The 142,017-nt window shown below is 40.5% G+C and overlaps 9 protein-coding genes, 2 long non-coding RNA genes and 2 pseudogenes across 23 annotated transcripts; 9 read left to right on the forward strand and 4 right to left on the reverse strand.

Annotated features, from left to right (window-relative positions):
- Nucleotides 1–3,632: 3,632 nt before the first annotated feature.
- On the forward strand, nt 3,633–5,954 carry b3galt4 (UDP-Gal:betaGlcNAc beta 1,3-galactosyltransferase, polypeptide 4). Its single transcript, XM_033628364.2, has one exon. It carries the CDS (start codon nt 3,771–3,773, stop codon nt 4,884–4,886), a length of 1,116 nt encoding a protein of 371 aa, XP_033484255.1. The 5' UTR covers nt 3,633–3,770; the 3' UTR covers nt 4,887–5,954.
- Nucleotides 5,955–13,639: 7,685 nt separating this feature from the next.
- Nucleotides 13,640–28,628, reverse strand: wdr46 (WD repeat domain 46). Its single transcript, XM_033627997.2, has 14 exons — nt 28,537–28,628; nt 28,110–28,271; nt 23,348–23,428; nt 23,148–23,260; nt 22,939–23,026; nt 22,441–22,502; nt 21,772–21,876; nt 21,517–21,667; nt 18,798–19,033; nt 18,178–18,331; nt 14,619–14,766; nt 14,246–14,436; nt 14,001–14,114; nt 13,640–13,898 (listed from the first exon to the last, which is right to left on the reverse strand). Exons 1-14 carry the CDS (start codon nt 28,591–28,593, stop codon nt 13,779–13,781), a joined length of 1,782 nt encoding a protein of 593 aa, XP_033483888.2. The 5' UTR covers nt 28,594–28,628; the 3' UTR covers nt 13,640–13,778.
- A 4,641-nt stretch (nt 28,629–33,269) lies between these two features.
- On the forward strand, nt 33,270–36,606 carry LOC117258515 (cytosolic sulfotransferase 3-like). 2 transcript variants are annotated; one of them, XM_078169933.1, is made up of 8 exons: nt 33,270–33,332; nt 34,540–34,672; nt 34,803–34,925; nt 35,153–35,253; nt 35,425–35,551; nt 35,655–35,752; nt 35,841–36,015; nt 36,114–36,606. In XM_078169933.1, exons 2-8 carry the CDS (start codon nt 34,582–34,584, stop codon nt 36,224–36,226), a joined length of 828 nt encoding a protein of 275 aa, XP_078026059.1. In that variant the 5' UTR covers nt 33,270–33,332; nt 34,540–34,581; the 3' UTR covers nt 36,227–36,606. The 2 variants fall into 2 exon arrangements, with proteins under 2 accessions (XP_078026059.1, XP_033485390.2); XM_033629499.2 differs by lacking the exon at nt 33,270–33,332 and adding an exon at nt 34,049–34,208.
- Nucleotides 36,607–40,831: 4,225 nt separating this feature from the next.
- On the forward strand, nt 40,832–42,823 carry LOC117258084 (cytosolic sulfotransferase 3-like). Its single transcript, XM_033628567.2, has 7 exons — nt 40,832–40,975; nt 41,106–41,228; nt 41,476–41,576; nt 41,769–41,895; nt 41,999–42,096; nt 42,185–42,359; nt 42,458–42,823. Exons 1-7 carry the CDS (start codon nt 40,885–40,887, stop codon nt 42,568–42,570), a joined length of 828 nt encoding a protein of 275 aa, XP_033484458.2. The 5' UTR covers nt 40,832–40,884; the 3' UTR covers nt 42,571–42,823.
- A 2,873-nt stretch (nt 42,824–45,696) lies between these two features.
- On the forward strand, nt 45,697–50,459 carry LOC117258516 (cytosolic sulfotransferase 3-like). The gene is made up of 8 exons (XM_033629501.2): nt 45,697–45,832; nt 46,042–46,174; nt 46,296–46,418; nt 47,832–47,932; nt 48,082–48,208; nt 48,317–48,414; nt 48,503–48,677; nt 48,781–50,459. Exons 1-8 carry the CDS (start codon nt 45,812–45,814, stop codon nt 48,891–48,893), a joined length of 891 nt encoding a protein of 296 aa, XP_033485392.1. The 5' UTR covers nt 45,697–45,811; the 3' UTR covers nt 48,894–50,459.
- A 961-nt stretch (nt 50,460–51,420) lies between these two features.
- Nucleotides 51,421–56,369, forward strand: LOC117257771 (cytosolic sulfotransferase 3-like). Of its 2 annotated transcripts, XM_078169934.1 has the most exons (9): nt 51,421–52,281; nt 52,712–52,844; nt 52,968–53,090; nt 55,036–55,136; nt 55,316–55,442; nt 55,551–55,648; nt 55,737–55,911; nt 56,015–56,122; nt 56,193–56,369. In XM_078169934.1, exons 1-9 carry the CDS (start codon nt 52,261–52,263, stop codon nt 56,195–56,197), a joined length of 891 nt encoding a protein of 296 aa, XP_078026060.1. In that variant the 5' UTR covers nt 51,421–52,260; the 3' UTR covers nt 56,198–56,369. The 2 variants fall into 2 exon arrangements, with proteins under 2 accessions (XP_078026060.1, XP_033483971.2); XM_033628080.2 differs by having other exon boundaries at nt 51,423–52,281; nt 56,015–56,369.
- A 2,423-nt stretch (nt 56,370–58,792) lies between these two features.
- Nucleotides 58,793–63,974, forward strand: LOC117257672 (cytosolic sulfotransferase 3-like). Of its 2 annotated transcripts, XM_033627935.2 has the most exons (8): nt 58,793–58,945; nt 59,419–59,551; nt 59,674–59,796; nt 61,954–62,054; nt 62,212–62,338; nt 63,146–63,243; nt 63,339–63,513; nt 63,617–63,974. In XM_033627935.2, exons 1-8 carry the CDS (start codon nt 58,922–58,924, stop codon nt 63,727–63,729), a joined length of 894 nt encoding a protein of 297 aa, XP_033483826.2. In that variant the 5' UTR covers nt 58,793–58,921; the 3' UTR covers nt 63,730–63,974. The 2 variants fall into 2 exon arrangements, with proteins under 2 accessions (XP_033483826.2, XP_033483825.2); XM_033627934.2 differs by lacking the exon at nt 58,793–58,945 and having other exon boundaries at nt 58,968–59,551.
- Nucleotides 63,975–72,976: 9,002 nt separating this feature from the next.
- On the forward strand, nt 72,977–79,167 carry LOC117246810 (uncharacterized). 3 transcript variants are annotated; one of them, XR_013491934.1, is made up of 5 exons: nt 72,977–73,401; nt 76,932–77,069; nt 77,753–77,863; nt 77,994–78,270; nt 78,896–79,167. It is a non-coding gene; the product is annotated as an uncharacterized LOC117246810 (long non-coding RNA). The 3 variants fall into 3 exon arrangements; XR_013491935.1 differs by lacking the exon at nt 76,932–77,069 and having other exon boundaries at nt 72,987–73,401; XR_004500766.2 differs by lacking the exon at nt 72,977–73,401 and having other exon boundaries at nt 76,562–77,069.
- On the forward strand, nt 74,019–75,092 carry LOC144464167 (uncharacterized; annotated as a pseudogene).
- A 2,405-nt stretch (nt 79,168–81,572) lies between the features above and the next one.
- Nucleotides 81,573–89,115, reverse strand: LOC117258082 (uncharacterized). 5 transcript variants are annotated; one of them, XM_078169935.1, is made up of 13 exons: nt 86,642–89,115; nt 85,666–85,805; nt 85,312–85,543; nt 85,100–85,175; nt 84,595–84,868; nt 84,398–84,475; nt 84,218–84,294; nt 84,039–84,110; nt 82,929–83,134; nt 82,256–82,352; nt 82,007–82,159; nt 81,758–81,878; nt 81,573–81,689 (listed from the first exon to the last, which is right to left on the reverse strand). In XM_078169935.1, exons 5-11 carry the CDS (start codon nt 84,706–84,708, stop codon nt 82,015–82,017), a joined length of 789 nt encoding a protein of 262 aa, XP_078026061.1. In that variant the 5' UTR covers nt 84,709–84,868; nt 85,100–85,175; nt 85,312–85,543; nt 85,666–85,805; nt 86,642–89,115; the 3' UTR covers nt 81,573–81,689; nt 81,758–81,878; nt 82,007–82,014. The 5 variants fall into 5 exon arrangements, with proteins under 5 accessions (XP_078026061.1, XP_078026063.1, XP_033484455.2 ...); XM_078169937.1 differs by having other exon boundaries at nt 82,007–82,172; XM_033628564.2 differs by lacking the exon at nt 85,666–85,805.
- Nucleotides 89,116–104,511: 15,396 nt separating this feature from the next.
- LOC117258086 (cytosolic sulfotransferase 3-like) lies at nt 104,512–116,456 on the reverse strand. Of its 3 annotated transcripts, none has more exons than XM_078169939.1 (9): nt 116,154–116,456; nt 114,824–114,931; nt 113,586–113,724; nt 110,391–110,498; nt 106,350–106,480; nt 106,048–106,174; nt 105,850–105,947; nt 105,393–105,567; nt 104,512–105,300 (listed from the first exon to the last, which is right to left on the reverse strand). In XM_078169939.1, exons 3-9 carry the CDS (start codon nt 113,722–113,724, stop codon nt 105,188–105,190), a joined length of 891 nt encoding a protein of 296 aa, XP_078026065.1. In that variant the 5' UTR covers nt 114,824–114,931; nt 116,154–116,456; the 3' UTR covers nt 104,512–105,187. The 3 variants fall into 3 exon arrangements, with proteins under 3 accessions (XP_078026065.1, XP_078026066.1, XP_033484460.2); XM_078169940.1 differs by lacking the exon at nt 116,154–116,456 and adding an exon at nt 114,121–114,216 and having other exon boundaries at nt 114,824–114,841; XM_033628569.2 differs by lacking the exons at nt 114,824–114,931; nt 116,154–116,456 and adding an exon at nt 114,121–114,791.
- Nucleotides 116,457–116,531: 75 nt separating this feature from the next.
- LOC144464139 (uncharacterized) lies at nt 116,532–121,428 on the forward strand. The gene is made up of 3 exons (XR_013491937.1): nt 116,532–116,592; nt 116,673–116,827; nt 117,634–121,428. It is a non-coding gene; the product is annotated as an uncharacterized LOC144464139 (long non-coding RNA).
- A 21-nt stretch (nt 121,429–121,449) lies between these two features.
- LOC144464138 (cytosolic sulfotransferase 3-like) lies at nt 121,450–139,293 on the reverse strand (annotated as a pseudogene). The gene is made up of 9 exons (XR_013491936.1): nt 139,016–139,293; nt 132,272–132,350; nt 129,599–129,747; nt 129,354–129,482; nt 128,942–129,069; nt 124,820–124,946; nt 124,626–124,723; nt 124,322–124,496; nt 121,450–122,899 (listed from the first exon to the last, which is right to left on the reverse strand). The product of XR_013491936.1 is annotated as a cytosolic sulfotransferase 3-like (transcript).
- Nucleotides 139,294–142,017: the final 2,724 nt, after the last annotated feature.

Here is a 142,017-nt window from a genome sequence, read left to right on the forward strand (position 1 = left end):
CAGATACCCCGCCCATCGGGAGTCTGAGGCCATATGTAAATATTAAGCAGCCTGTCACTGACCTAATTACATTTTCTCCAAATATAGTCTAAATATAATAAAAGTATAAACAGATTTATTTTAATATATCCTTACAATGGCCAAACAGTGCAGATATTAATGTAGGCCTGCAGCACATGCAAACATTAAAGCATTTATTTCTGCATTAGGTTAACATTTGTCGATACAGTAAAAGCCAATAGAGATCTGATGTCCTGCAGAGATGTACCCATGGGACAGTCATGTATGGGATTAGATAAACACAGTGGTGTAGTCTAGTTTATTGTGGCGGGCATACTGTGATTACCCAGGGGTGGCTGGGCCATGGCCACACTGATAAAATGGCCTCCTTTGTGCACATAATTGGAAGTCTCTGTGTGGTGGTTTTAAATTTGAGTTGGTTTACTCCCGGTCCTCACAGTCAATGCACTCCTTCAAATTAAAGCTGTAAATTTGTCTTTTGAAGAAAAAGGACAGTCAGCCTATTTGGAGAACAATGAACTGCCGAACTCATGTTTACACAGATACATAACACATTAAGCAGGACTGCTGTGGAACTCAAAATGTTAACTGTCTGTGCCAGTGATACTCAATGTGGCCTGGGGGCTGTGGCGCCAGGAGGCCCACCGATTATTTCCCAATTCCCAATGAAAATGAATTGATTCACTTTTTTGTTGTTGTTGTTGTTGTACTTTGAATGTAGATAGGTGTATAAAGAAGCATCAGAATAGAGCTTGTTTATTTAAAAAGAAAAAGTGCCAGGGAAGGATCTTTAGGATCCCCGACAGAGGCCTGGGCTAAGTATTTGTTTATTAATTAATAATGTTTATTACCTATACTGCCATTTGGCAAAAGTGGCCCCGGGCAAAGCAGGTTGAGAATCTCTGGTCTCAGATAATTTGTGACACCACACACAAACAGCAAACAAACAGTCTGACAGAATGGCAGGATACAACATACACAACAATGTCGCAATCGAGATGCCAGAACTCTGTCAGCCTCACCTAATTCTATTGTCCTACTCTTGTCCACTAAATCTATATTTGATTAGTCTCCTACCACCTCCCTGATTCCTTGTGAATACAGTGTTACGCTTCTGCATGTGGTTGCTATACCTTTTCGTAAAGCCCCGACCTCCCCTGGGCACAGTGGCGGTACGTGACCATTAATGTCCCGATCATGGCAAAATAAGATGAAAATAAGAAAATACAAGCAGAGGGCAGAGTCTCGTCAGAAAAATACACCACCACAAACGTCTAGTGGGTCATAAGTGATGATTTAGAGGGATTACTTTTGTATGATTTTAGACTACTGACACAGTTTTCAACCAGCCTTAATAGGCTACGACAACAGCATTTAGAATTCCTGAAATTCAGTTAGGGGAGAGCGGGGCACAACCTAACGCAGGGTGAACTGTAACACAGACTTTCTGAGTGGTTAAACAGGGTCGATCCTTTCGTGCTTCCGGCCAGTTGCCCACCATACTGCCAAACAGTGACCTGCGAAATTCCACAGGGATTGGATGTGTTTCAGCTGTGTTCAGTAACAACGAGTGTTTTCAGATGATTTAAGTGAACATCTTTGTCAAATTGTTTTCTGATTTCTGATCTGTCTGTGTAAGTCACTGACTCCAACCATATATCATCTTAACAACTGTCTTGTTGCCAAAAACATAGCATTGTTTTGAACTATGTAACCAACTCCCAGCAGGTGTTAGCTAGGCTTGATGAAATGTCCACACAGCAGGGTTAGTTATAATGCGGTGTAATGCCCTCAGTTAAATGAGATATACTTTGTATTTTTAATTTGTCAGGTATCTTATTGACACACAATATTGCAGTCTTGTCAATAATACTCATATTTTGACATGTGGATCTAGGTTACCCACTCTGTGTACATGTATCAATCCAACTTTGAATATCCATGACTAATAGATGGAAGGATACCTGTACGGATACCTATCCTTCCCCTGATGGAGATGGAGAGATTTAACCAGGAAGTGCCAAGCCCTGGCCAAGGTAGCAGCCAATCAAAACACATTTAAAATGCAACAAATAGAACATATGACACAAAAATCCACAATAAAACAACAACTATTCAAACATAGTGGATATAAGTCTTTCTAATTTTAGATCATTTTGAAGATTGTTTCATGTCCATGGTGCAAAAGCAACGTCCAACCCACCATATCATAAAGAATGCAGTGATGAGTAAGTGACTTTGCATTTGCAATAAAAACATAAAGGTCTATCCATCAATCTATCACGGATGAAAAGAGAGAAAAATATATCATATCCACACATACTGTGTGTCTGTCTATGTGTTGATCTTTCCGTTCATGAAGCATTGGTGGTTAGATGAGGGATTTACAGATGCTTGGATATCTATCCATAAACAGTATCAACCTATCATGTATAGATAGAATTGTATTGATCTAATTGTGTTAAACAGACGTTTTCCAGCCTGTTACAATGTAGGCCTATACGTTGTGACACTTCACTTCTGCTACGTCTCGGTTCTACTGTTATTATAATTATATTATTATTAAAATGAATGTTATTGTAGCTACTGTCATTGCTGCTTGCCCTGGTTCTCTCTCTGTCTTTCTTATTGTATCATTTTGCCGTATGGATCACTGTAAATCTATCATGTTGATCTGCTCTGTACACACCACACTACTGCATGTCTGTCCGTCCTGGAAGAGGGATCCGTCCTCAGTTGCTCTTCCTGAGGTTTTTCATTTTTTCCCTGATAGAGTATTATTGTGGAGTTTGTTCTTGTCCGCTGTGAGGGTCCAAGGACAGAGGGATGTCGTATGCTGAAAAGCCCTCTGAGGCAAATTGTGATTTGTGATATTGAGCTTTATAAATTAAATTGAAATTGAATTAATGGTAGAAAAAAGGTAAGCAATGATATACTAATTAATCTCAAACAGTTTTAATAACATTTAGCTTGTAGGCTTTGGAGTAGCACCCCAAGGTTTTCAGTGGCCCCATCTGGCCACCCCTATGAAAAATTGTGGGGGCGCCTCTGCTGGTTTTGCCTCCAGAGCCGAGGTAACACTACCCAGCTTCACATTCCCCAGCAGCTGAGAACCAACACACAGGGACTCTGCTTATGTCTTAAGGAGCTGCGGTGTTTATTCATGGACAAACTGAAGCCTGCGCTGTACATTTACACGGAAAATCCTGGAGCTTTCTTCGTGGATAAACCGCACACCACACCACTGCGCACGCACCCTGATGGCCACACAACAAAACTGCTCATCTAAACCAGAGGGCATCTCATCCCCAGAGCATCAGGACGCGTTTAACCACAAGAGAGGAATAAATAATCATCTGGCACATTTTTCCCTGTGTCGCAGTCGATCCCAGAGCAGCTGCATGTTATGTTAAAGTGTCAGGGCTGAAATAGCTCCGGGCAGCCGCCGGATCGACTGTTTCATTTGCGCAGCTGCATATCCCACTTTTGTAAAACTGACCGGGGCTGCAGCATCAACACTAAAGTACCAGCTGCTTTTACCGCATCCTCTGGCACTCTCCTCCGGCTGCTGCTGCGTGTTACTGCGCCCCGGTGCAAAGGAGCATCGAGGAGACAAAGAGAGGAGACAACGCAATGATTGCAGAGGGGTTTTAATCGTGGAGACAAGGAACAGAGGACCGTGGGGAAACGGGCTTGTTGTTAAGGCTACAGCGGTGTTCAGAGCTGCGCAGTGGTAGTGGAGGTTGGTCATGGTCGGACGGGGACTGTGGGTATGTAAACCCCGGTTTGGAAAGCGAGGTAGCAGGCTTGGTGCTTTGCCGTATCTGTGCGTGGCGGTAGCGAGCGCAGCCCTGCTGGCTCTGCTCTTCGTGGACTTCATCGAGTTATGGGTCACCTCTATGGGCATGAACACGGTGGTGGAGCCGCACGCAGGCATCATCCCCCCGCAGAGCGTCCCCCCCACCAGACCCGAGGAGTTCCTGCTCATGCCCAGCCCGCTCGTGTGCCAGCGTGCCAAGCCCTACCTCATCACCATGGTTACCTCGGCTCCTGCCAACCAGAGGGCCCGTCAAGCCATCAGGGACACCTGGGGAGGGGAGGTGGAGGTGAGGGGCCTGCGGGTCATGACCCTCTTCATGGTGGGTGTGGCCTCTGACCCCGGACTGGCCAAGCTGCTGATAGAGGAGGCCAGGGAGCGAGGTGACCTGATTCAGGGGCGTTTCCTGGACACCTACTCCAACCTCACCCTGAAAACGCTGTCCATGCTGGGCTGGGCCCGCCGGTTCTGCCCTCAGGCTCACTTCATGGCCAAAGTGGACGATGATGTCCTGTTCAACCCCAGCGCCCTTCTGCACTTCCTGAACAAGAGCCGTAACCCCTACGAACAAGGAGACCTGTACCTTGGCAGGGTGCATCTCCATGTGGCTCCGGACCGTGACCCGGAGAGCAAGCACTACCTCCCCTCAGGGGCCTATCCGCCTTCTGTCTTTCCAGACTATTGCAGTGGTACAGCTTATGTTCTGTCCCGCTCTGCATTGCTCAAGATTTCCCTGGCAGCCTCTGCATCACCTTTATCCACCCCGCTGCCCCCTGAGGATGTGTTTGTCGGTCTGTGTGCCCGGACAGCTGGAGTGCTGCCCTCGCACTGCCCGCTCTTCTCTGGAGGCCCAGCTGTGCCGTACGGACGCTGCTGCTACCAGGCCATGGTGTCCATCCACCAGATCCCACCTAGGGAGATGCTGCACTACTGGGCTGATGTCCACACATCACAGCCCTGCTCCTGGCTGGGTCTACGTGCTTCTCTGGGGCTCTGCAAAGTCCGGGCGATGCTGGGGTCAGCTCTGGGGCTGGAGCAAGGGTTGTGAGGGTCAATAAGAAGGAAGACTGGACTCACTGGGGCTGTGCCTCGCTTCAATACTGTGAACAGCACAAGTGCTCTTCAGGCTGTGAAATGTCACCTTATTTTTATAGCTGTATTTTTTTAAACCCTATGATGTAATTAACTGGCTTTTTTTTTTGCAGAAAAGAGGATGATCAGCTGGTTGTATGAAGAATTGTCACAGTAGTATTTAAGCTATCTTTAGACTTACAACACCCTTCATTAGTACACTGACACATATTGTAGACGTAGAACAGGCAACACTGGCATGCTGATAGTACACAGTAAGGAAATACAGCTGCTTATGTGATGAATGCACATTGGAACAAGTATTTCTATCAACAAAGTCTGACATCTATAGGCTGCTACCCTCACATATAGATATATATATAACACCTTACTATTACCAGGTACTTCAAGTGTAGATGTTAGTCTATTAAGATGCCTAAATGCATGATGCTCCAAACAATTGTACAATAGATATCAAACCACAGGCTTCAAATACCAAGTAGGAAGGAAATAATACGAATATTTGCTAAAACCTTTATGTTAAAACAGAAAAATAATCATCTCAGTACATGAATATAAATATTCTTTTTTTCAGTAGTAGTAATAATGACATGATGATATGTGCATCCTAGCATTAACTTGACAGCTGAAACTGGAGACAGTAAGATGTGTTCAGTTTTGTGAACAGACAGCAGAGGAGTTTAATCGTTTGTCTTTGGAGGCTCTGCTGCCTCGCATCAGCTGCGATCGGAAATATAACCACGAGACTGACGTGACACACAGCTATTATCCCACTGAACTGTAGTATTTATTACCTTTCTCTGTAATAGAGAGATTAGACATTTAAGTAGAGCGTTAATGACAGCTTTGCGGCGGTGTGTTTGGTCTGAGTATATTTTAAAAGACAGTTTACAATGTGTCAGGATGAAGCCTCAGGCTGTCTTACCCCGCCCACAATGTAAACAAAGAGAAAGATGGTGTGTTTGCACTCAGGAAACATGTGTTTGAATGGAATACTGTCACCAATAAACCGCTGTGTATCTTATGCTATGCTCGCTTGATGTCTTTTTTAGAGGAGCGCACGCACAAACGGGTCTGCTTTGTCTCAACATTTGTGTCACATTGGATTTTCCTTTTCTCCATCACAGCTGAAATGAGGTTAAAGGAATACATCACCCACAAAATGACCATTTGTGTATCAGCTAGTCATGCTGTTCCGTTGAATTTGTGAAGAAAACTGTTTTTCTCGCATGCCTCTTTGGCACAGTGAACATATAGATTTTTGATTTATTGGGGGCCACATTTAAAAATAGTAAATCTAAATCAAAGCATCTGTTTACAAGCGCTGTCAGAACGCATGCAGTACAATTCAAGTCTCATTTATCCAGTTGTATGCTCAGTAGCTACCTCCCGAAACAAACACGTATATATATTTTTTTTCAAACTCTTAATATTTAAAACACTTCCAGATTAGAGTAGGATGCCAGGGCAAGTGTGTGCATTTGAACTCTGTGCATCTCATTGAGCAGAATTCAAATGCACGTGCTTGCCTAAGTGCACGACTCATCCATGCCTTGGACTGTTTTGGTGCAAGTGTTTTAAATAGAATACTTTTAGTGAAAATGCACGTGTTTTGGAAGTACTGAGCATACGACTGGATAAATGAGACTTGGATTATACTGCGCAAGTTGTGTCAGAGTTTGTAAACAGATGTTCTTATATAGTTTTACTGTTGTTAATGTTGTGCCTCCACTGTGACAAGTGTATTTAGGACCCAAATACAGCCCACTGGAAGTCAGCAATAGTTGGTAATGACCTTAATATAACACAGGGAAAACAGGAACTTGGGCAGATGAAGAGACACAGGTAACAGACTGTTCTTCAGGCTGGAAGCCCATTCACAGTCTCTGGGGTTTATGCTCGAGGGTCAAACTGGGCTGAACCTGGAAGGAGCAGGTAGGGGATGTGGTCGACAGGGCAGAGGATTCTGAACCTAGACGAGCAGGCGGATGAAGCAGAGGGACCGACGAGGGACAAGCAGGAGGGAGACCAGGGCCAGGCGGAGGATTCAGGCATCCACGGGGAACAAAGAATCCAAAAAAGGCGACCATTCTTGATGCATTGAAGTCACTGGGGACCACATTCGACAACCTGTATCAATCGTTCCATTTACAAACTCTCAGACAACTCCTGCAGTATAATCCAAGTCTCAAATATCTAGTCTAATGCTCAGCACTTCCCCAACACGTACACATTTGCTGAAACCTTACAATTATATACTGAACATGAAACTTATCAATGCTCTCCTCAAAGCCAGATTTCGATTTTAGCGAAAATGCATGAGTTTGGGAAGTGCTGAGTACAAGACTGGATAAATGAGACTTGGATTTTACTGCACAAGCTGTGTGAGCGTTTGTATACAGATGATTTTATGTAGCTTAGCTGTTGCTAAGCGGGGTCCCCGGTCAGTCTTCCATGGAGGCATGTAAGACAAACAAAGTTTTCCTCATGAATTCAAAGTAACACAGCTGACTAACTCATTTACAAATGGTCATTTTGTGGATGAATTGCTCCTTTAACAAAAGTTAGTAAGTAAAATGTATTTATTCAGCACTTTTCACAGACATAGATCACAAAGTGCTTTACAAGGGCGATTTACAACACACAAGAAATAAAAGAGATGAAGTGACTACCTGAGCCATGTAGTTGAAAGTGCAAAACTATCTGCACAACACTTAAGGAAAGAATCAAAATATACAAAATGTACTGACTACATAGCGAGTGCATACAAGTTACCCATATGCCTGTCTAAACAGGTTTGACTTAAACTGACTTTGAAGAGAAATCACAGTCAGCAGACTGTAAGGCTGCAGGCAGAGCGTTCCAAAACGTAGGTTCTATGTTCTCAAAAGCTCGATCACTGTGGGTCTTAAAGAGGGTACGAGGGACAGACAGCAAATCTAGTGTATCTGACCTAAAAGAGCGAACAGAGGGATACAGATGAAATAGTTCAGCCACTTAAGCAGGAGCCTCACTGTGTAATACTCTGTAAGTAACAATGAGAATTCTGAACTGGATCTTATATGTGACAGGAAGCCAGTGAAGAGATCCAAGACTGGGGGTAATCTGAGACCATCTATTTGATTTAGTAAGCAGTCTTGCAGCAACATTCTGGATTGCTTGCAGACGATCGAGAGCGGACATACTAAGTGAGGAGGGAAGTGCATTACAGTAGTCAATGCGAGATGAGATGAAGGCATGTAGAGCATCTCTGGTTCAGCAGTGCAAACTACAGATCTCAGTTTATCAATATTTCATCACTAGCAAGGACCGCACCACAACAATATGTTGTTTCAATGCTGAACTGTAAATCAAGAGGTGATGTCTTCTGTTAGGAGACTCAGTGTGGGGATTCTGTCTCAGGCGGTTTTTCCGCCCAAGCTGACTACAGGCCCCCCAGACAGTATCTTGAATGAGACGTAGGAGAGGTATGTACCAGACTGAATAAGAAGAGGTGAGGGGAGAAGGGAAGAGAGGATGAGGGATTGTTGGTAGGTATGAGGTAGAGAGGATGATGGACAATACTGGTGTCATTTGTAATATGAAAAATTCATGTCATGATACTCATGATATTTTGACTTGTTGCCATACTGATGTCATACTGTTACCCACAGCAACAACAAGCATGGCTGAAAGCGAAAGTATTGCCAAAAAGAGGAGCAGCTTCAGCAGTGTGGAATAAACTGTGGTGTCCTGAATGTTTTATGAACCGCCCCGGACTTCTCAGACTCTTTTAGAAAGGTACGGCTCAGAGGGAACTCATTCAGTGGCTCCTCTGGCAGCAGCACAGTGTCTCTCCCTCTCCTCTCTCGCCATGCACACACATGGGAGTTGGTGTCGTCAAAGCATTTTGTCATAAACCTTGGTAACCTTGGTAATGTAAACCTACGTGACGCTTGCGGCTCAATATTTGAAGGTAAACTGTTCGGTTGACATGTAAAACTATATCACTTATTTTGCTGCAATTATATTTTCTTAAATTAACTTTTTTTTTTTCCTTTCTACTAATTTGTTATATCATCAAGAATATCGTTATCGATAGGGCAAAAATACCCTGAAATATTGTGATATTATTTTAGAGCCATATCGGTAAGTTACATACTCTGTAGTCCAACACAACACTATACCCCCTCACTTGTGTTTCCAGCATTGTCTCCCTGCAACAGTTCACGTCTCAAGAGACATCTCCTTGAGCAACACTTGGACACAATAAGTAATCAGTAAAGAGATACTTCAGACACTTACAATAATAATCTGAGTCTGGCAGTGGCAAAAATAACCACTTTTCAGTGACGTTGCACAGTTGCCTCATCTGGTAACATTGCGCTCATTGTGCAGCTGCTGGCTGAAGCCGTCTCTCAACACTGGAGCAGTTTAAGAAATTGCTGTTCATACACTTAGACACAAAGACATGAGACAATATGGTCCAGGATAAAAAATGCTGAAGATACCCTTTAATAGTTAATGAGGATGTGGCTGAGTCATCATCACTGCTTCATAATTATAAAGCAGCAGCAGCCAACAATGAAAAAAAGGATTAAATTACAGTGTACGCATTAAAGGAGCTGATCGGATCATATTTCATTGGTGTTGTACTTTGTGTAACCATAAGTACTGGACACATTATATTTTTGGGTTGATTACTTAAGATACCTTGTTATTCATTAATGGGTACATTATTTAAATTTAAGTAGTAATAGATTCAGCATTATTGAGTTACTGGTAAATTATTATTTCATTGTCATTTATAGTACTTTGTTTATTGGTGTATGAGTGGAGTTATGAGCTAACTGGTTCCTTCCTGTCCTTGTTTTGTGGGGACAGGTATGAGTGAGACACAAGAGAGAACGAGCGTGCTGGGATGTGTCAGCACTGTCTTGCTGTGTAATAAATTAAACGAAGAGGAAGAAACAAATGTTGTAGCCCGCTTATTACCCACAGCCCGAAAGAACTGGGGAACACCAACAATCAAGAAAAGAGGGTTACATTTGTATAGTTCCACGTGATTGAACTGATTGAATTAATTTGGTTCGCCTGAACTTATCATTGCTACCAGTGACTGCACATCAGGCACAGACGCCTGCCAAACAGATGCCAAATATTTGAAAGAACAGACAGTCAGTTAATGACTAATGCTGCAATCATGTGCTACTCAGATGGTCCTGTTTCCTGGGTTGAGAAGTCGTCCATACAGATTTGGTATGTTAATGAGCTTTACGGTCGCAATGTGGAAACAGTAGGGATGCTACAAAGATGTGTTGCATTTTATTGCTCAGAGCAGTGAAGATTTATGTTGCTGCATCAGTGCTCACGAAAACCAGCAAAATATTGCTTTCCCTGACTTGTCGTCTGTGTTAAAGCTAGTAAATAACTTTTCTAACTGATCTCGGTCACTATGTGGACAGCAACTAACAGTTACAACCTCATACCATATCACAAATGACATTTATCCCTCCATTTTCATCTGCTTATCCGGGGCCGGGTTGTGGGGGCAGCAGGTCAAGCAAAGCACCCCAGATGTCCCTCTCCACAGCAATGCTTTCCAGCTCCTCCTGGGGGACCCCAGGGCGTTCCTAGGCCAGATGAGATATGTAATTCCTCCAGCATGTTCTGGGTCTGCCCCGGGGCCTCCTACCAGTGAGAGGCAGAGGAAAGATTCATATGTAATAAGTGAAGTTTCTTAACATCAACCAAACATTTACTTTCACCTGCCATAATATAATGCATAATATGATGCCAACTTTGTAAGTCACGTACCAAGGTTTTTGCAGACTGAGGTTTTGTTGTTGTTTTCCCAACTTGAGGGGGCGTTCACAGGAATTTAACCAGTTGGGAACTCATTTCTCAGATTATTTAGACATAAGGTTGCACCAGTATACCCATTCTAAGGTAAACAGTGATATGAAACCTGAGCATGTATTTGCTTATCTAAAGCTACTCTTACCTTTCTTGCATTTCACACAGCAAAATTTGAACATCTACAACTCCCGCCTCCCTCCAAAGGCCTACTCCCCACTCCCCCATTACCTCATCATTACGTCTATGATACACGTGTGTTTTTTAGGTACACAGAAGAGGAGAGCGAGTGTAACGTTACAACCAAGACAGTCAAACGGAACCCCGGAGTTTTAAAACTCAACCGGAGTCAGTGATGACTGATGAGTTTTAGAATAAGGTTACAGTGCTAACGTTAGATAGTAGCGTTAACGTTACTAAGTGGAAACGCACAAGGAAGATAACATTAATGTTTCAGAGGCTACGCTACAATACGCTAACGGTAGCCATTAGCAACTGGATGCTGCGTTGTCATATAACGTTATATGTTATATTAGAAGCAAACTAAACATAACGTTACCTGTCCTGCACATTAGAACGCAACCCCGGAGTTTTGAAACTTATCCGGGGTTAGTTATATCTGATGAGTTTTATAATATAACAAAAACGCTAACGTTAGATAGTACTGGTGACTGGCAGCAAACAAGGAAGATAATACAGAGGCTCAGGCAACATTAGGCTACAGTAGGCCGGGGGGGGGGGGATATTACGCAAGCGGTTACGTCAGTCGGAGGCCTCCGCATGGGGAAGACAGACAGGATGCTCGACCAATCATTGCATTTGGTCCGGATGCAATGATTGGTTGGAGTTTTCTTAGAACCATATGAGAATGGTATAATTTTGAGTTTTTATCTCTGGTGGAATTCATTTATATTTTAGTGTGCCAGCAGCTTAATAGCATTTTAACCTAAACAAAGAAAACCATAAAAGTTCCAGAAAGGTAAGTGTTGCTTTAAGATATTGGGAAACAAAAATGCAACTGGACAGAGAATCTCAACTTTTAGTTAATTTCAAAAGGGAAACTTTAAACACAAACTTCCATTAAAAAACATGGTCTCAAATTTTTACAGTAATATAATGTTTGTTCAACCAAAAGTAACCCTTTTGTTTTCATTCCTTTATGAGTCATTTTGACTTAAGAGAATAATTCTATGTACCGTGATACTAAAGCCACGATATTTTCCGAGATGGTTATTTTATCGAGAAAATCTCACACTGTTGCAACTTTATTCCGACACCACATGAATGCAGGGTAAGCTTCCAGTCGAACAAAAATCAAGATCACTTCATGCCAGAGTGACCTGATTAATTTCATAAAGAGAATTTATAATCCCAACTGAGTGCACAAAGTAGCTCACATGCACAGACACACTAATTAAGGGTGTTTTCACACTTGGTCCTTTTCAGCCCTCTAAACGGACTCAGCATGTTTTGCGCACATGTGGACACTTTAAGAGAACTCAGCCCCCATTGAAGGGGACCAAACTCAGACCATTTCCCAAGGCGGTCTTAGTTTGGTCCCCTTCAAGTCTACGGTGCGGTTCACTTAACCTGTGCCTTGTGAACACAAAGTGCTCCAGGTTCACTTTTCTCTTTGCTGTTGTATTTAGCCCTTTAGATCACATGCTGTTGCAGTGGGACGCTTGAAAAAACATACAAAAACACGTCGGCCTGTTACGCTTGCAAGGACGCAGGACGAGGAGTAGTTTGGTCCACTGAAGATACTGCTCGGCACCGGATGTGGAATGTAGAATACATCAAATGGAAACAGTCTACAGCACACAGAAACAGAAACACTGAGGGTTTGCTCCAATTTTAAGTTCCTCTGAAAGTGAGGGGCTTCATAACCACACTGCAGTGCCACGTCAAAGTAAAACAAAACCATGTCACTATATATTATATATAGGGTATAGTGTGAACAGAGAGAGGACTGAGGCCCCATCAGAGCTGAAGTTGACCGGAAAGAGAACTGAGTCCTTTTGCTGTTGGTCCACTTTTTGGTGCACTTGAAGAGGACTGAGTTCAGTTCATTTAGAAACGACTGTATGTGAAAACAGATAACAGTTAAGTGTCTCTAGATTTGTTCTACTTAGCCTGTGATTCCAGTAATCAGGTGCATGTTACCGGAAACCAGTCCTCCCAGTTTCAGAGCTAGTATGTGGAACATTTAAAGCTAACCTACTGACTTAACTATCCGGTTTCACTGTAACTGGTGATGCACTTTGTTAGACAATGAAGATGCGGTTGTCACATTACCTCTTGAATTGCTTGAGCAATTATTGTTTCACCTTTGTCATACCAAAAATAGTATACAGTTAAAATGAGTATACAGTTTGTTATTTTTTGTCCTTGTTACTCATGTATGCAAAACAGACATCTATTAAATGTGCCTGCTGATGAACCTGGACAGGGTGCAGTCTGAGTTAATATCAATCTTTCAACTCTGATTCTGTTAAGGAGTTAAACAGTGCTGACAATGTGTGAGCATGTTTTGGTATGTTTTCCAGTCATCTCAAATTACACTGAATTCAGAGGCTTGGCATCATATTTATTTTTAGAACATATTCATATAAAACATTTGACATACGCTCAGTCAGTTCAGCCACCAAAGCACCATTCGACAAGGTTAAAAATTAGTGAAAAATGGGTTTTAGCGGTAGAGAAAAAAATACAACTTGACACAAATTCTGGATGACACCCATGCTCGCCATTGCACCTCACATTATGCACCCAAGTAGACAGGAAGGGCTTCAGGCTACAGGCACTAAATAGAGTTGCCCTTTCACTGCACTCAACATTGATTACAGATAATCTGCCACCCCTGACAGTGCGTCTTTATTAGCCGACTGCATCCAGAATTTCTGCAGTTCCTGTTTTGTTCCCACATTGGAGTAATGTGTCCTTTATATGAAGTTCAAAGGTCACTCCCACAGAATGTCACTGGCTTTTGGGCTGCACAAAGGGTCCTCCTTTTCTATTTTTTGAATCTGTCCAGAGCAGATCTCTTGCTAGATAACGCCGCCTTTTTCTTCTGCCTCTCTTTTCTCTCTTTTTCAATCTTCATTTTGTCCTCTGCAGTGTTCCTGATTATATCCTGGGGGGTAAACAAGTCAAGAGAGATTAGCCAATCACTGCACACATAGAAGAAAAATCACCATGTTGTATCAGTCTTTATTTTATATTCTGGATTACTTACCCTCTGGTCCTCGTGAGACACTTGTTTCTTTCGCCTTTCAACATTGCCAGCCGAACTACGACCTTTCTTCTTATACTTGGGAATAAATTTTTCCTTGGCAAGCGGGTCAAAGCCCTGCAAAGACAAAAAAACTTTTAGAGGGCTGTAACAGTAAAATACCTACTGGTATTATGATTAAGAGTCAGTATTTGAAAATGTACAGATAAAATTTGATGTATGCCAATAAGATGTTTCCAGACACTGACCAGAGCTTGGACCCTGTCTTTGTGCCTTTGCTCAAAGGTGGCGCGGTCAACTTGTCCCAGCTCGGCTGGGTCAAGGCTGATGAGTTCAGGCTGGATCTTCTCCAGCAGGGCTTTAACCTCCCACTCCTGCCTCTGCTTTGCACTGCGGTATGGATTTGCATCCAGACCATCAAAGTTTGGCTCTCCCGCACCTGTGAATGTAAATAGAGGAGGACAGAAACCAGAACATTTCAATTCACCGATCAGGACACATTATCACACATGACCAAATTCAAATGAACTACCACTTCCCTAACGTCAAACTTTGACCTCATTTTGAGACTTGTTATTCAGCCTACTTTAGAATATGGTATATTTTGAAATAGAGTCGGACCTGGTGTGAGCATGCTGGTGAAACCCTCTCCATGTCCCACCCCGAGGACATCCTCAAAGGGACAGAAATGCATCCCCCAAATTGTTCCTCGAACTCTGTGAGCCATGTAGGGTTTAGTCACTGGAGTGCTCCACACATCTCGGTACACCTGCAGGGAAAGTTTTCACAGATGAAGTGAAGAGGTGTCTTATGTATTACTGCTTTAAAAATATATAAAAAAAATAAACAGAATTAGCATCTTGTCCAGTTAAGCTGCAGTTTTGTTGGTAACAGTTGTGTAATTACAATATTACACCAATAATGACGGGAAAGCAAACAATCTTGTGAAATACTGCTTAATTTACCCATGCATGACGTCACTGTTTTTGGTGTCGCAACTTACAATTTGAGGGTAAGAAAAATATTATCATCAGGTTTTGTTTTAATTTCAACACAAACAGAGCCAGAAGGCAAAGCTTTTGATTTACCGGTCCATCTACGTCCCAACCCTCACCTATGGTCATGAGCTCTGGGTAGTGACTGAAAGAATGAGATTGCAGATACAAGCGGCCGAAATGAGTTATCTCCATGGGGTGGTGGGGCTCAGCCTTAGAGGTAGGGTAAGGAGCTCGGACATCTGGAGGGAGCTCAGAGTAGAGCTGCCACTCCTTCATGTCTAAAGGGGTCAGTTGAGGTGGTTCGGGCATTTGACCAGGATGCCTCCTGGGCACCTCCTGTTAGAGCTGTTCTGGGCACATCCCACTGGTAGGAGGCCCCAGGGCAGACCCAGAACACGCAGGAGGGATTACATATCTCATCTGGCCTGGGAACACCTTGGGGTCCCCCAGGAGGAGCTGGAAAGCGTTGCTAGGGAGAGGACGTCTGGGGTACTTTGCTTGGCCTGCTGCCCCTGTGACCCTATGGATCTATAAATGTGTCTTAATGTGTCTTCCCCTTGTAAATAAAGGTTTGATAATAATAAAGAAGCATTATCCTCCACCTCCAAGCACAAATCTTTCAAGCTGACACTGTCCTCCCTCTCCGTGCTTATTTCACTATCAGCAAACAGCATGCCTGGGGGTCAGGGGAGGGGAGGACATCAGCTGTAATCTGCGTCACTGCTTTTTGCTATCAGCTCAGATGGAGTTTCCATTTGGAATATGCCCTTTAAGTAGAAAGTTTTATGATACATTATTAGATTCTGTCTTGGTCATAATTATTATCGTGCAATATACTGTGTACTGTAATCAACAAAGTGAGAGATAAAGTGGAATGACTGCCTTTGGCCTTAGCATGAACCCATATTATTTTGCAACAATGCAAAGGCAGAGTGCCTTATTTTGGAAAAAGGGTCAAAGGTCAAGTATGAGCTCAAGATTTATATGAAGATTAATAACTAATAATAACTTAACTCTAAAAAAAGGAACTGCCAGAATCCAAAATGATGATGACAGAAGAACTGCCCAGCTGTGTTTATTCTTACTAACCACCTGTAAGACCTAATATATATTTAGATTGCTTCTCCCCAATTTCTCTTCAAGAATTGACCGCAGTGATTTCTTCATCTAAATCATCAACGTGTCTCTTAGACCCCATCCCAACTAGGCTACTTAAGGAGGTCTTTCCTTTAGTAAACACTCATATATTAGATATGATCAATATATCCTTATTAACAGGCTATGTACCACAGTCTTTTAAGGTAGCGGTAATTAAACCTCTACTAAAAAAGCCCACCCTGGATCCAGAGGTGTTAGCCAACTATAGACCAATATCTAATCTTCCCTTTATGTCAAAGATCCTTGAGAAAGTAGTCGCAGACCAGCTGTGTGATTTTCTCCAGGATAATAATTTATTTGAGGAATTTCAGTCAGGATTTAGAGTGCATCATAGCACTGAGACAGCACTAGTTAAAGTTACAAATGATCTTCTGATTGCTTCAGACAAAGGACTCGTCTCTGTACTTGTTTTATTAGATCTTAGTGCGGCGTTTGACACTATTGACCATCAAATTCTACTGCAGAGACTGGATCACTTAATTGGCCTAAAAGGTTCTGCACTAAGCTGGTTTAAATCTTATTTATCTGATCGTTTTCAGTTTGTTAACGTTCATAATGAATCATCCTTACGTACTAAAGTTTGTTTTGGAGTTCCGCAAGATTCTGTGCTCGGACCAATCCTATTTACTCTATATATGCTTCCTTTAGGTAACATCATTAGAAATCACTCTATAAATTTCCATTGTTATGCAGATGATACAAAGTTGTATTTATCGATGAAGCCAGAAGAAAGTAATCAATTAACTAAACTCCATAACTGCCTTAAAGACATAAAAACTTGGATGAGCACCAATTTCCTGATGTTAAATTCAGACAAAACTGAAATTATTGTTCTTGGCCCCAAACAACTCAGAGACTCTTTATCTGATGACATAGTTTCTCTAGATGGCATTGCTCTGGCCTCTAGCACTACCGTAAGAAACCTCGGAGTAATATTTGATCAAGATTTGTCTTTTAATTCTCATTTAAAACAAACCTCACGGACTGCATTTTTTCATCTGCGTAATATTGCGAAAATTAGGCCTATCCTGACCCGAAAAGATGCAGAAAAATTGGTCCAAGTTTTTGTTACCTCAAGGCTGGATTACTGTAACTCTCTATTATCAGGTAGCTCTAGTAAGTCCTTAAAAACTCTCCAGCTGATTCAGAATGCTGCAGCACGTGTACTAACAGGAACTAAGAAACAAGATCATATTTCTCCTGTTTTAGCTTCGCTGCACTGGCTCCCTGTAAAATCCAGAATTGAATTTAAAATCCTACTGTTAACTTATAAAGCTCTAAATGGTCAAGCTCTGTCATATCTTAGAGAGCTCATAGTGACATATTATCCCACCAGAACACTGCGCTCTGAGAACGCAGGGTTACTCGTGGTCCCTAAAGTCTCCAGAAGTAGATCAGGAGCCAGAGCCTTCAGCTATCAGGCTCCTCTCCTGTGGATTCATCTTCCTGTTACAGTCCGGGAGGCAGACACTGTCTCCACATTTAAGACTAGACTTAAGACTCTCCTCTTTGATAAAGCTTATAGTTAGGGCTGGCTCAGGCTTGCCCTGTACCAGAACTATAACTATATTATTACTTTCATTAATGCTGTTGTAAGCTACTGTCATTACCATCTGTCCTGCATCTCTCTCTGTCTCTCTCTCTGTCTGTCTCTCTCTCTCTCTCTCTCTCTCTCTCTCTCTTTCTGTCTCATTGATCTGTTATGTACGACACCTATTGCACGTCTGTCCGTCCTGGAAGAGGGATCCCTCCTCAGTTGCTCTTCCTGAGGTTTCTACCGTTTTTTTCCCCCATTAAAGGGTTTTTTGGGGAGTATTTCCTTATCCGCTGTGAGGGTCATAAGGACAGAGGGATGTCGTATGCTGTAAAGCCCTGTGAGGCAAATTGTGATTTGTGATATTGGGCTTTATAAATAAAATTGATTGATTGATTGATTGACCCCCAAATGCATCTCTTCCTGTGTGTCAGACTGTTTTTTTTTTGGTGTCAAATCATGAAAAGTGACGTGTGGATGAGATAAATACCTGAACGATATCCCCTGTGGCTGCAGACAGCAGCCCCCTCTGGCTCAGTGACAAACAGGAAGCTCCTGCAGGGAGGAAGTAGGACTGGAAGGGTTTGAAGGCTCTGATGTCGTATACCTTTAGCTTTTTATCCATACCAGATGTCACCATGTATCTGCCAAAGGAGAGACCATAACATTATACTGCTCTCTGGTGGACTTTGAGGAAACTGCAGTTTACTGCTAACAGCTGAAAATGAGAAGATTATTCAGCCTGACTATAAAGCTGTTTAACATTCATGGATTTTGTCAACAAATTGTTAACCACTGTTGTGCCTGGAGGAAACTAGCACTATGTAAAATTCATAGACTATTATAGATTAGAATAATCCAGGTTAATAATCCTGGTACGTTGTCTCCAGGCAGTGGCTTGAAGAAAGGATTTTGTCAGTGACATTTGTCAGTGACAGTTACAAGGATTAATTATACTTTCCACAGCTGAAGTACAAATATTAATGATGACATTTTTAATGAGACTACTGTGAAAAAAACTCCACAATTCAACCATTTTCTGACCCTAAAAAAACATTGAATATCAATTTTGTCTTAAATAAAGAAGTATGAGGTTTTAAGGCGACTCACGTGCCCGTTTTGTCTACAGCAACAGAGCGCACGCCGCCCTGGTGACAGAGCATCTTGACAAGGGCTTCTTTCTGATTGGGTGACCAGAGGGTGACAGTGCCGTTGGAGTGGCCCAGGTGGATGATGGCATTATGAGGGTTCTGGCACATCACGTCAAGCCGCCCAGTCTTGGTGCAGATGGCTGTCACCTCCTTTCCTACAGACACATCCAGGTACTGCAGGAAACTTGTAGCACTCTGAAGAAGAGAGCGGACACAGCGAGAATTTTCAGAGCCGAGTCCTGCTGGTTAGGTTTAAGTCAGTGTTGAAGGAACTAGAAACAGAATACTTTGCCTGCAAAATGTCCATTTGTAAATTAACTAATCAGTCTGTGTTGTTTTATTAGTGAAGAAAACTCACATGCCTCCATGGTGAACAAATAATCCCCAAAAAGGCGGCCATTCTTCATGAACAGATGTTCAAGAGCAGAACTGCAGACCTACATCAAAATATCTATATACATACTCTCACTCTCCTGCAGTATAATTCATATCTCATTTATCCAGTTGTATGCTCAGGGCTTCCCATACTTTGACCAAGGAGTAGTGCACCCTGAGTGTGTGCATGTGTATGAGCTCCACTTGAGCACTGTTATTTTAAATCATAATGTTGTAGCAAAAATGCACGACGAGCACACGACTGGATAAAAGAGACTTGGATATGTACGAGTTGTGTGAGAGTTTGTAAATGGAAGTTTTGATATAAGCTCCTTTTACAATGTCTCTTAGAGGCAGGATTCTCATGCCATTATGCCGCCTCCCTGTTCCGTATAAAAGGTACAATCGAGGAATGGGGGGACAGAGTTGTTTCACCTTTAAGGCGACATCGTAGTAACAGAGCCGAAATGCATAAACGAGAAAGTCAGCAGGACGAGTTCATAGACGGAACGGGTGTGACATTTGATGACATGTTACTCGTGCGACCCACTGTGGGAGATTTAAAAAGTAGCTGGAAGAACAGCAGCAGGAAATGTGCACAAATTTGGTAAACAATGAGTGAAGGGAGCTCCTTACTCTCCAAGCAGAGGACGAGATCAGCTGCCATACAACATGGACAGTAAATGATTGTTTTGCCATGTTAGCCCATTGTTTCTGTTTATAAAGTGCTGCTGACGTGTATGTTATATGTCACACTAAAGGCCACCGCTGTCTTATCATGTCATGCTTGTAATGCTTCTTTTGATTCTGCAATGCTGGCATGCTGTCTGATATCACAAGCCCCTTTTACACTGCCAGATTTTCCGCAAATGTTGGGCCGTTTTGCCGGCAAGCTGCGAGTGTTTAGACACACAGAGCTGGATTGGCGAGTTGATCCGAGGTGCCTCGTAAGGTAGTCATATTGGCGGAACCCTTTTTGGTTTAAACAGACCGAGGTGATAGCAGGAATTAGCGAGCAGCTAGTAGCAAGAGGGAAGCGCAAACCTGACAGACACTGTAAAGGTGAGCAACTGGGGAGACAAGGAGTTGCGCGCCCTCCTTGCCCTCGCAAACGAAGAGGCAATTAACTGTCAGATGACGGGCACGGTGAAGGACGGGCCAACTTACAGGAACATTGCCAAAGGACCGACCAGCCGCAGCTTCCCTCTCACGTCACATGCTGAGCTACACGTTTTGTTACTTGCTCACGCCCCCCGTTGCCCCGAAAAAGGCGCATTCTGTATAAACAAAAGTAGGCAGGCGGCATTTTGCCGCACTCTCCGATTTTATTTTTATACTGCCAATGCTGAAAGAAGACTGATTGGGCTTTCCTGCAAATTTGCACAATTCCTATTTAAAAAGGGCTACACACTGGAGCAACATGATGCCGCCGCTGTCTGGTTCTGTGCAAAAATGCAAAGGTGGCATAAAGAAGGGACTTTGCAGCGGCTCTACAGCACGCTCAGTGTAAAAAGGGCTATAGCTTTGCTGTTATCAAACATGGTCTACACTGACTTCAATTCATCAAGAATTTTCTCTGTTTTTAGATTCTTTGTTCACCATGGAGACATATGAGTAAAACAAAATTTTCTTCTCAAGGTAGCACACGGTGAGTAATTGATATAAAAACAGCCATTTTGCGGGTGAAGTATTCCCTTAAGGCACTTTAAATCTTATTATCTCCAGTGTCCACTGTGAAGAAACATCTATAAGTCAGTTTAGAAATCACAGAAAAAGACGCTCCTCGTAACTCGAGAACTTGCCTGCCAAACTTTCTGTATTCAATTTTTTCTTCAGTATCAAAGAAATCCAGTGACAGTTGTCTTACTTTTAACAATTTGTCAAAATGTTACCAAATACAGGCTAAAAATGAGTGTCTCCATTTTGTCTGAAGGGAGCTCCAAATGTCAGACCTCCTCTAGACAGTTTTGGAAATCCATACATGTTAACTGGATTTTGTTTACACTCTTTTGTTAATGTTTTTTGTATTTAATATCATTATTATAAAAATGTTTCAGGGCAGCCCTCTTGGTCAGGTGTCTTTAGTCTTAATGAGACTTACCTGATTAAATACAAAATAAATAAAATGAAGGTTTCACCAAAAGAAAACTTCTATGAACTGGGTGTGTGATACATAATACCAGGGTCTGTGGCAAATTCCGCATTCAACAGACAACAACATTTTGTTATTGTATTAATACATGATAAATAAACATGCAGTACATCATGTGCAAAATCTAAAAGAGAAGTTTTAATTAACTCACCGCTGTCGCTAGCAGAAAGTGGTAGGGAAGGAACTGCATACGAAGGACGTCGTTGAATTTGCGAATGCAGTGGAGCTCTATTCCGTTCGAGTCATAGATATACAGCCACTTCTTCTGAGCCACTGCGTACATGGCCTCAGTGTGGAGCCACCTTAACAAAGGCAGAAACTGACTGAGTTGCTGGTAGATGAAGCATGACTATAAAAAGCTTTGTGCTTTGTCTAGTATTGCACAATGTCTGGTTGGATGACTTACTTCACATCATTGATAGTCTCCATCACGTTTATCTCACACATTAGCTGTTTGGTCTGCCAGTCTATGCAAGCGACATGGCCTCTCTTCCCACCGAGCAGCAAGTGACTGAAGTGAGGAGAGCACGTTGTTAAGAACATACGCACAACTTTAAGATTTAACTCAATATTTCTTTATCATGTGAAAAGGCTTGCTTGTTGGGATAAAGCCACAGGGAGTTAGAACCAAACTCTGCAGTTTCCCTCGGCTCCTCAGAGCATGTTTGCATCCTTCAGGTCATGTGCAAATAAAATAAAACAATATTCTTGCTAAGATTTTCTGCGTCATTATCTGAATGCCTGCAAGTTTCTGTGGCAGCATGATGCAGACATTTTGCTGTACTGCACGGCTTCATGCAACACACAGGTGTTTTCAGTTGGAGCTACACTTCAAATAATGTGATGAAACAAAACTCTATAGACCAACAAGAATTATGACAAGCTTATTTGTCCTGTAAATTGTGCAACAAAACTAATGAGGGAGACGTCAAACAAGCCCAGTTTATACACAAGCCACGCAGACTGGGAGAATGGTCAAATGAGGCAACACAAGATATATCATAATGCCGAGCTAACTGACTCGGACAAACACTTCGTACGTGGTTTGTAGCAGTGTGAAGAGTGAGATACTGACCGTCCAGTTTTGCTGTAGTCCACTCGATATGGTCCGAACTGAGACAGTTTCAGATTAAAATACTGACGAGGAAGTGGGAGAGAGAAAGAACAAATTCACAAAAGGCAAACAGTCTGGGGAACGACATCAGACCTGGGGAAAAAAAAATATCAAACAATCTTGTATTCTCCTAAATGACCCATATATTGTTTGTTTACCAGGATTATGCTTTTTAAAAACAAGAACACACTGGGTGTGACAAGTTCAGCCCTCACACATTATCTACACATTTATCTAGTAAGATAAAATGGGAGCAACAGATGCTGTGTACTGCTCATTGGTTTCCCAGCTGTACTAGTAAAACGAACAGCTTGAGTTTTTTCAATAAAAAGTCTCAATCTGTATCAAAAATCGTAAACCAGATGAAAATAGAGCCGTTTTTATAACAAAGGGCCCAGCAATTAGACGTCAGAGGTGAAATCTTCCATCATCTACATTACCGTTGGGTGAGTGTCCCACCTTTGCCCCAGATGTTATATCCACAGCATCTGCAATATCCTCCTGAGAGATCATACATGTGTCCTCATCTTCATCTCCTTCTAGAAACCTAAGGTTAGAAGAAAACATGTCACAACCAGCAACATCTTAAAGTGGCATGTTTCATCCACTAATCTCTGTCACATCCTACACTGTGACACAGCAGCCGGCCAACTTGTAGAAGACATTACCCTGCATCCTCTGGGAGTAGCAGATCAAAGCGGGCAGCTTGTTTCTGAGCCATTTCTGAAACTTCATCTGAGCGAGTGATCACGTCTTTCAGCTTGTAATGCTGGTGGCGAGGCTAGGATGAGAAGAGCAAAGGAATCAGATGTTGGCTGACTCAACGTATTTACTAGAAATTGTAAACAAGAGGCATTGGGGTGCTTACCTTTTTAGTTTTGTCTTTTCTTTTGAACTTTTGTATCCTGTCTTCTGGAATAGGAGCAGGCCCAGGGAAAGGGTCAGATTTCTGAAGGAAAGTGAACATAAATCAGATGACATATGCATGCATGGAAATAGCTGTTACTTGAAATATTGTAACATAAATTCAATTTAATCTCCTTCTGGTCATTAGGGCTGCTTCAGTTAGAGAATATAGTGCAACATTCAGTACAGGGCTCTTGATTCAACACAGTGGTTTGGTAAAAACTACAGTGGTTTCACTCAAATATTACAAAACCACTTGATTTAGATTAACTTTATATTACACTGGAAATTTACACTATATTACACATACTGTGTTGCTGTATTAGAAAAAACCTAAAACTCATCTTTTTCTGCAGAAGTAGAAGGAACCGTTGGAACACTTGGACTTAAATATGACATGGACTTACATGGATAAAAATAAGACATATTACAGGGTTTTCCCCGGCTTTTTTCAAGACCAAGGTGGCAAAGGCCTGTGGCGGGGGGCATCTTGACAGCTGTACTTTTAGATACGGCCCCCCCTCTATTTAACATGAAAGGAGGCCCCCACATGCTTGAGCTTTACACTGCTGACTTGTATAATCAGAACAGACACGTCCTGTGATTTTCAGCCTTCTATGATTATATTTACCCTTTACAGCAGGCACATCCTGACAGCTGAGAATATTACTGTCAGGTATTGTCCCCCCTCTATTAAATATGAAAGGAGGCTGAAAATCACAGGACATGTCTGTTCTGATGATACAAGTCAGCTGTCCTGAAATGTGTGCTTCTCTTCTATAATACACATTCTACATCTCGGAGGCGACGTCTTTCCACATACGGGCTTCCTCCGCCTTTCAAACGGGGCAGATCTCCGTGGGAAACAGTACACAGCCCGAGGGGGAACCAGGATCTGACACAACACCGGAGGGAGAAGCCGGTCCGTGGAGCTGTGTGCTGAACGAAAAAACAAGCGTGTCGCACCGAATACACGTCTACATTGAAAGTAATGGGGTTGTGCGCGCAAAAGAGGCTACATCTGAATGCCCCCCATGCACACACACACTTTAACCAAGGCAGCGGCCAAAATCACCCAGGCAGCCCGCCTTTGTCTTAAATGTCTGTATTTGGGAACAGTGGATATGAATCTGTTCAATGCACACAATAATTAAAAATAGAAAAATGCCCGTGCAGAGCTGAAGTCAAGGTGCTGGTACTGTGGCAAAAGTATAAACGTTTAAAGAAAAAAAAACGTGTAAAGAAAACCACATAATAATTACTTAATCTCACATTATTGTGCCTCTTTTTTTCTGTTTTCTGGACCAATCTTGTAATGTAATGTTACAGTTTGTAAATCTAAAAAATTTGCATTAAAAAACAAAAAAGAAACAAAAAAACCCTAACATTTCCACAAAAACATAATATGCCAGGATGAATAAGGGGAAATTAATAAAATGATGCACTATTTCCAAACCCAAAACACTCGGTCTTGCTGTAAACATTAGGGCTGTCCCAAATACTAGTTTTGGTGCATCTGAGCCTGTTTGAGAAAACTTCATGGTTAATTGAATCTTCACGAGAAAAAGAAAACTTAGCAAGATAGCTGAGCTGTTACTTAAGTTTTCAGGTGATCTCTAAAGCTCATGTAGATTTGTGACATATCAGTGTCCTCTGGTGTATCTGGCACTCAACTTTTTGGTGTCATTTTTGTACATTTTGAAACTACTCCAGATACTTAATATTTTTGTTGTCTTACTAGCATATTTGTAAGCCTGTCAAGGGTGGTCAAACTGTCTGAGTCACAAAACTAGGCCTATCACTAAGATCTAATGTCCTTATCTGCCAATACTTAATAATAAATGCTGATGCATAAAGGATTATGTTGGATTACTACTTCTTAATTTATGAGCTATTTGGGATTTTTGGGTAATGGTACAGTAAAACGGACTATTCGAATAAACTAATGTTCAGCTCTGGTGCAAGTGTCGTACGTGGAAACATATTTTACACCACGGTACACCGCATCAGTGGCTGAAATTTGCATACATTCCCATAAACTACTGATTTGGACATCGATTACCATGACAACAGTTGACGCGTTGAGGCATTTGGGGCCGCCTTTGTAAACATGTTGCTTAAATTAAGAGCTGGAACAGGCTGATACAGAATATAGCATATAGGCCTAATACTATCAGGCAGTGTGAAATATATGTCTATATGTTATCAAATTATTAAGATTAACTATACCTACTGTACCACCTACCATTCCGACTGTAATTCAGACTATAAGATAGTTAAGGTTCACTGAATGCGACTGCCGCATCTCTGTCTCTTCTTTAACCCCGTGCTCAGGCTGTTGATATCTCCAGATACACAATATCTATGTATGTCAAAAGCCACACACGCAGAGAGAGGGCATGGGGAGGCTTCAAACTGGTAGCAACCAGTTTGTTTGCAGCTGTAAGCCCAGCTAATAGCGCTCGTTTTTTGAGCCATGTCAAGACCGCCTTAGGCAAATCCACACAAAAGTGTGGAGGGTTGATCTCAAACGTCTCCAAGAGATCAGATGCAACCATTCATTCAGAACCTGACCACTGGAGGGCATTCCAAGAACATGTGAAAATAGAGACCTGTGGCTTTCACTGGACACAAAGAACAAGAAGGATCAGGGGTAGTTTTCATTGAACAGAGCTTCCTAGGAGTCAAGAATGTTCTGTGGATGAAATTATAAAGTATTTGCTGGTGATCAGGATTTCTTGAACACAAAAGTATGTTGGACCAGACTTTGCCCCAGTCAAAGGCCGGGTCCAAGTCAGGAACGCCGGTTCTCCACATGTTCTACAGTGCCAGGGGTCTATATGCCTGCTGTAATATAAACCGATAAATTTTGGAAACCGGGCCACTTGAGCTGTGCAAGATTTTGTAAAAAAGATGAGATGTAAGAGGGTTCTGCCATGAAATTCAGCCAGCGTTAAGAGCTGATCGTAGCCGCAAATAAAAGAAAAAGGATGAAATGAACTGGCTGGCAACTATACCTATATAAACTAGTGTTGCACGGTATACTGGTACCAACGGTAGACTGCAGTACTAAAACACCACGGTACATATGATACCATAATGTTTGAGTACCGTAGTACTACGGTACCTCAGGTACCACTATTGTGGGATAAGTTCAAAGTCCAATTGCAAGAAGGCGAGTGTCCATGCGCCGTCCAATAACGGCGCACGCTGGCCACCTGGCACTCAATATGCTGCTGCAGTGGTTTGTTTTCCAGTGACATTTCAGGTATTAGCTGAGCTACTGAGTATCTTTAAGCAGTGAAAGTTATTATTTATTTATTTTTACTTGTAGGCTAGGTTTGTTTATATATGCTACAGTGATTTGTTTTCCACTGTATTTAAGTGTTAAAGTGTTAAATAAGTTTACGGAGCTCTACGGTGCGAGCATTTTACTCGCATTTGCAACTAAAAAAAGTTTTGTGCGAGCAAAAGAAATCATTCAGGAGCACGCTGTGTGAGTACAGGTTTCAACCAGCAGCAGAAATGAAAGGCGAATCCTGCCGGTTGTGAAATGAACGGGGGTCACAGACAGGAATACGGCGGAGCACTACGGCCACCGCAAGATAACGGTTTACTGGCGACCGAGAAGCCCGGCTCCAAGTCCAATAATTTCCTCTTTGTTGGTGTCATGACTGCCCAGAAGTACCTGAACAGCCAAGCCGTGGCGGCACAGAGGTATGTGACATGTCAGAGGAGAAACGAGCCGTTCATATTTCTCTCTTTGTGGCAGGTAACGCTCCACAAACCTCACCGCACTGAAGGGACTGTTCTTAATTTATCAGGAGAGGAGCGTGGCTGGTTGATTTTTATTTAATTTATCTATTTTATTTTGATCCCCCCTGTAGCCACAAATATTTTTCCTTGAGCTTTTCGAAGTGACTGGTGGAAAATGCATGACCCTTCACCATGAATTAGATTTTTAAAATTTAGCTGAGTTCACCCGATGAACTCAGCTAAGTGTGCCAGGCGACCCAACTACAAAAACCAGTGGACTAAAGACATCCTTTGTGTCTAATAGTAGAGCAGTAGGCCCAATGTAGCCCTGTGTGTGTGTGTGTGTGTGCTGGGCCCTTACCACACACATGATGGAGGAGAGGGTGGCTTGTATTTTGTTGTTTTCCTATTAAGTGTGTTATTTAAAATTTTGTGGTGTGGGGTCTCTTCATTTTTACTGCAAGTAGTTATAATTACATGTTAATCACTTATTGATGCTGTTTTTGAAGTATGAATAAGTCAATAAGAAATTTATTCCTTTGAAATATCATTGATGTATTATAGAAAAGTGATTTATCTTTTTATAAATGACAAAAGGCACATCTGCCTCATTTTTGCTGTGGTATCGTGATACTACTCAGAACCGTGATACTTTCACTGGTATCATACCACGGGTCCCAATTTTGGTACCAGTTACCTGTACTTCACGTTTGATATTTAACATTAACATTTCTATGCAACCCACCGAGCCTGATTCTTTGCATCATCTAGTTTATGATCCATACTGTTAACCTGTTTTTCATTCAACACCTCATTGTTGTTGTATCCTTGTACTGCAACTGCTGCACATCATTTCCCATCTGGATAAATAAAGTATGATATTCTGTAGATATATTTCCCACCTGTCTAAATGCCAGTGACACCTTGATGCTGAGCTGGTCACAGAACAATCACGTTCACTCTCTTACCCCTGATATGAATTTCTTTCCATCTCTGTGACCTTCTTCTTGCTTTCTTTTCTTTGCTGTCTGTTTCTGTCGCTCCTTCTGTTGCGGAGCCACCTCACTCTGTTTCCCGTCTTCTCCCACTTTGTTGTCATGTTTCCCCTCCTCCCAGTAACGAGCAGGAGGCTGTTAAAGATGAGATAACGGAAGCAGGTTAGCAACAGCAACTTTAATAAGAAGACAGAGAGTTTGTGTTTGTTTTTGTGTTCAGAAACTGGGGGTCAGGTTCCTCCCGGATCCGTACGCACGCGCTGGTGGCGTTAGCTGTCTGATGCTAACAAAGCTAATGCTCCGTTATGTGTGTCTGTTTGAAAAGCACCGTTATAGTGTCTCTCGGGTGTTGACGACAGCAAAAGTTAGACACTTTTACTGATAATTAATTCGTAATTACCTTCTTCTTTTTCCCCACGTGTGTATCTTTCACTGCTGCCTCGCCTGGAGACGCCATTTTTGTTGTATACGTTTTTCAGTTCCGGTGACGTATTTCTTGCTGCGTCACGTCCGGCCAAAAATTAAGTTTAAAAAAATATATATAATTATATAAAATGATAATATTATTATGCTATAAATAACAGTGCATAGAAAAAAGTTAATAATAAAATAAGATAAAAATAGTAGTCTGTACTCTTAGGGTCCTCAGATATTTTTATTACATCAAAACAAAGATACTGTATATATAACAGGTTTATCCACTGTCTTTGATCAAAAGTTCTTAGAGACTTTGCTTGTTTTCATTCATTTGTCTTGAAGTACTGAGGTGATTGTCCTGAGGCTTCCTGAGTTCAAACAGACTGGTGCGGGGTCGCAGGCTTTAAACTCTGTGTGGGTGTGAACCCTTACAGTAACCCTTACGTAAATTAAACCATGTGAGAAAGTTAGAGGGGAAATCACCGTTTGGTGAAACTGCTGACAATTCATAGACATCTGAAACCTGTGATAAAGGCTCCTAAGCAGACACTGCTTTTTAGTAATGCATATTATATTGATTTATACAATTTTTTTTTTTAATTTAAATTTAACTAGTCCATACCCATTGAGTGCACAGTTGCCCATGTACAGTTTCACATGGTGTGTGTTTGGGATACAGGTCATAGGAAATTGCAGATTAAATAGTCAACTGAACCCATTAAGGAGAGCAATGTATTCAGATAGAGTTTTTGTGAATTTGATAGTACGATTGCTTTATTGAAAGTACAGTAGTACCATTGCCAATAGTGGGATAGTTAGTGGGCTAAAACTGTACATTAGTAGTTGAGGTAGCAGGTAAAGTGTATTGACTTAAAAGTGGGGCACACTGGTAGAATGACTGACTGACAGAATGACACACTGACAGTTTCCGGGATTATGTATAGCATACCATACCATGACTTAGTCATACCAAAAATTAGAAAAAAAAAACAACAACGTTGGGCCACAGGGGGAGCCACAGCGATCGGTCGCATTTTAGCCATTTTTAAGCATTTTTCTGTTGTTATAGCACCACCCAGTTGCCAATTAGAGTCAAATTTCTCCAGTCACCTTGAGGCGTCCTGTTCTACATATCTACCAATTTTAGTAAAGATCGATATGGCGGTCAGGCCTAGATAAGAAATCAGCTCTCTAGCGCCCCCATTTTGTTTGATGGGGTCAATAATGGATGGGTCCCCTCAGATTATGTGTGGTCATATGCCTACAAAGTTGCGTGGTGATCGGTGAAACCCTTGAGATGTTATACAGCTTTATGTGATGAGCCACGCCCTCCGCAATATTCATTGCCTTATAGAAGCTCAGTTTTAGTAAGTTTTCCAACTTTTGCCAAGAGGGAACTTTAGATATTGGTCCCTAGATTATGTTCACCGAGTTTCATGCAGATCGGTCAAACTTCCTAGGAAGAGATAGATTTTAAGTGTTTTTTAAAAAATTCAAAATGGCGGAAAATCTATAGCACCAGAAGTTATGGGTTCTTGAGGCAAATTTGTTCCTCATGAGGAGAGGCATCTCTGTGCAAAGTTTCATGTCTCTATGACATACGGGGCATGAGATATGCCCATTCAAAGTTTACAATGCCTGTCGGTTGCTATAGCGCCCCCCTTTGGCCAATTGATGTAATACTGCTTCATTCGCAGCCTCACATGACCCTCTACCACTGTGCCAAATTTCACATGGATTGACCAAGTCAGTGAGGAGAAATACGTGGAACAGACCCACAGACAGACAGACAGACAGACAGAGTTTTCGTGATGATATAGTAAGATCTGTGAAGTAATTCATGACTAAAGCTGACAGATAAATGTAGTGGAGTAAAAAGTACAATATTTCCCAAATTCCTTCTGAAATATAGTAAAGTAGAAGTCTGAAATAACAAAATGAAAATACTCATGGAAAACACTTTAAAAATTGTGGTTTATTACTTGAGTAGATGCTCTTTGTTACTTTCCACCACTGTTCGTAAAGCTTGTCGATCTAGATTGTGATGTTTGGTCTTACTGCATATCTGCTCTTTGTAAGGATTTGAAGGCAGCTTAAAGGCAAGTTAAATCTGGTTTATGATGGCACAGCCTGATAGCCACTGCAGGGGTCTATTTATAGGTGGAAACATCAGACAAATATAAGCAAACAACGACCACTGGGCTTCCTGAGGAATGCTCACCCAACATCTGGCACATTTCACTTCACTATTCCTACTGCTAACTGTTCACGCATGAGAGGGTGGAGACTGCAGTCAAATGAACACTGTGAAATGAAATAAACTTAAATATAAAGTATACATAGACAAGTCAGTGTTTTTTCAGCTGCGTGGCCCATTCTGTCTGATTATGTCTTTCAGTAAAGATACTCTACTTTTGTGCAACATTAAAAAAGCCCAGGGTTTGAAAGACTGTTCTTTCCCTCAACTCACTGCCTCAACTTCTTGTTTCTTCACTCTGTTTGCCAGAGGTCTAATTCTACTTGGTGTGTGGCGTGTCACATGGTGAATCTCTTTCTCAAAATATTGTGGAAGTTTCATCAAATGGTTGCGACATTTTCACATATATACATAACCGTTTGGTAAGTGCTCATGGAAGGATTTTTCAGTTTCTTTTCTACTTCCTCTCCAGGCTGCTGGGAGTATTTTTGAAAACAGGCCAAGACTCTTTATCTACACATATCTGGGGAAAGGGTGGTTCTCTAGCACAAAATGAACTGTGGCGTTCAATTTGCCAGAGCAGAGCTGCAGATGTAAGAAGAACACTGCAAAAAAAAAGAAAAGAAGCTTTGTTGTGTTTTGTCTCATTTAGTGCGACCTCAAAGCCACTTTAAAGGGGAAAGAATGCCATATGTTTCGAATTAAAAAAAACCTGCACGCTGTGCAAGCAATTCTCAAGTGGCTGACATTGTTTTTGACGTCCATGCAGCATGTTGAGGCTCAAAGCTTTTTGAAAAACAATTGAAGACCATTTAGTCTGAATGCTGTCACAGCTTCACACTATTGTTATGCAGAGCTTTATTACTTTTCTTCCACATGCATTTTGCATTCAAATGTCTAAATGTTTATCAAGGACATATGTGCTTGTTTTTAGTTTTTTGACCAGCATTTATACTTTTTAAAGTGTTAAGCTTTTTTTTTTTTAACTCCAGTACATCCAGAACTCTGCTGCCCATCTGCTCACCGATTCCCACTCCTGCGATCACATTCTTCAGAACCTCCACTGGCTCCCTGTCCCACAACACATCCAATTCAAAGTCCTTCTCCTCACTCACAAAGGCCTCCATAACCAAGCCCTACCTCACACTCCTTCCTGCAGCCTCTGCTCCTCTGATGCCAACCTCCTGACTCCACCAGTCAGGACCAAGCACCAGACCTGGGGCGACAGAGCCTTCTCCATAGCCACACCCTCCCTCTGGAACTCTCTCCCCGAACACATTCAAGACTGAATTATTACTGCCTCAAAGTAATACTTCATCTGCATCGGTTTCTGATGGTTTGTGGACCTCTGTCTTGTTTCAAATAATTGGACTGCTCTGTAGTGCAGTGAATACAGCGCGAGCCAATCGTCCACCACGTTCAAATTCTGGTCTGTCCAGAAATGATCCTTGTCTTAAACTTCACCTGGTTGATTTGATATCACCTGTAGCAGTGTCTTTACATGATGTTTTTAATAGTCAGTCTTTTCCCCTGTATAAACCAGGATCTTGGTAGCTCAGCACTCGGCATAAATCAGTGTGTATTTTGGGAACTGCATGGTCAACAATGAGAAACGTTATCTGTGCATTCCAGTACCCATACTACCATACTATACAGTATGAAAAAGATATAGTATGTCCCAATACATAGTATGTCAAATGCAGTATGCCAAAATACAAGGATGTTCTACTACATCCGGTCACATGTTGCAGTATGTAAGCCAGCATGCTTTTCAGCCATTCTGACCCACAATCCTCTGCAGAAAAGATCGATTTCAAAAGTCACAATGATGGATGACAGCCTACTTGGGTGACTAATGACCAGTTGATTCGTAATAATAGGAATATTAGTTGTTTAATTGAATAAAATAATCATAAATGTAACCAACAATAAAAGGGCATATGTATTAATTAACAATGACAGAGCAATGAATGGTTATAATCTACAATGTGCAGTTATTACTTGCAAAATAACAACAGCAGAGGCCTCCGAATGACATCTGTCTCTGGCAGCTGCAGTACCTACTTGAAGTAAAAAGAAAAAGTAGGCCTATGTGATTTAGAACGCACCCTTTGTGTTTAATTCAACTTTAAGGTCTATATGCATGAAGGCATTAGAGCTCATTTTCAATCAACTGTGATAATTAGATTATCGATTACACCTTCAGCAATCACTGGTTCTCAGTCATGGTTTTTGGAGGTGGAGATTACATCACTTCTACTACTACTACTGCAGCTTTTGCTGTTTCAATGGTGCAATGGATCCCAACTCTACCCCTACCCCTGTCTCGTGGGAGACTGGGGGTGGGGGCCGATTTGCATACTTTATTTTTTTACTTTTAGTAGCAGCTGCCCTTAAACAGCAGGCACTGTTGCATGCAGTGTGCACACAATCGGGCCACACTACCTTGTCATAACGTTATGCCCTGGACTTTGACCCTCTTGCTTTTATATCCATTACCTAGGAGATAAAACAAACACCACTTACAGAGTTCACAGAGACGGAGTCGAACCCGGAGAGCTCTGCTGTTGTTACTTTGCAATGTATGTAGTTTAACTTCAAAGTTATGACTGCACAGATTTTAGATTCTAACCTTTGCCACAGTGAAATCACAGCTGCAGTTCTCTGTCTATGTTGTTTTATAGTTATGTCCTATTGTTTGTAATATATATGCCTATTCCTGTTATCACTGTTCAACTGGTCATCAGTTACTTGAATGCGCTGTCATCCGTCATTGTGACTTATCGTCCGCTGTGCAGAGAATTGTGGGTCAGAATAGCCAGAAAAGCATGCTGGTTTACATACTGCACAGTCAGTCTGCATGTAGTAGAACATCCTGGTATTTTTGGCATACTGCATTTGACATATTATGTATTGGGACATGCTAAATCTTTTTCTGGCATACTATATAGTATGGTAGTATAGGTACTGGAATGCACAGTGGGGCTCAATTTCCTGAGTGGGAGAGTTGAGTTTTGTACCAGTTGATGGTTATTCACCAAGAGAGAAAAATGTTATACAACAGCAGCAGTTGTTACTGCACAACCCAACAGAGAATTTATGTCATAATACCATGCTGCAAACATGTCCCTGCATGCTTCATACTGTCTCAAAGAGTTTACTCTTGGCGATTTAGGTATAGGGTTACATATATTTTGCATGCTCTGTACTTTCAGAGAGGACAGGAGAATAAAGGGTAAATGTCCAGGAAATCTGGAAAGGGGGAGGAGCAGGAATACTATGAAACATGTGGGACTGGACAACAGAGAAAGTGTTATGCAACGACAGTAGAGAGGAAGGGCAGTTTGCTTATCTGAAAAACAAAACAAAACGAAGAAACTACAGCAGGAGGAGACAAAAGAATCAGACCTAAAGCAGACAAACCAACAGCGTTCAGCATGTCGTTTCAGCCAGACTTGGTATGTCTCAAAGTTAAGCTTAAGTCTAAAAGGCTTTTTTTAAAGAGCTAAATTGGGCGTTTTCTCTCAAGTGGAGTTCATTTCTTTCAAAGCTTGTAAAGTGGAGCAAATGAGAACTGATTCAGCATGAAGTCATTTAAAACACATGCAAAAGCTGTATTTTCGTAATTGCTTTATCATTCATTTGAATATTCAACTTTTTTTTCTTCAGCAGCACCAGTGTTGTCCTTACGGACCGTTAACTACTTGTTGTGTCTCCCCTTCTTTTAAGATGACTTGTAGACGCTGATATTTGTATGTTTTGGTTCTTTTCTTTCTTTTAAACATGGAGTTACCCCCTCGGCCAGAGCTGTTTGACTTCCATGGAGTGTCAATGATTCACTATTTCACAGACAACTGGGAGAACATCCAAAACTTCCAGGCCAGGCCAGATGATATACTCATTGCAACATACCCCAAAGCAGGTCAGTCTATAAACATGAACTCCAGTGTAAATGCTTTATAGCATATAAAAGGTGTGTGCAAAGAGGTGAAGGGTTGAGATTATTTTATTCCCCCCCACCTTCTCTCTTTGTGTCTCCATCTGTCTTTTAGGAACCACATGGGTCTCCTACATCCTTGACCTGCTGTATTTTGGTCAGACAGAGCGTCAGAGAACCGTTCCAATCTTTGACAGAGTGCCTTTCTTGGAGATTTTCATCCCATCTTTGATTTCAGGTCAAACAGACAATCGAAAACACTTATTAACATTAATTATAAACATACAAACACTTATTTGACCTTCAGAAAATCTTATCTTCTACCTTTTGCATAAACTTCAGCAAACATTATCATTGTATCTGAAAGGTTTGTGTCAAAAGACATTACCTACCTGACTGTAGCAGTCAAGAAACTATTTCAGCATTTTACAGCATCAGAGATTTTCTTACTGCATCTTCTTTTAGGAAAAGACATGGTGGACAACCTCCCCACCTCTCCTCGACTCATTAAGACTCATTTTCCAGTCCAGTTTGTGCCAAAGTCCTTTTGGGAGCAAAACTGCAGGGTCAGTAGTTTGTATTTTACTTATATTATTTTACTGCATGATCATAAGACGCTGAAGAGACTCATATCTAATTTATAGGCTGTAGAATTTAAGGCATGTCTAAGTGTATAAAAGTATATTATGTCTCATATAAAGTTCTTTAGATCATTTAAGTGTTTTCTTCTTCTGTAGATGGTCTATGTGGCCCGCAATGCCAAAGACAATGTGGTGTCTTATTTTCACTTTGATCGCATGAACATGGCTCACCCTGAGCCTGGAGACTGGAGCAACTACATCCAGAGATTCATGGAGGGAAAGAGTATGCGTGAAATACAATAATTTAGTTTTTTATTGGTACAGAGATGCAAAGATTTCTATTGAACACTACTGAAGTGCTTTCATTAATTGTTCTGTGGCCTCAGTTGTATGGGGATCCTGGTACGACCATGTGAACGGCTGGTGGAAGAAGAAGCAGAGTTATCCAAAACTCCATTACATGTACTATGAAGATATGGTCGAGGTGATGTAGTTGTTTTTTTGGTGTCTAATCCTGTTTAGGCTACTTTGCTAACAATGCAATGATAATATCTAAACCACTGTGTTTCCAGGACACTGGACGGGAAGTAGACAAACTGTGCAGCTTTCTTGGTTTGACTCGTTCAGACGAGGAGAAGAAAAGAGTTGCAGGTGGATCACAGTTTGATAATATGAAAAAGGACGACATGGCCAACTATTCACTGCACCCAGTTATGGATTTCAAAATCTCTCACTTCATGAGAAAAGGTAACCTGATGAATAAATTGATACAATGACAAGAACAAAAGAATCAGATCTCCTCCTTTAGCAAACATACATGTCTGACTCTCTCTGTGGTTCTTCAGGTAAAGTTGGTGACTGGAAGAACCATTTCACTGTTTCCCAGAATGAAGAGTTTGATGAAGACTACAAGAAAAAGATGACGGACCCCACACTTCAGTTCCGCACTGAAATTTGAACGCGACTGGACAGGCTGTGTGTATGTGGAGATGGGTCCATGACTGACTGGACATGTGGCATTACTTTGAGAAAATCATGTTACTGTTGGCTCTAATGTGATAGTAGAAATGAAGTAAAATCTTATCAATTTTCTTAAGGCTGTGAACGATATTTTATGAAGCATGATGGAAATTAAATGATGGATCATGTCTGAAGGTGAATATTTCTTTCATAACAAGAGATTGTATGTTTGGCCAAGCTAAATATTGATAATATATTGATTTTGTGATATGAGACTACATATTGTTAATATTTTGGATATCATAATATTGTAAGTGCTGATTTTAACCTGTTTTTAAATGCTGCTTTACAGTAAAGTGATGTAATTTTCTGAACTTACCAGACTGTTGTTGCTTTTTTGCCTTTACCCATTTAGTCATTATCTCCACATTACTGATGATTATTTAACAAAAATCTCATTGTGTAAATATTTTGTAAAAGCACTGATAATCAACCCCACAATATCGTTGCAACATGACTCCACCACTCAGGACCAAGCACTGAACCTGGGGCGATAGAGCCTTCTCCATATCCAACCCTTCCCTCTGGAACTCTCTCCCCAAACACATTCGAGACTCCACCAGCCTCTCCTGACTCAAATCACTCATCAGAACTCATCTTTTCAAAAGAGCTTCTAATGTGTATTTCATTTTATGAACGTTTTTATCTAATGCAACGTGCCTTTGAGTAGCATGAACGCACTCTATAAATAAAATGTATTTCAGTCAGGAACACTTTTGTCAAAGAAAACTTTATTTCCATTTGCAGTATTATATTTGGCACAGTATTATATTTGGTGGTATGGCTCTGTTCTGGGGCCCCTCTGCCTTTACTTGGGCCTACGCAGAAAGCCTCTACCACACGCCTACGTGGAAAGCATAAGGCGGAGAGAGCACACCTCCCTGCCCTTCCATGTGCAAATGAGGCAAGCCTGAGACAGAGAGGCAAACCTCCCTGCCCTTCCATGTGCCTACATGGAAAGCCTAAGGCAGAGAGAGCAGCAGCAAAGACCCCCCGGGACCAGAACAAAGCAGCACCGATGACAAACAGAAATGACACTGATAAGTTAGATACAACATGAAAAGGAGGAGCTGGCGTGGTTGATTTGATTACAACTGCAGCAGTGTCTTTACATGATGTTTTTAATTGTTAGGACCTCCATCCTTTTTAAGACTTTATCTTTTCCCTTGTATAAACCAGGATCTTGGTAGCTCAGCAGGTACAGCACTCGGCATAAATCAATGTGCATTTTGGGAACTGCAACTGTCAACAATGACAAACATTTTTTAAACACATAAATGCATCAGGGCTCATTTGTAATCAGCTTGGATGATCAGCTTATTGATTGCACCTTCAGCAATCACTGGTTCTCAGTCATGGTTTTGGGGGTGGCAATTACATCACTACTGTTACCACAACTACAGCTTTTGCTGTGTCAATGGTGCAAGTGGATCTTTTAGAAGGTACAGCAGCTGCCCTTAAAAAGTACGTACTGTTGCATGCAGTATGCACACAATCGGGACACACTACCTTCTTAAAGGACAACTTCGGTATTTTTCATCCTGGGCTCTATTTCCCCATGTGTATGTGTGCGTATGATTCATGGGTACCACTCGTTCTAAAATTGGTTCAGTATTGAGCCGCGAAACGAGCTAAAATGGTAATGGGGGCAAATGTGTCCCGTATTAAAGTGCTTTTTTTCGCCACTGACCGGTTCAGATCGCCAGTGTTATCTCTGTAAATAGCATATGGTAGCGGCCCTGGGGCAGTGGTGAGTGTGAATGAGTGGAGTCAGCTGTCAGTCAGTGTCGGAGCAGAAAGGCGGAAGGCGTCCCCGCTTGGTAATGTAAATGAGTATGTATGTGTGATGTGTTACACTAGAAGAGTCAGAAGACGGAGTCTTTTACGTGCTACCCTCTGGAGTGTTACTGGAGTTTTTGGAGCGCTCAAATAAACGGGCCTTTTTCCCGAACGCAAGAACAGGATGTCGCGCAACACCCCGTACAGCTTTCACAGGCTGCCTTTGTCGGCCGGCGAGATGCTGAAGTTGTGGCTAGTTGTGCTACAAATGGACACTAACACTCCTGTCCAGACACTGCGCCTTGCAGACCATCGGGTCTGCAGTGCTCACTTCTCCCAAGATGACTACTGCCAGCCGAAGAAGAGAAGACATCCAATCCCGAAACACCTCTCCCTCAAGAAAACGGCTGTCCCACGAGTAGAGAGAGCTACAGACACAGTGGAGCAAAGCTCGTGACATCATACAGCCCAGAGGTAAGGGAGAGGCTAAGTTAGCATGCTATTTACAGAGATAGCACTGGCGATCTGAACCGGTCAGTGGCGAAAAAACACACACTTCACACACACATACTCATTTACAATACCGAGCGGGGACGCCTTCCGCCTCTCTGCTCCAACACTGACTTACAGCTGACTCCACTTATTCACACTCACCACTGCCCCAGGGCCGCTACAATATGCTATCTACAGAGATAACACTGGCGATCTGAACCGGTCAGTGGCGGAAAAAAAGCACTTTTATACGGGACGCATTTGCCCCCATTACCGTTTTAGCTCATTTCGCGGCTCAATACTGAACCAATTTTAGAACGAGTGGTACCTATGAATCATATGCACACATACACATGGGGAAATAGAGCCCAGGTTGAAAAATACCGAAGTTGTCCTTTAAAACATTACAGCCTGCACTTTGATCAGCTTGCTTTGATATCTGTTACCTAGGAGATAAAAGAAACACCACCTACCAAATTCACCAGAGACAGAGGTCAACCTGGAGAGCTCTGCAGTTGTTACTAAACTCTTTTTAATTAATTGTACTATTTTATTTCCAATGTAACTCTTTCTGATTGTTTTAATGTCTTTTTATGTTGCCTTTATTGCTTTTACTTGCTGTATGTTTTATGTAAAGCACTTTGAATTGCCTCGTTGCTGAAATGTGCTATACAAATAAACTTGCCTTGCCTTACTTTACAATATATGTAGTTTAACTTGAGTGTTGTAGCTGCACAGATTGTAGATTCTAACTTATCATATTTGAGACAGTGAAATTACATCTGCAGTTCTCTGTCATTGTTATTTTTATAGTTATGTCCTGTTGTTGTTTGTAATATTTATGATTATTTGTTCACTTAAACAATCAGTATTTCTATTATTACTTCTTAACTGGTCATCAGTTACTTAAATGCGCTGTCATCTGTCATTGCGGCTTCTTGCAGCTTTTAATCAGCTATCATTTGTTTGTGGGTTAGTAGATGTGACGTATCGTCTGCTGCACAGAGGATTGTGTGTCAGAATAGTCACAAAAGCATGCTGGCTTGCATACAGCAAAATCGGACTGCATGTAGTAGAACATCCTGGTATTTATGGCATACTGCATTTGACATACTATGTATAAGGACATACTAAATCTTTTTCTGGCATACTATATAGTATGGTAATGTGCGTATTGGAATGCACAGTGGGGCTCAATTTCCTGAGTAGGAGAGTTGAGTTTTGTACCAGTTGATGGGTTATTCACCAAGAGAGAAAAATGTTATACAACAGCAGCAGTTGTTACTGCACAACAGAGTTGAGAGTTCATGTCATAATAGTGTGCTGCACTCTGGCAGATTGGTCACAACCCGTCAGTGTCAGTGGTCGAACTCCAGTCTTCTGCAGTGCACTGCATTTGGGCTTTAAGATTCTTCAAGCAGTTTGTTTAATACGTCTGTGTTTCTAGCCGTGCTATAAAATCCATTCAGCTCTCAGCATTCACACTGCATTTTCTGTTGAAAATGCATTTTTCTAGTTTGATTTTCAAGTGGTTAGAACGAACAAATTAGAATGAAAGTAGTAAAATCTGTTTGAGGTTGCTAAGGTTGACTCTTGTCTATGCATCTTTCCTGCTCAATTTCTTGATACAAACATGCCCCTCAAAAAAGTTTATTCCTGACGAATTAGGTATAGGGTTACATATACCTTGCATGCTCTGTACTTTCAGAGAGGACAGGGAAATAAAGGGTAAATGTCCAGGATATCTAGAAAGAAGAGGAGCAGGAATACTATGAAACACCTGGGCTGGACCAGAGACAACAGAGAAAATGTTATGTAACGATAGTAGAAAGGAAGGGCAGTTGACTTACCTGAAAAATATACAAAACAAAGAAACTACAGCAGGAGGAAAGAAAAGAGTCAGAACTACATCAGAGAAACCAACAGCGTTCAGCATGTCGTTTCAGCCAGGCATGGTATGTCTCTAAATTAATCTAAAGTCGAAATGCATTTTTTTAAAAATAGCTAATTTGGGCTTTATTCTCAAGCAGAGTTAATTTCTTGTTAAACCTGTAAAGCGGAGCAAATGAGAAGTCATTTAAAACACAAGCAAAAGCTATATTTTCATAATTGCTTTTTCATGCATTTGAAAGCTTAATCTTTGATGACACCATTGTCCTCATGGACCGTTAACTACTTGTTGTGTCTCTCCTCCTTGTGTCCTCTTTAAAGATGACTTGTAGAGTCAGTGTAGTTATTTGTATGCTTGATTCTTTTCTTTTGGTCTTTCTTTTAAACATGGAGTTACCCCCTTGACCAGAAGTGTTTGACTTCCATGGAGTCTCAATGACCCACTATTTCACAGACAACTGGGAGAACATCCAAAACTTCCAGGCCAGGCCAGATGATATACTCATTGCAACATACCCCAAAGCAGGTCAGTCTATAAACATGAACTCCAGTGTAAATGCTTTATAGCATATAAAAGGTGTGTGCAAAGAGGTGAAGGGTTGAGATTATTTTATTCCCCCCCACCTTCTCTCTTTGTGTCTCCATCTGTCTTTTAGGAACCACGTGGATTTCCTACATCCTTGACCTGCTGTATTTTGGTCAGACAGAGCGTCAGAGAACCGTTCCAATCTTTGACAGAGTGCCTTTCTTGGAGATTTTCATCCCGTCTTTGATTTCAGGTCAAACAGACAATCGAATACACTTCACCATATTTTATGAACATTCATTATAAACATACAAACACTTATTTGACCTTCAGAAAATCTTATTTTCGACCTTTTGCATAAAACTTCCGTGAACATTATCATTGTATCTGAAAGGTTTGTGTCAAAAGACATTACCTACCTGACTGTAGCAGTCAAGAAACTATTTCAGCACTTTACAGCATCAGAGATTTCCTTACTGCATCTTTACCTCTTCTTTTAGGAAAAGACATGGTGGACAACCTCCCCACCTCTCCTCGACTCATTAATACTCATTTTCCAGTCCAGTTTGTGCCAAAGTCCTTTTGGGAGCAAAACTGCAGGGTCAGTAGTTTGTATTTTACTTATATTATTTTACTGCATGATCATAAGACGCTGAAGAGACTCATATCTAATTCCTAGGCTGAGTAATGATTAAGAGAAGCAGTAGAATTTGAGACATGTCTAGGTGTGTAAAAGTATATTATGTCTCATATAAAGTTCTTTAGATCGTTTAAGTGTTTTCTTCTTCTGTAGATGGTCTATGTGGCCCGCAATGCCAAAGACAATGTGGTGTCTTATTTTCACTTTGATCGCATGAACATGGCTCACCCTGAGCCTGGAGACTGGAGCAACTATGTCCAGAGATTCATGGAGGGAAAGAGTATGCGTGAAATACAATAATTTAGTTTTTTATTGGTACAGGGATGCAAAGATTTCTATAGAACACTACTGAAGTGCTTTCATTAATTGTTCTGTGGCCTCAGTTGTATGGGGATCCTGGTACAACCATGTGAACGGCTGGTGGAAGAAGAAGCAGAGTTATCCAAAACTCCATTACATGTTCTGTGAAGATATGGTCGAGGTGATGTAGTATTCTTTGGGGGGTCTGATCCTGTTTAGGCTACTTTGCTAACAATGCAATGATAATATCTAAACCACTGTGTTTCCAGGACACTGGACGGGAAGTAGACAAACTGTGCAGCTTTCTTGGTTTGACTCGTTCAGACGAGGAGAAGAAAAGAGTTGCAGGTGGATCACAGTTTGATAATATGAAAAAGGACGACATGGCCAACTATTCACTGCACCCAGTAATGGATTTCAGAGTCTCTCACTTCATGAGAAAAGGTAACCTGATGAATAAATTGATACAATGACAAGAACAAAAGAATCAGATCTCCTCCTTTAGCAAACATACATGTCTGACTCTCTCTGTGGTTCTTCAGGTAAAGTTGGTGACTGGAAGAACCATTTCACTGTTTCCCAGAATGAAGAGTTTGATGAAGACTACAAGAAAAAGATGACGGACCCCACACTTCAGTTCCGCACTGAAATTTGAACAAGACTGGACAGGCTGTGTGTATGTGGAGATGGGTCCATGACTGACTGGACATGTGACATTACTTTGAGAAAATCAAGTTACTGTTGCCTCTAATGTGATAGTAGATGTGTGGCGTATATCTTCTTATTGATTATATGAATTAAGGCTGTGAATGATATTCTATGAAGCATGGTAAAAATTAAATGATGGATCATGTCTGAAGGTGAATTTTTTTTTCATAACAAGAGATTGCTGAGGAATATATTGATAATACACTGATTTTGTGATATGCGACTACATATTGAGATTTTGGATATCATAATATTGTAAGTGTTGATTTTAACCTGCTTTTAAATGCTGCTTTACAGTAAAGTGATGTAATTTTCTGAACTTACCAGACTGGTCTTGCTTATTTGCCTTTACCCATTTAGTCATTATCTCCACATTACTGATGATTATTTAACAAAAATCCCATTTTGTAAATATTTTTAAAAAGCATTGATAATCAACCCCACAACATCGTTGCATCATGACTGAGGTATTTGTTTAAAAATATATTTGATTTCATCCATATCCCCCAACCCTAACTGTACGTACAGAAAACAAAAAATAATCAATGATGTATTTAAACTAACTTAGTTTAATTAAAAGAATGTATAGTATCATGTCCACTAGGCAGGGGCAATACCAATCCATTTTTATTTCAATATGATACCGATACTTTTTTCTACAGTTTTAATGATACCAGTATTGATACTGATCATTTCTTAAGGGTCCAGTGTGTAGGATTTAGCAGCACTGAGCAGAGAGGTTGCAGAAGTGAAACCTGTGAGTAAAGCATGTAGGCGAACCACAGTGACTGACAGAAAAATACTAACGGCCCTATAGAGCCAGTTTTTGACAGCCAGTGTCTGTTCTGGGCTACTGTAGAACAACATGGCGGACTCCATGGAGGGGGACCAACTCTGTGTGTAGATCTCAATGACTCATTCTGAGGTAACACAAAGAAAACAATTCTTATTTTCAGGTCGTTTCATGAAAACATACTTTTCAATATTATAGCTGCTGCACAGCGATGGGTTGGGTCCTGGCATTTTTAGGCAATTCTGAGCAACAAGCAGAAGAATTGGAAGACATTTAGGAATTTAGCAACACAATCTGCCTTTTGTATCAGCTGAGGCTTGAACTCACAACCTCTGAGACTAAGAATCAATTTCTGTCTCACTGAGCTAATTAGTCAGTGACTATTCATGTGTAGCTTCACAAAGCCAGACGTGCAGGTTTAGCAGCCGTCCATGCATGGAAAAGCAGATTTCAAAATTCAGTTATCGAAACAAAAATCTGAAAATACACATATTGCATCTAGACAGCATGGAGATGTTGGTAATTTGTTTGTAACAATGACTGATTTTGCTCCGTAAGTGAAAAACTGATGTTTAAAATTGCCATTTGTACATTGACTCCAATTGTTCACATTAAAGCAAAATTCAAAATGCTGTCACAAATTCAGTTTTTGAGATAAAATTCTGAAATTTGCCACACATCATCTACCTCTAGAATTTTGTCATTTTTTTACATGAACATTGAAGATTTATTTAGCAAGAATTTGTACGTATATGTTTACAGTACCGTTTACAGTTACAGGACTATTGGCTTGAGTTTACAGCTGAGGATATCTGGCATGAGACTGGACCTTTGTGCAAAGTTTGGTGAGTTTTCACCCATGGGAAGTATGATTTCCCTGGCAGAAGAAAGAAGAAAGAAGAAAAATACCTAGGATTACAATAGTGTCCTGGCAGCTTAGCTGCCCAGACTAATGATGTACCAAGTCTGCCAATGGATGCCCCAAATTCCACACATTGGACCTTTAAGTGGGTATGGGACTTTTTAGAACAAGCAAGACATGATAAAAACAAACAAAATAAGAAGGTATTATTATCATTATTCTTAAAAAGAGGAGATAATTATAATATTAATAATTCCTATACCAAGTAAAAATACACTTAAAAACCTAACTAAAAGGTTGCAAAAAAAGATGTTTTTAGTTTGCTTTTAAAAGAGAACAGTGTTATAGCAAACCATAGTTCATGTCAAAGAGAATTCCAGAGATTAGGACCATAATGAGTAAAAGCACCATGAGCTGATTGAGAGTTGATTTTAGGTACAATGAGTGGACCTGTATTTGATGATCTAAGGGATCTCTCTGGTGTGATCTCTGTGATCATGTCAGCAACATAGGAGGGAGCTAAACCATTAAAACATTTATAAACAATAGGAAGTATTTTAAAATCAATTCTTTGTTTTATTGGGAGCCAGAAGAGAATATAATATAGTTATGTGGTCAGACCTTTTAGTTTTTGTTAAAACTCTGGCTGCTGCATTCTGATTAAGCTGAAGTTTATCTAATGTCTGCATTGTCAGTCCAGCAAAAATGCATCACAGTAATCCAGCCTGCTGAGAAAAAAAGCATAAACCAGCCTTTTAGAGTCTGACTGAGGCATGAAGCATCTAAATTTTGATATATTTTTGAGGTCTAAAAAGGCGTTCTTAGAAATATTAGCGATGTGCTTCTGATAGTTAAGATAAGTGTCTAAAATCACATCCATGTTTTCGACATGCTCACATGGTTTAACAGACAGGGGAGTTAACAAATATGGAATTTCATTCCTCAGTGTGTAATTAAAGAGCAGCTATGTGACGACACCATTTACACTGACATTCTCCAATGAGACCAAGAGATTAGTGTGATCGTTGATGTAAATCCAAAGATTTTCATTCCGATCCATATTTCGGTATTTGCAATAGAACATCATTTCTTCTGAGTGTGATCAGAGTATGACAGTAAAACCTGTTTTTAAGGATTACTGTTGCTGAGGCTGACTGTTATATCTTTCCTGCTCAAATTTGTGATCCAAGCATGCCCCTGTTTGTTTTGTACCCACTCGTGTGTTAAACTTTAACACACTGAATCAAAAACAAAAGTTGATTCTTGACAAATTAGGTACATGGTAACATACACCATGCATGCTCTGTATGTTTCTGAGAGCTGGGGAATAAAGGGTAAATGCCCAGGAAGTTTGTAAAGGGGAGGGGCTAGAGTAAAGAATCAAATCTGGGACTGAGCTCCAGTTACAATAGAGAGAGTGTTATGCAATGAGAAGAGAGAGGAAGGACAGAATTGCTTGCTAGTCTGACAAAAACTACAGCAAGAGAAGAGAAAGGGGTGAGAAATACAGCAGAGAAACCAGCAGTGTTCAACATGTCATTTGAGCCCGGCTCGGTATGTCTCTAAATTACAGTCTTTTTCAAAGAGCTACATTGGCCTTTTCTTTCAAGTGGAGTTCATTTCTTGCTAAGCATGTAAAGCAATGCAAATAGCCTAAGTATTGGCTTGTAGACTAAGTACACACACAGTGAACGTATACTTTGTATGTTTTGGTTCATTTCTTTCTTTCTTTCTTTCTTTCTTTCTTTCTTTTAAACATGGAGTTACCCCCTCGACCAGAACTGTTTGACTTCCATGGAGTCTCAATGACCCACTATTTCACAGACAACTGGGAGAATGTTCAAAACTTCCAGGCCAGGCCAGATGATATACTTATTGCAACATACCCTAAAGCAGGTCAGTCTATAAACATGAACAACAGTGTAAATATTTTATAGCTTATAAAAGATGTGAGCATAGAGGTGAGGGGTTGAGATAATTTTATTTCCTCTCTGTGTCTCTGTCTGTCTTCTTTCAGGAACCACATGGGTCTCCTACATCCTTGACCTGCTGTATTTTGGTCAGACAGAGCGTCAGAGAACGGTTCCAATCTTTGACAGAGTGCCTTTCTTGGAGCTCATCTTCCCATCATTAGGCTCAGGTCAAAAAGATGATCAAATAAACTCTCCATATTTCACACACATGCATCACAAACATACAAATGATTATTAAACCCTCAGTAAACCTCATTTTCTACCATTTGTGTAAACTTCAGTAAATGTTTTCACTGTATATGAAAGGTTTGTGTCGCAGAACACTTTATTTACCACAGTCAAAAAACAATTCAGCACTTTACAGCATCAGATTTTCTTAAGAAAGGCAAGTTTATTTATGTAGCATAAAGCAATTCAGAAAACATCAAAAGCAATAAAATAAAAGTTACGGTGCAGTGTTATAATAATAATAATAATAATAATAATGATAATAAAACTGTTATAATAATCAAATATTTGATTTAATAAAAGGCAGAGGCAAACAAAAAAGTCTTAATTAATCTAAAAGAAAGGAGAGTTGCAGCAGACTGAGATCTGAGAAGTCAGAGGCCTGTACTACGAATCCAGTTCATACTCATACATTCACCCAGAATATTCATTCATTCATTCATTCATTCATTCATTCATTCATTCATTCATTTTACCTAATCGCTTATCCTGTTTGGGGTCATACGGGGGCTGGAGCATATCCCAGCTGACGTTGGGTCAAAGGCTGGGTCCATCCTGGACAAGCCGCCAGACTATCACAGTCTGCGCTGGCATTTTTGTGTAGTTTACAAGTTACAACATCTTCTTGCACTTTCCAGCATATCTTCTTCTTCATTTGTTTTTGGACATGGCAGTGCTATTCTATTTCAAAAGATGTGTACCAGCGCCCCCTATCTTGTAACAGTGAAAACATGGATTGACAGAATATCTCGTCAATGGTGGGGAAGGGCTGGGTCATAAATGGTGGAAAATCTTGTAAATGGCAGGGAAAAAGTTAAGGTTATAGTAGACTGACTTTGTAATCATCTGTAGTTAATATTGCCAACTGAAGCTGAGCATTGACTTGTAATTGTTCTTCCTTGACTCCAAAAACAATTACCTTAGTTTTGTCTTTGTTTACTTGAAAAGAATTATGGCACATCCAATTGCTCATTTGTGCAGTACACTTGGTCAGAGCTTGTACCGGACCATTTTCTGCTGGTGATATGGTTATGTAAATTTGTGAGTCATCTGCATATCGTAACATATTTTGTAGTTCCCCTTAATCTGAGCCAGTGGAAGCATGTAGATGTAAAACAGAAGAGGCCCCAGAATAGAGCCCTGGAGACTCTGCATGTAATTTTGTACGCTCAGATGTACAATTACCTGTAGACACAGAGTAGTCCATATCTTTTAAGTAGGAATTACACTAGTTTAGTACTGTGCCAGAGTGTCCCACCTAGTTTTCCAGCCACACTAGTAATATTTAGTGGTCACTCGTGTCAAATGCAGCACTTCTTCACTTCTTACTCTATTTTTATTTCTTTGTATAGGAAAAGACCTGGCAGACAACCTCCCCACCTCTCCTCGACTCATTAAGACTCATTTTCCAGTTCAGTTTGTGCCAAAGTCATTTTGGGAGCAAAACTGCAGGGTCAGTAGTTTGTGTCTTATTTGTATTATTTCAATGCATTATCACAAGATACGGACACATCTTTCATTTAGAAGCTGAATGATTACAAAGAGAAGCAGTCGACCTACAACAAACACTTGCTGTTACACTTGTTTTTTCTTCTTCTGTAGATGGTCTACGTGGCCCGCAATGCCAAAGACAACATGGTGTCTTATTTTCACTTCGATTCCATGAACATGGTTGAGCCAGAGCCTGGAGACTGGAGCAACTACATCCACAGATTCATGGAGGGAAAGAGTATGTAGAAAATACTGCAATAATGCAGTCTTTTTTATTGGTACAGAGATGCATCGATTTCTACTGAACACGACTGAAGTGCTTTCATTTATTGTTCTGTGGCCTCAGTGGTGTTTGGATCCTGGTACGACCATGTAAGCGGCTGGTGGAAGAAGAAACAGAGTTATCCAAAACTCCATTACATGTTCTACGAAGATATGGTCGAGGTGATGTAGTTGTTTTTTTGGCGTCTAATCCTGCTTAGGCTACTTTGCTAACGGTGTAATGATAATATCTAAACCACTGTGTTTCCAGGACACTGGACGGGAAGTAGACAAACTGTGCAGCTTTCTTGGTTTGTCTCGTTCAGACGAGGAGAAGAAAAGAGTCACAGGTGGATCACAGTTTGATAATATGAAAAAGGACGACATGGCCAACTATTCTTCAAACCCAGTTATGGATTTCAAAATCTCTCACTTCATGAGGAAAGGTAACCTGATGAATAAATTGATAATAGTGTGTGACAAGAACAAAAGAATCAGATCTCCACCTTCAGCTAATGCACCTGTCTGACTCTCTCTGTGGTTCTTCAGGTAAAGTTGGTGACTGGAAGAACCACTTCACTGTTTCCCAGAATGAAGAGTTCGATGTAGACTACAAGAAAAAGATGACGGACCCCACACTTCAGTTCCGCACTGAAATTTGAACAAGACTGGACAGGCTGTGTGTATGCGGAGATGGGTCCATGACTGACTGGACATGTGACATTACTTTGAGAAAATCATGTTACTGTTGGCTCTAATGAAGTTGTTCTCAATATGTTTCTGTCATGCCCCCCTTCAGAGGTAGAAAAAGTTCATGACCTCCCAACCAACACTTTTAGATCAATAATTAACAGTAATTTGGGAAGCAACCACTAAAACAGGATTAGTGTTGAATTTTAGTGAGATAAAGTTCAGCATGACAGCATCTGCAAACTCTTGTTTGTTTATTTTCCCTACATATTCATTCAAATTTGTTTGGCTCCTTTTTTCCCCCTAATTGTCCACGGGACTACCTAAACACATGGGGTTTCACCCGGGGGTGGTGTCTTGCATCCTGTATAACACAGAGTGTAGTGTGCCTGATGTGCATTCTCGTCAGCTCACATTGGGTCATCTCGTCAGTTGTTGGATAAGCTAACAAAATTGTAACCATCCGGGGCCGGGTTGTGGGGGCAGCAGGCCAAGCAAAGCACCCCAGATGTTCCTCTCCCCAGCAGCGCTTTCAAGCTCCTCCTGGGGGAACCCAAGGCATTTCCAGGCCAGATGATATATGTAATCCCACCAGCACGTCCAGGGTCTACCCCAGGGCCTCCTACCTGTGGGACAGGCCCGGGAACACCTCTTACAGGAGGCACCCAGGAGGCATCCTGATGAGAAGCCCGAATCACCTCAACTGACCCCTTTAAGGCGAGGAAGCAGTGGCTCTACTTTTATACTAAATTTATTTTCTATCTTTGTCAGTATATCCCCCTGAAACCTACACACTGAACCTTTAAACCACAGGAGACCTTCGTTATGATTTACTGTCAATGTAACTATGAGAAATGAATTTTCATGTGATCATCAAATTATGAAGATTCATGTCTCCATTTTTGCTCCTTGTACTGCTGCATGGATGCAACCACAACAAAACTTCTCTGCAGATTTTCGTTTAATTTTTACATGACTGCTGATACATTCTCAGAGTGACCATAATAATGTTTGATGGAAAATATATACAACTAAACAGTGCTTAAATACACTGACATTAAGATAGACTAAATCATGTCCAACAACAAAGACCTACTCACATATATTCTGATCCTAATATAGGTTGCGATGATCGCAGAGGTTGCCAAAGCGTTTCCTGATAAGTCTTGCAAAACCACACCCATCTGAGTGAAACCCAGTGTCTTCAGGGACTCCCTGTCATCCACGCCCCACCTGCAGTGGCTCTGTGCTCCCCCCAGGGGGGCCTGCCCCACAGCTTGAGAACCACCGCTCTTGTGATAGCAGAGATGTGTATCCTCTTGTTAATTATCTGAATTAAGCTTGTGAACTAGAGCCTGTTTTACAGTATGAAGCACAATGTTGATCTAATGACTGGTCATGTCTTAAGGAGAGTATTTCTTTCATCACAAGTGACTGCGTTTACAGAAAAGAGAAAAATTAACCAATGTTATATTTAACCACAAGTAGTTAAATGTAGAAAATGTATAGTATCATGTCAACTAAACACTGGTGATACCAAACTGTGTTTTATTACATATGATACCAACACCAAGCCTAGAGCCCTGCGCTGGAGCCCGAGGCCCGAGGGGCCCGAGGGCCGGGCTTCGAGCCAATTACAACATCATTACCTCGGACACGGGCCGGGCTCGGGCTTTTTTTACCTGCCAATTAGAGAGGTGTGTGTTTGTGTTTAACCGATTTAAACGGCAACACTTGAACGCAGCAGCCGCTGTGCTTCTCCGCTGCACGTCACTCACCACATTGTAGCGTCCGCCAGGACGTATGGAAGGATGACGCGGTTATTCGGCAAGCCACCGTTTGTTACTGAACAGTACAGGTTACTGTTGGCCGTAACCACGCCAAAACAGCCACAAAACAAGGACTTAGCTGTAACGTTAACTCGAACCATGCACTGCTGCTCTCTCCTCCAGCTCGCTCCACACACACAAGCACGCGCACTCACTCTCGCACCCCGCTCACAGAACATTGACGTTACAACAGAACGTTCACTGTAGGGTCGCTACAATATTTTACTGATCCCATTCATAAACACTGTGATAAGGTTTGTTTTGTTCGTGTTTGTAGCTTAGGCTTGGATAGTCGTGTTTATTTGTTAATAGACCAACCACCTACAATTTGCAATATCAGGCGCTGCAGTTGCATCGCGCACAGTCACTTCAAAAAACAAAATAATCAATTAAACAACCCCCAAAATGCTTCAAACACTTTTCTAAATAATCTTAATATTGAAAGGAAACGAAATATACCCACTTATGCCATTAAAAGTGCTTAGATAAGGTCGGAGGTCTATAACTGCACATATAGACCTCCGACCTTGTCTGGGTATATTTCGTTTCCTTTCAATATTAAGATTATTTAGAAAAGTGTTTGAAGCATTTTGGGGGTTGTTTAATTGATTATTTTGTTTTTTGAAGTGACTGTGCGCGATGCAACTGCAACAGTGCGCAGCAACAGTTGATAGGAGAATACAGTCATTAAGTTAAATAAATTCATATTTAACTTTATCCTTTCAATCAAAATATAATGAATATAGCTTAATACCATGCTAGAAACCCCAATTAAACTATTTTAATGTCTGCAACATTAACAGCCTACATGTTGTTATGGGAGGCTTAAAAAACAACAACAAAAAAATCGGGCTTTTTTTCGGGTTCGGGCTTGAGAATTCTGAAAACCTGTCGGGTCGGGCCGGGCTGGGGCTCCACCCCCTCGAGCCAGGGCCGGGCCGGTCCAGATAATAGGCCCGTGCAGGGCACTAACCAAAACTACAGGTGAAAAGTAGCACCACACCACGCTATATTTCCTTTCTGCCATTCTCTAAAACAAGAGCTAATTTATATTGTTCATATTAATTTCTTTTGAGTGTGATCGGGGTGTGACAGTAAAACCTGTTTTTAAGGATTACTGTTGCTGAGGCTGACTGTTATCTAAATATCTTTCAAACGCAAATTCGTGATCCAAACATGCCCCTGTTTGTTTTGTACCGACTCGTGTGTTAAACTTTAACACGCTGAATCAAAAACAAAAGTTGATTCTTGACAAATTAGGTATATTGTAACATATATCATGCATGCTCTGTATGTTTCTGAGAGCTGGGGAATAAAGGGTAAATGCCCAGGAAGTCTGTAAAGGGGAGGGGCTAGAGTAAAGAATCAAATCTGAGCTCCAGTTACAATAGAGAGTGTTATGCAATGAGAAGTGAGAGGAAGGACAGAATTGCTTGCTAGTCTGACAAAAACTACAGCAAGAGAAGAGAAAGGGGTGAGAAATACAGCAGAGAAACCAGCAGTGTTCAACATGTCATTTGAGCCCGGATCGGTATGTCTCTAAATTAAAGTCTTTTTCAAAAAGCTACATTGGCCTTTTCTTTCAAGTGGAGTTCATTTCTTGCTAAGCATGTAAAGCAGAGCAAATAAGTATTGGCTTGTAGACTAAGTAATTTAAAGTGCATGTTAAAGCTGTATATATTTCTAATTGCTTTTTAACACATTTGTATATTAAACTTTTTTTAATCTTCAGCAGCACCTGTTTTTTTTTTCTTGACTACAACCTATTACTTAATCTTTGAGCACACCATTGCATTATTTGGACTGTTAAATATTTGTTGTCTCTTGTTCTTTAAGGATGACTTGTAGAAGCTGCTTTTTAAACACAATCTTGCTCTCACACAATGCACGTATAGTTTGTATGTTTTGGTTCATTTCTTTCTTTCTTTCTTTCTTTCTTTTTCTTTCTTTTAAACATGGAGTTACCCCCTCGACCAGAACTGTTTGACTTCCATGGAGTCTCAATGACCCACTATTTCACAGACAACTGGGAGAATGTTCAAAACTTCCAGGCCAGGCCAGATGATATACTTATTGCGACATACCCCAAAGCAGGTCAGTCTGTAAACCGGAAACTGCAGCATGAACGCTTTACAGGTCGTAAAAGATGTGTGCATAGAGGTGACGGGTTGAGATTATTTTATTTCCTCTCTCTCTGTCTCTGTCTCTGTCTTTCAGGAACCACATGGGTCTCCTACATCCTTGACCTGCTGTATTTTGGTCAGACAGAGCGTCAAAGAACCGTTCCAATCTTTGAGAGAGTGCCTTTTTTGGAGATTTTCATCCCATCATTGGGCTCAGGTCAAGATGATCAAATAAACTCTCTATATTTTACACACACACACATCACAAACATACAAATGATTAATAAACCCTCAGTAAACCTCATTTTCTACCATTTGTGTAAACTTCAGTAAATGTTTTCACTGTATATGAAAGGTTTGTGTCGCAGAACACTTTATTTACCACAGTCAAAAAACAATTCAGCACTTTACAGCATCAGATTTTCTTAAGAAAGGCAAGTTTATTTATGTAGCACAAAGAAATTCAGAAAACATCAAAAGCATCAATAAAAAATGAAAAAGAAAAAGGAAATTTGAATACAATTAAAAATGCCATGAAAGAGCTAGACAACAGAAGATAAGCTAAAATATACAAAGACACGTATAAAAACATGTGAATGAAATTTGCGCCACAGTGTGAGAAATAATTTAATATTTGATTTAATAAAAGGCAGAGGCAAACAAAAGCTATCCCAGCTGACACGGGGCGGGGTACATCCTGGAAAGGCCACCAGACTGCTGCAGGGCTGCCACTTAAGCCCTTTTTGGACAGGAATTGTGCAAATTTGCAGGAAAGCCCAATCAGTCTTTTTTCAGCATTGGCAGTATAAAAACAAAATCGGGGAGGGCTTAAAATTGCCGTCTTCCTACTTTTGTTTATACAGAATGCGCCTTTTTCAGGGCAATGGGTTGGCGTGAGCGAGTAACAAAACACGTAGCTCAGCATGTGACATAAACAGTGACATCGGAGGGAAGCCACAGCTAGTCAAGCGGCGGTAGTCAGGCGGCGATTCTCTCGTAAATCGGCCTGTTCTTCACCGTTCCCGTCATCTGACGGTTAATGGCCTCTTCGTTTGCGAGTGCAAGGAGGCTGCGCTATTCCTTGTCTTCCCAGTTGCTCTTCTTTACAGTGTCTGTCAGGTTTGTGTTTCCCTCTTGCTACTAGCTGCTCGCTAATTCCTGCTATCAACTGTTTCCTGTTTATCCACCGCCAGTGAGTCGCACATGTGGTGTCATCAACAGCTCCCCCCACAAGTCTTCAACAGCCCCTCCCGTTGTGGAAGGCCGCCTCGGTCTGTTTAAACTAAAAGTGTTCCAGCAATATGACTACCCTCCGAGGCGGAAAATTGGGCACCTTGGATCAACTCACCTTTCCGCCTCTGTGTGTATAAACGCTCGCAGCTGACCGGCAACTCAGCCCAACATTCATGGAAAATTTGGCAGTGTAAAAGGGGCTATAGAGATAGACAACCATTCACGCTGACAGTCAAACCTACGGCCAATTTAGAGTCACCCATTAGCCTGACATGCATGTCATCCTCTGTCTTGGTCTTACTGAGGACTCAAGCAGCAGCGTTCTAAATCAGCTGCAGCTGTCTGATTAACATTTTAAAGGGAGACCAGAAAGACACAATTAGGGGGAAGTCTTAAAAAAATGCATGGACGAGTTTTTCCCACATCCTGCTGAGACAAAATTATTTCATCCATTATATGTTCTTAAGGTGATAGTAGACTGACTTTGTAATTGTCTGTAGTTTTCAGTATTGCCAACTAAAGCTGAGCATTGACTTGTAATTGTTCTTCCTTGACTCCAAAAAAAACTACCTCAGTTTTGTCTTTGTTAATTGAAGAGAATAGTGGCACATCTAATCACTGACTTGTTGGGGTGACTTGTTGGGACCACTATCTGCTGCTGATATGGTTTTACAAATGTGTGTGTCATCTGCATATTGTGACATATTTTGTAGTTCCCCTTAATCTGAGCCAGTGGAAGCACGTAGATGTAAAACAGAAGAGGCCCCAGAATAGAGCCCTGGAGACTCTGCATGTCGTTTTTGGACACACTGATGTAGAGTAGTCCATTTACATAAGCCCCACCTAGTTTTCCAGTAAAGCTAGTAATATTTAGTGGTCAGTCATGTCAAATGCATCACTTCTTTCTCTATTTGTGTTCCTTCGTTTAGGAAAAGATCTGGCAGACAACCTCCCCACCTCTCCTCGACTCATTAAGACTCATTTTCCAGTTCAGTTTGTGCCAAAGTCCTTTTGGGAGCAAAACTGCAGGGTCAGTAGTTTGTGTCTTATTTGTATTATTTCAATGCATTATCACAAGATGCTGCAATAGCAGCCAAAGTAACATCAAGGACTCATCTTTCATTTAAAGGCTGATAAAGAGAAGCAGTAGAGGCATGTCAACCTACAACAAACACTTGCTGTTACACTTGTTTTTTTCTTCTTCTGTAGATGGTCTACGTGGCCCGCAATGCCAAAGACAACATGGTGTCTTTTTTTCACTTTGATTCCATGAACATGGTTGAGCCAGAGCCTGGAGACTGGAGCAACTACATCAAGAGATTCATGGAGGGAAAGAGTATGTACAAAATACTATAATAATGCAGTCTTTTTTATTGGTACAGAGATGCATCGATTTCTACTGAACACGACTGAAGTGCTTTCATTTATTGTTCTGTGGCCTCAGTGGTGTTTGGATCCTGGTACGACCATGTAAGCGGCTGGTGGAAGAAGAAGCAGAGTTATCCAAAACTCCATTACATGTTCTACGAAGATATGGTCAAGGTGATGTAGTTGTTTTTTTGGCGTCTAATCCTGCTTAGGCTACTTTGCTAACGGTGTAATGATAATATCTAAACCACTGTGTTTCCAGGACACTGGACGGGAAGTAGACAAACTGTGCAGCTTTCTTGGTTTGTCTCGTTCAGATGAGGAGAAGAAAAGAGTCACAGGTGGATCACAGTTTGATAATATGAAAAAGGACGACATGGCCAACTATTCTTCAAACCCAGTTATGGATTTCAAAATCTCTCACTTCATGAGAAAAGGTAACCTGATGAATAAATTGATAATAGTGTGTGACAAGAACAAAAGAATCAGATCTCCACCTTCAGCTAATGCACCTGTCTGACTCTCTCTGTGGTTCTTCAGGTAAAGTTGGTGACTGGAAGAACCACTTCACTGTTTCTCAGAATGAAGAGTTTGATGAAGACTACAAGAAAAAGATGACGGACCCCACACTTCAGTTTCGCACTGAAATTTGAACAAGAGAGAGAGTCAGACTAACATATTATGTTAGAAAACCTCCCAGACTAACATATTATGTTAGTCTGACTCTTCAGAAGATTGCAAAGCTAATGTGTCATTAAAGAGCAGCAGTATGACAACACCATTTACACTGACACTTTCAAATGAGACCAAGAGATCTATATGATCAGTGATGTAAATAAAAAGGTGTTTATTCATATTCAAATTTCTATATTTGCAATAAAACAGCAAGAACTCATTCATGTTGTTCATATTGTTTTATATTGTGCGCGAGACATTAATGATCAGTGGACTACAAGAAAAAGATGACGGACCCCACACTTTAGTTCTGTACTGAAATTTGAACAAGACTGGACAGGCTGTGTGTATGTGGAGACAGGTCCATGACTGACCGGACATGTGACATTACTTTGAGAAAATCAGGTTCCTGTTACCTGTAATGCAGTGGTTCTCAATATTTTTATGCCATGCCAAGCCGAAAAAGTTCATGACCTCCCAACCCACAATTTTTTTTTATCAATTATTAACAATAATTTAGGAAGCAACTATTAAAATGGGATTCATGTTGAATTTCAGTTAGATAAAGTTCAGCATGATAGCGTCTGGAAATTCATGTTTGTTTATTTTCACTACATAAATCATATTCATTTAATCATTTTTGTCCCCTAATCATCCACGAGACTACTTCAAAACATGTGGGTTTCACCCGGGGGTGGTGCCTTACGTCCTGTGTCACACAGAGTGTAGTGTGCCTGATGCGCTTTGTGGTCTGCTCACACTGGAGCATCTCGTCACTTGTTGGATAAGCTAGCAAAACTGTAACCATAAAGTTGTTTATTAACCTAATCTTTACCTTAACCCCCAGATTAAAGTCCAGTGTGAAAGGTTTCAGGGAATTTAGAGACATATAGTGGTGACGACTGCAGATTGCAACCAGCTTTAACTTCTCCCAGTTAAAATTCCTCCAGTGTACTTTTTTAAGGAGGTTTTCACCAAAATATCCACAAAGGAAGAGAAAAGAAAAAAGTGTTTTTCCAAGGTAAGGTAACAAAACCAACCCAGTCTCACTCTGAAATTGTCACAATCCAACACTTGGTCAGTGACTTGCAACGTCAGACACTTATGAAAGAAAACTTCGGCATGATGCGCGGTAGAAGAACAAAAGTTAAGGTGGCAAAAGTCCGAGTAAGGCAGGTGGGAGGGGTGGTGGATGGGTCCAACAAACACCGACTTTCACCCGAGAGAACGGTGTTTGCGTCCCGTAAGATTCTAAAGCTGAGCCCTGTTCTTTGTTCCTAAACCTAACCACATGTTTTTGTTGCCTAAACCCAACCATGTGCGTGGGTTTTGGAGAAAAAAAACACCAATTCCTTGTGTTGTACTGATGTAGTGCATTTATTTTGAAAGAAACTGTATGTAAACGGTAAATTTCCTATGAAAACGGAAGTGTATTTTGAAAGAAGACAATGCATGTAACAGGCAGAACTTGACACGACATCCCAGAACGTCAACAACCAACGCACCCAGGGTACCTTGCATGTCGTATGTGGACGTGGAAAGTCCATGACCAAACGTCGAGAACGAAGCGATTCACTTCTACATTTTTGCTCCTTGTACTGCTGCATGGATGCAACCACAAAGAGACTTCTCTGCAGATTTTCATTTCATTTTTACCAGACTGCTGATAAATTCTCAGAGTGACCATCATAATGTTATAATGGAAAATATATACAACTAAATAGTGCTTAAATACACTGACATTAAGATGGACTACATCTTGTCCAACAACAAAAATCTACTCGTATTCTGATCTCAACAGAATATCTCAGCTTAAGTGAGACTACCAGTTTCCATGTGTACAGGTGTGAGGCCAAATATAGGAAAACATGAATAGTAGGCCTATATTCTGTATGCCTTCATACCTATTGCATGCATTATTCAGTGTAGTTTGCCCATACTTTGTCATTCTGTTCAACTTATTATTTACATTAAACTATAACAATTCAGGACTTTTGTTCTGCGTTCTTGCACACAGACTGTCATATAAAATGTGAACGTACACTCACAGCATGGGCTGAGACAATGAAGATGATGGTAGAGGTTGCCAAAGTGTTTCCTGATAAGTCTTGCAAAACCACACCCATCTGAGTGAAACCCAGTGTCTTCAGGGATTCCCTGTCATCCACGCCCCACCTGCAGTGGCTCTGTGCTCCCCCCAGGGGGGCCTGCCCCACAGCTTGAGAACCACCGCTCTTGTGATAGCAGTGATGTGTATCCTCTTGTTAATTATCTGAATTAAGCTTGTGAACTAGAGCCTGTTTTACAGTATGAAGCACAATGTTGATCTAATGACTGGTCATGTCTTAAGGAGAGTATTTCTTTCATTACAAGTGACTGCGTTTACAGAAATTAACCAATGAGTGTGTGTGGACGTAAAACCTGTTTAAAAGGATCATTTACACTGAGGCTGACATTTTACTATTCAAATTCATGATACAAATGAAGGTTTTGTAGCGACTCAGGTGTAAGACTTCTACACACTGAATTAAAAAAAAGCTGATCCAGCTCTGTATGTCTTTGAGAGGACAGGGGAATAAATCGTAAACGCCCAGGAAATCTGTAAAGGGGAGGGGCTGGAGTATCTTATCATATCTGGAACTGAGCCTCCGATTACATTTGAGAAAGACCTATGCACTAAGAAAGCAGAAGGAAAACAGTTCGCTTGCCTGTGAAAAACTACAGCAGGAGAAACGTGTCAGAAATACAGCAGAGAAACCAGCAGCGTTCAACATGTCATCTGATCCATCTGACACGGTATGTCTTTAAATTCATCTTAAGTCTACAAGTCTATTTTCCAAGCCCTACACTGGGCTTTACTCTCAAGTGGAGTTCATGTCTTGTGAAACATGTAATGCTGAGCAAATGAGAATATGAACCTGTAGACTGAAGTCATCTAAAATGCTTGTAGAAGCTGTGTATTTTCAGTTGCTTTTTAACACATTTGAGTATTACACTTTTTTCTTCAATAACATCTGTGTGTTTTTTCTTGAATGCAACCTTTTACGAAACCTTCGATGATGCTATTGTCCTTAAGGTTTGTTAACTACGTGCTGTCTCTCTCCTTTTTTGAAGACGACTTGTATAAGTTGCTTTTTAAACACAATCTGACTTCAATGTCTGCAACTGACAGTGAACAGTGTTTGAAAACTTTTTCACATAATCAAATTGCTGCAGTTTGATTGCTCTCACACAATGATCATATGCTTTGTATGTGTCTTTTCTTGGAGTTACCCCCTCGACCAGAACTGTTTGACTTCCATGGAGTCTCAATGACTCACTATTTCACAGACAACTGGGAGAACATTCAAAACTTCCAGGCCAGGCCAGATGATATACTCATTGCGACATACCCTAAAGCAGGTCAGTCTATAAACATGAACTGCAGTGTAAACGCTTTATAGCTTATAAAAGATGTGTGCATAGAGGTAAGGGATTGAGATCATTTTATTTCCTCTCTCTTTCTCTGTCTCTGTGTCTTTCAGGAACCACATGGGTCTCCTACATCCTCGACCTGCTGTATTTTGGTCAGACAGAGCGTCAAAGAACCGTTCCAATCTTTGAGAGAGTGCCTTTCCTGGAGGTTATTTTTCCACCTTTGGGTGCAGGTTGAAAAGACAATCAAATATACTAACAGTATTTCATAGACCTACATGCATCATAAACATGCAAACACTTACTTAACCTTCAGTACACTGTGTGGTGATTTTCTGCTGCTTGCTCAAACTAAACGTTATTGACAAGGAGTGAGTGTGTTGGGCAGTGGTTGGATAGGTCAAATTGTCGTGGCGAGTGTGGTCAGAACCCTGGATTTGCCTTTACAGAGAGCTGTTCCAATAGTAAGGCCTTATACTGCAGTGAAGAGCTCCCTCCACTTGACATGGTGGGATTTGCAGTTTCTGAAAAACCATAAACAGAATACAAAACATATGTTTACAGATAAAATATACAATGTACATTTTACTTACAATATCTGCAATATCCCTATAATAGACCTAGCATGTACTTCAACAACTCTCATTTCTGTCTAATTATCTGTCTAACCAGAGCCTGGAACTGTTGGTGGAGCTCAGCTTTGGCTTCCTATATTTCTTTTAGCCTTGCCTGTGGCATCAGAGCTGCATTCTTTTGTTGTATCTGCTGCCATCTGGTGAACAGATCTGCGTCCTGACTCATATGGTGGTGCCGATCCTCTTGTATTTTTCCCAGCATCTGTGTCCATTTTTCTTTCAGCATGTTGTTGTTTGGTGCACTGCCTTGGCTGATAGGTGTTGTAGCCCTAAACTTCTTGTGTGTCCTGGGGATCTTGTGTATGGAACTGCGTCTAGGAACCTGGTCCGGTTAGGTAATAGTCCAAAAGGTGCAAGGGAACTGTTTTATGTCATCAGGGTCAGGGGACCATTTTATTTGGTTCAAGGTATTGCATCTTTTCACAGTAATTTGTCTATTCGCCTTCAAGGACCAGTAAAAAGAAGTGGATGTGTTGGATGGTGGTTCAGTGGGTCAATTTGTTGTGAAGAGTGCAGTCAGAATTCTAGGTTTGCCTTTAAATTGTGTCCTAACAGCAAGCGAGTGCCTGACTACTGCGCCACTTTACTTTACATCAGACGCTTTCTGTCCACACTGAATCCCTTAAATATGGGACTCTGTCATCTCAAACAAACACCTTACCTAGCAGCTGTGGTCTCAGATTAACCACTGAAAAGATGGGCAAGTACATACTTCCTTATTATTCATATTCACAACAATGCTACCACAGGTAACTTCTAGATATCATTGTTGTAACTACCATACTATATCATGCTAACATTGTCACTGTGTAAAACAAGCTAGCTTGCGAGCAATCTATTGAGCATCCCACACAATACTTACCGGAAATGTTCAGCTCCCTGGTGACCTCCCTCCAGCCAGATGCCAATTTACTCAGGATTTTGTGGTGAACTGAGAAGGTATCATATACATAACTACTCATTTCAGCCTGTTGAATCAGCCATTCTGCGTCCATTGCGGCACTTTCAACGCAAGCTTCTATCAAAGGTTTCACTCAAAACGATGCACCACATCACGATGCACCGCTTGCGGGCAGGTAGGACAGTCCAATAGAAAACAAGGCAATCAAACTGATTTAGTCGCTGATGCTTCGCTACTTGAGACAACTGGTTTTCTGAAAAACCATCAACAGAATATAAAACTAATAATACTGCGTGTACTTTAACTACTCTTATTTCTATTATCTGTCTGTTATCTGTTATATATTTAACTTTAATATTGAACAGAAAAGGAAACCTGTGAACTGTGCAACCATATTATGTTTAATTATTATTTCTATGTCAAATAAGGCTTCTCGCTCTGAACAGCTGCTACAGACTTTAAAATCTTTCAATACTTCTTGGTAAATGTGACAACAAACTAGAAGACTACGCACAGATTTCATGGATGCACAGATTACAAACTGGTAAAAAAAAAAAAAAACTGGTATTAATCTGTCAAGAGTTCTTCATGCTGGCAAACTGGTCTTCCTTTGTGTTGAAAGGCAGAATTCAGCAGGAGCACCCTCTGCTGGCCACTGATTAGCTACTCAGTCCCCACATTCTTAAAGCAACAGACAGCAATTTAAACAATCATCATTGCATCTGAAAGGTTTTTAATGTATTTTATTGGTATCACAACACATCATGCTTACCTCACTGTAACAGTCAATAAACTATTTCAGCACTTTACTGCATCAGAGGATGTTCTTACTCCATCTTTATCTCCTCATACAGGAACAGATCTGGCAGACAACCTCCCCACCTCTCCTCGACTCATTAAAACTCACTTGCCAGTCCAGTTTGTGCCAAGGTCCTTCTGGCAGCAAAACTGCAGGGTCAGTAGTTTGTGTGTTATTTGAATTATATCAATGTGTAATCACAAGAGTCTGATATTGTTGGACAAAGTAACATTAAAAACTCAAATTTGAGGTAGGGTTTAAGGGAAAAGTGTCAAGTATAGTATGTCTAATGTAAAGCTTTCTTCTTCTGTAGGTTGTCTATGTGGCCCGCAATGCCAAAGACAACATGGTGTCTTATTTTCACTTTGATCGCATGAACAGGGGTCAACCAGAGCCTGGAGACTGGAGCAACTACATCCACAGATTCATGGAGGGAAAGCGTATGTGTGAATAATACAGTGTGTGTGTGTGTGTGTGTGTGTGTGTGTTAGAGGTGCACAGAGACAGAGTCTTTATATTTGTTTGTTCAACCAGACCCAATCCTGCCTCTTGCCCGGTGTCAGCTGGACAGCTGGAATAGAGCACCAAAGGAATGAGTCCTAAAATCCGGAAATGATTTTACCACTCATGGTTCCCTTGTCTCGAAGTCAATGCCATTTTTGAATGGGATTTTGGTTAGGTCTCTGGTTAACACAAGCTTAAGAGACTTTCACATTTTGTTCCACAACATAAAATACATAAAAAAAAATACCTCCCTCATGAACTTTGAGGCTTCTATGTGTCCATGGCCACGCCGAACACAGCTTTACGGTCTTGTTATGGTGGCGATGTTGTGTCATGTGCCCGTAGTATGGATCGTTTATAACCTACCATTAGCTTTTACTTCTGGTGATTGCATTTAGGCATTGATAATCATGAAAATGGTTTTCATTTGTGTAGATTATCTTGCTGAACAAAATGTGTAAGTATCATAAATGTTTGTTTGCCACAAAGCTTACTTTCTGCAATAACCCAAAATCCAATTGAAAAATCCCATAGGCTTTTTGGCGAGAGAACCAGAACGATGCCATTTTCCTCATTGGCCTATAGAAAAATGTCATCCCTGGGGCACTCTATACACTCCAGCCACCTTACCCTGAACAGGATTAATGGTGACGGAAAGTGAATTAATGAATACATACATATTTGACAGAGTTGAACAGATTAATACTGAACACTACTGACGTGCTGTTGTCCTGTGGCTTCAGTGGCATGGGGATCCTGGTACGACCATGTTAACAACTGGTGGAAGAAAAAACAGAGTTATCCAAAAATGCATTTCATGTTCTACGAAGATCTGATTGAGGTGATCAAGTTGTTTTTATTTGGGTCTCTTTCGACTACTTTTCCCCTCTAGCTAGTAACAATGCAATGATAATATCTAAACCACTGTGTTTCCAGGACACTGGACGGGAAGTAGACAAACTATGCAGCTTTCTTGGTTTGTCTCGTTCAGACGAGGAGAAGAAAAGAGTCACAGGTGGATCACAGTTTGATAATATGAAAAAGGACGACATGGCCAACTATTCTACAATTGCACTTATGGATTTCAAAATCTCTCACTTCATGAGGAAAGGTAACCTGATGTATAAATAGATAAATGTGCATGACAAGAACAAAAGAATCAGATCTCCACCTTCAGCTAATGCACCTGTCTGACTCTCTCTGTGGTTCTTCAGGTAAAGTTGGGGACTGGAAGAACCACTTCACTGTTTCCCAGAATGAAGAGTTTGATGAAGACTACAAGAAAAAGATGACGGACCCCACACTTCGCTTCCGCACTGAAATTTGAACACAACTAGACAGGCTGTGTGTATGCGGAGAATCGTCCATAACTGACAGGAAATGTGGCATTTCTTTGAGAAAATGAGGTTACAGTTACCTCTAATGCAGTGGTTCTCCATATTTTTCTGTCATGCCCCAGTTCATGACCCTCCGACCCACAATTTTTTAATCACTTGTTAACAATAATATGGGAAGCAATTGATAAAAAAAGGATGCATGTTAAATTTTATTGAAATAAAATAAATAAAGGTGTGGAGCATTTCTTAGGAATTATCTGAATTAAAGATGTGAACCATACATTATATTATGGAATATGATGGAAATCAAATGACTGGTCATGTCTTAAGACGAATATTTCTTGCATGACCCCCCAACTGGAGGACAAGACAATGTTAAACTACAAATAACCCAAGTCATCTAAGACTTATTATCATAAGTAAGTTAAACAGAGACGTGTCTTTAAGTGAAATTTGAATTAAATGCAAAACCAGACACTTTAAAACAGCAATATTACAGTCCAAGGATGTCATGTTGGTTCTGGGCCACTGAAATGAGAAAAATTATGATGATTGAGTAAAAGATGAAAAAAAAATCTACTTCAGCACATATTTCACTCACACATACACACTCTCACTCTAAATAAACACCCATAGGTGTTTTGCAAAAACCATAACAGACAAGATAAGCAACAGGTAAGGCGAGAAAGGTCACACACTTTATAGTTGTCTTTTTAGCTATGTGAGATTTCAGACCGAGACTTCTCCTTAAGTGAGACATGGACACAATAACAGAACGGATCAAGTGAAGGGTAAAGAGAAACTTCAGACAGAAACATCAGACACTTGTAATAATAGTCTTTCTGTGGCAAAAATAATTACTTTTAATGAACGCAAAGTGACTGTGCAGAGTTGCCCCATGGAGCGTTGTACAGCTGCCGGCTGAAGCCCCCTCTCTCCCTCTCTCAATACTGGACCAGTTTCAAAAATTGTTGTTGACAGAAAAACAAAAAAAACATGGAAAAATAGGGTGCAGCATGGAAAATGCCAAAGTAACCCTTCAAGATAACTAAAGAGCTTGGAACTAGCACTATTTGTGTAACCAAAGACAAAAAGTATCTTGCTGTACTTGAAGTGCAACAAAATGATGAAGAACTCAAAACATATGAATCATGGTGATGTATGGCCTGATTTAACCTGACTTTTTTAGGACATAGTTAACCCCTCTGACCAGATAGCAGTCCAAATATTTGACAGTGAAGATAAGGGAAAGTCTGAACAGTAGAGCATGTGGATGAGGGAGTCAGGTGACTGGAGCAGGTGGAAAAGTCTGAGGGCATCTTGTAGACAGAGAGAGAGAATGGCAATGAACATGTTTAACTTGTTTGTGTACCCAGTCTTTGCAGCCTGAGGATTTTCAACACATGGAGCTCAGCGTAAGTTCAATCAGGAAGACTGCCTTGTGCTCATCCATTCACAACTCTCTCCATCCCACTCCCACCATCAGCTGACTATGGGTGTTCGCTCTACTAGTTATCCAATCAAACTTCGCCATTATCTCCATCAGCCATTTAGGATGCTACTGCAAAATTTTATATCTGCTCTCTCCACTGCCACTGTCAGCTTCCATTTTAGGCAGAACCATCACACCCTCCTCCACCCCGTTCACCTCCAGCCATCGTATCCAGAGTCCAGGACAAGCTCAACAAAGGCGCATTCCTCTACTCATCCAGATCATCAGCACTTCTCCATCTTCTTCTCATCTCATCTTCACTACCTCTACCACCACCAGCGTCTACCCTCCTTAAAATCATACCATCTCAGCAGGGACTAATCGCCAAAGACACATTTTTTCATTCTTTATTGCACATGTTAATTAATATTCTTTTCATTATAAAAAAAAACGAGTCTCTCCTGATTGAAATATATATATATAGACAGAGAGAGACAGAGAGAAAGAGAGGGGCATGAATGAGCTACACCTGAGGCCTGTACTTCCAAAACACAAATATTTGTGAGATATGTATGTGTATATGTAAGAGTGCAAAGTTAATGTGTAATTAAAGAGCAGCTGTATGACAACACCATTTACACTGACACACTCAAATGAGACCAATAGATTAGTGTGATCAGTGATGTAAATCCAAAGGTTTTTACTTGTATCCAAATTTCTATATTTGCAATAAAACAAGAGCTCATTCATGTTGTTTTATATTGTGTGTGAGACATTAATGATCAGAAAACAGATATATATTTAAAAAAAGGGTATAGAATTGCACTTGATACGTGTTGGAGCCACAATAACATTCTTTGTATTTGTTTTGATTCATGATTAGATAATGGCGACTTCATGTAAATGAATGCAGTTTAGTTGTTTGTACACAGGGTGGAACACTAGATCATGTAACGCAGGTAATATTGATAAGGTGCGGGTGATGAGCAGCAGGTTTGTGACAGGGTGAGCAAACAGTTTTTTGACCATGTTAAGTGTGACAACATGAAGAGTTTGTAGTGTGGAAACCAAAATTGATGAATGGAAACTGACCTGTGGTTGACTCAGAAACTGTGGAATCCTATGTGAGATTAACATACAATGTGTGCAATAGAAAAATGACTACAAACAGACATACAATCATCACAAATAAATAGATGTAAAATAGGAAGAAAAAAAAGAAAAGTCCATGACAAAGTTTGTGTGTCTTCTCCCTGTTCAGGAGAGTCCATGGGACCATGTGCATATCTATGCCCATTGTCTCATAATCCACCCATGCGTTGGCATATCCACTGGCTGACTCCACTACTATTAATCGTATCACACCATAGTCACTTTTGCTTTCTAATAACGGCCCAAAGACTCTATTCTAATTGTTAGGATCATCATTTTTACCACAATCCACGCTGGAAATACCATCTTACTCTTGTTCAGCTCAGTTCATCTTTATTAGTCACTTAGTAGCACTGGGTACATACATGTGAAATTTTTAGTCTGGGAAGCTCCACCAATAAAAAAACAAAACAACGACAGCACCTTAAAATCAAGTCTAAAAGCAACCAGTACTACCTAAAAACATCTATAAATAATATCACCTATAAAAACAGGACTATCACTCTAGTAAGGTGTATAATGATGTGTTATTGCACTGTAATAAAGTGCATGGCGTCATGTTATTGCATAGCTACTCTTTCCTGTCACTTAAAAGTCTGATGGCCTGGGGGATAAAACTGTTTCTCAGTCTGCTTGTTCGTGTTTTGAGGATTTTGTATCCTTTCACCGGTTGGGATTGCAGGGGGGTGAAGTGACTGTTGTGGGGGTGGGTGGGGTCCTTGATGATTCTCAGGGCTTTGCTGAGGCAGCGCTGGGTGTACAGGTCCTCCAGACTGGGCAGCTCACATCCGGTGATCTTTTCGACCATGCTAACCATCCTCCTCAGCGCTGACCAATTATTGACGGTACAGTTGCCATACCAGGAGGTGAACCTGCTCGTCAGGAGGCTCTCAGTTGTGCCTCTGTAGAAGTCCCTGATGATCTGGGGCCTCATGCTGAGTTTCTTTAGGCATCGGAGGCCGTAGAGGCGCTATTGGCCCGGTCCCGTTCACCCCCAGATATCTGCATGCAGTGTCTCAACTTTTACTGAAAGAACAGCTGAATCTACCAACATCTCGCCAAAAGTGCAAGGGTTTGTTGGTCACTGTTTGGAGCTTTAATTGTGTCCTATAATTTTGTCTTTTCTTGCTCTTGTATAGTTTCAATTTTCACTTCTATTTTAGCTTAATATACCTCTAACTGTTTTTTCTTCTCTCATCTCTTTGTGTATTTATTTTTGTCCTTGTGCTAGTGGTACACTTGTGCAACCACTTTTGTAAATAATTTATTGCAGTAATATAATCAATAATAATGCACATGACAATCACGTTATTTTATTTCTTTTATATATTGTGAAGAAACAATGATGAATGTGAGCAGCACCCGGGTGGATAAATGCTACTACATGACAGGACTTCAGGGAAATCAGAAGGTAAGTGTAATATAATGCTTTTATTTATTTATTTTTTTTTAATCTATTTTTTTCTTCTAGACCAATAGGTATTTAGAGACAATGTGTCTTTTACAATGGTGGCCAATGGGATAAAAGGGTTTTGGGCTGTGACCTTGCAGTTTTGCTCCCAAAAGGACTTTGACACAAACTGGACCGGGAGATGACTCTTGATGATTCGAGGAGAGTGGGTGAGCCTGTCCACTAGCTCTGGTCCTTTTAGCACTGGTGGAGAAGGCCCTAATCCTGTACATTAGTAAAACAGTTAACATGTCAGTGGATCCTACAGTGTGGTAAATACAATGCAATACAACTACACAAGAAATTTTCAGATACCATGATGAAGATAAATGTAGAAAATATCACTAAGTCAGGGACACTCACTGGAACACGACCTTTAAAATACAAAATGATTAGTGTTTACATGTACATGAATAACCCATTCATGATCAGGTTTTTACTATTTATGTTTCTGAGTATGTAAACAACATATTCGGTTTTCAGAAATCTGAACAAGACCTAATCCTAGGCCCGGATTGGTTTTCGGGAATACCAAGGGTTTTCCTGGTGGCCTGACCTGCTAAATGGCCCACAAGCCATAGCTAAAACAAAAACTAAAAAAAAAAAAACCCTGCGTAGTGGCCTGCAGATTTGATTAAAAAAACTCTTTGAGGGTGTTGTGAATGCTTTGTGCTGTGTCAGATGCCCCTGAAGAAGCCAGTCAGGCAAGGAAAGGCTGTTGGCGCTTTAAGATGGATTGCTGTGGAAAGACGAAGAGGGGTGGAGCAAAGAGGGAGAGAGATAAAAGAAGAGAGGCTCTTGCAGGAGATCACCATGTTAGACAGTGATAAAAATAAACATGCTACATAGCTAGCTGTTAGCAATGCATCATCATCATCATCATCATAATCATCATCGTCTAAGCCCAATATTAATCTTACAGGCTGAAAGAGGCAATATGTGTCAAAATTCACATTTCCATACATGTTACATATATTGGAATAACTAATAATCTATTAATAATGAGGTTGGCATCAGATTCACCGATTAAGGGGAGATTTAAGGGGAAATTTTAATCTGCCTTTTCCAAATCCTCCTCCTGCTAGTGAATGCAGTCCCAGGCCTGCTGCCTCCCCCCAACCACTTGGCAGATGATGAAAGGCTCCTTGGTGGTTGTGCTCATTCTTTTGGCTCTTGTCCTCTTCCCTGTGGTGACTGATTGTTTGTAACAGGTATTTTGTTAAATTTCCCTTGGACAAGTCAGAGCTTTTCACCCGATATACTCAGTTGCTTGCCTTTTGTTTTGTAACAGTTTTACTCATATTTTTTCATGTAAATGGGAAGTATGAATAACCCAAGTTCTCTGTGCTCCTGTAAACACCATTTCCTGTATATGGTCAGACCTAGGATAAGCCTCATTAATGGGTTATTCATGTTCATGTAAATGAATTCAATGGCATGTTATTCAATGTCAGTAATTCAGTTCACTGATTTAAGATGAAGGCTGAGAACAATGGCATAAAAGTGTTCATGTGTTTATGAAATATGATTCAACCTGGCACACTAGGCATGCAGATCTCCAAAGGAATCACTCTTTTATAGAGAGGATCAGATGTTGGACCAACATGCAGCAGGTCAAGGATGTGGGAGATCCAGGTGTTTCCTAATAGGAAGATGAAAGACATTTTAAAAAGTATATATTGTAAATTATTTATAATTATTTCTACAGATAACTTAAAGTGCACTCAGCAGAATGGAGAGAGAGTCTGCAAGAGGGCTCTGTCCACTGATTGTGGCCATTTGAGACAATGCATGTTGCACCCAATGTAACTGTCCCTCCTGGCTCACTTGTGTTTAAAATGGTGGCAAAGAGAACGTAAACTTGTGGGGGTTTTTTGTTTGTTTTTTCCATCTCGTATCATGCCTTATTTTAGTGATTGTAACATATCCAGGTATGGAATTAATCTGCAGATGCTCCATTTCAAAATGAGACTGAACTTTTCTATTGATGTTTTTGAGCCACAACAAAAGCCAAACTGCAGCCTATACCAGACAAGAATGGGATCTTGTTTTTAGCTGTGACAATTTAAGGAATTGCTTTTTGTTCTGTTTTGCTACGTGACTGTGTTGAGGACTTACAGCCCTTACTGGCCAGTTAAGAGGAGTGAGGAGTCGGCAGTCAGTGACAGTATAAAACAGTCAGGAAACAGGTTTTTCAACATGACTGCACCCATGAGATGTCTTTGAGCATACATAGACATGCACATAAAATATAGGACTGATTGGTTCAGCAGTATGCAAGATTAGCTATGGACACACAGATACACTTACCCAGGCACACACATGACCAATATTAATACATTTTGAATTAACAAGCAAATAGTGCCCTGTGGCTCCGACAAAACTGGGCTTTCACCCAAGAGAAGTGCAGTTTGTGTCTTTAGTGAAACCAAACATCAATGTTCTTTTTACACTGCCTGGCCAAAAAAAAGTCACCACCAAAAAAAAAGGTCATACACTCTAATATTTCGTTGGACCGCCTTTAGCTTTGATTACGGCACGCATTCGCTGTGGCATTGTTTCGATAAGCTTCTGCAATGTCACAAGATTTATTTCCATCCAGTGTTGCATTAATTTTTCACCAAGATCTTGCATTGATGATGGTAGAGTCTGACCGCTGCGCAAAGCCTTCTCCAGCACATCCCAAAGATTCTCAATGGTGTTAAGGTCTGGACTCTGTGGTGGCCAATCCATGTGTGAAAATGATGTCTCATGCTCCCTGAACCAGTCTTTCACAATTTGAGCCCGATGAATCCTGGCATTGTCATCTTGGAATATGCCCGTGCCATCAGGGAAGAAAAAATCCATTGATGGAATAACCTGGTCATTCAGTATATTCAGGTAGTCAGCTGACCTCATTCTTTGAGCACATACTGTTGCTGAACGTAGACCTGACCAACTGCAGCAACCCCAGATCATAACACTGCCCCCACAAGCTTGTACAGTAGGCACTAGGCATGATGGGTGCATCACTTCATCTGCCTCTCTTCTTACCCTGATGCGCCCATCACTCTGGAACAGGGTAAATCTGGACTCATCAGACCACATGACCTTCTTCCATTGCTCCAGAGTCCAATCTTTATGCTCCCTAGCAAATTGAAGCCTTTTTTTCCGGTTAGCCTCACTGATTAGTGGTTTTCTTAAGGCTACACAGCTGTTCAGTCCCAATCCCTTGAGTTCCCTTCGCATTGTGCGTGTGGAAATGCTCTTACTTTCACTATTAAACATAGCCCTGAGTTCTACTGTTGTTTTTCTTCGATTTGATCTCACCAAACGTTTAAGTGATGGCCAATCACGATCACTGAGGATTTTTTTCCGGCCACATTTCTTCCTCGAAGACAATGGGTCCCCACTATCCTTCCAGTTTTTAATAATGCGTTGGACAGTTCTTAACCCAATTTTAGTAGTTTCTGCAGTCTCCTTAGATGTTTTCTCTGCTTGATGCATGCCAATGATTTGACCCTTCTCAAACAGACTAACATCTTTTCCACGACCACGGGATGTGTCTTTCGACATGGTTGTTTAGGAAATGAGAAGCAACTCATTGCACCAGTTGGGGTTAAATAACTTGTTGCCAGCTGAAAGATAATCGCCCATGCAGTAATTATCCAATAGGAGGCTCGTACCTATTTGCTTAGTTAAATCCAGGTGGCGACTTTTTTTTTGGCCAGGCAGTGTATATAAAGTTACATAACTTATTTATGGTTGTCACGTTAAATTACACAAAAAATGTACTTATATTAACCCAAAATGTGATCTTTTTTCTAAACCTAGATAAGTAGTTTTGTTGCCTAAACCTAACAGCGACCATTTCATCTCATTTACATGTTTCAAGGTGTTTTAGCTGTGCGTCACATAGATACACTAAAGGGTGCCCTGTGCTTATCAGACCCTGTGGGGTTGGAATGTTTGTTGAAAATCCATCTAAAAACTAGCTTCACCTCAGTGAAGTCTAAGAAAAAATATTAGATGTTGTAACTAAAGCATGTGCAGTCGGCAGAATGAAAATACATTACATAACATCTGTTGAAGGTGGAGCTTTAAATTCTAATACAGCCCAGTTTTGTCTAGTTTGATGAACACTAGTGCATCATTTTTTAATTGTTATATTTTGTGAGTAAAATTTGGATCTGCAATATAACACGTAACGTCTCTGTCAGGTAAATGTGGGACAATGTTTTCCTCTGAAGTAGAAGATTACAGCAGGGAAGTAGTATACCATTGTCACAAACTGGCTCAGAGTATGTGACAGGAAGGGAGTCCACACAAAAGATTTACTTAAAACAAACCGAATTTATTAAACTAAAATTAACTTAATAATCAATGGAGTGTGTAGATCAGCAAAGTCAGTCATGAAAGCCATGCATGGGTGAGTGTCAGGGGTTCTGTGGAGGTGTTGAAGGTGCAAACCAAAACCAAAGCTGCTCAGTGGATGTCAGCTGAAAGGAAGGGAGAGACCAAGTGAACAGATTAGGCAGCTTTTATAGCTTGGAAGCCCAGGTGAGTCTAATCATGGTAACGACCCTCCCATGTCAGCCAGCTGCCTGATGAGACTGGCTGAAACATTCTCAAAGACATTGGGAGGGGCGTCACACCCCCCCTCTTAAGATCAAGGTTCCACCTTGACATCTGGAACACAAAACATACAAAACTTGAAACAATGAGAAACAACATTTCCACTTTTGACTTGAGTCTACCAAGTGTCCCCCTTTACATTGGACGAGCCATCATACAAACTTACTTCCGTGTTAACCTTGACCTAAATCTCCACCCACCACCAGCTATCTTACTATGGAGTTACATTAGGGTCAAAAGTTTTGTACTTGAAAAAATAAAATTTGAAACTGAAAATTCATGTGTTGATCTTGAATTTTGAAAAATATAACAATGTATTCAAAATAAAAATAAGTGTATGAAACGTTTTTTCAGGTTAAATGTAATTTTGATTCACTTTGGTAATTCTTTTGAATAAATTATTTATTTTCACTTTTCACTTCCATATATATTTTGACATTTGAGGTCTTATTTTTTTCAGTTGCATGTTTTATCTTTTCAGATTCAGATCTTATTTTTTACAGTTTCAAATGTTATTTTTTCAGTTTCAAATCTTTTTTTCACTTTCAGATCTTATTTTTTTCAGTTTCAAATCTGTTTTTTGAGTTTCAGACTTTTGACCCTGATGTGGCATGGGGGGCGTGGTATCAACTGAGCTGGGCGTGGAATCATGAGTGACAGCTGAACAAAAAGGCTTGGAACCTTCCCCAGTGACAGTGCCTTCAGGGAACGTAGGAACTAAAATAAATCTAACTCAACACTTATATACACCATATTCATGTGATTGGCAGTGTAAGAATTGATGCCAGTGACAAACTTCCATTTAAAAATCTGTTTTAGACAGTACTGAGCACCAATTGCGGTATAAGAGCGATAAATTATGCCAGATTTTGCAGTTCAACAGCCACATTTTAAGTGCTGATATGTCCGATTTCCACATAGCACTGTGAACGTAGCGTAGTGTCCGCTTGGCTTGCAAAGATGGCGTCCGGCCGGTCGGGTCAACCTGCTGGAGCCCATACATCCAACACACAGGTGAGACATGTTAACTAAGTTTTGGGAAATCATAACAAACATTAAGGGGTCGTTTTTGTGACAACATACATTTTTTCGTGACGTCTTTTAATTTGCGAATTTGTCAAAGCTGGAAAGTAAACATTGAGCTAACGTTAGCATTAAGTAGCTTAACTTTACAGCGTATTAGAAACTAGCAGGCACTGCCTGGAAAAACACAGACAAACCTATTAATTTGGATAAGGCTAGTGATGTTTTGGCTACAGGAGTGCATGGGATGCCAAAAACACCCACAGTAGCCTGTGGTGGAAAGCTACAGTGTGAATGAGGCCTGATGCTATCAGCTAGTGTTTGTGATTTTACTCCTTTGACTGTGAAGAGTAAAATTTGCAAAGGCTTACAGTGTCCAGATCAAGCTTTGTCCTTCAATGTGCATTGTCTGTTAACTTCTGTGTTTGCTAGAATGTAAACAGAGCCTTATAAATGTGCACACACAGAACCTCTCTGTTATCAGTGTAAAGTGTCACCTTTTCATAGAGTTAAGTTAGTTCGTTATACGTGTGTGTGTGTAACTTAAAACATTTAATCAAGCCAGTGCAATAATGTAAAGTGATGTTGTTTATTCTAGGAGCAACTGAAAAGGGAGTTTCTTCAGAGACTACTCAATAAAGTTTGATGTGGACTATTTACAGTTTGTTGTCAACCAGGAGATGGTTCTTTTGAGGTCGTTGTCTGGCCAGGTTGAGATACCACAGGATGTCGTCAGTGCTTTGACTGAGTTGACAATGATTGTCAATATGGAGGACAACTCTAATCTGACCCCCAGTCAAGTGCCTGTGTTGCAAGGAGAAATGGGACGGCCAAAATATGATGTGTCTCCTCAGCAGATATAACGCCTGATAGAAATGTCCCTACCAGTGTCATCCATTGCAAATGTTCTGGGTGTATCTGAGAGTACAGTGAAACGGCGCATGCACGATAATGGCCTTTCCATAAAGCAGTACTACAGTAATATAACTGATGAACAACTGGACAATTTGGTGAGGTCAGTGAAAGCCAGGACACCACATGTAGGATACCGAATGATGAAAAGAACCCTGCAGGCCATGGGCCACCGTGTCCAGTGGAAGAGAGTGTCTTCATCCATGCATCGTGTAGACCCTGTTGGAGTACTCTCACGAATGACAAGGATTGGGTGTGTTGCAAGAAGGACATATTCTGTTCAGGGTCCTCTGCACTTGACTCATATCGACACAAATCATAAACTTGTCAGGTTTGCCTTAATGTTTACATGCTACTCAGATCTACAACACTAAATACAGGATGATACATTAAAAATTAAATATGTTTACAGATTACCTGTGACATTTTAACACCCTTGTTTTGCATCAACAAATTAATTCAAAGAAATGTACACAGATAGTGATTTACACTGATTTTTATTTTCAAAGATATGGCTTCGTTATTTTTGGAGGAACTGATAGATTCTCATGAAAGGTAATTTTTTTTTTCACCAATAACCATAACAAATTGTATAGACTAAGTGAGATGATGACAGTTGAAAATGACATATGGATCTGCTGTTAAACTTGCTGTAGGGCGCACAGGTCCTTTTTAAAGATCTATATTTTTTGTCAGTATCCATCATATATATATATATACAGTACAGACCAAAAGTTTGGACACACCTTCTCATTCAATGCGTTTTCTTTATTTTCATGACTATTTACATTGTAGATTCTCACTGAAGGCATCAAAACTATGAATGAACACATGTGGAGTTATGTACTTAACAAAAAAAGGTGAAATAACTGAAAACATGTTTTATATTCTAGTTTCTTCAAAATAGCCACCCTTTGCTCTGACTACTGCTTTGCACACTCTTGGCATTCTCTCGATGAGCTTCAAGAGGTAGTCACCTGAAATGGTTTCCACATCACAGGTGTGTCTTATCAGGGTTAATTAGTGGAATTTCTTGCTTTATCAATGGGGTTGGGACCATCAGTTGTGTTGTGCAGAAGTCAGGTTAATACACAGCCGACAGCCCTATTGGACAACTGTTAAAATTCATATTATGGCAAGAACCAATCAGCTAACTAAAGAAAAACCAGTGGCCATCATTACTTTAAGAAATGAAGGTCAGTCAGTCGGGAAAATTGCAAAAACTTTAAATGTGTCCCCAAGTGGAGTCGCAAAAACCATCAAGCGCTACAACGAAACTGGCACACATGAGGACCGACCCAGGAAAGGAAGACCAAGAGTCACCTCTGCTTCTGAGGATAAGTTCATCCGAGTCACCAGCCTCAGAAATGGCAAGTTAACAGCAGCTCAGATCAGAGACCAGATGAATGCCACACAGAGTTCGAGCAGCAGACCCATCTCTAGAACAACTGTTAAGAGGAGACTGCGCCAATCAGGCCTTCATGGTCAAATAGCTGCTAGGAAACCACTGCTAAGGAGAGACAACAAGCAGAAGAGATTTGTTTGGGCCAAGAAACACAAGGAATGGACATTAGACCAGTGGAAATCTGTGCTTTGGTCTGATGAGTCCAAATTTGAGATCTTTGGTTCCAACCGCCGTGTCTTTGTGAGACGCAGAAAAGGTGAACGGATGGATTCCACATGCCTGGTTCCCACTGTGAAGCATGGAGGAGGAGGTGTGATGGTGTGGGGGTGTTTTGCTGGTGACACTGTTGGGGATTTATTCAAAATTGAAGGCACACTGAACCAGCATGGCTACCACAGCATCCTGCAGCGACATGCCATCCCATCCGGTTTGCGTTTAGTTGGACGATCATTTATTTTTCAACAGGACAATGACCCCAAACACACCTCCAGGCTGTGTAAGGGCTATTTGACCAAGAAGGAGAGTGATGGAGTGCTGCGGCAGATGACCTGGCCTCCACAGTCACCGGACCTGAACCCAATCGAGATGGTTTGGGGTGAGCTGGACCGCAGAGTGAAGGCAAAGGGGCCAACAAGTGCTAAACACCTCTGGGAACTCCTTCAAGACTGTTGGAAAACCATTTCAGGTGACTACCTCTTGAAGCTCATGGAGAGAATGCCAAGAGTGTGCAAAGCAGTAATCAGAGCAAAGGGTGGCTATTTTGAAGAAACTAGAATATCAAACATGTTTTCAGTTATTTCACCTTTTTTTGTTAAGTACATAACTCCACATGTGTTCATTCATAGTTTTGATGCCTTCAGTGAGAATCTACAATGTAAATAGTCATGAAAATAAAGAAAACGCATTGAATGAGAAGGTGTGTCCAAACTTTTGGCCTGTGCTGTATGTGTGGACAATTCCAGGAGAATCCTTCCAGGAGTGCATGGAGGCGTGGCGGAGAAGGATGGGAAAGTGCGTTGGACTCGAGGGGGATTGTTCTGAAGGGGAAAACTTGTAATTTGTACTTCAGATTTGATATACATTTTATGTGACCCCAGGCCTGTTACTTTTGTGACGCACCTCGTATATACACATTATATATATATATAAATATATATAATATATATATATATGTGAACAAGCTTCTATTTACATACATTTACAGGTCTGACATTTTTTTTTCCACTGAATGATGATATTCTCTGCTCCAAATCATGTACCTGGGTGCTGCGACCAATAATAAAGCATCCACTGCACTTGATTTCTTCTTAGAGGCAGTGCAAAAGTATGGCTTTCCATTAAGGTAAGACCAACAAATCGGTGTAGCTCACAGTGGTACTCATTCCTCAGTAATTTGTGCATTAGCTGTCAGTTAAAGATGTATAATGGTTGTAATATGTTGGATGTAAAACAAATGTTAAGCTGGCCATCAGCTCCAGTATTCTTGTTTGAACGGTTGGATCATTTCAATCATTTTACACATCACTGCACAATAATTTGACCAGTGAAATGACCAGAGAGAGTTGTGCACAAATCAGCAATTGGAATAAAAATTAAACCAAAACCAGAAAACACCTTGTTTTTCGCTTGTCTTTCATAAAAATCTATTTCAGAACTTAACAGATCATTAAATCTAGAGTCTTGGCTCGTCATGTTTAAGGTTGTAAGACGAAGCTGCAACAACATCCTCGACACTGAGTATGAATTAACAACATTAGCATTTTGAGCTCTATTGGCTCCGACACTTTGAAGGCAGCAATATTTAAGACCTAGACAATCTAAATTGTAATTGTAAGACAACTTAATACTTTTTAAAGCCTTTTATTTGTAAATTTGTATTTAAGACTAATACAGTATTAGGTTTTTATTTTGTTCAAAGTTATGTATTTGGAGCTCTCAAGATTTTAAAAGTTACTGTAGCGTATGTATTTTTTAAACATAACTTTTTAAAAAAGTATTTATTTGTGTGTGATACATTCTTTTTAGAGTGAGAGGTGACCAAGGAGTGTAAAATGTGGGCATAGCACGATGCATGTTCACTATTAGAGGCTGTGGAAGGGGAAGTTTCCTGTCAGGAAAGAGTGTGCACAATCAAAGGTATATATTTTTTAAAAAATAATATTCAATAGAATTAATCATGTCAGATGTTGCCTTCCACAGTCATACTTTGTGAAAGTTCAAATATACTGTACAAACATGAGGGTATTCTTATGTTTTCTTTTAACAGAATAGAGTGTTTGTGGCAAGACGTTTGGATGGCAGTTTCAAACGTGTACTACGAGGTTTTTCACAGCCTTGAGGATGAAGGTCTACTAGATCCTTCTGACAGCATCCACCTGTTCTGTGCCCAGCATGCATTTCTTCCACGTCTGCAGAGGGATCTCGATGTCTTCAGAGTGGGTTGGGATAATCACCCTCTAAGAACAGAGCAACATCTGTCCCCACAACAACTGTGGACAATGGGACTCCTCCAGAATCCTGTTGATGCTCCAGACCTGGCAGAGGTACTAATTAAAAGATTTTTTTTAAACAGGCAGGGTATTAACTGTGTTCCTATATCATATAATAACAATGTTCACACCATTTCATTTGAAAGATTTTAGACAGGCACACTGTAAAGGAAGAACTCCAAACTTATACCATGAAAATAATTGGACGAAAAATGTAATTACTTTTTAAGTATTATTTTGTCATTTATAAAAAAAAAAACTTGTTTCTATAAAGGTAACCAGCATCAAATAAATGCAAGAGATAACAGTTAATTTCATTAAAATTCATATTGCTGAGAGCTTAATAAAAAAACACTTACTGATATCAAGGTGATGCTTAAAACTATTAAAATGCAATATATGCACAGCATATAACAACCGGTACTTTAAATATGGCGACTTCTAAATAATATATTTTGATAGATAGTTGAACTGTTTTGATACATGAACAAGGCTTGTATTTCTTTGGCCACATGGGGGGGGGAACACACAAAAGAACTGATACTATTTTGATACTTCATGCATCAGCATAGTTTCAGTTCTGTTCACATGTAGATCTAATTAAAAACCTGCTTGCCTTTATAGTTTGACTTTGTCCTCTGATTCTATAACTAATTTTTAAATCTGTTTTTTAATGTAGGAAATCAAGGATCTTGATTTCAATACTGCCAGTGAGCCAGACGCGACCAGTTCTGGAGTGTGATTCTTCCACCTGTTCATTGTCCCCTCTGTGAGCAGGATATGGCAGACCTCAGGGCCACTATTGATGTAACAAGACCATCAGAGTCCCACGGATGAGACATTTATTTCACTGTGCTGAACTATGTACTAAATCATCTACCCTAGATGCAAACATTGTGTTTCAAGGGTTTAACCAGTTGAACACCAATAAATTAACAAATGGGTTTTAAATGTTTATTTGTTGAAGCCAAGTACTTCCAAACCTGGATATTTGTCTTTTAAAACTGTTCAACAGTACTGTTATATAACAAGTTCTTGGAATGCAAATGCAGTACTATTTTTTAAAATCAGAACAGAGTAAACAATAGCAATTGGTGCTAAACATTTAGGTTGTAGTTTAACCTTGAAAACAGACACATTTAATGGAATTACACGTTGTTGAATTCTTGGCCTAGCTGAAAAGCCTCCTTCAGAACCTCTTTGAATTGGTCATAGGACCTCATATGTCTTACAGGTAGCACAACAGTCTTGGCACATGCTGACACAACAGGGTAACAGACTTTGTGATGCCCGAAGTCTGCATTGCAGTCATGGTTAAACTTGATCGTTACAGCAAAATCCTTCTTCTCTGAGGGAAGGAGTGGGATGTGACCTTGGCCTGTGATCCACTGCAGAAACCTCGCAGGTGTGATCTTTTTGGTCTTTGGGCCATCTTTGTCATCTTCACCTGGGCTGTCTTTGTCATCCACATGCCCCTGATCTTCAGCTATGAAGCAAATAGATTTAAAAAAAAAAAAAAAACAAGTGTATGTGACAGTTAAACATTTACTTTTCCTTTATGGCAGTGCAGTTCTTGAATTTAAATAAGTGAGTTAGACAGAGGTACTCTCAGCCACAAAAGAACAGCGGATCCAAAAATTTAAAATGATTTCATATTTGGAGATAATCGACTATCTCAACCAGACACAATAGTTATAATAATGGATAATGGATAATGTGTTATTTTATTAGCAGTAAGTACTTCTACATGGAATGGAGATGATTTGTTTTTGTCAGGTTTAGGAAACAATGAATCTAGGGATGCACCGAAGTGAAAATTTGTGGCCGAAGCCGAAGATTATTAAACGCTTGGCCGAGTACTGAATACCGAATATCATTTAGTTTTTCATTAGTTTTTGCAGATGAACCCCCTCGAAATTAGTGTTGTCACGGTACCAAAATTGGATCCCACGGTACGATACCAATGAAAATATCACGGTTCTGAGTAGTATCACGATACCACAGCGAAAATGAGGCAGATGTGCCTTTTGTCATTTATGAAAAGATAAATCACTTTTCTATAATACATCAATGATATTTCAATGGAATAAATTACTTATTGACTTATTCATACTTCAAAAACAGCATCAATGAGTGATGAACATAGGGGGGATCAAAATAAAATAAATAAAATAAAAATCAACCAGCCACCCTCCTCCCCTGACAAGTCCCTTCATAAGTAAAGAACAGTCCCTAAAGTGCGGTGAGGTTTGTGGACCGTTACTGCCGGAAAGAGAGAAATGTGAACGGCTCGTTTCTCCTCTGACACACAACATACCTGTGTTCGGCTGGCTCGGCTGTTCAGGTACTTCTGGGCAGTCATGACGCCAAGAAGAGGATATTATTGGAGCCAACTTCTCCGTCGCCCGGTAAACCGATGGCTGCCGTAATTGACAGGAATGCATTTCTGTCTGTGTCTGTGACCCCCGTTCAACCCACAATCTGTGGGATTCGCCTTTCGTTTCTGCTGCTGGTTGAAATCTGTAGGCTGCTCGCACAGCGTGCTGAATGATTTAAGCCTATTTTGCTCGCTCAAAACTATTTTTAGTCGCAAATGCGAGTGCAGTGAGGGACGGATCGCCACACTGCCGACATTTTATTCCGCCCGTCACGGCACGCCGTTTGATTGCGTTATCAGAACACGCCGCTATTATTTGGCCTTGCTTTTAACTTATTCCACCGAATACCGAATGTGTGTTTTTTTGCAATATTAGGCTGAATATATTTGGTTACCGAATATTCGGTGCATCCCTAAATGAATCATTTGCAGGTATCACCTTTATGTATGCTTATTATGATTATGGCCTTGCTCAAAAAATAAATGAGCCGGCCTCTGATTTTAAAACATAGTGCCCTGGCAAACAATAGCTATTACCATCAGGATTTGTCATGGAGAATAAAACTTTAACCTGTTTAATACCAGTGAAAACTACAGGTGGCAGCTGGCTATTTTTTTAAAGACTACAAGCGGTCACAAATTTCAATGTTTTGTCACCAAACACTCAAATGTGACAGTTTTTGAGTTCAGATTTGCAGGAGATAAAAATCTATATACCTTCAACTTAATAAAGGAAGTCCTGTACAAAGTTAATCATCTCCAGCTCAACCTGATGCCTGGTAGTCCCTTTGTCACTCAGTTGAGGGAGAATGGATGCCATGACAAACTCTGCATTGACCTATGATGAGACAAAATCAAGATGTAAATTAAGTCACCCTTTTACTATGAAATTTCACAGCAAGTTAGTGTATCTTCTTCATAATAATAAATGGTCACACTTGTTTTGCTCACCTTGACATCTTCTCCAGGAACAAACAGGGGTTGGCAGATATCTGGGTACTGCCTGATGAGCAAAAGAAGGTCATACAGCTGCAGGCCTTCCATTAGTTGTTCCAACATAGGCTGCAACCTCAGCACTGCATGGAGTATTATGGCCCTACAACAGTAGAAATTAAAAAAATACTCGTGCATTGTATTTTCCTATAAATACATATATAAAAATACCTTGTATCCTAGCATACCGAACAATGGACTCCTTGTTTTGAACTGTGACAGCTCCAGTATATCCGCAACTTAAGATTTCATCAGTTAGGTCTTTAATTGAATGGTCAGTCGACAACTCAACCTGAAAATAAAAACATAAATTACCAGGAAGAACATCTCTGTGCCATATTACAAGTAAACCTGAAAATATCATTTGACAAAGAATGCTTTTTTCATTAACCCAGCATTTCCATCATATAGAGATCATACCTGCTCAATTAACCCTCGCAACTGGACATCAGCCACTGCATCACTGTTGGGTTTATCTTCCCACTACAGAGGTAACTGTAGGTCCATGGGCTGAAAAGGGCAGGGGCTGGGCCACCTTGTGCCAAACTAACAGCCAAAATCTCTCCAACAGTCCTATTTACACAAACTGAGCATTAATGGATTACTTATGTTAGAAAACATTTAACAAAAAAGAACAGTTTGTCCTTACTTGCATAAAAATAAACACACCTGTAGAGGCCACTATCTAAGTCAGTCAGAGAGTATCGTGGGCTCTTCTGATGCTGTGGTCCCTCAAAGAAACGACCCTCAATTCCTGCCACCATTTCTGTACACATAAGTACAAACTGCATTTACTCTGGTGCTCATGTGCCTTCTGTGTCAAGTACTAGTCAATTTCTTTTAGACCAGAATAGTTTAATTGGAAGTTCAACCAAAATATAAATGTGTGTGTGAGACCTTCTTTTCAGAGTGAGAGGTGACTAATGAGTAGAAAATGTATGCCATGTATGAAATAATACACAGTAGAATCATGTCAAAATATGAATGTAGAAATTGTCTGACAATATGTCTATGTAGCCATCCACATAGTTTTTGAAGGGGTTGTCTAATTTGGGCTGTTGAGAAGACTGTCACTACTCTCAATTAATGGGGTTATATTCAGTTTTTCTATGTACATTACAGAAAAACTAACACAACAGCATAACACACAAATCAAGAAGAGAGATCCTTCAATAAGTAGGATACAGATAAGAGTAAAATTTCTTCACAAATTTTGGGTTAGCTGCCCTTTTAACCATAGTATAACATACATAATAAGCTGAAATTTAAAAAATATTTCAGTGGACTGATTTTCCACATGCTTTATAACATTCTAATGCAAATATGTTTGTTTTTGTTTTACCTGTGAGAAATTCCTTACGGAGAGCACTTGTGTCTACTCCTGCCTCTCCAAAGAAGGTCACTTTCAGAGAAGCAGTGGGTGAATTTTTCTTTTGACGTTGCCACTGCAGAATGCCTCTCTCCAGAATGTTTGTTCTTGAGATTTGGATGTTGAACGATTTCTCTGTGTCAACTCTTTGACAAATGATGCCCAATACATCATCAACACTGCCAAATAAAACACATAATTAATGGATGTAATGTATGTACAATCCAATATCATCGTTGCAAAGTGAAAACATCGATCCACATCATCATCTAGACATGCCTTTGTTTTGAAATTGACCAGTTTTTTCCTGCAGTAACAGAACTGTAACTCCAAAAGAGCAATGAGTATTATAGGTCTATCTCAGGCGGGGAGTTCCCGTCCTCTGAAATGAGGCCAACGCAGAAGTAACTTAAAACTGCATTCTATCTAAAGGCCACCAGGGGGCGACTATCCTGGTTGCAAAAAGACTTTTGTTTCAATACAAGTCAATGGAGAATTCACCTACTTCTCGCTTGATATATAACCTCAGTAAACGTTTTCAAAATGTGTTTGTGTCAATCACTAGTTTAAAGCCTTCTTCAATACAGTATGATGTTAATTTTTTAAATGTTGGCCTGATTTGATATTTGACGATAAAGCAGGGTACGCATCAGGGCGTGGTTTTCAAATCTCTGAACTATTGGCTTCAAAACCAAGTCCACAAACCAATGGGTGACGTCACAGCTGTTACGCCCACTTCTTATATACAGTCTATGGTCTATCTGTATTCTTTTTATTAAAAAGAATAGATTGTTTTTCATTTAAATGTCTAGAAGAGCTCAATAACAAAATTGTGAAATAATATTTTAGTTGCTTTTTGTAAGTTGACAAACTGTAAATATAACTGATTGTGTTAAATGGATCAGATATCGTCTTATATTGATTGCAGGCCCCTGAACTGAACTAGTATCATCCCTATAATATCGTATCGTGATTAAACTTCTGCTTTACACCCCTACCACTAATGTTGAATACAAAAGCTCTGTAGAATGAAGATCCTTGTAGGATGAAGAAATTTATATCTTTACACAACACAGTATTTACCTTTTGTTCTGCTCCACTCCATTGTCCTGGCTCATGGCAGGTGTCTCAGCGAACTTACAATCTTCCTCTCTTCTAAAAAAGCACAAGGGAGACAAGTATTGGTACTAATAGAAAAAAACCAAGTACTTTAAGTAACATATACATTTAAAATTGACATAAATGTCCACCATCTCAAATACCTTTCTCCACACATGCTAACATGGATCTCTAGGAACTGTGGTGTGAATTTCAAGAAACAGATAAGACATGGGAGTTTCTGATAGAGAGAAAAAAAAAGTTTGAATATTAGCAACTGTCCCATACAAAAAATCTCAATGCAGGCATTTCAAAAGGAAGTACAATAAGATCAAGTACTGTACCTCTTCAACGGATGTCTCTGGGTCACAGTGCACAGAGGGGGCTGTCATGGAAATAATCTGGACCTCACTTTGGCATGTCTAAGATATTACAAATGACCCACAAATATTCTGTTATAACTCAGAGAACAACAGTCAACATTTTAAATAAGTTGTACTTGCACAATGCAACATCACATATATTTTGTAGCAATACTTACCTCAACATCCTCTGATGCTGAGTCTATCTGAGACACCATGCATTCCTGAACATGAAGGGCCAAAATCGGCAAAGGAAAACTCACTTTGCACATTTGGCATTGTGCTTTTGGCATTCAATGGCATCTGGAGGTAGCGGTGTTAGGTCAAACTCATGTTGCAAAGGCACAATATACAGGGTGTTTTTTCCTGCCCCTGAAACTGTGCGAATAAGGGTCCCAGTGTATCCATCAGAATCAGGAGGAATCATAATCAGTCTCCTTCTACCCTGACCACCTGTAATGCAACATTGTTTGGATCATTTCAGTTGTGTTTGTTTGGGCAAGTTATATGAATGGCAATGTATTACAATTGATGTTATATTTACAAGTTTTCTCTACCAGCTCTGTTTGTGGATTGTATATATGTAGGAACTGTATGTGTCAACTTTTTGTGTCTTTTAACAGCAGATACTGCATGTATCCAAGACAAATTTCCTTCGGGACAATAAAGTCTATCTTATCTTACCTGTAGCCTTGTAGAGTAGCCATCCTCCTGTCAGTCCCTGCATCTTAGGATACTCATTTTGTAGTAGGCTGAAGAACTAAGAGAGCAGTAACAAAGGGACTAGATGATGTCTACATGCTTGTAGAAAAGCCCAACACTATGATAAAGTGATATGTTTCAAATATAGACATTTAGGTGCAATTTTTAAGTAATATGTTCTCTATGTGTAATACCTCTTCATGGCTCATATCCCAGGACATGGTGAGATGTCGTTTTCCAAGTCCTGCCTGGGCATGTTCAATCTCCTCAGATGAGGTTGGGGTCGTCTCTGCATTCATGTTTAACAGGTATGCATAGAAACTAAAAGGCCTCCAGAATTTTTTAGATGCTGTGCCACAGGTCTTTTGACTCGGTATCTTTCGCTTTCCAAGGTAACTTTTCCTTGTGAAAAATCCAGGGAAAGATCTGCATGATTAAAAAAAATATATATTTGTTTAAAACATGATCATAAATGTACATATAAAACATTAACTAGTCAAATTGCCTTCAAATTAACATGAAAAATACAATTCCATGACATCTAGAACCTGGCCATATCCTGATCTACAGAAGACAATTCCTGCTCCTGCTTTCTTCCTTGCTCTTGCTGTCCCTGAGAAAGGTTCTGTCTGAGCACACTTATAAGGCTCTGTGCAGCTGCAGCAACCGTTGAATTATAGTCGACATCCTGGCAAACACAGAATTTAACAAAGACAATATACATTAATGGAAAAAACTTGAGCTGGACACTCTAACCCAGTGGTTCCCAACCTTCTTTGGCTAAAACTCAGATGACCAGACATTTTTTTGCTCAAATTAATTTGTTTTTTCAATCAAGTAATAGTTTTTTATTTAGGGCCTAGGCTATGAATATTATTGTGGATAGAGGCAGAATAACCAGGATGAAGTTAGTGCAGGATTTTATTTTCCCACTGCAGGACATGTACAACCTTGTGAGCTTGTACAAGCTTCAAATTAATGCTGAACAAACAATGAAATTAAGCAATGAGTATGAAAAAAGAGCTAGGTAGCTACAAAATGGGTTATAACTGGTTAAAACAGACTATACCCAAGTCAATTTGTGTTTTTATCATTGTAAAGATTATTATTGATTGATTACTAGAAATTCCTGGCAAACCCATTTGAGGTCCTGACCCCAAGGTTGGAAACAGCTGCTAAGGAGTAAAATCACAAACACTAGCTGATAGCATCAGGCCTCATTCACACTGTAGCTTTCCACCACAGGCTACTGTGGGTGTTTTTGGCATCCCATGCACTCCTGTAGCCAAAACAGCACTAGCCTTATCCAAATTAATAGGTTTGTCTGTGTTTTTCCAGGCAGTGCCTGCTAGTGTCTAATACGCTGTAAAGTTAAGCTACTTAATGCTAACGTTAGCTCAATGTTTACTTTCCAGCTTTGACAAATTCGCAAATTAAAAGACGTCACGAAAAAATGTATGTTGTCACAAAAACGACCCCTTAATGTTTGTTATGATTTCCCAAAACTTAGTTAACATGTCTCACCTGTGTGTTGGATGTATGGGCTCCAGCAGGTTGACCCGACCGGCCGGACGCCATCTTTGCAAGCCAAGCGGACACTACGCTACGTTCACAGTGCTATGTGGAAATCGGACATATCAGCACTTAAAATGTGGCTGTTGAACTGCAAAATCTGGCATAATTTATCGCTCTTATACCGCAATTGGTGCTCAGTACTGTCTAAAACAGATTTTTAAATGGAAGTTTGTCACTGGCATCAATTCTTACACTGCCAATCACATGAATATGGTGTATATAAGTGTTGAGTTAGATTTATTTTAGTTCCTACGTTCCCTGAAGGCACTGTCACTGGGGAAGGTTCCAAGCCTTTTTGTTCAGCTGTCACTCATGATTCCACGCCCAGCTCAGTTGATGCCACGCCCCCCACGCCACATCAGGGTCAAAAGTCTGAAACTCAAAAAACAGATTTGAAACTGAAAAAAAAAAAGATCTGAAAGTGAAAAAAAGATTTGAAACTGAAAAAAATAAGATCTGAATCTGAAAAGATAAAACATGCAACTGAAAAAAATAAGACCTCAAATGTCAAAATATATATGGAAGTGAAAAGTGAAAATAAATAATTTATTCAAAAGAATTACCAAAGTGAATCAAAATTATATTTAACCTGAAAAAACGTTTAATACACTTATTTTTATTTTGAATACATTGTTATATTTTTCAAAATTCAAGATCAACACATGAATTTTCAGTTTCAAATTTTATTTTTTCAAGTACAAAACTTTTGACCCTAATGTAACTCCATTTCTTACCAGATCAAATCCCTCACCCAGCAACCTTGGATCCAGGGGAGCAATTTAAGAATGAGAAATTTACTGGCATCAGAAGCTATTGCATGGGAAAAGGGTCACAACAGAACCAATGGCTAGTTACAAAGACTTATGGAAAACGTTTGGAACAATACCCACCTCAGAATGCAGATTTGTATCTTGCAGGAATTCAGTAACGTGGGTACAAAGCAGTGAGGTAAAGTCAGCAGGAGATTGTTAAACCCACAACCCAGAGTACACATCAAAATGTTGCTCTCAGAATGAGCACCAAAGCTCATCACATTCTTACAAGGTGGCCTGCAACCAGACAAAGCACAGGTCAGGACGCTCTGCCTATTCAGAATTACAGCTTCTCAAAGCACACTGAACTGGGATTACAAGTACTAAACCAAAGTAGCATACCCAAAGGTTCCTCTAAACAAAAGGCTCACTAGCCAACCAAGTCGTCCCAAGACGCACACAAAGAGAACCAAGCTACAACAAAGTTCACATGCAAAGCCAAACAAAGCATGATCTGTAGTACTCATCACCAAAATGAGCAGGCCAAGCTACCAAATTGCAGATACAAACAACAAATTTAGTCAACCATTTACTCACTGCCACTGTTTACCAACCAAATCAAATTCAACCACATGTCTAGCCATCTTGCAGCATGCCAGGCTCAAACAGTTGATAGTGCAACTTACCATCAAGACCAGACAGGACATTTATTCAGCAAAACTGGCCACAATTTAAGATTACAAACCCACAAAACAAGTTCACAGGAACATGTGCAATGGTGAAATCAAATAACCACAGAGCTCAGGCTCCCCAGCTCTATCTAACTGGTCACAGCTAATTAATCTCAAACCTAGTCTTCGGACAGATACTGGTGGTGGGTACTTATGCACTGGTTCCACCGGAACCCAAAAGGCAACCAGAAACTGGCGACCCTCAGGAAACCAGGGAAATGCTCCCAAGACAATGTCTTCAACCACATTCTCCGCCACACTGAGTGAAAACAACAAACTGGTTGATCTCCTGTTGAGATCAACCACTTCAGCCTACAGAGAGGTGCGTGGCTCTTCAAACTAATGTGGCTGTATTCACCAGTTACATGCACCAGTACTTGTGTTTTTCAATTTTCCAAACACATGGGTTTGCAATCAAAGAAAGGGGGAAACAAATGCTGCTCCCTTCCAGCATCCACAAAAGTGAACCACACAAAAATCCTTGTGATACTCCCAAAAGTCTCAATCACCATGCTAATACCAAAACACTTTAAAGTGTACTACTCAAAAGTGTTAACAAACTACAAGTCACAAACCAGATTGAGCATATATAACAAATCAAGCATCATGTGTAACACTAAGGCAAGATTTAGCCTTACTAAACGGATCGGACGAGCCCCCATTTATCACAAACTAACAGATCCCGGACGAGCCCCCATTTGTCACAAACTGGCTCAGAGTATGTGACAGGAAGGGAGTCCACACAAAAGATTTACTTAAAACAAACCAAATTTATTAAACTAAAATTAACTTAATAATCAATGGAGTGTGTAGATCAGCAAAGTCAGTCATGAAAGCCATGCATGGGTGAGTGTCAGGTGTTCTGTGGAGGTGTTGAAGGTGCAAACCAAAACCAAAGCTGCTCAGTGGATGTCAGCTGAAAGGAAGGGAGAGACCAAGTGAACAGATTAAGCAGCTTTTATAGCTTGGAAGCCCAGGTGAGCCTAATCATGGTAACGACCCTCCCATGTCAGCCAGCTGCCTGATGAGACTGGCTGAAACATTCTCAAAGACATTGGGAGGGGCGTCACACCATTAAGTTGAATTTTTTTTAAAGTGCTTTGGGGACCTTTTCTGAGTTACTTTGTGGTAAAGGAGTTACAATAATAACATAAGTAAATATTTTACTAATCTGAATTTCATAATAAATCTATAGCTGTATGGGGCCCAGATGTTTTGGTCAGGACCCAGGGAAGCGCAGTGTTGTATGAGCATTTCTTGAGAAGGCAGTAACATCACAGGCCAAGCTCTCAACCTTTTCCAAACAAGCATATATCAAGAATTCAGGACAATAAAATATGATAATCCAAACATCTTACCCTCATACACATGTTTATTCCAAAGCTACAGTATAAAGCAAAGCAAATCCTGTCTGTGTTTGTGGACTAACCTGCTTTGGGGTATGATATCAGAGGTATGTCATTTGGCTTGGCCTGAAAGTTTTGAGTATTCTCCCAGTTGTCTGTGAACAAGTGTTCTCTCCCTTAAAAAAGGGAGAGAGAAAAGACTAAGAATATACAAATCATCAAAATGAAGCTCAGTTTAAGTTCAGTCAGGAAGACTCACAATTTTCCCTCTATCCCAACTTCACCACTTCTACCAATCAGCTGATCATGGGAGTTCCCAGTTGGCCAGTCAAACTTTGCCAAAGTCTCCATCGGCCATTCATGTTGCTGCTTCCAAACTTTAAATCTATTCTGCTCTCTGCCCCTGTCAGCTGTCCTGTTGGGCAAAATCATTGTGCCTATTCACCTCCAGTCACCTTATCCAGAGCCCAGGATAAACTCTGACATTGCCTCCTGTATGCTCCCTGATGGTACCACTGCACACTTTTGAACTGTTTGCTGTTTGTGTGCATTCAGCAGATGCCACTGACTCACCAGCTCTCTGCTCCAGTGTGCTATGCAAAAGTATTGGATGGAACCTATATCTTGGAGGGAACCAAGGAACTGACCTTCACTGTTGATTTACCTGCCTGCTCATCCTGTGATCAACAAGCAGTATATTGATGGTCATTACAAACTGTCTTGCCTGCCTTAGATGCTGCAATTGTGTTCTAACCAAAGTCATTACCACTCCAGGTTAAAATAAGACCAAATTTTTCGATGGATGTCAGTTTTTGAGCCCAAAAAGGCCAGAATGTGTCCTGCAACATACTCAGCAAGGCTTGTTGTTTTTAAGCGAGCTGATTCCTGGGAATCTTTCAGCCCCTACTAGCTGGTTAAGAGGAGGATGTGATGTAGTGATAGTTGATGAGGTAGGTGCACTCCTAGTTACATGGGTAGGTTACTGAAGAGGAAGTGGGAACACTGCCCTATATATTCCAATGGCTTTTTGGCTGAAAGGTGTGTATACTGTAAAAGGCCAGAAAAAAAGGTTGGCATAGTCCGTATACATACATATACTGTCCACTAAACCACTGACAAAAGTGGTGAATCACCAGTCAATGATAGTATAAAACAGTTAATGAAACAAGTTTTTTACTAATTACGAATTACCGCAACCACGAGAGGTCCTTGTGCATACAGTCATAAGTGTTCACACAAAGTATTAGGCTGATTGGTCTGGTAGTTTGCAAGTTTTGCTGCAGACAAACAGAAACATACACTCACACATGCACACCAATATTGAAAAACTAAAAAACTACTTTGGTAATGCAGGGGAAATACCTTTTCTAGAATGTTTGCACTCGTCATAAAGTTTGGGGCACCACCCTCCTAGTGAGGGAAGCGACTAATCAAATTAATAGCTCCGTAAATCAATTATTAATTCGTCAGTACACTTATCAATAATGAATCAATCTCAGTATCTGGGTTATGAATTCTTCATACAGTGATCTTAATTCCTGCTCAAAAGAAATATCCACAGACAACGACTTGGCGATAAATGAAAATTTATTTAAGCTAAATGGGTAACAACTGAATAAATGAATGAGGATAATATGAAATAACACAAAATCAACAGTATGTACAATGGATTAAACAAGAAGTAACACTCGTGTGAGTTATTTAATTTAATTTTTTTTATTTAATTGGGAACGGAAGGATGCGCAAAATATTTATCTAAGGAATCCTAAATTAAGGTTAAGATAATTAAATCTCCTATTTGACATCAGCTCTTACCACTGCCCAGCGGGTCACCTGTGAGGGGTGTTCATTGCCTCCCTTCTTAGCAGTGAATCATGCAGACGTTTCTCCTGGAGCCCCGGACTTTAACTTTGCAACTCCCAGACTTTCCAGCAGAATGACACCGGCTGGCGCACTTTGGAGGGGGGAGTGGTTGAGCCTCTGATGTCCTGTGGGTGCCCCAACGTTGGCTCCCTTACGCCGCAAAAAGCCTTTGAGTTTGGCACAAGAACCACTGTGGCAAGTGGCTGGCAGCCGCTGGGTTTGATGAATCTTTGGTTGAAGAGGCAGGTCAAAAAGGGCACTTGTCTACTTTGTTATAATTACTCACTTACAATAATGGTGAAAACAATATCGTTGGCCGTTCGATATTGTTCTAAAAGTTATTATTAACGTGCATAAAAATGTTGAAAACACTGGAGATAAAAGAAAACTAGATAAGCAAAACTTAAAAGTTTAAAATAACTTTGATCATGAGAGTATAAAAGCATAACTAAAACGTAAATACGAAAGAGCCTAAGATACGAAAAAGAAGAAACAAAAGTAAAAAAAAAAAAAAAAACAAGAAGAGGAGCACAAGAGAGAGAGCGCACCAGAGCGCACATGTTTTTAACCAGCCAAAGTGGGTGGATCTGATAAGGTGGTCTTTTTAGTTGTAAAATTACGCTTATTACCTTATTTCAAAAGAAACTTAAGGCTTTTTATTATACGAGATCATATACTTTGACATGTTACGTACGATAGGCACATACTCTTCTCATTATGGTCAAAATTGGTTATATCAAAATAATTCTATAACTCACAAAGGTGATGGAAGTTATTTTTCAAATAAGCACAAGAAGTTTGTGCTCTAGAGAAAGGATCAGGGAACCTCCTTTCACCAGTGTTTCGTCTATTTGGTCCCACGACACCTCCAGGAGGCTAGACAGTGATCTCTGGCATTCCAGAGACACTCCCATAATGCCAGGTCTCACTGCTCCCCACACCAACCCAATAACCTCCTTTACCTTACTTACACATGGCTTTCTCAGCCCAAACAGCACTGCCACCTTCAACAAACCCAGGCTCCGTACATTCGAGCTCCAGGTAGAGACAGTGCTGATACTACCTTTCCTAGCACATTCACCATACTCTATTTCACACGCTACATAGCATAACTCCAATATAAGCTAAAGTTAAAGGAGATAGATAAACTCACAGGATCAGCAAACACACTCACCTTGCAGCATGGTCTCAAACAAAAGGGATTCAAATAGGCCACTCCCACACTTAAATAACCTTCCTCTTTCTGGATTTCCTCCTGAGAGGAAGTGGATTTCTCCACCTGATCTCAAGGAGTTATGTACCCTGCTTTGTAGTTCCTCCTGCTGGCCCCCAACTGACATTATTTCTTCTCTTATAGATAAACTGGCTGGCTCTGACTGCTTCATCTGATATTTCCGTCACTGTTTTCCTCAAACTCTGTCCCCGCACTCCGAGTTCCCCCAGGAGCGAGACAGCTGATCTTGCTATGAATCCCCTATACCCCACTTCCACTGGACAAATCCTAGTTTTCCATCCTCGCTGCTCAGCTTCCATCCTCGCTGCTCAGCTTCTGCTCCTAAGTCCTTGAGACTCGTTGACTCGAGTTGTATATGTACTGTGATTTAAACAAGCACATCGAGGTGATGCAGTGATAATATAAACTTAAGTAAAAAATATATAAATAAAGTAAATACATTTCCATCAAATTGATTTCCACAAACCAAACATATAATGCAGCTTTCCAACATTTACCATGTGTCAAACGCATAAACGTCAAAGTCTCACATTCATCAAGCTTTGATTTTTGCAGATCTTTTCCTCTAATTTTTGATGATATCATACCATCAGCCGTCTTAAGTACAAATGTCTCATACAGGTTGTCATTGAAATTAAACGCTGGACTCAGTAATATCAGCTCGATTATCTGTTTGATCATATATCAGTTCAGGACTCTTCATTATGCACAGTCTCTAAAACATACACTGTAAAAGTAATGGACTTAGCTTCCATGATGTCTGCCACTGGTTTGTGGACTCCCATTTTGAAGCCTTGAGTTTGGATTTTCTGGTTGTTGCAATTTTGTTTTGTTTTTTTAGAGCAAGAAGTCACCATATTTGGGCGAGAGGCTGGCACTGTGGAGGAGCGAGGGGTGGATCTGACTGAGTAGCCAAGGACACTATCGACAGAGTCTGTTACCCATAGCAGCCCACGCTTAATTATGTGTAATTTTGATCCTAAATACAGTGTAAATGGGTGAGTTATATTTAAATCTACCCCCATACAGTTGTCATGAAGGACGATATCAGCTATAGAGAACAAATCTGTTTTCTGTACCAGGCTTTAAAGTATTTATGCTGTATTTATGCCGTAAAGTTGGGCATTGGAGATTGACTGTCTCCTGGAGCCAGGCTCAGGTGGTCATTCAAAAAACTGCAGTTTTTGGCACTTCAGTGTTGGCTTCATTTTTCAGCCTCATACCTGCAGTACTTTATCCTGAGCAAATTACATTTTCGATGAAAACAATGAGGAAATGTTACTAATTAAGGAAGTTACAAAATACACTGACAATATGTTTCAGTTGTTTTTTCACCAAAATAGGCAATCTTGCAATACAGTATCCACTCGTGGTGACTACAGCATTATATTTTACATTACCTTTTTTTACCAACAATTGTAAGGAAAACCTAATCTTTCCCTAACCATAACCAACATGATCTTGTTGCCTAAACCTAAGACAAGAGTCTGGACACAAACCTAAGGCTCTGATGTCACAGTCCTGCACTTTGTTTGCTCACCATCCTCCCCAGGCACCTTGTTCCAAAACCTATGTGTTACATGAATGAAGTGTTTTGTTACCTGTATGTCTCTGGACATAATCCAGGCAGCGAATACACTTCAAGAGCTGTTTAGCAACACACATTTGTAATTTCTTGCAGACAGGGTCGGAAAAGAGAATCATATATGCTGCTGAAACTGCTTTGCTTAAGTTGAACACTTTTTTAATGTAACATAATGGCAAGAATATAACAGTTACAGGCACATAAACCTGGTAAAGATCTGTAGTCAGTGAAAATTCCTGTATGTATAATCCTGATTATAATGTGCAGTTTGGTTTAATCAAACTTGTTAATAAATTTGAAATGCATAATGTATACAAAAAAATGCCCTGCGAGCAGGCTTTAAATTCTCTGGAATATGTCCACCTATTTTTTCCTTAACTTTGTATTATAAAGGAATTTGGTTTAAGGAATACAGTTGTCAACTATTCATACTGTACTTTACAGAAATTTGTGACCTTGCAGTTTTGCTCCCAAAAGGACTTTGGCACAAACTGGACTGGAAGATGAGTCTTGATGATTCGAGGAGAGGTGGGGAGCTTGTCTACCAACTCTGTTCTTTTGACTATGGGTAGAGAAGGCCATGATCCTGTACAACAATTTTCATGTCAGTGAACCTTCAGTGTGGTAAATACAACACAACATAACTCCACATCAAAGGTTGAGACACCATGATGAAAACAAATGTAACAATTATCATTATTATATTGCACACATCCTGGCATACTACCTTTAGAATCCAACACAATGACATGTAATACAATGTGAACACTTTAGTTTACTGAAGCAAAAGGCTGAAATTATGTGAAATATGGTAAGTGATTGTTAATTCAGCCTGGCTGCAGAGAAGGTATGTGGACCTCCAAAAAATGTGCCCTTGCATACAGAGGGACAGACGTCTGACGCTCTGGAGATGTCTGACCAAAATACAGCAGGTCAAGGATGTAGGAGACCCACGTGTTTCCTAAAAGAAAGACAGAGGAAATCAAAAAAGATTGAGATAATCCAAATCCCTGACCTCTATACACACATCTGTTCCAGAGCTACAATAGAAAGCAAGGGAAATTGTTGTTTCTTAAATAACGATGATGTGAAGGTGATGAAGAAGTCTCCGAATGACACCGTCTTGCTTGCATAAAAAAAGGTTTATTACAAGAAGTACAGCATCTATCAAACATCTAGGATGCTTGGAGAGGTTCGAAGCCAATGTGAACTGCTCTGAAAAACAGCCCCAAATACACTGCTTATATAGACCTGGTGGTGTTTGTGAAATGTGAGACAAAGTCAAACAGATGACAAAGAGACATTCTTGTTGGATTTTTCCAACCCTACACCTATGCTATAAATATCTTCTTTGACCCTGACCATATATGTTTTTGACCCTGAGCCCCTTACTGGTCATCTGTTCCAAACCTTCAGAGTGAATGATAATACACTACAACATCCTGTTAATGTTTGTGGACTGACCTGCTTTGGGGTATGATGCAAAAGTATACTATCTCGCCTAGCCTCAAAGTTCTGAATGTTCTCCCTGTTATCTGTGTCAAGGTGAGTCATCCAGGTGTCATGGAAATCAAACAGTTGTGGTCCAGAAAATAAATTAATCTTAAAAAGAATGAAGACAAAAAAGGAAATGGCTCAAAGCATATTAATTACTGAGTAATTAAACTAATTCATTTGCAATTGCTATTGTAGGATGATCAAGCCTGTTTATTCTGGATTCACACTAAAGGACTTTTACTCAGCATCCTGACATCAAAGGATAATTGGTGACCAACCACTGGGTCACCTTCACTCAACTGAAAAAAGCTCTCCACAACTCACCACATCACCAGATGTGGCTGGAGAGTTTACGACACGTCGCAAACTCTGGAAACAAAGAAACACACTCAGCCACTTGGCATGAAAGGTGTTTCAAACGTAACTTTATTATTTAACATGTTGGTTTTACCCAGGAAGAAGATCCAAGCAAGATGCCACTCAGCACCAGGTCTCCTATGGTGCAGACGTCTGTATGTATGTTAATGGGATATCACCTTTCCCTGCAGTTGTCTTTTAAGAGGGAAGACAGAAACATGGATTCCAGGAACCAACATGTTGAATTGTAATTTTGTGCTTCACCCTTCTCTCTATTCTATTTCAGTGTATATACATACACATGTACATATATCTATGATGTTATAACATGATCACCATGTATAACATTTCAATATGAATTAGTAGTGTCTGTTGACCACCTATTTATAAGTGGGTAATATCCTGTTACAGACAACGTGTGTTTGCTACTAATCAATAGCAGACAGCGCCACGTTGATAAATATGGAAGTATTAGAAATGTTCCAAGCTTCAGTAACCATCTAGGAAGCAATTAAAGTAAATTAAACTTTAATTTAGTGAAGGTACAGGAGGGGAGAAGTGAAATGTCCCACCAGTGACCGTGAACTGCTCCAACTGGACATCAGTCTAAGAAGACAACTGGCAAGGCCAATCACAGCACAGAGGCCGGAGCCTGCCTGCCAGTCTCAACCCCTCTGAACAACTATAAGAGTTGGGGTTAAAAATGTTAGAGTCACAAGAAAAAGAGAGAGAGAGAGAGAGAAAGGAACAAAGAACTTGATGAAGAACTTTTGAGAAGCCAGCGGGCCATGCTGGGCCCCATCCTAGCATGGTCCTGCTGGGCAATTTGATTGCATCCCGAGCAGCACCAACAGAAAGAACTTCATGCCACAAAGTCTGCCTAACTCCTGTGTCCTGGACCAACAAGGTCAGGAATGAAGAAAGGCAGACTCCTGCATGCCCACACTGGGTGTGTGAAGATGACCGACATGGAGGGCAAAAGCTCACCTTTGCTGGGGTTTGATGCTTAGTTTAATAATTATGGTAGGGAGCATTAGATAAAACTAGGATTTCCCCTATGTTTTCAGATGTTTCCCTTTTTGCTTCCCATGCCTCTCAGCTGTTGAATGGTGCTTTTCACAGGTCCATGTCAAAGTTTCCTCTGCTAATTATCTTACCATTTGCTCACTGCTTCACCTGGTTCACTCTGGTCATTCGTTCATTCATTCATTAGCATCGCTGTATTCATTTCATTCCACTCATAGTTGCATTTACTCATTGTCTTGTTTGTTGTTAGTTGTATTGCATCTTGGTCTTCTGTGTCAGTAGTTGGAATAAATGTTCGTCTATAAAGTCGTCGTCTTGGTTTTTTGTAAGATTACATTCAGTCACCTTACGGGTGCAAAGATTCTGGCTACTTGAGCTCTATTTAAATTGCCAACTGATAATTAATAATTTCCCCAAAATGCGTTAAACATTTTTTTGTCGGATCAACAAGAGGTGTGGTTTTATTAGTCTGACTATGAAATTATATCGCTGGACAAATAATTAAAGTGGTTATGTTTAATAATTCTTATTAACGTCACTTTTTGCTAATACTGAGCTAATCAAACTCTACAGTATTCATGGTGAAAAACGTAGGCGCCTGAATAAACTGTTTATAATCAAATTAAAATGTACATACAGTACAGGCCAAAAGTTTGGACACACCTTCTCATTCAATGCGTTTTCTTTATTTTCATGACTATTTACATTGTAGATTCTCACTGAAGGCATCAAAACTATGAATGAACACATGTGGAGTTATGTACTTAACAAAAAAAGGTGAAATAACTGAAAACATGTTTTATATTCTAGTTTCTTCAAAATAGCCACCCTTTGCTCTGATTACTGCTTTGCACACTCTTGGCATTCTCTCCATGAGCTTCAAGAGGTAGTCACCTGAAATGGTTTTCCAACAGTCTTGAAGGAGTTCCCAGAGGTGTTTAGCACTTGTTGGCCCCTTTGCCTTCACTCTGCGGTCCAGCTCACCCCAAACCATCTGGATTGGGTTCAGGTCCGGTGACTGTGGAGGCCAGGTCATCTGCCGCAGCACTCCATCACTCTCCTTCTTGGTCAAATAGCCCTTACACAGCCTGGAGGTGTGTTTGGGGTCATTGTCCTGTTGAAAAATAAATGATCGTCCAACTAAACGCAAACCGGATGGGATGGCATGTCGCTGCAGGATGCTGTGGTAGCCATGCTGGTTCAGTGTGCCTTCAATTTTGAATAAATCCCCAACAGTGTCACCAGCAAAACACCCCCACACCATCACACCTCCTCCTCCATGCTTCACAGTGGGAACCAGGCATGTGGAATCCATCCGTTCACCTTTTCTGCGTCTCACAAAGACACGGCGGTTGGAACCAAAGATCTCAAATTTGGACTCATCAGACCAAAGCACAGATTTCCACTGGTCTAATGTCCATTCCTTGTGTTTCTTGGCCCAAACAAATCTCTTCTGCTTGTTGCCTCTCCTTAGCAGTGGTTTCCTAGCAGCTATTTGACCATGAAGGCCTGATTGGCGCAGTCTCCTCTTAACAGTTGTTCTAGAGATGGGTCTGCTGCTAGAACTCTGTGTGGCATTCATCTGGTCTCTGATCTGAGCTGCTGTTAACTTGCCATTTCTGAGGCTGGTGACTCGGATGAACTTATCCTCAGAAGCAGAGGTGACTCTTGGTCTTCCTTTCCTGGGTCGGTCCTCATGTGTGCCAGTTTCGTTGTAGCGCTTGATGGTTTTTGCGACTCCACTTGGGGACACATTTAAAGTTTTTGCAATTTTCCGGACTGGCTGACCTTCATTTCTTAAAGTAATGATGGCCACTGGTTTTTCTTTAGTTAGCTGATTGGTTCTTGCCATAATATGAATTTTAACAGTTGTCCAATAGGGCTGTCGGCTGTGTATTAACCTGACTTCTGCACAACACAACTGATGGTCCCAACCCCATTGATAAAGCAAGAAATTCCACTAATTAACCCTGATAAGGCACACCTGTGAAGTGGAAACCATTTCAGGTGACTACCTCTTGAAGCTCATGGAGAGAATGCCAAGAGTGTGCAAAGCAGTAATCAGAGCAAAGGGTGGCTATTTTGAAGAAACTAGAATATAAAACATGTTTTCAGTTATTTCACCTTTTTTTGTTAAGTACATAACTCCACATGTGTTCATTCATAGTTTTGATGCCTTCAGTGAGAATCTACAATGTAAATAGTCATGAAAATAAAGAAAACGCATTGAATGAGAAGGTGTGTCCAAACTTTTGGCCTGTACTGTATATGTAATGGTGGAGAATTTCGGCGAGCATTTATTTAATAAATGCTGCCACAAAATAAATTATAAATTACGTAACATCAAAATTTCCTACACTATCAAGTGTTTAATTTTATTTAAGATACTTTTTCCTAAACTCTTAACACAGCAACACACCCACATCACACAGTTAGCCAAATACCTTATTTTCCGCTCAAAACAACAACAACAACAACAAAAATGTTCATTAAGTACCAATTCTACCTTTGCAAAACAAACTTTATCTACATGCAACATGCAACTAACATTAAAATATCATGTGGTGGTAACATATCACAACTATGAAATACAATCCTGTGCACATTCACAGATCTCAGTATGCATTCACAAATTCTTTTACACATTAACATTGACTGATTACTCACACACAGATTGAGATACAGTTACACAACTCTCCACACGCACTGTTGCAAATAGTTCTGCTACAAAAATAGCCTTGCACTAAATACTTAAGAAGAACCAAAGGATTTCATTGTTGTCAGCTGTTCAGCTCTGTTTACCAAAACCATACCCCGTAGATGCCCAGTAATAAAAACTCTTATATAAATGATCTCTTCTTTCCCAATTGCTACCTCCTTGTTCAGCTGTACCTACATTCAAGTACCAGGAGGAAGCATCAAGTATTTACATTTTAGTAATGTCAGGAAATTACACTATAAATTGAGGGCTGTATTATTATTATTGACACACTTAAGGATATTTGTTGGGATTCTCCTTCTTCTTCAACTGTAAAAAAAAACAAAAAAAAACAATTTCGTGTCCCTCTGATCTGAACCAGCACCATCCTTAAATCTGCACTTCAAGATCTCAGCAAGTGCCTGCTTAAATATGACAACACGTTAACAGCTGACAATCTCCAGTCTGAGCTGAAAAGGTTAGCAGGCCAGTAGAACAAGCTCAAGGAATCTTCGTTAGATAAATATATGACCAGAACTGTGGAGGAGGGACCCAATAGGAAGGATGTAGATATGGACATTGTCAACAAAAGCTGTACATTGTGCAAAGAGTACCCCATGTGTTGCTATAAAATTGTTCATTCTTTAACATGCTAACAGATGCATATCACCTTCTTGGAATTGTTCATGCTGACAATTTCAATCACCCATGTGGCCTGCAAAGGTCATTCCCAACATAGAAATACAAATGGTAAGCTTTCATATTAATGTCCACTGAAAAGGACATGCTTATGGCTTTGGACACAGACACTGTAACTGAGTAGCAGAGAAAAGTGAGCTACTGAAGAAACTTCTGTTATAGTAGGGTGAGATGAAATGATTATTAGAATAAATTCATTCACACTAGTGAAGCAGCTTTTTATTATGAAGATGATGTGATCGTGTGACTCATTACCACCATCGCATCCTCTCTCTCTCAGGATACTCTGATTTGTGTGGTTGATTGTTTGTCATTGTTGAGGTTGTTGAGAGGGCCATGTAACCTTTTCCACTAAATTTACAGCAATACATGCAGCTATCTCTACATATTTTAGATTAGAGATACCAGTACTGTGATCACTTAACTCAATAATGTACCCCCTCCTCTTCTCACTCTTTTAAGGGTTGCCTTGTTTAAAGAGGAGATCTTTACTGTCCATTGGTGTTGAGTCTCAGGGAGAAATCTTTTTGTATGTCGACTTGAGAATGGAGAATGTATCCCTGGTCACCTTGATCGCCAGGGAATCAGTCAAGCTCCAAGGAGTATGCTGTTCCAGTTCTAGTGGTAGATTTATCCACAGCCATTTGTTTATTTGTTTATTTTATTTGGATCCCCATTAGCAGCTGCACAGCAGCCGCTAATCTTCCTGGGGTCCACACATAAAATCACATAGAATGAAAGATGAAACAAAACAAAAAGAAAAAAAAAACCCTTCCAATTATAATAATGATAACAACAACAATAGCAGCAATAATTAGCGATATGATAACAACAGAGTGAAATAAGGTAAAAATAAAATAAAACAAGAATAATAATCTAATTCATCATATGTGTATGCCCATATGCACTCCTTATGTGGGTCTTCGACATGTGCCTTTTCTACCTCTAGGCTGTTAGGTGACATTTCAATTGCCTTTTAAAGCCTGATTTTGTTTTTTTCTTTGGTAATGTGTTCTGGCAGTGCATTCCATGATGCCATTTCTTGATACAACACTGTTCTTTGCATAGTCACCTTTTTAGCTTTAGGCCATTACTACTCAACTTTGTATTGGGGGAATAGTACAGCAGGTACACACACTTAAGGGGACTGTAAGTGCACTGATGGCATTTAAAGATTTATAAACAGGTAAAAGAACTCAATTCTAAAATATATGGGTAGCCAGTGTAGTGACTTTCGCAGTGGAGTGATGTAATCCATTTTCCTCATTTTAGTCAACACAGTCAACAGCTGCAGCATTCTGTGCTAGCTGTAGTTTTCCTATTGACTTTTTGGGTAGTCCAGTGAAAAGGGAATTGCAACTGTCCAAACAGTTGTTAACGTAGCATGGGTGAGTATTTCGGTATTTTTCTGAGTTAATAAAGGTCTGACTTTGACAATGTTCCGAAGATGAAAAAAGGATGTTTTGATGACCTTGTTAAAATGAGCAATACAATTTCGAACAGAGTCGAAAAGCATTCGAAAAGTTAGTAATATTAGTTTTAATGTGCTTGCTAAAGCCGCCAAGTGTTGAGTGCAGCTTTTCTCGTGCTGCTTTTGGTCCACTTCAAGAATCTCAGGTTTTGGGGTTTTTTGTTGTTTTTTCATTTATCTTTAAAATGTTTTTTATCCATCCATACACTAATGTCAGCAAGACAGTGTTGAGATTCACTGGACCACAGATAATTTGTCATTTGTTAAAATCTAAATTGGACATGTGAAGGATTCTCCTCTTGCCATCTGAAATGGCAAAAGACCTCATGTTGATGAATCAATCAAATCAAATCAAATCAAATCAAATCAAATCAAATCAGGCTTTATTCGTCATTTCACCAAACATACACAGTAATGCAAAACAGACTTGATGCATCAAAAGAAATGTTTGAAGTGCCACTGCTGTCATCTGCAATTGATTTCCAGTAAATCTTTGAAATCCAATGAGTTAATTTAGGTAAATAAAAATGCAATCATCACTTTGAATTTCAGATTCCTAAACAGTCAACATGGGTGAAACTCCAAACGCCAAAGGCTGACATTCATAAAGATTTGATTTTTTCACATCTTTTTGAAAATTCTTTGACAATTTTATATGATCAGTTGTTATCATTATAAGAAGAAATGTCTTCCACAGCACAGACACTGTTCCTGTTAATAAAATTAAAGTCGGACATTAGCATGAGTATCTATTTGATCACATATCAGTTCAGGACTCTTCACAACCTCTGAGCTTCAGTATGAAGCCAAGGATAAACCCGGTCATTTTTGTAGTCCAGCGTGTCACGTCGGTATTTATTAAGTTTATTTTCCGACAGTTCTTTTTTGTAGGCATCAATCAAGGAGGTGCAGCGCTCATTTAACGCAGACATCTGTTGGGAGCTGAATTTGGTTTGCAGCTCACCTTGCAGGTCAGAAATCTCCATTCTGGTTTTGGAAAGCTCATCCAGTGTGTATTCAACAACCAGTAATGTCAAGTCCAACGAGCACTTATTCAAGACCTCGCACCACTTCTTGCAAAATGCCGGGTAGTTGCGGCCCAGTGCGGGCACCTTATTGATTCTCAGCCCCCTGGGAATTCTTTTATTCCTCCAATATTGGGACAGAGTAGAGCCATGCAGCATGTAGCGTGTCTCTTTCTTTTTCAGATGTTCCAGGCGTTGAGATGTGGAATCCCATGAGGTGAACGAACGAAGGGAAAAGTATTTTTTCACTGTCTGTGTCCGAGAAAACAAAAGTGGAAGCCTACCAAAAGATCCACACTCGACATCCACTAGACTTTGTGAAATCCATCACTCGGAACTTAGAATAGTTGACCATGTTGTTCTTTTTCATATCATCATACTGCACTCTGCCTATAATTTCTTCCTTCTCCTCAGCTAACGGAGACAAACCCAGAAAGAAGCAGAGTTTGTCTATTTCTTTCACCAGTATCCTGGAAGGACGATGATCAAATATTATTATCACAGCACAGAGATTTGTATAAGTATTCTGAACCGGGAGATTGTAAATCATACAAATACATTCACAGACAACCCACAAATAAAAGTAAATTACCTCGATTAGATCTTTGTAGAACATGTAGTGGAGATTTGGATAACTCTGTTTCTTCTCCCAGAAATGGCTCACATGGTCGTACCAGGAATTGCTTTGCTTTGATGACCATAGCCAAGTATTGAACAGTTGGAAAGTTGCCAAAAGAACACTGAGCGCAGATAAAACTGCCAGAGTAAATAACGTCAAACCCACCTCGTCTTTTATTTTGTCTACTGGAGTACAGAGGCATGTAGTTGGAAGAGGATGCCTCGAACAAAGTCGCTGCAGCAGCTGATGTATGCCAAGCCTTATTTTGAACTAAAAAGCTAAGACCGTGTTCAGAAATAAAACTGTTGACATAAAATGTCTTGCTAGAGAGGGATCTCATATGTAAAAGTGCCAACTTTATCGGATGTGATCTGGGCTTCACTGGGACTGATTGTGTCAGGCCTTCACCAGGTTGCATGCATTTCTGCCATAATGATTATGAGGGGCGGTTTTGGGACAGATCACTTGATGAACACTACAGGGGCGTGGACACAGGTCAGTAATTGTGACTGGCATGTTCATTGGTATGGTAGAACATGCAGAGGTAAAGACTTGAGGGATACTAATAAAACTCCCAACTGGCCACAAAGGGGAGCAAATGTAGTTTGAAGGGTATGGAGAGGTTTGGTTTTTTTTTTGGACTTCCATTTTGAAGCCTGAAGTTTGGCATTACTGCTGTCGCCGTGTTGGTTGTTTGGACCAAATTTGGGGGAGAGGCTGGTGCAGTGGAGCAGCGACGGGTGAATCTGATTGAGAAGCCGAGGACACTTCCATCATACAGCCTGTTACTCAAAGCAGTCTGCTCCTATATATATATATGATTTTTAGCCATCGTAAATTGTAAACGGGTGTGTTAAAAATTCAGTCCCCATACAGTTGCCATGAAGGGGAAAGTTAGCTTCAGGAACCAAAACAGTTTTTTTGTGTCAGGTTGTAAACATGTTTATTTCTGCTGTAAAGTTGGGCACTTTAACATGGGGGTCTATAGGGATTGACTGGTGCCTGGAGCCAGCCTCAAGTGGTCACTGAAGAACTGCAGTTTTTGGCACTTCCTTTTCAGCCCCAAAGGTTTCTGCTTGTGAAACAAATTCTGCACATACATTATACTGCACAGTGAAGGTCAAACATCAGTGGTTTCATTATCAAAATTGTCATTGGTCCCCTTACTCAATTTCTGATCTTAAGACCTAGTAATAACAGTAACATACAGCCCACTGAGGACCCGGCAAAAACAGTGAAGATGAGTCTTGATGCATCGTACAAAATATTTGAAGTGCCACTACAGTCATCTGTAATTTCCAGGAAATCTTTGAAATTGAATTCAGTTAATTTAGGTAAATACAAATGCAATCATCACTTCAACAGTCAACATGGGTCAAATGCATAAATGCCAAAGTCTGACATTCATAAAGATTTGATTTGCTTTTTGCAAATTCTTTGACAATTTTATAACATCAGTTGTTATCATTATAAGAACAAATGTCCTCCACAGAACAGACAATATTCTTGTCAATAAAACTAAACATCAGACTCAGTAACATCAGCGTGATTATCTGTTTGATCACATCTCAGTTCAGGACTCTTCACAACCTCTAAGCTTCAGTACAAAACTGCAGGGTAGGATTCTTCATCTTTTTCTTGTAGTCTTCATCAAACTCTTCACTCTGGGCCACAGTGAAATGGTTCTTCCAGTCACCAACTTTTCCTGCAGAACCACAGAAAATCAGACAGGTATTTTGGCTGAAGGTGGAGATCTGATTTTTTGTCATGTCACATGCATTTCATTATCCAGTGTACCTTTCCTCATGAAGGAAGATTTTTTGAAATCCATCACTCCGACCATTGATTGGTTAACCTTGTCATTCTTTTTCATTTCATCAAACTGCACTCTTCTGAGAATCTCTTCCTTCTCCTCAGCTGAAGGAGACAGACCAAGAAAGCAGCAGAGTCTGTCTAGTTCTTGTCCAGTATTCTGGAAGCACAGTGATCAAATATTTTCATCACATTATCACCAGCAATGAACTTTGGAAAAGTAATCTGAACAGGGAGATGGTGAATCATACAAGCACATGTACAGACAACCCACAATGGCAATTCAACATCAGGCCCAGGGACAGCAGCTGAAAATTAGCTCTAGCTAATGCTGATGCATTTACAGCAAAGTGTAAATGTTGTTGTTGATTAATGTGTATTAACCCTGCACAAATAAATCAATTAAAAAAAAAGAAGAAGAAGAAAAAAAGAAGAATATTACCTTGATCACATCTTCGTAGAACATGTAGTGGAGATTTGGATAATGCTGTTTCTTCTCCCAAAAGCCGCTCACATGGTCGTACCAGGATCCAAAGACCACTGAAGCCACAGAACAGTAAATGAAACCGCTTCAAGAGTGTGGAGTAAATCTGTGCATCTCTGATACAAACAACAATCTTTTACAGTATTTCATACATACTCTTTCCCTCCATGAATCTCTGGAGGTAGCTGCTCCAGTCTTCAGGCTCTGGGTGAATCATAGTCATGTGTTCAAAATGGAAATAAGACACCACACTGTCCTTTGCATTGCGGGCCACGTAGGTGATCTGCACAAAAAAAAAAGAGTAAATAAAAAAAATGTAAAAACCTGTACTTGTAGCTGGAGGTACCCATGCATCAGATGCGTTTCCTCTTGTCCTCTTTCCTAACTTTGTATAACACAGGTATTTGATTCAGAACAATTTTCAGCTATTGATATTGTACTCAAAAGGCATCTGTGACCTTGCAGTTTTGCTCCCAAAAGGACTTTGGCACAAACTGGACTGGAAGATGAGTCTTGATGATTCGAGGAGAGTGGGTGAGCCTGTCCACTAGCTCTGGTCCTTTTAGCACTGGTGGAGAAGGCCCTAATCCTGTACATTAGTAAAACAGTTAACATGTCAGTGGATCCTACAGTGTGGTAAATGCGAAGTTAGGGACTCTCCCTGGCACACAACCTTTAAAACACAATAGGATTAGTGTGTTTACATGAACATGAATAACCCATCCATGATCAGGTTTTTGGAGTTTTGCAGATTAAAGAAAATTTTGTTTGGGAGTGTTGTGAACACTTCGCACTGTGTCAAATGCACCCAAAGCAGCCAACCAAGTGAGGAAAGGCTGGGGGCATTTTAATTATGTTAATGCACTGCAAAATGAAACATATTACCACAAATAACATTTGAATAGAATAATGGATACTCAGGAAAGGACGAAAGGACAGAAAGAATACTTCGCTGCAAATCTCCAGGTATGCTCATATGACATCAGAAGACGATGCAAAGTGCTGATCAAGCTCTTAACCAATGGCGGATTGGCCATCGGGCCATTGGACTGGTCACCAAGTGGGCCAGTGTGGACGCCTTGGTGGTCAAAGAAAGAAAGAAAAAAGACTAGTGAATGTCAAGCTAGTTGCTAGCTGTCAGTGCTGCAATGGGCGTCCTGCCCATGTTGTTTGTTTGCTGTGAGATGTTCAGAGGGAACGTAGGTGTCAATCTTATGTTTTGATGCTTGAAGGAGGGGATAAGAGCGGCCTCCTCCAATACGAGAGAGGCTCTCGTTTTTCTTGAAATCAGTCATTACTCATGGCAGACCAGGCTAGTTTGACCGTTAGTGCTAGCTACTAAGAAAGGAGAAAGACAGGAAACATGAATAAAGCCGGTAAAAAAAAAAAAGAAAGGGTGGCGCTTAAACACAAAAATAAAAAAACTTAAAGGAGCTATATGTAAGAAATCTAAAGCAGTCATAAAATCATCCTAATATGTCACAGAGACTAAGGAATAATGTTCATATAACATACTGATCTCACCGACAACAATAGTACAGCCAGAATATTTGCATTTAAAAAAAAAAAATTACGGTCTGCAAATCATGTTTATATTTTGAATTTGTGTTTTGGCCTGTTGCGCCACCCACCGCCGTCTACCAGTCACGCAGTCAGTAGAGCCTCAGCATCAGTTACAGTTATGACTGAGCTACAATGGCTGACGGTGCGACTAAACCCAAACAACCTCGTTATGATTCCCAAAAACGCCAAGACAAAACTCGAGGCAAAGCGAGGGTCTATATAGGAGATGCTTTTGAACGGTGGAGACGGTTGAAAGCGGAGAAGAATTTGAAATCGGATGTCGAAGTGGCTACTCTTCTCCTCGACAGGTAAGCTTTAGCCAAAGTTGGCTAACTAGCATCATAGCTAGACGGAGATGGACATTTCGAATACTTTCAACTGTTATTCATTTTCGATCATACATTGTAGCCCATGAGCAGGTGGGTCATCGACCTGATTGTTTTTTTTGAGAAACAAATGTTAGCAGCACGGCAAGCAGCATTAGCAGTGTCCCGGTACATAGCATTAGCAGCCGGCTCCTCCTCAGCTGTATCCCGGCAGCAGCGTTAGCAGCAGAGAAGCCGGGCTTGCTCGAACGGTCCGCTGGAAAACCGAAGATCAAGGTCGCGGCGATGCAGCCCTGCCACAGCAGCCGCCCATGGGCAAACAAATCAGTCTCCAGCGTGCCGCTGTCCATCAACCTTGAATCTGTAGGGGAGGGGGGGAGGGGGGCGGACACAACTCGCGGCAGGATTTTGAATTTGAGTGCAGTAACCGTTTTGGCCACATTCTTACATACAGCGCCTTTAAATCTTTACAAGAAGAGGCCGCAAAGTGCTCCAAAATAACCGCATTGGCTGACGGGCTTAGGCTGCTGGTGTTGCTAATGACGGAGATGGAGCTGGAGCCGACAGTGCCATTGTAGCAGGTGCATTAACGTTAGCTAACATTCGTGAGTGTGTAATGTGCAAGGTTGGCTTTGGCAAATTGGGTATTTCTTCTAGGTGTCCAGTTCAAGAAGCCAACTAGCCTACTAGGTATTGCATTAGGTCATTATAATTTAAACCTGTACTAAGAGAAAATATGTGCTTGCTTTTTTCCTGTGGATGCATGCAATTAACATTAAGTGGTGCTCCCAGTCCCAAGGACAATGAAGCTGAGGGACAGAGACCAGAAATGTAACAGGTGCAATGTGAAGGCATAGCCTGCTATGCATTACATTTTAGCCAGAGGAAAACCTTTTTAGTAGTATTAAGTAGGATTCTTTTGTTGTAGTAATAAGTTAACTAAAAGTTGACTATAGGGCCTATTGCCCAATTTATACCTCCTTAGTTCATGGCTGTGAGCCATGGAGATATAAATTGGGCTGTGCGGGGCAAGGCAGACAAATTATACTGTGCATAAAATTAGATGCATTAGGATAGAGTCATATGTTCTTATTTTAAGTTAAATAATAAGCACATAGCCATTTGTGGCCAATTCATTATTGCATTTATTTTATAGTCTAGAATTAAACAATAACTGTTGATTTTCTTATGCAGTTGATTCTGAGGACAGCGTTTGTGTAGTGTGTACAAGCATATAGAGGATAGGTAGAAACGTGTGGGCCAGTGTGTGGGCCAGTGTGTGGGCTGGTGCGCCGGGCTGAATTTGTGTCCCAGTACGCCCCTGCTCTTAACTCATTAGTATCACATGTATTCCACCAAAGCGACTGTCAACAGACTTATTTCACTGGTCGTAAAAAAAATGTAATCATAAAGATGTAGCTTACATGATGCATAGAAGTTGGTCTGTGGTAAAAAGTAGACATAGCACAAGGTAGCAAGCTAATGTGCAGGAATGTTTATGTGTTGCTTGGCAACAGTACCGTCCCAGTCCAGCTGCTGAACAATTTGTGTTGGCGGAGCCAAATGAATTATTAAATAAACAAACAAATCATAACCTGTTCCTGCATTTTACTGTTATTGTGCTTGTAGAACTATGGTATTAAGGCAATATTAAATAAGAGGGAGTGCTGTTTTACTGTATATCAGCATGGCTGTGATTTGGTCATAGGCACAAGGCCACACGCATCACAACATCATAAGAGTCAGCTAGTTTAGTCAAGTGGTTCTTTACACAGCGGTTGGGACCCTCCAAATGGTAGAAGAAACTGAGTTCTGATGCACAAATCTGTGTTATAATACATACACTGAAAAATATGTTGTGCTCTTGCTTTTTTCTTTTTGAAGGTGGGGAACAGTAGTAATGCAAGAGAAACTCTAGTATACTCTAGAAATAAGATATTTCTTTAAATATTTCAGAAATTATTATTAAATAATAAACTATTACTTAATCAATACTGGTTAAAGGTTAGTCCTTATGTCGTCTCCCTCCTTCCTTGATGGTAAGTACCTTTTTGTTTTATGAGGTTCATAACAGTACATTGTACCAAGCAATTGTTGGCTCATTACATTTTATGATTCACATGCACTAAGAATCACAAAAATGCAGAAAAATAAGTCTTTGAAGTAAATTCTCCTGGTGGGGACCCTCAGACCCCCCTACTTAAAAAGTGGCCTGGCTGGGGTTATTTTGCGCAATATTTCCTGGCCTGTGTGATTTTCCTGGATATCCTCGCTAGAGTTCTCCAAAAGAAAATACTATTGCATGTGTACAACTTATCCCAGTTATTCCCAGTCCCAGTCTGCGCAAATAGACTGCAGTAATCGGTAACAGGCTTACTCGTATTTTTCATGTAATTGGATATATGAATAACCCGATTTCTCTGTGCTCATGTAAACACCATTTCCTGAATATGATCAGAACTGGGAAAAGCCTCATAAATGGCTTATTCATGTTCATGTAAACGTAGTCAATGACATGGTATTTATGCAAACATCTTAGTTGACTGATTTAAGCTGAAGGCTGAGAACAATGGCATAAAAACATTCACATATTCTTAAATATGATTCAACCTGGCACACGTGGCATGCAGATCTCCAAGGGAATCACTCTTTTATAGAGAGGATCAGATGTTGGACCAACATGCAGCAGGTCAAGGATGTGGGAGATCCAGGTGTTTCCTAAAAGGGACATGGCAGAAAAAAAGATATTATAAATTATTTACAATTAATTATACAAATAACTAGAAAAGTGCACTCAGCAGAATGTAGATGTCTGCAAGAGGGCTTTGTTCTGGCTGTTATGCTGCCGCAGGAACTGATTGTGGCCATTCTGCACCTAATGTAACTGTCCCTCCTGGCTCATTGCAGTCAAAATGGTGGCAAAGATAACAAAAACTGGTGGGTTTTTTCATCTCCTATCATTCCTAAGAGTGCTTTCACACCTAACTTGTTTGGTTAGGTTAAAACAAATTCGGGTCTATATGCATGGTAAGTATGGTTCGTTTGGGCTGGTGTGAATGCGGTCAATAGTATCCAGGTACAGACCAAACAACCGAACCGAGACAGCTTGAAAAGGCGGGTCTTAGTCCACTTCCAAATGAACTCTGGTGCTATTTGTTTGTGGTGTGAACGAAAACAAACCAACCACAGGATTTTATGATAGCAGATATGTGATGTCAACATGATTTCAACAGCTAGACCAATAATAAATCCATCTGCTGATTGTGAAATCAGTTTGCGATCTCATAATTTATCCTCATAAAGGCTATGTGTATCCCAGAACCTATTTATGCTAATTCCTACATGTCATCACAGTAACACATACAGTACAGGCCAAAAGTTTGGACACACCTTCTCATTCAATGCGTTTTCTTTATTTTCATGACTATTTACATTGTAGATTCTCACTGAAGGCATCAAAACTATGAATGAACACATGTGGAGTTATGTACTTAACAAAAAAAGGTGAAATAACACAAAACATGTTTTATATTCTAGTTTCTTCAAAATAGCCACCCTTTGCTCTGATTACTGCTTTGCACACTCTTGGCATTCTCTCCATGAGCTTCAAGAGGTAGTCACCTGAAATGGTTTTCCAACAGTCTTGAAGGAGTTCCCAGAGGTGTTTAGCACTTGTTGGCCCCTTTGCCTTCACTCTGCGGTCCAGCTCACCCCAAATCATCTCGATTGGGTTCAGGTCTGGTGACTGTGGAGGCCAGGTCATCTGCCGCAGCACTCCATCACTCTCCTTCTTGGTCAAATAGCCCTTACACAGCCTGGAGGTGTGTTTGGGGTCATTGTCCTGTTGAAAAATAAATGATCGTCCAACTAAACGCAAACCGGATGGGATGGCATGTCGCTGCAGGATGCTGTGGTAGCCATGCTGGTTCAGTGTGCCTTCAATTTTGAATAAATCCCCAACAGTGTCACCAGCAAAACACCCCCACACCATCACACCTCCTCCTCCATGCTTCACAGTGGGAACCAGGCATGTGGAATCCATCCGTTCACCTTTTCTGCGTCTCACAAAGACACGGCGGTTGGAACCAAAGATCTCAAATTTGGACTCATCAGACCAAAGCACAGATTTCCACTGGTCTAATGTCCATTCCTTGTGTTTCTTGGCCCAAACAAATCTCTTCTGCTTGTTGCCTCTCCTTAGCAGTGGTTTCCTAGCAGCTATTTGACCATGAAGGCCTGATTGGCGCAGTCTCCTCTTAACAGTTGTTCTAGAGATGGGTCTGCTGCTAGAACTCTGTGTGGCATTCATCTGGTCTCTGATCTAAGCTGCTGTTAACTTGCGATTTCTGAGGCTGGTGACTCGGATGAACTTATCCTCAGAAGCAGAGGTGACTCTTGGTCTTCCTTTCCTGGGTCGGTCCTCATGTGTGCCAGTTTCGTTGTAGCGCTTGATGGTTTTTGCGACTCCACTTGGGGACACATTTAAAGTTTTTGCAATTTTCCGGACTGACTGACCTTCATTTCTTAAAGTAATGATGGCCACTCGTTTTTCTTTAGTTAGCTGATTGGTTCTTGCCATAATATGAATTTTAACAGCTGTCCAATAGGGCTGTCGGCTGTGTATTAACCTGACTTCTGCACAACACAACTGATGGTCCCAACCCCATTGATAAAGCAAGAAATTCCACTAATTAACCCTGATAAGGCACACCTGTGAAGTGGAAACCATTTCAGGTGACTACCTCTTGAAGCTCATGGAGAGAATGCCAAGAGTGTGCAAAGCAGTAATCAGAGCAAAGGGTGGCTATTTTGAAGAAACTAGAATATAAAACATGTTTTCAGTTATTTCACCTTTTTTTGTTAAGTACATAACTCCACATGTGTTCATTCATAGTTTTGATGTCTTCAGTGAGAATCTACAATGTAAATAGTCATGAAAATAAAGAAAACGCATTGAATGAGAAGGTGTGTCCAAACTTTTGGCCTGTACTGTATACACATCAGTGAGGGTATTTTCCCTGATTAAAAAGCTGGTCAAACTGTCTTGATTCTATCCAACTCCGTGTACTTTGTCTGTTCATGAAGTCCATTAAAAAGTGTGTGACAGTGATCCCACAGTATCAAACTCTGAATCATTACTGCACAAGACTCCTTCTTTTCATCCTGTCTCTATGTTAGTCATTATTCATAACATGATTGATTTGCAGCCTAATAATAGCCTATTAATAATGCTTACAATCAGTTATTTCTCTATGACCTCTTTGTGTCAAACCAAAAAACTTAAATATTAACACTTTAAAAGCATTAAGTGCTGCTGAATAAACTTGATTTCCCCACATGGATCCTGATGATGAAGGATAACACCAAAACTATCCAATCGACACATTTCCTGTCATCCAGTAGAACTTCATGTTTACTCCTCTGCCAAAACTTAAATACAATAATGTATTGAGTGAGGCACCCTAATTTTATTGGATGTAACACAGTAAGGTATGGAATTAACCTGCAGATGCTCCAGTTCAAAAATGAAACTGATCTTATCTATGGATGTTAGGTTTTGATCCACAACAAAGGCCAAACTGCAGTCTACAAGAGACTAGGAAAGCCATCTTGTTTTTAGCAGAGACAATTTCCGGTATTGCCTTTTGTTGTATGGTTTTGCTACGTGACTGTGTTGAGGATTGAATACATTTCTTAATATATCTATAGCTATATGTGTTGCAGGAGTACAAAAGTCCATACACACATCTATTCCAGAGCTACAGTATAAAGCAAAGCACATCTTGTTAACATTAACAGACTGACCTGCTTTGGGGTATGATGTAATAAGTATATCATCTGGCCTGGCCTGAAAGTTTTCAAAGTTCTCCCAGTTGTCTGTATAATAGTGCGTCAACCAGATTCCTTGGAATTCAAACAGTTCTGGTCGAGAAATTGCATCCATCTTTAAAATAGAGAGAAAATTCACAAATCTCAGTACACATTTAGAGATTTGTTTTTTTACACATTTACACATCTGATTATGCACACACACAGATAAAAAAAGTTTCAGAAGTCTCCACACACATTTGCTAAATTGCAAAAAATTAGGTTAATTTTGCTAATACATACTTTTACTTAAGCACTGTTGTACTGTTGTGCTTATAGTGGAATATTTTCACTGTGTGGTATTGCTACTTATACTTAAGCAAAGGATCTTAATACTTCTTCCACTACTGACAAAAAGTCTATTTACACATATTAGCTACATGTTACAAGTTAAGAAATTATTAAACCTCACTGGAAAGTGAGCATTTTGTAAAACAGCACACTATAATGATAAAATTATCTGGAGACATACCTTGTTGCTCTTTTCTGGTTGTTTTTTCCTTTTATCCGAGCTTATTTGTGTCAGTGGTAAATCTTTAACAGTCCTCCCCTCTGATGACAAATTAATCTGTGCAGCACATGAACACAAGCTGAGTTCTAGATGTGATTTGAGTGGCACTCACTCACTTTTGGCTTTTATGGGTCCATAGTCTCCCAGACCTGTATCTTTGAACCACCCACTAGCTGAGACTTCCTGTCTGTCCTGGTCATTTGACTCCTGTGTAGTCAATAGGGCCATTTAGTGAAGACTCTGAGTTTGATATAATAAGCTGGCCAAAAGAGGATATAGAGGCCACTGTTTCAGTCCAGAACCCTGAGACTATACACTAAGGACTGGTGAGCATCAGAGCCACTGTCCGGGACGAAACAAGTCCATGAACGGCGTGTACCACCGACAGATTGAAGAAGTGGCTTTGAATCACACCAGTCCTCTGCCCTCCTTGTTTCACTTATTGTACAGTCTCAGGGTGCTAGACTTGGGATGAAGGTACTGGTGAAGGAGGATGTCAAGTGACCGGGACAGACTGGAAAGTCTGATCTGAAAGTCGGCCAAAACATTAAAACCACTGACAGCTGAAATGAATAACATTCACTTGATCATCTTGTTACAATGTAGTGTTCTGCTTGAAAACCTTGGGTCCTGGCATTCATGTGACTTCACCTGCTCCACTCACCCAAACACCATTTCAGACCAAGTACTCCCCCTCATGGCAATGGCACTCCACAACTGCAGTGCCCCCACCACTACCACCACCACCACCAGGACAATGCACCATGTGACACTGCAAAAAAAGAAAAGAAAGAAAGAAAGAAAGAAACGGTTTAGGAATGGCCTGAGGAAAATGACAAAGAGCTTGAGGTGTCAAGGTGTCTTAAAGGGATTACTTCTGTATGTGTCTATACTTTGTTTTTTAGGAACATCTTGCACAGTATACTTTTGAATGTAGGTATAGGGAAACAAGATGAACTATTCACAATAAAAGCGCCAGACATACACACTGCACCACTCTGAATGCGCACAAACTTAAGCAAATTTTGAAGAAAGAAGAATTTTTGCGTTCGGGGTAAAAATACACAGACTATGACAGAATATGTCACTTTTTACAGAAATCTGTAGATGGAGCTCTAGCATCTATGAATAGGTGAATTCTTAATGTAAGAATTTTTGTAGGTGCCTAGTGGCAAGTACCTCCTGGGTATTTTAGAGGAAAGGAGAAATGATTTATAACGAAAATGTTTTTGTAAGTACTGGGTACCTATGGTGTACAGTGCTGGAGCTGATTTCCAAAGGTAAAGACAGATTTCTCCAATTGTTCTTATTCCAAATCATACAAATTAGAGGACATACTGTAGGCATAATAAATATCTGGAGTGCGGGGTGTCGGTGGCTTAGTGGTAGAGCAAGCGCCCCATGTACAAGGCTGTTGCCGCAGCGGCCCGGGTTCGAGTCCAGCCCGTGGCACTTTGCTGCATGTCACTCCCTCCCTCTCTCTCCCCTCTTCACACTCACCTGTCCTGTCAATTAAAGGCTAAAATGCCCAGAAAAATATCTTTAAAAAAAAAAAAAATATCTGGAGTGTGAGTGGAGATTGCCTGCCAAAAGCACAGCTGTAAGAAATTATTGTCTGAACTGCCTTGAGCAAAGGGCAGAAGCATTTGTTTTTATTGTACTTCATCCTTTAACATTATGTATTGGAAGCACATCACAGCTGTGAAATACATTATACTGTAATTTATGGGGCCATTATTGTAGTGGAGCTATTTGCAAATGTGAGCAGAGAGTTATGTAAGAGTTCCTCAATTTGCATGTACATCATGAGATTTGTGAATGTGTACAGGAATCTGTACACTTGTAGCTGTTGTGAAAACAATCAGATCATCACTGTCCTGTGGTTTGTATCCTATAGTTTGTTTTCTAGTGGCTGGACCTTTAATAGTGTTGGTTGGTAGCAGACCAGCTCAGACAAACTGACAAGAAGCAGAGTTCAGGTCAGAATATACAACCAGAATCAGTAGGGAGGACACTGAACTCTTCGCCATGGTCATTTGGGGTCCATGTCATTGGTCCGACATCCCATTAGTCCGACGGTCCGCGGTGCTGAATGGCTCCCGGCGGGCGTATTTCTACCTTGATGGTGCGCTGCGACCGGCTCTGGGTCAGCTGGGAAAGGCTTGAGGCGGAGCAGGCTCACAGCTTATTTGTTTGTCACTTTCTTTTTCATTTTAACCCACACCATGAGCTTTTCCTAATGTAGCAGGATGAAGTGCTCTCCCATGGGTGAGTGTGCTGCGTTGCTCTCCCCTACCTTATTAGCCAATCCGCACCTGAGGCCACCTTATTTAGGGAGGCAGTGTCCATCTCGCCTTCCTCTTGCTCTTTGGCTCTGAGGCCCACCCACTTCCAGGTCGCCTCACTTCCTCCTCTTCGCCATCGCTAGTGCAGGTAATGTAGCGGTAGCTGCCTGGTTTTGTTGTTTGCATTGGATTTTGCGGTTGTCACAGTTATGGTTTGTCTGTGTGCAGACGTCCGACGGGCGGACGCTGCGCCTGTGGGGCTGGCTCGCCGGTAATCTGCCATTCAATGCGCTATTGGTCAGCCGCGTTTGCCACTGCCGCTGGGAGACCTGAAGTGCTCCGACCCTCTCCAGTGTGTGTGCGTCATCGACGCTGCCTGATCGGTATGTAGGGCCCATGTTTCCCAGCCTCTCCGCCTCAGCATTAATCCTTTTAATATTAATCTAGTCTATTTTATATTTTCATTGTAGATGTTAATTGATATGCGGTGTGACGCTGTCTGAAGACCCGCTGCTGCTTTGCTGCATGTTTTGCTTAGTGCGCTGCTCGCATCACTCCTGTGCTGGCTTTAATCTGCTGGGCTCTGCACGTGCTTGCTGTATGCGTATGGCTGGGCTGGATGGGATGTTCTGTGCCCACCGACAGAACTTCTTCCCCCCTATTAGCTCCTCTTTCTTTTGCCTCAGCCCTGATGCAGCATGTGTTGGTTTTGATTTTCTTATGTTGGATTAATTTTTGTTGTTTTGGTTTTGTTTAATCAGATCTTATTTTCTTTTCAGATTAGTAATTAATTACCTTTGATTGACTGTAGCTCCTTTTTTTTCTCTCTTACATTAGGATTACTTTGTGATTTGTTTGGTCAAGGTGCCTGAGTTTTGTAAATTCTGGTAGCTGGACTTTCATCATTTGATTTATTTTGTGTATAAATGTTATTCCTAGTAAATCATTTGTTTTTCTTTTGTTTATTCACTTTTGTTAGCTTATTTTGTTAACCATTAAATTGAGTTATTTTTGGCAGCTACAGTGACTATTTTGTTAAGTTGGTTAATTTGTAACCTTGGTTGCTGCCTATCTTTAAGTCTCATTTATTTATTTGGTTATTTTGCTTATTGGGTTGTTTTGTTTGCTTTGCTTGCTTGTTTTGGAGTTATCCCCTTCTTTAATATTTTCTTTTTCTTGTTTTTTTCAGGTGCTGGAAGCTTACGGTGGCAGTCCTGGTGTCCTGGTGGTGGGGTTCCCCCTTTTCTTTTGGTGTGTGTGTGTGTGTGTGTGTGTGTGTGTGCGGTGCGACCCCTCCTCAGTTATTTGGTTTTGGTGTTTGAGTGACACGAGCGAGTGGGGTGCTTTTTTTCCCTGGGTTCCTTCACCTCCCCGTTCTCCTAGTCTCTCCCACTGGTAAGCTCCAGCCCTGTTTGTGCATTTCTTTCTATTAAAGAGCCACACGCAAAGCTTCTTTTAATATATGTTGGTTTTATGAAATTTTGTAATAAAAAAAAATATATATTTTTATAACTGGAACCACGTCTCCTGCTCCTTAAGTAAAATGAACCTGAGTGCCTTGGTATTAGCTCCAATAAGGTAAAACAAAACTATTTCCTGGGGTGAAATTCCCAAGGTGGCGTTGTCTGGTTTGGTTGGTCATTCCCTAATACTTAAACCTCCCACTCGTATGCTGATCGCCACACTAACCCTAACCAAGTGGTTTTTGTGCCTAAACCTAACCAGACCTTAACCACAGGGCATCATGATGATTTCGGAACAACGGGACTTCGGAACAATGGGATGTCGGACCAATGGGCTGTTGTAGACAAACGAAGCCAGTTTTGGTGAGTGTTACTTTGTTTCTGTCCAGTTTAAACAAAGTGTGTTTTGAGTTAGCAAAGCAGCTAAGCTACATTAGCCATAGCCTATTTAGAACTGAAGAAGCTTCTTGGATGAGAAGTGAAACGTATTCAAGAAACGCAAGCAAGTCCAGTTGCCTATGATATTAGCACTTACGATGACCATGACCTGGATGACTGAGAATCTTCACCGACAAACTACATTAGCCTTAGTTAGTTCAGTGAAAGAGAAACTTTGGTTGCTGTACAGAAGTTATTTTTTGTTTGTGCTTTTTTAATAAGGAAAATAGGTGTAATAATATACCATATGAGTTTATTTTTAATTTTAATTATTGCAGTCTCTGCTTGAACACATCTCTCAGCTGAAACTATGCAGTGTAGGGGCGCAATTGTACACTGAGGCCCCGTTTCCACCAAACACTTTGGGTATGGTTCCTTTGGAACCAAAGTAACCCTTCAGACATGGTACCTAGACACTAGCGTTTCCACCGCAAGCAGTACTCTTAAATGTGGGCAGGGTTGTGGTCACTCACTGCTCTGTCCAGCACTCACTGTATTTCCTCATTACTAGTGGCAGAGATGGAAGTCTCCGTTTATCGTCCACAGAACGGGGTTGCATGCCAACATCTTCAGAACAAAATAAAACAGGCTGCAGTGAGAGTCTCTCAATGGGATATTTAAAAGTAGCAGGTTTGCGCATTTAGTGCTTCGAAGGCAAGCTCAGGGGTTTAGTGGGGCTGGAGCCCACAGGAACGACGCTCCGCAATGCTTTTTCTTCTGAGTGAGGATTGGGATACATGCTGTTGAAATTAATACAAATGCTGGAAGATCCACTCATTACTTAAAGTGTATGTCATATAAAAAATGATGAAAAGGTCAAAGTTGTCACAGTGAAATTTAAGGTGTGTTGGTGGATTCACGTCGTCAACTAATGCATTGAGTAATATGTACCTTAAAAGTCGCCAGAAGTCTGCCCAGTGAATTGAGTAATTTTTGTCTCAGATTACAGCTGCTGGGGAGGCAGCAAAACATTATTTCATTTTATAGTTATAGTTACTCTCCACGGTATGAACAGTGGTTACATGAGCTTCAAAACAGCCACAACTGAGCCCTGAGCTGAGTGACTGTCCAAGATTGACCATCCACTATTGACCAATCAACGGACTGCAGTGTTCACAACTCCACCTTTTAGTACCAGATTTGTGTGCTAGGTTAGGTATTAACGTTAGTGTGCAGCCAAATATTTTATGCAATAAGCTTAGCTATGTTTGCAATATTTTCCTAGCTGCTAGGGTTTGTTTGAGGAAAAACTCCTTTCCTCCTTACACAAAATAGTTTACATGGCAAAGTGTAGATGCGTTAAGTGTGTGTGTGTGTCTGGACAGGGGGGTCGGCTTTGAGTTTGGGCCCTATCCAACCTCAAGGCGTTGTGCAGCAGGGGTCCAAAATAAGTGATTTGAGGGCATCCCCCCCAAAAATTTGTGCGCGCGCATAGCGCACGAACCCAATCCACTGTGCCCCCTCACATTTTGGGGTTGCATGACGCCCCTGGCTAGGTACCCCAACAGAGAGGTGACCAAAAATGGGGATGATACAGAACAGTTCCATTGGTACCATCCACAACTTCTCACAGTGGAAACAGAAAGAAAAAGCGTACCAAACTAAACTGTATTGTACAGTACTGCTCGGTGGAAATGGAGCATAAGAAATTGCTTTTTTCAGTAGGTAATGCTGTGATGTAAATCCAGCAATCCTCACTTCCTCTGTGGCAGCAAGGCAACAGAGACTTTGCACAAAAGACGCTTCTCCATGCCTTGTACTACTACTACACTGCTTGTTTGATTGTTACTGCAACACCTCATCTCAGTGAGTTTGCAAGTTGCTGCAAGTTGGTTTGTTTACATGGAAGTCCGCTATGCCGGCTATGTCGGTTGCAATGGCAAAGGTACACACAAAAATGGCCGCTGTTCTGATCATCCTGCTGTGTTAATTTGATTGGGAATATCTGTTCTACTGTCACTGGATTTCTATGGTTCTTGGGCAAACTGCAGTCAAACAAAGTATAAACTACACTCACTAGGGTGCAGATCTCCGCCACCGATGTGATCACTCGAGCTGCCACTCTAGACAATTCTTGTAATTTCAGCAGATGCACAGCAGCATGTTTAAGAAGCTAATAAAAATACACACCTTTTTTTTTGGCAGAGCCACAGCGTGTTGCACAGAGCAGATTGTGTTTTCCTACTAGCTGGAGTCTGTGGTGTAGTGGTAGTTGATGAGGTAGGTGTAGTAATGTACTGATTTATTGAAGACATATACTGTACCTTTTTAAATTGACTTTTAAAAAGATACGTGTTGAAGCAATGTACTCTGTTTAACTGACAAATCACACACTGGGTTATTATTTCATGTATTCTTATGACACACATACACTCACTCAGCACTTAAGCATTGTGGTGGAGAAGTACTTAGGATTAAAAATAGCATGGAGGATGGGCTCAGAAACCACTGGTGGAAAGTCAGGGAAATTACAGCTTGTCCTGATATGACCCTAGAGGAGGCGGGTCTTAGACTGCCGGCTCCAAGGGAGAAAAGGAGCGTGGGGAATACTATTATGAATGAGTGCAAGGATTAAAGCAGCCATCGGGGGAGACAAGAGAAATGTGACACCGTTATGTTTTAGCTCCAAGGGGGAAGGATTAAGTAAAAGACGACTCAGCAGAAATCTTCACAATAAAAGCAAAGTGCGCAAACAAAGAAATTCCAGTCTTGCTCCGGAGCTTGACTCATTGAGTTGTGATGTGTTTGTTGCCTGCGAGTACATTAAACTCAGTTGCATCTGATTCTACGTGTCTCCAGTGATTTTTTTTTTTACCTCTGAGTATTTGAGTTTTTGATATCTAATGGAAAACGAAGAAAGTCCGTTCGAGAAGATGGGAACGAGGTCACGAGCTTTCTGGCCCAGCTCCCGACCATTTGATTTATGCTTCCACATAGGTGTGTTCCTGGAAGAGGAGGTGGGTATATTGCTCTATATATTCCAATTTTTTCGCTGATAGGTGTGTGCATAATGTAAAAGGCCAGAGACAAAGGTGGGTATAGTCTGGATACCCTCCATTATACCACTGACAGGAGTGATGAGTGAGCAGTCAATGATAGCTTAAAACAGTTCATTAAACAAGTTTTATTTTAAATAATTATGTATTACCACAACCACGAGACGTCCTTGAGCATACAGTCATAGTTGTCTGCACAAAGAATTAGAGGCCGTTTACACGTTGCTATTTTCATAAACGGACATTTCACCGTCTCCGTTTTCAAAAAATTCTTTGTTTACACTTACCCGTGTATATATACACAAGAGCATGCCAAACCTGTAGGTGGCAGTGTAACGAGAAGCTCAAGCCTTCCATGTATCCATTGTCACCATAGCAACATAGGTCGCACTTTTGACACAGGCGCAAGTTCCGGCGCATACTGTGACGTCGGCTGCCTATAACTCCGTCTATCTCAGTTTATCTCAGTTTACATGCAAACGCGCAACCAGAGTTTTCCAAAATCTCCACTCTGGCCAGAGTTTTTAGAAAGACTCGTTTTCAGAGGAGAAATCTCCGTTTGAGGAACATAGGGAGGGAATCCAGCAAAAAGCACAAAAGGCCAACACAGACAAACTGACAAAGGACAAAGGGAGTGCAGCAAATACACAAGGAAAGTATGGTGATAACGAGGGACTGGTGACAGCAGGATAGATGAGGAACAGGTGAGACAAATCAGGGCAGGCAATCACCATGGAGGGAAAACACACAAAGGCAGGAAGTAAAACCCGACATGACACATGAGGAGTGACCCTACAAAATAAAACAGGAAACAGACTAAAGTTAAATGAAAGTCATGAAACAAGGAAAAACAACAGAAAACCCAAAAACTAGATACAATGCAGATTTCCAACATTTAACATGTTTCACACTCAAAAAGTTTTAATTTTTGCAGATCTTTTCCCCTATTTTTTAATGATATAACATCAGTCATCTAAAGAACAAATGTGTCACACAGGTTAGACAATGGTCTTGTCAATGAAATTTAACACCAGACTCAGTAATATCAGCATTATTATCTATTAAATCACATATCAGTTCAATTTTTTAATTATGCACAGCCTCTAAAACATTGACTGTAAAAGTAATGGACGTAGCTTCCATGATGTCAGCCTATGGTTTGTGGACTCCAATTTTGAAGCCTTGAGTTTGGCTTTTCTGGCTGTTGCTATCTTGGTATTTCGGAGCAAGAAGTGACCATATTTGGGTACAGCTGTCATGAAGCTATGAAGAACAAATCTGTCTTCTGTATCAGGCTGTGAACATGTTTATTTCTGTCTTTCGCATGGAGGTCGATGCGGGTTGAGTAGTTTCTGAAGCCAGCCTCAAGTGGTCACTCAAAGAACTGCAGTGTCTGGCACTTCGGTGTTGGCTTCATTGTTCAGCCCTGTAGGCTGCCGCTTGCTCTCAACTTCAGTGCGAAATTGCAGTGTAGAATTCTTCATCTTGTTCTTGTAGTCTTCATCAAACTGTTCACTCTGGGCCACAGTGAAATGGTTCTTCCAGTCACCAACCTTCCCTGTAGAACCACAGAAAATCAGACAGGTATTTTTGCTAAAAGTAGAGATCTGATTCCGTCATGTCACATGTATTGCATTGTATTGTACTATTCATTAGGGGCAGGGGTAAAAATCGCTTCACATAAAAATCTTGATTCTTTTCTTCTACAATTATGAATCAATTCACAACTTCCAAAAATCATTTTTATATGGTATGGTTACTAGTCAGTCACTCACTTTTAACGTTTAGCTATTGGGGTCAGCAGCCTATTTGTGTGTATGTGTCACATGTGTGGGTTATATGCTGGAGTTTGTTGGTGCTGCAAGTGTTGGTTATTTGTGGAAGGATTGGGAACATGAAACTGTAGTGGTGCAAGTTAATTAAATTTAATACATTAGTGGTAAACCCTGAGTTTATCGTGTCAGTTTCCTTATCCACTCTCTCCTCACATACTCACACTAAAAAATCACATCTGCCAGCGCGGATGCCAACCTCCTCATCCTACTGACCTCACCCGTCTCATTGATTTTTTTCCCAACCCACTTTAGATGGAACCATGCCCACTTCTGCATTACAAAAGTGGACTTCAAGGCCTGATGATTTGCTGCCAGCTCACTGCCAACCAGTGCCATTTAAAAAGACTGCTGCTTGCTCCCTAGCACACCCAGTCTCTCTACCTCACTCATGAGACTACAAAGCCGGAAAGTTTGCTGATCCAGCGGGGATTTGGGGGGCAGTTCAGCAACTGAATGTTCATCTCCAAGAAATATGACAATACAGTAGCTTGGAAAATAGCGATTTAAGTCATTAAAGAGACTGTGCCGATTTTCAACCAGCTCTATGTCATCGCAGTGTGGGCAGTGTGTGCAGGCAAATAAAGGGGGAGCTCCAGGTGCTCATGGCACAGGGGGAAGCCAAACATCCTTCATCTGCACACACTGAGATGGCAAACTGGTAGAAAATCAGCAAAGTTTTTTTTTAATGGCTATAGCAACTTAAATTCAGCCATGCAGAGACCGTTAGTAAAAGCAGATAAACACATGGGAGACATACACATGTAAACAAGACACATAGATACATAAAGGAGGGGGCATTGAAACCCAGCACCCTGATTCTAAGGAGAGGGATGGGGTAAAGTAGAGTTCCTTAGAGTGTTCTGGCAACCCTGGCGTTCAAAGCCTGTTTAAATCCACTTATATCTGAAAAGTATTCAAGAGAATGGTATAAAATCTTTATAATGTTGCCCACTTTACTCTGCTTACATGCCATAATTTGCCATGCTACTATTCTTAGCCCACAGCGGACTGGAGTAGATGCTAAAAATTAGCATCATTATGAAATGAATTGAGAATTGATTCTGAATCCAATCATGGTCCCGAGGATTGAAATCAAATCACATTGTGAGATACCAAAAAATTCACACCCATACTATTCATTTTACCTTTCCTCATAAAGGTAGACTTTTTGAAATCCATCGCCCGGAACGTAGAAAAGTTAACCATGTCGTTCTTTTTCATTTAATCAAACTGCACTTTTCTTAGAATCTCTTCCTTCTCCTCAGCTGAAGGAGACAAACCAAGAAAGCAGCAGAGTTTGTCTAGGTCTCGTCCAGTATCCTGGAAGCACAGTGATCAAATATTAATCAAACTATCACCAGCACAGAGAGTTGTAAAAGTAATCTGAACAGGGAGATTGGAAATCCTACAAGCATATGCACAGACAACCCACAAAAACAAGTAAATTACCTCGATCATTTCTTCATAGAACATGTAATAGAGATTTGGATAACTCTGTTTGTTCTCCCACCAATCGTTCACATGGTCGTACCAGGATCCAAACACCACTGAAGCCACAGAACAATTAATGAAAGCACTTTAGGATTGTGGAGGAAATCTGTGCATCTCTAATACAACAATCTTTTACAGTATTTGATACACACCCTTTCCCTCTAAAAATCTTTGGAGGTAGCTGTTCCAGTCTCCAGGCTCTGGGTTGATCACGGTCATGTGTTCAAAATGGAAATAAGACACCACACTGTCCTTTGCATTGCGGGCCACATAGACTATCTGCACAACCAGAAAACACTTTATCTTAAGAGCAGCACTGCATGAAACATGAAATACTGAACTTGTTTATGACCAACTGATTATAAATCAGTTGTACTTGTAGATAACACCCATCCATCACGTTTTTTTTTTTTTTTGGCCACCGTTCAGCCTTCATATGAAATAAGCAGCCCTAACTCCAGAGAAATCCATTCATGTAAAACTAATTTGAAACTGTAAATACGTTTTCAAGTGAACATGATAAAGTGGTGCAGGAATGAGTCCTGAAACACAGACATGAGTTAGCAGTGAGTTAGTCTTGGAGTCAATGGATATTTTGAATGGGTTTTTGGTTAGTTACCTGATATAAAGTCTGTGGTTGACACAAGCTAACAGATTTTCATGTTTTGCTGTGGGACATGAAAAACATCAGTAAATACACCACTCCTTAATTTTAGGGCTTTTACGTGTCTTATAAACGAGGGTTGGAAAGAAGAGTCTTTTTAAGTAATTCGACATTAGTGCAGATCATTTATCGGCTAAAATGAGCTTTTTTTACTTTTGTTGATTGAACTTACAAAATCATAAAAGTGGTGTAAATTTGTGAAGATAATCTTCTTGAACAAAATGCCACAGAGCTTATTTTCTGCAATAATCCAAGATCCATTGGAAAAATCCCATTTGCTTTCTGTCAAAGGAACCAGGGTGACAGTAACTTCTTTGTTAGCCTACAAATAAGCATCATACCTGCAGCACTTTATTCTGAGCAAGTTACGTTTTCTATCAACAAAATGAGGAAATGTTAATTAAGTTGCAAAAATGCTGATACTTGACGTGTCAACAAAATGTACACTGACAATGTATTTCAGTTGTTTTTTCACCAAAATAGGCACTCTAGTAATACAGTATCCATTCATAGTGACTACAGCATTATTTTTTAATTACCTTCATTAACATCACAATCTTTCCCTAACCATAACAAAAGTGCTCGTTGCCTAAACCTTAGACAGGACACGAACCTAAGGCTCGGATGTCAAGGTCCTGCACTTCGTATGCTCACCATCCTCCACAGGCACCTCGTTCCAAAACCTATGTGGCACATGAATGTAGTGTTTTGTTACCTGTATGTCTCTGGACATGATTCAGGCAGCAAATACATTATGAGAGCTGTTTAGCAATATACTAACGTAATTTCTTGGAGACAGGATTGGAAATAAGAATCATATCCACCTTATTCCTGAGCATAGCGGAAGTAGCAGTAAGCTAGTGAGTCCCATAGACTGTCTGTGGTTAGTCCCTGGTGGCTAAACGTCAACTCTGGTTCTTTTAAAGCCACAGTGTGTAGGAATTTCTCCCATCTAACGTTGAAATCATATACTGTATTCAAACAGATGGTGCACTCTAGCGCCAAAACACGTATTTCAACAACTGTAGCCGCTGTGTACCAAAAAGCTATGATAACACCGATGAAACCATGTCATCCGATACTACATGGAGTATTCATTCAGGCTCCTACGCAGACACACGTGACGCGAGTTGACAAACCCCCTCCTCACCATGCTGGCTGTGTTTACAACGTAGGACTGTTGGGGCGGATGTAAATTGAAACAAACCAATCACGTCTTGTCCTTTGACAGCTGACAAGTGGCTCAACCTCACACACCTCATCCCTCTCCTCGCATTACTGCGCCGCTAACAGCTGTTAGTGGCCAGCGGCACTACTGCCGCATAACAAAGTCCCACTCTTTGAGCATAATGCAGGATCATGTATTATGCAGCACCACGGGAGACGGAATCCTCGTCACCAAGAAAGTGCAAAAGGGAATCAAAAAGGCAGCGTGACTGGCAAATTAAAAAAACAAGGGTCAGCATTGGGGTTGCCTTTCCCAGGTGGAGAGAGCTGCTGAAGGAGAAAGGTAATACAATCACAGGCCAGCGGCTAACAGCGGCTAACAGCTAACAGCGGCTAACAGCTAACAGCGGCGCAGTGATGCGAGGAGAGGGATGAGGCTGTTAGCGACTGGCCCCTAACAGCGACTAACAGCCAACAGCGGCGCTGGCCTGTGATTGTATTACCATTCTCCCTCAGCAGCTCTCTCTACCTGGGAAAGGCTACCCCGATGTGGGCCTTCGTTTTTTTAATTCGCCGGTCACGCTGCCTTTTCTATTCCCTTTTGCGCTTTCTTGGCGACAAGGATTCCGTCTCCCATGATGCTGCATATGCATGATCCTGCATTATGCTCAAAGAGTGGGACTTTGTTTCAAATTTGCCAGGGTAGTAGCGAAGCGCCTCTTGCTCCTCTCCTTCGGCTCCTCAGTCACGCAGTGCTGGCCTGGCTCTCAACGAAAACGCCGAAGGCGGTGCTGTATGTCCCTTGCTGGCGGGTGTATTCTCAAGATGGCGAAACGTAATGGAACCCCACAGACGACTTACCCGCACAATGTACAAACAAATCCGAAATTCTCCTTTTACGAGAATAAGTCAGATTATTGGTGGAGGTAATAGTACACCAGTGATGACATATTTATGAATGCAGACATCACTTTTTGCCAATAAACAACTGAAAATGTTACACAATGTCCCTTTAAAGTAATTTGCCTTCAGTTTAGCAAATGCTAATTCATTTTTTAACAAATATTTAACTAATGTTAACTTTGCAGAGCTCTGGTACCTGTTGCACTGTCCATGTCTGTAACGACTAACAACCAGTCTAAGCTAAATTTTTGTCTTCAGCAACTGTGTGTTGAACATGTAACCAGAACAAAAGGGGATTGTTCCTGTTGCCAAAGGTACCATTGATATAAGAAATAAAACCACAAGAGTTTCACGAGACATAGCAAAAAAGTATAGTAGTATACTAGTACTGCACACGAAATCATAGTAAGTAAATCAAGTACATCATAGTAGTAGTACAATCAGAATTTGCACCTAGACTGACAGGTCTGTCACTCAGCGTCAGTACATGATATCCCTGTCTTAACCTACATTAGAAAATTGCTCGTTATAAAATAAACTCAGCAACATACCTTGAAATATGTATTTAGTCATTAGGGCTGAGAATGTGTTACTAATTTACTGTACTTCCTTTATATCATAGAAAAAAAATGAATGCCAAAATTTATTTCTTTTACTAATACTTTATATTACTATTACAGAAGTCTGCTGCTAAATTCAGCATCATGTTTCTCTCAGAACAGTTTTTAATAAATCAGAAGTTAGAAAAACATGTAAACTGTGTCACTAATGCAGAGGAGTGGAGAATTAGCTTTATTTACTCACTTTATATGGAGCTACATTTAATACTGAATTATGTTAAATGTTTGCTGAATGTGTTAGTTTCTCTTAATAAGTCATCAGAAATCATCTTTAGAAGGAGCAGACCTTGAGCTAGCTCGGGCCATGTTAAAGTTAACATATTTTAACAGAGCAAGGCAAGCTAGTTGCTAGCGTGCTCGGTTGAAAAGGAAAAAAAACAATGCGTTGGGATGGCTGTCAGAGATGGCAGAGGTATGATCACATAATCCCGTTTGAGCTATAACAGGTGGTGTGTTCCATGTTTTATTTGTCAATTGCTCTTGGAAAGAAGAATAGAGTACTGTAAAACTGTTACCATTGGAAATTGCCGGTCTCGGTTCAATGCCAGAAGTCGCGCACATAATTCGTGCTAGGGATCATGGGGGCTAGGAATAAGGTGGATAGGCTACTGAAGCTGCTTTGCTTCAGTTAAATGTTTTTTTTAAATAACATAATGACAAGAATGTATGAGTTAGAGGTACATACACCTGGTAAAGATCTGTAGTCAGTCCTTTGATAATTCCTGTATTTAAGTCCTAATCATAAGCGCAGTTTGGTTTAATCAGACTTGTTAATCAGTATGAAATGCATAATGTATAAAACACATCCTGCAGGCAGTTTAAGATCTCTCCCTGGCTTTAAATTCTGTGGAATATGTCCACCTGTTTTTTTTCTTAACTTTGTATAATAAAGGGATTTGGCGAGTACAATTGTCATTGACCTTGCAGTTTTGCTCCCAAAAGGACTTTGGCACAAACTGGACTGGCAGATGAGTCTTGATGATGCGAGGAGAGGTGGGGAGCTTGTCTACCAGCTCTGTTCCTTTGACTATAGGTGGGGGCCATGATCCTGGAATCATAACAGTTTTCATGTCAGTGAACCTTCAGTGTGGTAAATACAACACAACATAACTACAAATCAAACGTTGAGACACCATGATGAAAACAAATGCAACAATTATCATTATTATATTGCACACAACCTCACATACTACCTTTAGAATCACAATGACATGTAGTGCAATGTGAACACTTAGTTTACTGCTGCAATAGGCCGAGAATTACCACCACCAAGTGTCTGTATGTTTGTGAGAAATTATGTGAAATATGGTGAGTACTGATTGTTAATTAAACCTGGCTGCAGAGAAGGTATGTGGACCTCCAAGAAAGGCACCCTTGCATACAGAGGGACAGACGTCTGACGCTCTGGAGATGTCTGACCAAAATACAGCAGGTCAAGGATGTAGGAGAACCACGTGTTTCCTAAAAGAAAGACAGAGGAAATCAAAAAAGATTGAGATAATCCAAACCCCTGACCTCTATACACACATTTGTTCCAGAGCTACAGTAGCGCATCCTGCTAATGTTTGTGGACTGACCTGCTTTGGGGTATGAAGCAATGAGTATATCATCTGGCCTGGCCCGAAAGTTTTGAATGTTCTCCCAGTTACCTGTCACAAGGTGCGTCATCCAGACTCCATGGAAATTGAACAGTTCTGGTCGAGATATTAAATCCATCTTTAAAAGACTGAAAACAAAAAAGGAAATCATGTAAATCACTGAGTAATTAAACTTAAGTCAAATCATCTCAAAAATGACTTTTACAAGTCATCTTATAAAAGGAGTAAAACAAAAACTGCATTACTTTATGTTTCACTTCCACCTGCATACAATAGACAATATAAAAATCCGTTGCTTTTTATGTTTCTGTTTTCTTTTACTGTAAACCACTCTACATGTTTTAGTTGAGTGTCAAATACGAAGGGGAAGAAACACTAGAAGTTACAGTTTCAGACAGTCCTGGTCCAGCTATCCTCTCTCTGATCCTCTGTGTTGCTCTGTGTCCACTTCAAACAAAATCAATCCAAAAAATCCTCCTTTTACATGCCCTGTTCAAGGTGTAATTGGTAATGTTGTTGATCGTAACTGTAATTTCTTTTATTTTTTGTTTGCGTATATATTAGGAAGAGAAAGACTATAACATCAGAGACAAGTTTCCTCAGACTACTCTGACTGCATACCAACCTAGTCAATCATGTGCTCATATATGGGAGGACTACGAGAGAAGCTCGACAGCCAGCGCAGCATGGTTGTATCCATTGTTCGTACTTTCAGAAGGTAAACTGGTCATTTGCCTTGTTGTTGCTTGATACATGTAATGTTGTAGTGCATATAGACTGAATCTCCATTCACATACCCTTTTCCAACAACCTAAACTGGTTGAGTCAAGGATTGTTGGAGCCTTGGCGCTATCTAGCAAACCAGCTTGTGTTTCCACCAGTTTTGTGCAGAACCCTTGTAATTAAGGATGTGTCATTAACGGGGGGAGTTGCACAATGCACAACAGAAGTTAACAGTAATGGCAAAATCACGGATTACACTGATTACCAGCAAACTTTTGCCTCTGTTACAGATATTTGTTTTTGCCCCCAAAACAAGAATGAACCAACTATTAATAAAACCACTGCACACTTTTTTCGTCTGACAATTTCTCACTTCACTTCCCCATCCTCTCTTTCTGTAGAATATGACACACCCACTGATGTCATCACTGTTCGCACATTAGGGTCAAGGAAAACCTGCTATGTTTTGGCTCCAGCGGCAACTTTTCATGTTCTGAACCAATTTAGTTTTGGTCTAAATGCTCTGAGCAGTTCAAGTTTAGGTGCAGGAACCAGAATAGATCCAGTTCCATGTTGGTGTTAAAAGGGTATCAGTGTACTTTTTACCACAGTGATGGATGACCAAAGATCAAAAAAGGTCATCTGAGAGGATGCATCTATTGGAGGTAGGCAGAGAATTTAAACACAAATGTTTAAAGACCAGGGGCCTCATTTATAAAGCTTGCTTACACACAAAACGGGGCTTGAAAGTGGCGTACGCCACTTCCCACGCAAAGGTTGTGATTTATAAAAATAAACTTGGTGGGAGAATGTGCGCACCTGTAAGCAAACTCTGAGTCATGCGTGGGCACATTTTGGAGACACTGGGAAGTGGCAACGCAGACGGCGAGGTGGAGAAGTGGAGTCAGATTTTTATTGATGTCTCACACAAATTTAATGTCACGCTATATCCACCTTAGATCCACGTTATCATTGAAATTAAATCCAGCAGCCTTATTTTGCACTTGGATGTGATAATTGTTTCATAAAAACGTTGTAAAATCCAACTCAAATCCTGAACTGAAATTCTTTCTAAATACGTATTAATCCGCACTGCCTCTAACGTCTCATTGTCCACTCTGTGAGCGCAGGAGGGGGAGAGGACGGTGCAACTGCATGGAATATATTTATTTATTTAGCTAAATATTTCCAGTGCATTTATCATGTCTCGATATACAGCCATTAAGCACAACCGTTACACTCATTTCATCAGCCCTACTTAGACATGTGCTGTTCATGACAAAACCGGCATAAAGAAACGTGTTCGCCTATTACACTTTCATCTTTGAATTGTATTTCAAATTACATGTTGTATTTTGGGACAGGGATACCACTGGTTCATGCTGTAATTCAGGCCGGGAGTCTGATCAGACTAATTGCCATAAACATATAAATACTGCGGTATTTATATGGCCCTTAAAGTGTAATTTGGGGGGTTATTTACCATGTATCTCCTCATGGTGTGATTTTGTCTTATGAATCAGTCTGTATGAAATTCTTACCGGTTCCAACTGGTACTTAAATGTAGGTACAGCAGAACAAGGGAGTTAGAATTTGGAATTTTAGAAGAAGGAAGAAATGCTTACTGTGAAGTGTTTTTTTTTTAAGTGCTGGATACCTATTAGGTACAGTGCTGGATGAAGATGAGTCAAAGGCAGCACAAACACCACCTGATTTGTCTCCTTTGAGGTGCATGGAATTAAATTTCAAAACAGCAAAATCCAAAAAACATTTATCACCCCTGCTGTAATTTATAATATGTGGATGTTTTGGCCACATTGACTTTTCTCAAGACATAATCAAACATCACAAACAGACACAGTGTTAAATACAGTTGGAGGTGTGTCCATGATCACACAAAAACTACAACTCAAGATTACTACTCCTTACTATTTATTGCATGCTCCTCCTGTACCTACAGTACCACCTGGGTGCTGCTCACATTTATCACTGTTCCTCCACAATGCATCTAAAAAAATGAAACAATTGTCATGTACATTATTATTGATAATATTAGGCCCTGGAATCAAGGGAAATAAATTAAACACAAAAGTGGTTGTTACAATTATGGAGTGTGCCACGAGAACAAGGACAGAAATAAATACAGATAAAGAGAGAAGTAAAAACAGTAAGAGGTATATTAAACTAAAATAGAAGTGAAAACTGAAACTATACAATGGCAATTAAAGACAAGATTAAAAGACACAATTCTGCAAACAGTGACCAACAAGCCCCTGCACTTTTGCATGGGGAGCAGAGTAAGTCCTATCAAATGCTGTCACAGCTCAGGTTTCTTAACTTATGTTTTTCATTCATTCATTCTAACCGCTTCATCCTCTTGAGGGTCGCGGGGGGGCTGGAGCCTATCCCAGCTGACATCGGGCGAGAGGCATGGTACACCCGGGACAGGTCGCCAGACTATCGCAGGGCTGACACATAGAGACAAACAACCATTCACGCTCACATTCACACCTACAGACAATTTAGAGTTATCAATTAACCTAGTCCCCAATCTGCACGTCTTTGGACTGTGGGAGGAAGCCGGAGTGCCCGGAGAGAACCCACGCTGACACGGGGAGAACATGCAAACTCCGCACAGAACCACCACACCACCGTGCTGCCCAACTTATGTTTTTGACTTCATTTATTCATGTTGTTTCCTGATTTACTTTGAAACTCACATCTCCTCTCGTTTCAGATCACTTCACTTCACTTGATGACTTCACCTGTGTCTGATTGTCTGTTCCGCCCTGATAAGCCTCACCTGTATCTCGTTATCCTTCCCCTCACCAGAGTACTGAGTGTGCGTCTTGTTTTCTATCAGTGGCTACGGTTACATGATGGCTTCTCATTCGGAATGAAATAAATCTGAATGAAATCATTCGGAATTAAAGTTTTTCCAGGTAGTTTACATGGGAAATATTCATTCCAAATGAGGGTTTACATGGGAGATCAGTTTAATCGCCTTTATTGAGGTCTGCACAAGGTTTGGGGCAGGGAAGGTTTCTGATTGGAAAGGGGGTGGGGCGGATGTTACGTGTTTACGTTTACCGGAAGAAAACACTGTAGTCTTTGCTCCGGATAACAAGATGCTTGATGACGCCGTTCTTAGTGCCTTTTTCGGGCATGTTTTGCTTATATTCTTGAAACAGCAGTACGACAACAACCTTGTTCTGCTAATGCTTCATCTGTTGAGGAGGAGAAGGGAGGTAGAAGACCGTGCTGTGGCGAATGGAAACCGGTGAGTGCAACGAGTCCGACTGCTCTATCTCAGCCCGTTGCTATGCAGCCCGTTGCTATGCAGCCCGTTGCTATGCGCGCTATATACGTCATCGCACCAGAAGAGCAAGGAAACGAGCATGCGCAGAAAGACCGGAATGAACTTAAAGAGGAAGTGTATACATGCACACAAAATTCTTTCATTCGCAATGACAAACGGAATAAACCACCCCCTTTAATCGGATTTAATTTTCAATCGAAATGACCATTTTTCAATCGGAATGACCGTTTACATGACCACTTTTAATCGGAATGGCCTTTCATTCCGATTAAATTCCATGTAAACGTACTGACTGCCAGTTCATCTTAGCTCCTTGTGTGTCTGGTGTTCCAGCCTTTTGTTTCCCTGTGTCCTTTTCTTTTTTTTTTGGATTTAGCCTGTTGATTGGCTCTGCATCTGCTAGGAGCAAATTCCCCAAAACACCCATTCCTCCACCTGTTCTTGTTCTAAATCATACAACAAAGTAGAGGACAGTCTTAATAAATCCCTGAACTGTGGGTGTTACTTGGCCATCAAAGGCACACCTGTAAGAAGTGATTGTCCCGACTTGTCCAACCTGCTTTTGCAGAGGTCAAAGGCATTTGTTTTCACTGTAGTTCATCCATTAAAAGTCTTACACATTAACATTGACTGATTACTCACACACAGGTTAAGATACTGTTCCACAACTCTCCACACACATTTGCAAATGGTTCTGCTACAAAAATGGCCTCATAGTATATACCTATAGGAACCAAAGGATGTCATTGTTGTCAGCTGCTCAACTCTGTTTACCAAGACTGTACCCCGTAGATACCCAGTGCCATTAACTCTTACAGTATAAATCAGCTCTCCTTTACAAATTGTTACTTCCCTTTTCAGCTGTACCTACATTCACGTACCAGGACAAAGCATCAAGTAAACTAAGCATAAAGAGTAAGGAAATTTGTGTTCAGTAGATTATTTCTTCTTGACAATAAATGTTATACTGTTGGAAAGCCTGTTGGTTTGGTGTTCCACAAAACCAAGTTGCGCCATTATTTGGAGTGAGCCCTAGTACCATCTGCAAACTGAGGGCCAAGTTCAGTATAGTTGTCAATTTTCCCCTCTGCTCCTCCCTCCAGCCTCATTCCCACTTCCTCAAACATGTCAATTGCCTTTTTCTCTCTGTCTACCAGATGCCCTCTGCTTTTTCCACCTGCTCCAGTCACCTGACTCTCTCATCCACATGCTCTCTTGTTCCCACTTGCCCTTATCTGCACTGTCAAACATATGGACTGCTGTTATCAGGTCAGAGGGGTACTCTTTGTCCCAACAAAGTCAGGTTAAATCAGGCCATACAACACCACCATGATTCGGATGTTTTGTGTTTCCTATTATTTTGCTGCCCTTCAAGTACAACAACATACTTTTTGTTGGTGGTTAAACCATTTTCCGCCATGTTTTTATGTCTAACTGACTGATGTGAACAACAATTTTTCAAACTATTTTCTGAAACTGATTCAGTAGTGAGAGACAGGGCTGCAGCCAGTAGCTGCACAACGTCCATAACATAACCAGAAGGGCCGTTGTGCACTGTCACTGTACACCCAGTGGTTATTTTTGCCTCATAAAGGCTCATATTATTATAGTAAGTGTCTAAAGTGTTTCTCTACCTTTTGCTTGTTCCATTCTGTTAGTTATTGTGTCAAGTCTCACTCAAGGACAAGTCTCATTCTGAAATCTTGTGACAAGGAACGAGGGACCAAGGTGAACGGAGAAAGTCGCTTATGTATATTCTGTTATAAAAACAACAGAAAGTGATATATTTTGGCCCACTCTATATGTGCAGATTTGATTTGCTCACCAACACAGTCAGCAGTTGTTGCAGCAGAAACAGAGGCTGTGACACACAGTTAATGGCAATGCTTACTCATCAGCCAAAATAGGGGTGGGCGATACAGCCCTAAAATAATATAACGATATTCCAGGGTATTTTTGCAACGATAGTCTTGATGATATGACAAATGAGTAAAAAAATACATATTTCATTGTTAATTTAAAAAGATTTTTACATCACCCTTACAGCTTGCCTCCAAATATTCAGTAAAAACTAAAACGATCTCTCATTTCTTTAGTTTGTCAACAACAACAAAACTCAGAGTGAGATTCACATTCTGTATACAATATTAATAGTTCAACAAAATAAAATCTACCACAAATTACACATTAAACAGCTCCCAAATACAAAAAAATTTACTCTGGGATCTATCTTACTATATAATGATGAAAACTCTGTTTGTGTGTCTGTGGGTGTGTGTGTGTCTGTTCCACGTTTTTCTTCTCACTGACTTGGTCAATCCATGTGAAATTTGGCACAGTGGTAGAGGGTCATGGGAGGATGCGAATGAAGCAATATTACATCAATTGGCCAAAGGGGGGCGCTATAGCAACCGATTGAATTTGCAAACTTTGAATGAGCATTTGTAGGCTATTTGCGATAGCCTACATGGTACAGTTACCTCATGTGAGGGAATGTTGCCACCTGCTGATGTGGCAAGTATTTTGTTTTTTTTGCAGATGCTGCTGTGATGGGAATTGGACAAAATTATGCAAATACACAAGAGGGAAGTCACAAATGTCACACGACCCTCAAATTTACAGGAAGCGATCCACAAATGCGCAAAACCAATTTCATGTATTAAAATGGATCCACAAATGTGTAAATATGACTTCTCGTGAATTTTCTGAAGCTAAACTCTTTACATTTGTAAAACCTGTGATATTTTCATGTGAAATTAAAGTTTGTGTTTACAAACTAAGTTATGCTCATTTGCAAATCCCGCTATATTTTTTTGTGGATATGAATTTAACCAGCATAAATGTAAAAAGACAAGTTTGTGGATAGTGACATTTTTGTGGATCATGGTTCACATTTGTAGATTATCTTGTTTGGGTTTTAAATAATAAAGTCCAATACCACCTTCCCTAGCCCTGCCTGCAAGACAATAAACAGGGGCCTGTATCATGAAGTGAGATCAACCTTTCCTGGGTTACCCAGACCTATCCTGGGCTGACTAACCCTAACAATGGCAATCAGGATAATCGGTATCACGACGCCGGATATCAACTCAGTAACTCAACCCAGGGTTGCTTTATCAAGAGCCGTGAACGCGCACGCAGTGGACCAATCACAATCATGAGAGAAGCGCAGCGTCACTGAGCGTCACTGAGCGTCCTCACAGAGCGCCGTATGTGAGGAAAAAAAAAAGTATTTCTCATGTGAGGATCAGAGATTAATTCTACTAAAATATGAGGAGGAGAAAAGCAACATTACAGAAAAGGCCAACACCGTGGCAGCTGCAGGAGGAGGAAACATGCGTGGCAACGCATAACGGGATGAATAATGTTTAGTTTTAGTTTAGATTAGTTTATTTGCACATAATGTTAAAAACAGTATAACATTTACACGATTAAAAAAAGAAAAGTGCCGGAGAGGTTAGAAGCCACTAAAAGCTTATCAAAGAAATTCCCCTGTCAAAACATCAATGAAATCACATAATAGAGAAGAAAAGAAAAAAAACGGTAAGGAAAGAAGAAATAGAGGAGGAGAGAGGGAAAAATCAAGACAAAACAAGGTAGCAAATAAAATTATGTGTAGGTTAAATTACTCATCACTGGTTCAAGTAGCTACAGTACCTGTACCTGTACATCTGACACTGATCACACCCTTGAATCTATGAGGGGTCAAACGTTTCACCCAACCACACTACAACGCGTCACTTGCGCCTACTAAGGACAGATCTAATCAAACCGCGTGAGCACACGCCTACATTTTACATAGGGTTACTATGGAGACATGAGTGTTACACACACGCCCGCTACATGACGCGCAGGCATTGTGCGCTCCACTCACATGACGCGCTCACACGTCTTATCAGTACGCATGCACAGCGCGTTACAAATGCCACACGTACACTACACTTGCGTGTGCGTGTGAATCTCGCACACACGTAGTGTATGTACACATCATTAACACCTGAACGCGTCAAATTTTTTAATCTTTATTTTATCCTCACAAATCAGAGCTACTGACCACCCTCGATGTCTGGCTGTGGTTTAAAAATATTTAACTAAGATAATATATAGGCTACAACAGCCTAATTGTGAATATATAGCCTATTATTGAATTGGATCCTAAATGCTGCAAACCTCCATCTGTATGTTTACATTTTTTTCGCATTTTGCCCTTTCACGAATATGACTGTTTATGGAAACAGCTTTTCAGACATCCTTAAATCTTAAATGATTTAGTCCCCCTCTCCCATTCCTAGTAGTGGTAGCTATATCCCACACTCTTTCCAACGGGCGGGGCTAGCAGCCGTTAGTACTTGGCAGCAGTAGCAGCTGTGGCTGGACCCGGCTGCCCAGATCGTGCATCGCGGGCATAGACGTCGGAACTATGGGGCGGGGGTGGGTCCCCCCCACACCCCATCAGCCTAAAAAAGCTTAAAAAAAAAGAATCTGAATTTCTGAATTTAAACTCAATTTGTCTGACTTACATTTATCTCTTTCATATCATTAATGCATAGATCTATGCTTTTGATGCAGCCTGCCTTACTACATACAGAGGCTGCGCTCAGAGGTGGAGCGGCGTTTTGATCAGGAGGGACTCGCGTAGCTGCAGGGCAAGAGCAGGCAGTTCTTGAGGCGGCTCAGGGGAAACAAGTGGTTTGGAAAATAGTCCCACTGTGTTTGCAGAGCATATCAGGCTGTGTGATTATGCACAAAGATTGGTTAACACATTCGAGCAATTTCATACAATTGCGGACATTTAATAAACATGATAAACTAATTTCAGTTCAACATGGTAATTTGCTTAGAAGATTCAGCTGAAGCATAATGAGTGTTATATGTCATTAAGATGAAGTATTTGCTTGTTTTGTGGTTAATTATGCACATGATGCGTTTGACCCCATCATGCGGCCCGTTCGTCCGTGCAGACAGGGTTATATTGTTCCTTAAATGGCTTGATTTAGTTATCAAAGTTTCATCCCCCCCAGCTTGCTATGCTAATCAGACGTGCGTGCGTAGACACGTCGTCTGATCACAGGGGTCAAAAGTGTCAGCTCTTGAAGCAACAACGCGTTGTGTTACAGACGTGTGACACGTATATATATATATATAGACTATATACTGTATATATGTACTGTATATATATATATATATATATATATAGATATATATATATATAATATTAAATTTTCAGGGCTGTCAAGTTTCAGAAAATGACAAGAGTGAGACTTTAGTGTCATGATGCGTTCGGAAACATTTTTTTTTAACATCGATTTGGCCTGTTTTAACGTTGATTTATACCTTAAGACTGATGTCCTCACCTCCATGCCAGCGGCTCTCCCTGCACTGTGGCCTCCTAATGCTAGTTTTACAGTGGTTCTCAAAGTGGAGTCCAGGGACTCTGTGGGTTCCTTTAGGGGGGTCTAAATTGACCCTTACAAGGTCTGTACAAATGTGTACAAATGGAACCAAATGGACCCACTGGGGTCCATTTGGTTCCATTTGTACACTGTCAGAATTAAGGACAGACCTTGAAATTTAGAATTTTGAGAAACACTGCTTTAGGAGGGTCTAAATTGATATTTACAAGTCTGTAACTCTAACACACACACACACACACACACACACACACACACACACACACACACACACATTGAGACTAACGTTAGAGTCTCTTTTTCAAGTGTGAACTGGCCAAGAGAAGAGGCAAATAAATGTTACACAGCTCTGCAACAAATACAGGACAATGATAGACTTATAGCAGCCTTAAAACAGTACATATTAACTAGGAAACTCAAGGAGAAACAGCGAATCAACAGTGAACAAAATTGGGTAGTTACCTACCGTCCGTCTTCTAGCAAGCAGGAGAACGTCCAGTGGGTTTTAAATGTTGGTGCTGTTGTGTGTGAAAGATAGTTAGAGACGCCAAGACCCGCCTTACATTGCTTCTGATTGGTTTATATTGAGTGGTGCCTTCCGTGGTTGGTTAGATTTAGGCACAAAGGACTGATGGATTGGTCTGGGATTGGTTATCTCGGTCAGTCAATCAGAGTTACTCGAACTACAGCAAGCCGCGAGGACCAAAGTTTATTATCATTGAAAAAAATAAATATAGAGTATTGAATGGAGAAATATAAGCGTGAGAAATGTCAAGTGTGGCGTGTGGTGTGAGAATGGGTCAAATTGCGTGACTGTCACACTCAAAGCGTGACGCTTGGCAGCTCTGTAATAATTATTAATTAAGTGTAGCCTAGGCTATATATATTTACACAGTTTCTATCTATCTATCTATCTATCTATCTATTTTCTTTCCTTGTTCAGCCACTAATTTTAACACTTCTACAACAGATCATTTGTTAGCCTATAATAATAGGATACTTGCAGCTTTATGTTGTTAATGAATTTAAAACATAAATGTTAAGGTCAAGAAAGTCATACTTTGTGGTAAAACTGTTGAGATATAAACTTTTTAATTTTAAAGACTAAACAGGAGGAGGTCGCGTATGTGATGTCATAGCTTTCACTTGCTTCCTGCAGCTTGGCCTCCCTGCTGAAATTCCACTGTTAAATGATTAATCGATTTATGATTGAAGATGTCTGTGTGTTTTACGTTGCAATTACGTTTTTGTTTTGTTTTTTTTCCAAAAAAAAAAAAAAAAAAAAGCTACAGTAGCCTAATTAAGTACTAAGTAATTATGACCCCAGGGGGGTCTGAGGACTCAAACTCACCATCCATGGCACATAGTTTGATCGCATATGAATCAATGTATTAATTAAATATCGCCCTTAAATAGATATATTAAGTGGGTTAAATCATAGTGACCTAACCATTAATTAATTAGGCTAATGGTGTGGACCATTAATTAATGATGAGTTAATGGTGAATTAATGTATTAAATGTATAAATGTGAGTTAGGCCTACCTCAATATCTTAAATCAAATTGTTCACACTATGAGGCTGATGTGGGCAATTGCTCATGAAATAGCCTTCGCTGCAAGATAGGGCGGACATTGAAAGAAACTAGAAGAGGTGAACTTTCCATAGCTGTGAGTTGCTTGTTGGAGCGACATCCCAGTGCTGAGAAATACAGCATTGAATTAACGTAACGGAAATCGTCTGCACACACATTTGCCTACACAGGATAGCCTACTTGTTTACATAACTTATGAACTCGTTTGCACAGATATGAAACAAATGGAGGAAGAACTGAAGCAGCTTTGTGATGATGCTACTCAAATATTTTCACAAGTTATGAGGACAGATCAAACTTATTCTGCAAAGTAGCCTATGGTTTACTAATTTCCCATTCAACTGTTATCACAGACTTGTCTCTCCGTTGTATAAATCAAAAAGTTCATATCACTTTGTGACTTGCTGCATATTATAAATAAACAGCAGATCAACCAAAGTATTTTTGAGAGATTCGGCTTTTAATCAACAGCACACTGATATTGACTGATTCCAGACAACCTCAGTTATACATTATACATTATACATTACATTAACTGGAAAGTGGTTTGACTTACTACAAAAAATATATGTCAATAATAAAGGTGGTGTGGTTTATTTTAAAGATATACATTTAATTTATCCAACAAAAGAAATTCTTAAAATGTACAGACCTTCTGTCTGAATCCTGTGTATTCTACAAACTGACACAGAAACTATTGTTCATTTATTTTATGAATGTATTTATGTTCAATTATTTTGGATTGATGCTGACAATTTGATTCTTTCTGTGGGGTTAAGATTAATTTGCTAAAAAAAAAGAAAAAAGAAAAAAAAAGGACATTACTTTTTATTTGGAGAAAAACAATATGGACAGAAGACATCTTTTATTTTTAAACCATCGTATTTTAGATGGAAAGTTTCATATCCACAAAAGCAAGTGGACGGAAAGGAAACCCAATATACACCAGTTAAAATATGAACTGACCAATATGAAAGCCATCAGGACTTTGAATGTTTATGAAGCCTTAAAATCCCCTCTATAAGTTGAATGTACTCACGACTTTGTATATTTGTTTTTATTTATTTACATTCATGTTCATGAATTAAAATAAAATTGGAGGGAAAAAAACAGTTACACAATAATGAAAAGATATCCCAGCTGCCAGCATTTTCTGGTGAGATAGGCTATGTTAAACAGAAAGTAGTGGGGAAATGTCTGGAGGAACTCTAGAGAAAAGAGAGAGAAGTTGCAGAAGAGCGGGCTTCATTATAGAGCAGCTACAATGGCAGTGGAATCCGCAAACGTAATAACAGCCCACAAACGTAATAAACCACAAACGTAATACAAATCTGCAGCTTTGAATGTAATAA

Source organism: Epinephelus lanceolatus, chromosome 8 (assembly GCF_041903045.1).
Source record: "Epinephelus lanceolatus isolate andai-2023 chromosome 8, ASM4190304v1, whole genome shotgun sequence".
NCBI classification, from domain to species: domain Eukaryota; kingdom Metazoa; phylum Chordata; class Actinopteri; order Perciformes; family Serranidae; genus Epinephelus; species Epinephelus lanceolatus.

Coding starts and splice junctions, on each gene's coding strand:
- b3galt4 (XM_033628364.2), top strand. CDS start 3,771: ATGGTCGGACGGGGACTGTGGGTATGTAAACCCCGGTTTGGAAAGCGA.
- wdr46 (XM_033627997.2), bottom strand. CDS start 28,593: ATGGCGTCTCCAGGCGAGGCAGCAGTGAAAGATACACACGTGGGGAAA. Junction 22,503..22,938: donor ATATAACATCTGGGGCAAAG/GTGGGACACTCA, acceptor CTTCCTCGTCAG/TATTTTAATCTGAAACTGTC. Junction 18,332..18,797: donor GCTGTAGACAAAACGGGCAC/GTGAGTCGCCTT, acceptor CTCCTTTGGCAG/ATACATGGTGACATCTGGTA.
- LOC117258515 (XM_033629499.2), top strand. CDS start 34,188: ATGTCGTTTCAGCCAGACTTG. Junction 35,552..35,654: donor GAGATTCATGGAGGGAAAGA/GTATGCGTGAAA, acceptor CTGTGGCCTCAG/TTGTATGGGGATCCTGGTAC. Junction 35,753..35,840: donor ACTATGAAGATATGGTCGAG/GTGATGTAGTTG, acceptor CTGTGTTTCCAG/GACACTGGACGGGAAGTAGA.
- LOC117258084 (XM_033628567.2), top strand. CDS start 40,885: ATGACCCACTATTTCACAGACAACTGGGAGAACATCCAAAACTTCCAG. Junction 41,229..41,475: donor CATCCCGTCTTTGATTTCAG/GTCAAACAGACA, acceptor CTCTTCTTTTAG/GAAAAGACATGGTGGACAAC. Junction 41,896..41,998: donor GAGATTCATGGAGGGAAAGA/GTATGCGTGAAA, acceptor CTGTGGCCTCAG/TTGTATGGGGATCCTGGTAC.
- LOC117258516 (XM_033629501.2), top strand. CDS start 45,812: ATGTCATTTGAGCCCGGCTCG. Junction 46,175..46,295: donor TGCAACATACCCTAAAGCAG/GTCAGTCTATAA, acceptor GTCTTCTTTCAG/GAACCACATGGGTCTCCTAC. Junction 46,419..47,831: donor CTTCCCATCATTAGGCTCAG/GTCAAAAAGATG, acceptor TTCTTTGTATAG/GAAAAGACCTGGCAGACAAC.
- LOC117257771 (XM_078169934.1), top strand. CDS start 52,261: ATGTCATTTGAGCCCGGATCG. Junction 55,649..55,736: donor TCTACGAAGATATGGTCAAG/GTGATGTAGTTG, acceptor CTGTGTTTCCAG/GACACTGGACGGGAAGTAGA. Junction 55,912..56,014: donor CTCTCACTTCATGAGAAAAG/GTAACCTGATGA, acceptor GTGGTTCTTCAG/GTAAAGTTGGTGACTGGAAG.
- LOC117257672 (XM_033627934.2), top strand. CDS start 59,392: ATGCTTTGTATGTGTCTTTTCTTGGAGTTACCCCCTCGACCAGAACTG. Junction 62,055..62,211: donor TCTGGCAGCAAAACTGCAGG/GTCAGTAGTTTG, acceptor CTTCTTCTGTAG/GTTGTCTATGTGGCCCGCAA. Junction 63,514..63,616: donor CTCTCACTTCATGAGGAAAG/GTAACCTGATGT, acceptor GTGGTTCTTCAG/GTAAAGTTGGGGACTGGAAG.
- LOC117258082 (XM_033628564.2), bottom strand. CDS start 84,708: ATGCCAAAAGCACAATGCCAAATGTGCAAAGTGAGTTTTCCTTTGCCG. Junction 83,135..84,038: donor GGAGTGGAGCAGAACAAAAG/GTAAATACTGTG, acceptor TTTATTTGGCAG/TGTTGATGATGTATTGGGCA. Junction 82,160..82,255: donor TTAGATAGTGGCCTCTACAG/GTGTGTTTATTT, acceptor TTGTGTAAATAG/GACTGTTGGAGAGATTTTGG.
- LOC117258086 (XM_078169939.1), bottom strand. CDS start 113,724: ATGGATGCAATTTCTCGACCAGAACTGTTTGAATTCCAAGGAATCTGG. Junction 105,948..106,047: donor GAGATTCATGGAGGGAAAGA/GTATGTATGAAA, acceptor CTGTGGCTTCAG/TGGTCTTTGGATCCTGGTAC. Junction 105,301..105,392: donor ATCTTCCTTCATGAGGAAAG/GTACACTGGATA, acceptor GTGGTTCTGCAG/GAAAAGTTGGTGACTGGAAG.